The following is a 142,423-nucleotide window of genomic DNA, read 5'->3' on the forward strand; positions in this document are numbered from 1 at the left end:
GGCAGAGACACAGCGAGAACGCCAAGGAAAAATAGAGGCAGGGATAGGAGCGATGCATCTGTCAAAGGTTTTGGAATGCCAAAGATTACCAGTAAGGACAATAAGCTAGGAAGAGGCACAGAAAAGATGCTCCCGCAGAGGGCCCAGAAGGAACCAACTCTGCTGACGCTGATTTCAGACTTCTGGCCTCCAGCACTGGGAATGGATAAATTTCTGTGGTTTTTAAACGATCCAGTTGTAGTACTTTGTTATAGCAGCCCTAGGAACCTAATAAAAATAATAAGAAACTAATATGGTACTTTGTATACTAATATGTAGCTGGTTAAATAAGCATTTACAACAAGGCATGATCCATTTTCAATTATTTTTCTTTATATCACATTTGATTTTAATTTGTTAAAGATACATTCTGTTACTAATACAAATTCTAGAAATCTGAAAATGTCTTTAAAAAAGACCTTAATGTGTTGGTAATAAACTTTTTTTAGGAAATGTATCTGTCTTGAAATATAACACAGCTGCTGAAATAGTCTCATTTTCTCCAGCCTCTTGCTTTCGGAGGCAGTAGATGAAGTGGTTAAGGGTTTGCCTTAAGAGACTATCAGGGTTCAAATCCTGATTCTGCCACTTCTTAGCTAGTATATGTGACCTTGGACAAGTTACTGAGCTCCCTCTGCCTCGGTTCTCTAATTGTAATGTGGAAATAATAAAAACATTGATCTTATTGGACTGTTGGATTGATTAAAATAATGAAGACATGTCAAGGTCTCAGGCAGTGGTTGGAACATAGTTATTAACAGATGTTAGCTGTTAGTCTCTTTGTTTCTAGTGTTTCTAACCCATTGCCAGATGACTGCATAAAGCAATTCTGACATGCCACTCACCAGCTAGCAAACATTACATGAATCTCCATCATAGGCATAAAAATGTTAAACACTCCAAAAATTGGCATCATCTGACTTTCTGCTTTTTTTCTCCCTTACTTGCTATACTGAAGTTTCACTCTCCTTTAAAATCCAGCTCATGTTTTATCCCCTCCTGAAAAGCCTTCCCAGATTACCTACATCAGACTAGTTCTTTCTCCCCCTGCCATATCTCCATAGCACCAGCGTGAAGCTCTTATACACAGCCCACTAGGAGTCGTGCATGCTATGTCTCATTTGGTAGATTATGACCTCCAGGAGGGCAGGGCCTGTATCTTTCAATTTTGTATCCTCCATAGTACCTACCAGAGATTTTACGCTTAGTAGATACTCAATAAGTGGTTGTTAACTTGGTTGAACCCACATTTTTTTTTTTTTTTGGCAGATGCCCTAAGAAAATCATAAAATAAATGAATTACTTTTCTTCTTTTCATTGCAATATATATGCCCTGGGCTAGTGGGTATTTGTAAGCCTGGTTTAGAATTTAGGGAAGTCATCAATCTAAGAAAGGAAAGGAAATGCATTTTAAATCACAAGAGCAGTATAGCCTTATATAAGGCCTCCTAGCAAAGCAATTATCGACGGCTTAATAACCCAGGTGCTAGTGTTATTATGAACAAAAATACGAGGTTGAGAGACAGTGAATGATCTCAACTTTTATATTCCATGGGTACGCAGTTCAATGAAACATGTACAGACGGAAAGTTTCGATCTGAGAATCATGTGGGTATCATAATGCAAATAATTGGCTTTCTTTCTAAAGAACATCTGTTGAAACTCTGAAAGCAGTTGTTTATACTGCTGCCAAAATGCTGAAAAATATAATAATTCTCCAATGAGGTTAGAAATATCTGGGGGAAGAAAAATACTTTTTATGTAGTTTTGTTTTTATTAAATCCTGTTGTTGTTTCTCTAATATGGCACATAGGAGATGCTCAATAATATTTGTTGAATGAATAGCAGACACTCGTTAAACAGTTGTTGAATGAAGCATCTTTTTTGAGGCTTATAAGATACATTTTCAAAAAATAGAATGCCCTAGTTTTACCATGTCTTGTACCATTTTTATTTGGCATAAATTTAAGTAATGTACTCTTGCTTTGAACATTATAGAATATAATCAGCATGTATATCTATAAGAAAAAATATCTTAACACTACAGAAAATGTATGCATAAAGCTAGATATATGATAGCAACATCTTAATATATTAATACGTTACTTTTACTATTATGAAACACTTTTAAAATTTGAATTGTGACCTTGCATAAACATGTTTGCTTCTATAAATAAAATAAAAAATCCTGCTAATGCCTATAGTTGTGGTACCTCTAAAAAGACTCAAACTTGGGATTTAAAAGCACCGAAATATTGTGGGACGTGAAGAAGACTACGGAAGATGAAGAAGCCATTTTTCCCATGCCCCGTTCCCAGAATTCCCAGCAGCATTCTCTTCCATACTCCTGTGTGAGTGAGGCAACTGGGCTCCCTAAAGGCTGCCCAAATTTCACTCTGCCAAGTTTCAGTACAGAAAGAGCATGTTAAATAATAAATGTGAGTTTGAGTGTAACTAATAAAATTGGAATGTTAAAGAGCTGCATGCTTTTGAAAACCAGCCTCCTTGTGAGGATGCTCCCTGTGCAAGTCCACGGGAAATAATTCTGAAAGGAGTAATATTAATTAGTAATATAATTTATCTTCTGGAAGCTGTTTCCTTTGATGGCTGCTGTGGCACAGTTCATAAGCCTCCAAACGAGTGCTCAAAGAAAATGGTTCACACCACAATTTCAGCTTTGTTTCCCAATCTTGAACAGATAAAAGAGTCAAATTTATTTCAACATATCTAAATTTTACATATGCATCCATCTGACGGAGGATTATGAAGTTACAAAAATGTATTAATGAAGAGTTTTCCATGAGATGGTAAAACGCTTGAGATATATTAAGAGTGAAAAAGAGCAGAATCCAAAATCAAATCCATGGCCTCTGATCTCAGATTGCTTGATCTCAAATCCTGTTCTGCCACATACTAGACAGGCAACCTTGGCAAGATACTTACTTCTGTGCCTCAGTTTCCTCAACTATGCTATGAAGGTTACAGTAAAAATCATCTCAAAAGGGCTTACAGTGTTCAGAATAGTACCTGGCAAATAAAATAATAACTACCGTTATTATTTATTTGCAATATATTCACAATATATTTGTAAAGAAAAAATGCAAGATGAGGAGAATTACCTGAAGGCAACAACCAAAATGTTATTACTATTTGCTTCTGAATGATATATTCATGGGCAATTCTTTTCTACTTCATTACACTTTTCAGTATGCATTCTTTTACAATAAAGTTTAAAAATTAAGTTTTATGCATACATGGCTTGATGGAAATTTAGGTGGAAATTTGGAAAAGGTTAGCATTTATAACCGACTATACTACAGCATTAATGAAATATTAATTAAGTTTATTATACAGATGATGTAACAGAATTTACATTTACTATTTTTTTTACTTAATACTAAATATATTTTTAAAGTTTAGCCAATTTCAATTTAACATTCAGACATAAAGTCAAATGTTTATTATAATCTTAATATTTTGACCTGCTAAAAATTAAAAATATTTTATTTTTTAATTAAAAAATCCCATACCAAAGTCCCAAACGTGCCTTTCATGTTTAAGCTTTAATTAGCAACTAGTTTGGTCTCTGACACATCCTGCGCAGATACTGAAGTGTTAATATTACTGCAGCTTGATTACAAAAGGCAATGATTAATTTCAAAGCAGACAAAAAAGATATGCCCTGATTACAAAGGAATGATTAAGGCGAATGTCAGACATTGCATTTATAGCAGTCTTTCCCATCGTCAAAGGATAAGACTTTGCAAAAGTTTATATTTAGGATCACGGGTACTTTGTACTTTATTATAACACTGCGTTCATGCCTTGGCGATAGATTCCCGCCCAACTCCAAGCACGACCTAAAGACCTTTGGGGGCCACATGGCCAGAGCAAAACAAAGCAAAACCCCCGAACGCGCAATGGACCCAAGGAGACGCCGTAGTGTCACTTCCCACCAGACCCAGACCCGGCGACTGAGGCGCTGGCCCCAGACGCTGTGGTGTCACTTCCCACCAGACCCGGCGACCAGGCGCTGGCTGCAAGCTCTGCAGCCCACAGAATTGTTTCAAGTACATGTTCTGCAGAGATAAAGTGCACTTTGAGGACCTTCTCCTCGAACAGGGGGGCTTGGCGGGGGTGGAATGAGAGGAAAAGGCCGACCGCAGAAAGGGCAGGGCTGCTGACCTTTCGAAACCGCTCCCAAGCGGAGGCCTCAGGGCCTCCATTTTTTTTTTCCCTGCCACAAAAACGAAAAAGAACCCGCATAGGGGCCAAGGCCTCGTCTAAGGGGAGCTGCGCTCAGCCAGGGGAAAAAGGCAGCCTGAGACAGGTCACAGGAGAAACGAGGGCGCCGGGGAGAACAAAGCGGGTTTGCCCTTCGTAACGGAAGCCACGGAGGCCCGGAGCGGGGTTCGCGGCGCCCGGAGCCTCGGGGCCTCACCTCACCCCGCGTGGGCGCAGTCCTTGGTGTGGGCGGGGGACAGGCCGCTGGAGGCCGAGCTAGGAGTGGTCCTGGAATAAGCCTTTATTGTGCGTTTCAGGATCCTCAGACTCCGTTATAAAATATTTAAGCCCAGCCCGAGATGAGTCTGGAGTCCCTGTTTCAGCACATCATCTTCTCCGAGCACCTGGCGGAGGAGAATCGCCGCTTGATGCGACAAGGTCGGGCGCTCGCCGGGGCCTCTGGTCTTGGAGCCGGGGGCTTGGAGGCGGAGGGAATCAGGAGGCAGTGGGCCGAGCGGGGAGGGCAGGCGGCTCTCCACGTGGAGGGAAGGACTGCTGAAAGGTGTCTTATCACAGGCCCCAGAAACGGGGACTCCAGAAAGATGGACGTGTTTAAGCATTTAATTTGTCTTACAGTCAGGTCGGAAATAAGCAGATGTCGTGAAAACATTAAGAAAGCAACAGAGGAGCTGAATGAAGAGAAAATCAAGTTGGAATCTAAGGTATTGACATGTAGAGCATGCTCATTATCACTTGAAAAAGTGTTTTCGCTTGACTTTTGGAGGATACGTTGCTATTGATATTTAACTAGTTGTCCGTCAATTACGAAGCACGCTGTTGTGTTAGTGAGTGTAGTTCCATGTTGTCTGGTAATATTTAAAGTTCTGAATCTGGTGACGCCTTCCATCCTAACATGAATTTGTCCTGAAGAAACCAGTTTAAGTAATGAAGAATTCATTGACCGTGTTGTGGGATGGTTAACGTTTCAAAAGAGCGCAATGCCATTGGTAAAAGAATTATTCAATTAAGTAGTTGGTGCGGGAAATAAATTTTGAATAATAAATAATTTAAGAAGTGTTCTGTGTTGATATAACAGTTGAATGTAACTTTCAAACGAGTCTCTGCCATCTGTTTTTCAGTCTTCTACCACATTTTGGACGTGGGCTTCGTTCAAAAGGATCGTTTTTCCACTAGTATTTCACTTTTTTCCGCAGCATTTGTAAAGTTCTGTTGTTTTACATAGAAACAAGGGAATCTGATGGCTTCTTGAAGGAGGATTTTGAAGTGTGGGTAGAATTTTTTGAGAAGCAAAGAGAAGTAGTAGGAGAAAAGTATTTGGGGCACCGGGAGAATATGAACAAAAGGGAGGCATAGCCAAGGCATATTGGGAAGAGAAATCTCCCAAAGCAGAGGGCTGATACCTAGGTATTAATAGGAGGAAACCATTGCAGGTTTTTGACAATGGAATGGTGTGATAAAAGAGGTTTAGGAAAATCTCTCTGAGCTCTGGGAGGATGGGGGCTAAGAACGTCATCCAGGTATGTCACAATGAAGGTCTAGCTATGGGTGGCAGCAGACAGCCATACAAAAATATTTATTCAACTCCTAAAGATAAACGATGCGAGCAGTGTACAGTGGGAAATCTGTTTGAGGAAGTCTCTTTGCTAAAGTAAGTCAAATAGACTTACCACTGTGAGAAATTTCCAGTTCTCTTTTTGGATAAAATAATCATAGATTCTTTCTCCACCTTGCAAGCTTCTTCTGTTCTTCCTTCCAAGTCTTGTTCAAACATCACCTGTGAGCCCTCCCTTGTACATCTTGGAAAATTTGTTTTATCATAGCATTTGGATACCACCTTACAATTAAACAACAGTACATGCTTGTGTTTGTGTTTGTATCCCTCACTATTTTGTGAGCAATGTATTTGGAATTCTTTTCTTAACCATCTTTTATTCCCACAGCCTGTATTCCATGCCTAGCACACAGTATACATTAGTGTTTTGAATGAATTAATGAGTACTAATAGGGAGATAATAGGGAGAGCGCTGTCTTTTAAAATATCAATAGAATTTGGAAATATTCAGTGAGACCTTAGGTCTTGTTTTGCCTGTGAGTAGCAGATAAACTAGCTGCTAAAAACAATGCTAAAAGCTGATGGCATGGGCAAAGCATTAAGAATGCCATGATGTAGCTTAAATTTTTCTTTAAAAAGAATTAAGATACTTTCGGGATTGGTAACTAGAAGTTAATATAAGTAATAGGCAAAATATAGGCAGTTAGGTAATGCATAGCTAACACTTATTGAACACTTACTGTGTGCTGGGCACTGTTCTAAGTGCTTCATTTGTATTAACTCTTTTAATCCTGCCAGGGATCCTGTGATGAGGCACCATTGTTAATCCCCCTTTTTGGGGGAGGAAAATGAGAGGTTAAATGACTTGTCCATGGTATTATAATCTAAAAACAAACGGCAGTAATGAAAGTAACAATTGGGTAATGACAGCATATTTTATTAAAACAGATTTGGGGGCTCATCTTAAACTTTTTTCTTCATGAAATTCACATATAATAGTGTCTCTGAAGCTTTTGCCTCTAGTCAAGGGCAGTATTTCTAAAAGTGCAGTTATGTAAGTTTTTGTGCAAATGTATTTTCCCCAGATTGGTGAAGATACTGACCTGATAGATAACAAATATTAAAAAAAAAAAAACGGTTTACTCTTCCGAATATCTTCTTTGGAAAAAAGTAGCTTTACTCTTTGTAATATTTTCTCAGTTAACAGTCTGTCTTCCTGAAAATGGAAATGTAGTCTGCTGATATATACACATACATAAAAAAGCTGATTCAAATAGTTATACTTAAGAGAAGACAGAACAAATCCCTAGCATTGTTTAAAACATTTGCTGAAATTACTAATTAATATAGGCTCATAAAATGCACATATATGTGCATATTTGTGCATTTAATCAGCTCATATATGTGGTTAGTAATACAATTGCTTTCTACTAATAAAATTTACATGTGGAGGTTCACAGTTCATACAGTACTAATTTGTAATTGAAATAATTTGATTTATAATACAGTCAACATGGGGTGTGTGTGTGTGTGTGTGTGTGTATAAAGATTTTTAAAGTGGAGCCACAATTACAGTGTAACTGACTAATGAGAAGAACTGAGGAAGTAATCATAAATTGATTTCTTGTTTCTTTTACTCTCAGAGTTAATTATATGTCTGCCAATAACAATGAAAATATATTTACTTGAATACCTGACTTGGCATTTATTGACCAATTTATCAAGTAGAAGCAGCATAAGGAGAAACTAGAACATAATTTGAATAGGCAAGTGCTTGAGCTATCTGCACAATGATACATTCAGAAAATATTTTGGGCATTTATTTTGGAAGTTGCTCATGGTCAAAAAATGTATTCAGGAAGTACAGTATTTTTTTCTGTTCTGTAAAACCCAGGTAGCATGTAATTAGAACTTAAATGATAGCATTTGCCTTTCAGGGCTCAATGAGTCCTTTAAAATATATGGTTGCAAAAGTCTCAGATTATACAGTATGAGTACTCTGTGAATTAGAGAGCTATAGTATACCTGGTTAGGTTTGGTAATATGAAAACAGAAAGACAAAAACATGCTCAGGATTTGCGTTAATGCTTACCAATATACCTAAAGCTTCTGATCATCAAGGAAAGGTTTTATAGTATCAGTGACAGAGAAAATCAAAATTAAGGACTCACAGAACATTTGTTGTTTCTTTTTAGCATCTAAAAGAGTTTTTTCTTTTTTTTTTTTTTTCCATACACGGGCCTCTCATTGCCGTGGCCTCTCCCGTTGAGGAGCACAGGCGCCGGATGCGCAGGCTCAGCGGCCATGGCCCACAGGCCCAGCCGCTCCGCGGCATGTGGGATCTTCCCGGACCGGGGCACGAACCCGTGTCCCCTGCATCGGCAGGCGGACTCTCAACCACTGCGCCACCAGGGAAGCCCGAGTTTTTTCTTTTTAAAAATAGTAGCATATAGTTAAAATTGGGGCATTTAATCTTTATAAACATATTACATAAAACCTAACATAAAGCCGTACTCCCTCAAGAAGAAGTAAATGGAGGAAAGTCTGAGGCTGTTTTATTTTTTTTCTTCTCCAGTTTTAAACTATTGCATAAACATCATAACACTAATGAAATAATATTCCATGAATTTTTAAAGGAAAGTGATATTGAAATAAACAAGTAACTTAAGGTGGCTTCATTTACTTCTTTACTTCAAAATATACTCATTCATTTTTTTTTAATTAATAAAAGTTAGGAACCCTCCCAGAACAGCAGGCAAAGTCATATCCGTTAGTACTCTATTACCCAATTCGGGAAAGAACAAAATCACAAATTATTATCATTTTTAATATTGAAATAGAGCTTTGTAATTGAGATTTTTTCCTTTTTTTAAAAGTTTAATCAAAGAAAAATTTATGTCCTACTTGAGTTTAATTTTACTGTTGATTAAAAGTTGCATAAAAACATAGATAAAAGAAAGGCATTTTGGGGCTTCTCTGGTGGCGCGGTGGTTGAGAGTCCGCCTGCCGATGCAGGGGACATGGGTTCGTAGCCCGGTACGGGAAGATCCCACATGCTGCGGAGCGGCTGGGCCTGTGAGCCATGGAGGCCACAACAGTGAGAGGCCCGCGTACCGCAAAAAAAAAAAAAAGAAAGGCATTTTTTTTCCCTCTCTAATTTACATTTGTTTAAATAACAATACATGTGAATTATTTAATCTTAATTTAAAAAAATAAAGTAGAAATTCTCCTTATCACAATTTAATACATACCTATAGTTGTTAGTTGTGACCAAGACACTTTTTAAAAAATTTTTATTTATTTTTTATAAAGCAGGATCTTATTAGTTATCCATTTTATACATGTCAGTGTATATATGTCAATCCCAACCTCCCAATTCATCCCACCACCACCCCCACACCCCACTTTCCCCTCTTGGTGTCCATATGTTTGTTCTCTACATCTGTGTCTCTGTTTCTGCCTTGCAAACCAGTTCATCTGTACCATTTTTCTAGATTCCACATATATGCGTTAATATACAATATTAGTTTTTCTCTTTCTGACTTAGTTCACTCTGTATGGCAGTCTATAGGTCCATCCACGTCTCTACAAACGACCGAATTTCGTTGCTTTCCATGGCCGAGTAATATTCCATTGTATATATGTACCATATCTTCTTTATTCATCTGTCAGTGGGCATTTAGGTTGTTTCCATGACCTGGCTATTGTAAATAATGCTGCAGTGAACAATGGGGTGCATGTGTCTTTTTGAATTATGGTTTTCTCTGGGTATATGCCTAGTCATGGGATTCCTGGGTCATATGGTAATTCTATTTTTAGTTTTTTAAGGAACCTCCATACTGTCCTCCATAGTGGCTGTATCAATTGACATTCCCACCAACAGTGCAAGAGGGTTCCCTTTTCACCACACCCTCTCCAGCATTTGTTCTGTATAGATTTTCTGATGATACCCATTCTAACCAGTGTGAGGTGATACCTCATTGTAGTTTTGATTTGCATTTCTCTATTAATTAGTGATGTTGAGCAGCTTTTCATTTGCCTCTTGGCCATCTGTATGTCTTCTTTTGAGAAATGTCTATTTAGGTCTTCTGCCCATTTTTTGATTGGGTTTTTTGTTTTTTTAATATTGAGCTGCATGAGCTGTTTATATATTTTGGAGATTAGTCCTTTGTCTATTGATTTGTTTGCAAATATTTTCTCGCATTCTGAGGGTTGTCTTTTCATCTTGTCTATAGTTTCCTTTGCCATGCAAAAGCTTTTTTTTGTGTGTGGTACGCGGGCCTCTCACTGTTGTGGCCTCTCCCGTTGCGGAGCACAGGCTCCGGACACGCAGGCTCAGCGGCCATGGCTCACGGGCCTAGCCACTCCGCGGCATGTGGGATCTTCCCGGACTGGGGCACGAACCCATGTCCCCTGCATCGGCAGGCGGACTCTCAACCACTGCGCCACCAGGGAAGCCCCATGCAAAAGCTTTTAATTTCATTAGGTCCAATTTGTTTATTTTTGTTTTTATTTCTATTACTCTAGGAGGCGGATCAAAGAAGATCTTGCTGTGAGTTATATCAAACTCCTATGTTTTCCTGTAAGAGTTTCATAGTGTCTGGCCTTACATTTAGGTCTTTAATCCATTTTGAGTTTATTTTTGTGTAAGATCTTGCTGTGAGTTATGTCAAACTTCCTATGTTTTCCTGTAAGAGTTTTATAGTGTCTGGCCTTACATTTAGGTCTTTAATCCATTTTGAGTTTATTTTTGTGTATGGTGTTAGGGAGTGTTCTAATTTCATTCTTTTATGTGTAGCTATTCAGTTTTCCCAGCACCACTTATTGAAGAGACTGTCTTTTCTCCATTGTATATCCTTGCCTCCTTTATCATAGATTAGTTAACCATAGGTGTGTGGGTTTATCTCTGGGCTTTCTATCCTGTTCCATTGATCTATATTTCTGTTTTTGTGCCAGTACCATACTGTCTTGACTACTGTAGCTTTGTAGTATAGTCTGAAGTCAGGGAGTCTGATTCCTCCAGCTCCATTTTTTTCCTTCAAGATTGCTTTGGCTATTCGGGGTCTTTTTGTCTCCATACAAATTTTAAGATTTTTTTGTTCTAGTTCTGTAAAAAATGCCATTGGTAATTTGATAGGGATTGCATTGAATCTGTAGATTGCTTTGGGTAGAATAGTAATTTTCACAATATTGATTCTTGCAATCCAAGAACATGGTATCTCTCTCCATCTGTTTTGTGATCTTTGATTTCTTACATCAGTGTCTTATAGTTTTCTGAGTACAGGTCTTTTACCTCCTTAGGTAGGTTTATTCCTAGGTATTTTATTCTTTTCGTTGCTTGGGGAATGGGATTGTTTCCTTAATTTCTCTTTCTGATCTTTTGTTGTTAGTGTATAGGAATGCAAGAGACGTCTGTGCATTAATTTTGTATCCTGCACCTTTACCAAATTCATTGATTAACTCTAGTAGTTTTCTGGTGGCATCTTTAGGATTCTGTACGTACAGTGACAGTTTTACTTCTTTTCCAATTTGTATTCTTTTTATTTCTTTTTCTTCTCTGATTGCCATGACTAGGACTTTCAAAACTATGTTGAGTAATAGTGGTAAGAATGGACATCCTTGTCTTATTCCTGATCTTAGAGGAAATGCTTGCAGTTTTTCACCATTGAGAATGATGTTTGCTGTGGGTTTGTTGTACATGGCCTTTATTATGTTGAGGTAGGTTCTCTTTATGCCCACTTTCTGGAGAGTTTTTATCATAAATTGGTGTTGAATTTTGTCAGAAGCTTTTTCTGCATCTATTGAGATGATCATATGGTTTTAATTCTTCAATTTGTTAATATGGTGTATCACATTGATTGTTTTGTGTATATTGAAGAATCCTTGCATCCCTTGGATAAATCCCACTTGATCATGGTGTATGATCCTCTTAAAGTGTTGTTGGATTAAGTTTGCTAGTATTTTGTTGAGGATTTTTGCATCTATATTCATCAATGATATTGGTCTGTAATTTTCTTTTTTTGTAGCATCTTTGTCTGGTTTTGGTATCAGGGTGATGGTGGCCTCATAGAATGAGTTTGGGAGTGTTCCTTCCTCTGCAGTTTTTTGGAAGATTTTGAGAAGGATAGGTGTTAGCTCTTCTCTAAATGTTTGATAGAATTCACCTGTGAAGCCATCTGGTCCAGGACTTTTGTTTGTTGGAAGATTTTTAATCACAGTTTCAATCTCAGTGCTTGTGATTGGTCTGCTCATATTTTCTGTTTCTTCCTGGTTCAGTCTTGTAAGGTACTTTTCTAAGAATTTGTCCTTTTGTTCAAGGTTGTCCATTTTATTGGCATGTATTGCTTGTAGTAGTCTCTCATGATCCTTTGTATCTCTGCGGTGTCTGTTGTAACTTTTTCATTTCTAATTTTATTGATTTGAGTCCTGTCCTTTTTTTTCCTGGATGAGTCTGGCTAAATGTTTATTACTTTTATTTATCTTCTCAAAGAACCAGCTTTTAGTTTTATTGATCTTTGCTATTTTCTTTGTTTCTATTTCATTTATTTCTGCTGTGATCATTATGATTTCTTTCCTTCTACTAACCTTGGGTTTTGTTTGTTGTTTCTCTAGTTCCTTTAGGTGTAAGGTTAGATTGTTTATTTGAGATTTTTCTTGTTTCTTGAGGTAGGATTGTATTGCTATAAACTTACCTCTTAGAACTGCTTTTGCTGCATCCCATAGGTTTTGGATCGTCGTGTTTTCATTGTCATTTGTCTTTGATTTCTTCAGTGATCTCTTGGTTATTTGTAACGTGTTGTTTAGCCTCCATGTGTTTTGTGTTTTTTACGTTTTTTTCCCTGTAATTTATTTCTAATCTCATAGTGCTGTGGACAGAAAAGATGCTTGATCTGATTTCAATTTTCTTAAATTTACCGAGGCTTGATTTGTGACCCAAAATGTGATCTATCCTAGAGAATGTTCCGTGTGCACTCGAGAAGGAACTGTAATCTGCTGTATTTGGATGGAATGTCCTGTAAATATCAGTTCAGTCTATGTGGTCTACTGTGTCATCCAAGACACTTCTGAGGATAGTTGTACTTAATTGCTTTTAGTCTCTATGACTTTTTCACATGAAATTCCTTTACAAATTTCTCCTGTCTTGAACGTGTATAGCTGATTTTTTAAAGTTGTAATAAAGAGGTTTAGGCATATTTCCCCTTTTACATTCACCTTGGTCAGTTGTACAATTCCATAGCCAGTCAATGTATATCTGAGTCTGGCGTCTCTTCTATGGAAGATGATTTTTCTTTCACACCCAAGATACCTCATAGTTGATGGTTTGATGGATGGTCTCTTCACTCCCCATAGATGCTTCCAGGACATTATTTCTGTACTTGATTGTGATAGTTAATGCTATATTCTAGACTCTGCCAACTTTCCCCCCTCCTCTTTTCTGTCATCCTACTAACTCACAAGGGATAATTATCCTCACAAAGGATAATTATCCCTTGTTCTTTAGAATTTAGCACGTGGCTCTCAGGCTTCCACTCTGTTTCAACTCTTGCCATTATCTTGGATGATGTCATCGTCTATACGTACTATTCAGCTACCGACGTGGCCTGTTAGTTCTTTGGTCTCCAGATTTTCAGTGACCTTTTTCTCCATTCTACCTCAACTACCTATTTCCATAATGACGAGTCAGTTATTTGCTACTATGGCAGCACTCAGGAGATTCCAGGAGATTTTGGATCCAGCATACACACATGGACGTTAGCTTCAGCCTCAGCTGTGACCTCCACAGTGCCAGGAAAACTGCTGCATTTCTCTTTCTCACTCTCTGCAGTGACTGTTGTAAACCTTTACTCTTCTCGTGTATTTTATCCTCTCTTCTCAACTACTTAACTCTCATGATAACTTTGCCTTTTATTTCAAAGAGAAAATAGAAATCATCCAAAAGGAAATCTTTTATTTTCCCACATACAGATCTCCAAACCTGCCTAAGTGGAGAAACTTCTTCTCCTTTCTCTTTCCTGTTATGGAGAAGGTGCCTTTTTTTTTTCTGACAGTGGACAGTTCCTCCACTTATGCTTCAGATCCTATCATCTCTTGTATCATCATTATTGTCATCATCAGCGTCTTCATCATTATTATTGTTTTTATGCTTATTAGTGGGAGGGGCTATAGAGAGAGGTTGAAGATAAACACTAGAGAGAAAAGATGGAAGGAAGGAATGGTGGAAGGAGGATGGGATCCAGAGCATAAGGTAAGAATTGGCCTTAGACAAGAGGAGGGATACCTATTCTGTTGTAAAAACTAAACAAAATAGGTAACATTAGTAAATACTATATATCAGGCCTTATGCTAACCATTTTACAAACATTATCTCAGTTAATTCTAACAAGAACCCTATGAGGATGGTAGTATTTTTACTCTGATTCATTTGAGAAAATCAAGACTCAGAAATTTAACTAACTTTCATGAGGTCACACAGTGGTAAGTAATAGCTTTAAGGTTTGAATCTATATTGGGGTAACTAGAGAGCCCTTGCTCTTAACAGCTATAGTATAGTGTAAAAGAAAGGAATAAGGAAAGGATGAGAATATACAAAAGTTTAAAGACTTAGTAACAGGAAACTGAAGGTATGATTCACATAAAGTCTCCTGGCTCTATTATTTCAACCAGTTTAATGAGTATGTGTTACATATGTTTAATGAAGTTATTAATGTTTCATTTCTTTGTTCTTCTGCTTTACCAGTTGGATGACCTTTACAACAAAGTTAGTACCTTGAGTTTGGAAAATCATGTGGCTACTCATTGCTGAAGACCCAGATCAGACAGGCCACAGTTTAGGATGAATACATGGCCTTTGCCTTTGAGAGACTTAAGAGTCAAATCAGAGGTATTATCCCTCCCTTAGAGATGAGGCTCTATCAGTTCCGGGTGCTCTTGATTGCAAGTCACAGAAATTCAGTTCAAAACGGCTTAAACAATATTGGGAAATGACTTATATAGTTGAAAACCCAACATTTGATTCAGCAGTTATATCAGTTGGAATTGCATCAGATTGTTTACAATAAAAGTCTAGCCGTGGTGGGTTTACCAAATAAGGATTTATTTTTCCTCACGTAATGGGAAGTTTGGAGGTTGGCAGGCAAGGGCCATTTATTAAAGTGGCTCAAAGGAATCCTAAAACACCCCAGCACATTATATCTTTTTGTTCCACCATCCTTAGCATGTGGCTTTCATCCTTGTAGCCACAGGTGCTGCTCCATCCCTAGTCATAACATCTGAATTCTAGCTGGAAAAAAGATGAAAATCAAAAGGCTTCTTCTCGTGTGGCTTTATCATTGGTTTGGTGGAAGGGAAGTCCTCTCCAGTGACTTGGGCCTGCATCTCAAGGGTTACAATTTTGTCAAGTGGTCAACCCTGAAATGGAATCTGGGAATGTGAATATTTATAACTGGATGCATTATTGCTGTGAATAAAACTGGAATTTTATTAGTAAAGAAGAATGGTAGAATGGCTGGTTGTCCTTGTGTTCTCCCGGTAGTTACTAACAACTCCTAGAGTCATCTGCTTTCTTTTCAAAATCAGGGAGAGAAAGAAGGAAGTTTCCAGAAGCTTTCTCTGAAAAGCAGGGAAATTGTTCTTGTCAGATACCTTCTTTCATGTCATTTTCACAAACTGTGACATTTGACTATCCCTGAAGCAATAACTGTGGTCAAGGGGTAGTAACTTCTCCCAAATACAGTGGGCTGTCCGGAGATGGTGCAGGTTTCCAAAAAATAATTAACTAAGAAATTAACTACCAAGGAAGGGAGGAATGCACATTAGGGAGACAACCAGGTACAACAGTATCTACTACAAAGATTCTAGTGGTTAAAACCAGAATGGGCATGTAGAGACTCCCTGTAATTGGTTGAAATGTTTCATGTTAATTATTGATTATGTTTATCATTTAATCTTACTATGATTTATCATATATGATGGAATATAGCGCAAGCTTTTCCCCTCTAAGTTATCCCTCAGTCAAAAAGGAGTAAAGCTTTCATGTTATAAAATGCACCTTAAATTCCCTTATTTTGAACAAGAGCTCAATTAATGATAGTTTGGGATGCTTGGAGAAATCACCTGGTTGAACTGATAAAAAAACTAGGCAGAGACATTTAACTGATTTAGTTATTATTCCTGGGAGTATGACCTCAGAATTCTAAGTGCTAGGTGTCATTGTAAAAAAGCCACTTAATGATGTAAAAAAAATCAATTACTGAAACATAATATTGTGATTAAAAAAACCTATAAAAGTTACATCAGCATGATACCATTTAAACATCTTGTAAGGGAAAATATATAGTGAAAGTATAATGACACACATGAGAATGATAACAGTACATCAACTTAGTGCTTATCTCTCATGGGAGTGGAAGATAAACGTAGTCAGGGAAGGGTATGCAGAGAATTCCAGCTGTTTCTATAATGTTTTATTTCTTAAGCTGGGGGACATAGCTGTTAGGTTACTAAAAAAATAAAGATATATTTTAAAAGTTACAGAGCAATGGCTTTTAGTCCATTTAAAAGGTTGTGCAACCATCACTATCTGATTCCGGAACGTTTTCATCACCTCCAAAAGAAGCCCCGTACCCCTATTAGTCACCTCCCTATCCCCCTCAAACCCCACCAGCCCTTGGTCACCACTAGTCTACTTTGTGTCTCTGGACATTTCGTATAAGTGGAATCATACAATAATGGCCTTTTGTGACTGTCTTTCACTTAGCATGTTTTCAGGGTTCATCCATGTTGCAGCATGTGTCAGTACTTGATTCCTTTTTATGGCTGAGCAATATTCTATTGTATGGATGCACCACTTTTGTTTATCCATTCATCAGTTGATGAACACTGGGTTGTTTCCACTTTTTAGCTATTATGAGTAATGGTGCTGTGAACATTTGTGTACAAGTTTTTGTAGAACATATGTTTCAATTCTCTTGGGTATTCCACCTAGGAGTAGAATTTCTTGGTCATATGGTTAATTCCAGGTTTAACTTTTTGAGGAAATACCAGACTCTTTCTATAACAGCAGCAGCGTTTTACATTCCCACCAGCAATATACAAGGATTCCAGTTTCTCTATATCCTCACCAACACTTATTTTCTTGGGGGTTTTGGTTGGTTGGTTTGTTCGTTTGATAGCCATCTTAGTGGATGGGAGGTGGTATCTCGTTGTGGTTTATATTTCCAGTTCCCCAATGAGATTAATGTTGAACACCTTTTTAGATGCTTATTGGCCATTTGGCACATCTATTCTTAACATGAGTTACTTAATTATTGGTCATATAACTGGTTGCAATTCTTTTATGGAGGGGCCTTGTCTCTGAGAAGTAGTAATCTCTCTTCATATTAATAGAACTGAAATTATTGTATTTCCAAATGAAGTAAAAAATTATTACATATAGCATTTGTTGGACTCCTTTTTCTCAACTTTGTTTTCATGATCTTAAGAAAATAAATCTGAAGAACATTTCATGGTAATAGCGTTTAGAGCAAACTGTGTAACAGTATGCCAGATAGGCTTTCTGTATGCAAGTGCTTATAAATCACAAAAGTTGCACACTTCCTGGCTTGGATCCACAAAGTGGAAAATCTACTGCACTGTTTCTAATTGTTAAATCTACTAGTGTGCCTCTATTCCTTTTTTTTAAAAGAGCTACTATAAATAAATTGTTTACCCTAAAATGTTAGAAAAGTTTTGAACAGAAAAAAAAAAAGCTTCCTTTCCAGGAACTGAGAGAATGGTCTTCTAATTAAGGACAGTAAGTTTGCGGCTCAGTATGCAGAAAGCATGAGATTAACATTTAGTTTGCTAGCCCCGTAAGAATATACAGCACAAAAGAATGCCTTTTTAAAAGTTTACCTTTTGATTTGTGATTTCTTGGAAAATCAGTTAGCTATGTTCTCTTCTCCTATTCATTCACTCAACAAACATTCATTGAGCAACTCCTAAACGACACCAAGAGTAATTGGCAAATAAATTAGATAACAAGTTTCTGCCTTAGAGAGTTGACATCAAGCAACTTCAACTATATAAACCTAACTGTGAACTCAAAATTCTTGATGTTCTCATTTTTTTTTAAATTGTGTAATTACTTTAAACTTCCTCTATGTAATTCTACAAAGAAAGCCTTATCACATTTGTCATGAATAATTATCTAAAATGTGGAAATAGATGAGTTCATCATATATTTTCTGAGTGTAGCACTGGGCATTTTCTAGTAGCCCACCTGACAGGGGATAATCTGATTTTCTAGGGTGTGTACCTTTGCAGTGGGTTCTTTTATTCTTGAATATACCAGCCATTATTTGACCTCAGGGCCTTTGCAGTTGCTCTCTCCTCTGCCTGAAATGTTTCTTCCCTCAGCTGTTAGTGTTTTATACACACTCACTTCTTTTAGCTCTCTCCCAGAAGGGTGGCCAACCATTCTAGTAGAACGTGAGACTTTCATTTCTAACACTGGGACAGTCCCATGCAAATTTTGATGGTTGGTTACCTTACGTCTAGGCTCAATTGCCACTTTAGAGCTATAGTTCTCAAAGTGTGATCTGTGATCCACGGGCGTCCCCAAGACTCTTATACAAGTTTTGTGAGGTCAAGCTATTTTCTTAATAATACAAAGCTATTATTTTGCCATTTTCACTGTGCTGATATGTACATTGATGGTGCAGTGGCAATGGTGAGTAAAACTGTTGGCACCTTAGCACAAATTAAGGCAGTGGAAACAAACTACTAGTAGTCATTGTATCCTTCATTGCCACACACTCACACTAAAAAAACAAAACCCACCAGTTTCACTGTATGCCCTTGATTAAAGTGTAAAAAATATTGTTTTGAAACTGACCATGGTGTGTATGTGATTTTAATATTGTGTGTTGAAATGGAAAGTTCACATAAAGTACTATATTCCAAAGTACAGTGATGGTCTCAAGGGAGAGTATTTGTATGATTGTCTGAGTTGCAGTATATGAACTAGCTATTCTTTTTCTGGAATACCATTTTTACTTGAATAGTTGACAGATAAGTGTAGTTATTTAAACTTGAGTATTTGGCAAAATTTTCTCAAAAATGAATGAAATGACCCTGACATTTCAAGGCAAAAAACTGATATTATTATTTTGCCAATGATAATATTCAACCTTTCAAACAAAAATTAGAGTTTTGGAAGACTCAGATTTGTCATTGTAAGCTTGACAGTTTCCCAGTACTGAAAGACTTTTCTAATGAGTTTGTTGGTGATATTAATAAGTGTTATTTTTTAGTATTGTATTAAGAAGTGTATCAACATTTGGAGGATCTGAATAGTTCAGTGAAGGAATAGTTTCCAAATAACCAGCACATAATTTTACAGAACTGTGCATGGATAAAAGATCCACTCAAAGCACAAAATAGACCAATTGTTTTTATTGTAACAGAGTATGAAAAACTTATTGAAGTGGTTTCAGATTCCAACCTTTCAGGAACTAACACTTATAAAGTTCCTTAAGAATATGCGTAATTGTTTGGAAAGGGCATTATTAAAATAACCCTCCCATTTCCAGCTATACATCTATGTGAGGCCAGGTTTTCTTCATATACTTCAACCAAGAAACATATTGCAAAAGGTTGAGTAAAGAAGCAGATATGAGAACCCAACTGTCTTTTGTTAGAAGAGATCTGCAAAAAATGTAAATGCAACTCTTCTTTTTTGGTTTGTTTTGGAAAATATTATTTTTTCATAAAAATATATTTTAACATACAGTGGATTTATTGTTATTCCTAAATGAATTAAGTGTTTTCAAAATTTCTGTTTTAATCTTTGATACTGAAAATATTTATAGATATAACTCAAAAATCATCAAATAAAAGTCCTCAATAATTTTTTAAGACCATAAAGACCAAAAGTCATAAGATCAGAAAGTTTGAGAACGGCTGCTGTAGAGGACCCTCCCTTAGCTCCATATATAAAATAATATGACCTCATGCCATCAGTATCTCTATCCTTTATTCTGCTTTATTTTTCTTTGTGGCACTTAATTTCTCTTGATGTATTTGTATTGATCTGTTTACTGTTTGTCTCTGCCCAGTGGAATGTAAGCTTCACAAGGAATACATATTCATCTATTTTATTCACTACCGTTATTCCCAGTATCTAGAACAGTGCCTGAATCACAGTAGGTGTTAAATAAATATTATTGAGTGAATAAATTAATTTAATTTTTTTCTCTTAGAATTCTCTGTTTTCGTTTTCTGTGAATTCTGCTTGTTTCATCTGATGACCTTCTCACATGGTGGTACATTTGCATATGAGCTTTAAAATTTTTTATTGTGAACTTATCTTTAGCAGGGCTTTTCTTTCTTGGGAGTCCTACATACTCTCTTGATAAAAAAGATGTTTCACTGCAGCTGCCAGAACCTTGCAGATTTCATTTGTTCAGGACCAGTTTTCATGTTAATTTTTGAGCTCAGGATTTCTGCACTGCATGGCTAGGAGACATTTGAATGTCACATCCATGAACAATTCAAGCTTGGGTTTGGGGTTTCTTGGGTATGATTCTTCTTCCACTTATGGATCAATGGAGGCAGCTCACTTTTATGCTGCATCTCGAAGCCAGTGGATGGAGTTTTGTTACTCTGCTTGCATAGCCAGCATAGGCACTTTTTTTTTCTTGCAAAAAACAAAAGCAGCAGTTTAGTTTAAAAGAGTGATAGTCGTTGAAGTCTTTATACTCCTTCCCCTGCCCCATTTCCAGGCTGAGAGGTAGTCCCTGCCAGCAGTTTCCTTCCAGGCATTTTTTTTCTTTTTTTATTGAGGTATGGTTAATTTACAATGTTGTGTTAGTTTCAAGTGTGTGTGTGTGTGTGTGTGTGTGTGTAAATATATATATATATATTCTTTTTCAGATTCTTTTCCATTATTGGTTATTGTAAGATATTGAGTATAGTTCCCTGTGCTATACAGTAGGTCCTTGTTGTTTACCTATTTTATATATAGTAGTGTGTATATGTTAATACCAAACTCCTAATTTATCTCTCCCCTCTTCCCCACTATCTCCTTTGGTAACCATAACTATCAATCTCATTCTGACATGCTTCCATGTCCTGGCTATTGTAAATAGTGCTGCTATGAGCATTGGGGTGCATGTATATTTTCAAATTATAGTTTTCTCCAGATATATGCCCAGGAGTGGGATTGCAGGATCATATGGTAACTCTAGTTTTTTAAGGAACCTCCATTACTGTTTTCCATAGTGGCTGCACAAATTTACATTCCCACCAACAGTGTAGGAGGGTTCCTTTTTTTCCACACCCTCTCCAGCATTTATTATTTGTAGACTTTTTAATGATGGCCATTTTGACTGGTGTGAGGTGATACCTCATTGTAGTTTTAATTTGCATTTCTCTAATAATTAGAAATTTTGAGCATCTTTTCATGTGCCTGTTGGCCATCTGTATGTCTTCTTTGGAAAAATGTCTATTTAGGTCTTCTGCCCATTTTTTGATTGGGTGGTTTTATGATATTAAGCTGTATGAGCTGTTTGTATATTTTGGAAATTAATCCCTTATCGGTAACATCATTTGCCAAGTATTTTCTCCCAGCCCCTAGGTTGTCTTTTCATTTTGTTTATGGTTTCCTCGGCTGTGCAAAAGCTTATAAGTTTAATTAGGTCCCATTTGTTTATTTTATTCCTAACTTTATCGAATGAGCCCAGTATCTCCCTTTGGCTTTGACTTTGAGTATTATTTGGGCATTTTTAAAACCCTAGCCTCTGTTGCCTGTATCCAATCTCAAAGATACCCCTTGGACTTGAATTCTAGCGTGATGATTTCTGGCATGAGTATTTCTGTCTCTTGCTTTTTAGCTTACCTATGTAAATGACATATATTTTAAGTTAGTTATGTTTTATCCAGCATTTCTCTGTCTTTGAATAGAAAGTTGGTCTTTCCCATATTTGTCTGGATTGTCACATTAACCAGAATTCTTCACTGTAAAATACCTTAGTGCTTCAACTTCCTCATTCTTGAGTTCCTATTTTTTATTTATCTTTTGGTCAATCTGTGTAATTGTTCAAGTAAATTTTCAGAAAGAATATGTGCATGAACCTGTTTTGTTTCTTTTTTCTTCCTTGGTTGCTGTAGAAATTGTTTTTTTATCCTCATGATTCCACATGTGTGCACAGATAAACAAATTTGTGTATCTGTCAATTTTGTCTAGTCCAAGGATAAGTCTCCCATTTTAACTGTAAATGTTATATTCTGGTTTATTTTTCAAGTACGCTTATTTCTTATAGCTTGGATCTTTGTTCTCTGTTCTCTGAATCTATTATCTTCTGTTATTTGCTAGTTTCAGCAGTATTGGACAGTTTTTTATACTTTATATCACCGATTCCATCTTTTGCAGTGTTAGTTCTATTATTTAATACTCTCTGAAAATTTAAGTTCTGTGTTGCTGTCTTTTTTACATTTTTAAAAATTTCCTATCTTTTTATCTCAGCTTGTATTTTTTTCTTATTCTCTTACGTCCTTGCTTGCTCTTGTCTTTTAGTGGACTTATCTTTGTTTGCATCCTCTTGACATCAAGTAGTTGATCAACAAAAAAATTTTTTGTACTTTGTAGTAAAATTATTATAGGTGTATTAATACTCTTTCTCCATAATCTGTCAGGCACTTCTCTTTTTCTCTTCTGTGACGGTATTTTTGTAGAGTGTATGTTGTTATTCTGTGAGAAGTGTTCAGACTTACGTTTTGCCAACAGTTATAATATATAAATTGTTCTTTGTCCCATTCTTGTTTTCTTGAGTTCTTGAAGAATGAACTGTCTTCTTAAAACTAAAACTGTTTGACAGGTTGATGTGAATATCCCCAACCCAATTTCTAGTGTTATTATGGAATACTGGACTGAGGTGTGATCTTTTCTTGCTCTTGTGCCAAGTTTTCTTATTATGAGGAGGAAAATGTATGTTTTAAAGAATCTGTGACGTTTTATAGATCTTCCATTAAAAGCAGTACATGAAAAATCACTACCCTCAGCATTACATTGTTTTATATCCCGACAGAACAGGAAGATGTAGTAATAGGTAAGGTGAGGTCCTGCCTCCTAAGTTGCCAAATTGCACAGAAGTCACCTTGTTTCAAAGTAGCTCCCCAGCGAGAGTCTTTCAGATTAAGAAGTATCATTACATGGGCTTCTCTGGTGGCACAGTGGTTGAGAGTCCGCCTGCCGATGCAGGGGACACGGGTTCGTGCCCTGGTCCGGGAAGATCCCACATGCCGCGGAGCGGCTGGGCCCCGTGAGCCATGGCCGCTGAGCCTGTGCGTCCGGAGCCTTTGCTCCACAACGGGAGAGGGCACAACAGTGAGAGGCCCGCGTACCGCAAAAAAAAAAAAAAAAAAAAAAAAAGTATCATTACAGAATGTTCTTGGCCTATCAGTATTTGTACTTTACCCTTCTTTCCCTAATCAGATTAATATCTAGCTGAATCAGCAGTTCTCTAGAAATGGGAGGGTTTTTTCTGAGGAAAAGGCGAAGAAAAATTTTGGAGATGGAGGGTTACTTTGAGAAGGGTAGATGTAGGTTATCTGTAGACTTTGGAACACCAGATGGGTTCAGCAAAGGTGTATGGAAACAGTCAAAGGCAAACTGGCTATTCACAGCTGTGCCTGTGATCTCGATGCTGCAGGAAAAATTTCTCATATAGCCTTTGGTACTTGTGTGGTCTTATGAATTGTTATTGCCTGAATTAATACTTCAAGATAAGTTGAAAGGTTGCCTACCTCAGCTTCTTTGATTAAAACTAGTTCCATGACTTTAAAATATAGTCCAGTTTCCCTTGGTTAAAATTCGAATCAATTTCCCTCAAGAGAAGACAGAAAAGCAGAAGGAATGGGAGATATGTGACCATCACAGTAAGAAAGTAGATCAGGCTGTCACTCTAAAATGTTCTTTTCCTCTTTATTCTGTGCTCCCGCTCCTCTCAGTGCTTGGTTATGTCCCCACTGGAAGAGTGGATTATATTCCTGGGAAATTCTGAGGATCTTACACCATTATATTTGGTGAACGTGCAGTTTTTTGTTTGTTTTTTGCTGAATTGAACTAGCTCTGTTATTTTAACTCTTCATAAAGTAATGCCTGTTTATTGCAATATTCAAAAGCTAGAGATAGGCAAAAAGCAGAGTGAAAACCACCTATAGTTCTGCCATATAGTTAATATTTTCATAGGTTTTCTTTCAGAATTGTTTAAATGCATGTATTTTTTTTCTTAAATGTTTTGCTTTTTTCCATTCACTATACCCTGGGTATATTAGTAAATATATATCTAAATAAGCAGTTTTTAATGGTAGCATAGTAAATGGCTATACCATATTTTAGTTAACTAGTTTTCTATTGATAAATATTTACTATTACTATTAATAGTTACTATTATTAATATCACTGTGATGATACTTTTATACATACATCTGTGTGCACTTATGTTTTTAGGATAAAGTCCTAGTAATCAAATTGCGATGTCAATGGGTAGATACAGTTGACCCTTGAACAACATAGGTTTGAACTGCATGGGTCCACTTATGTGAGGATTTTTTAAAATAAATACAACAATACTACATGATCCGATTGATTGAATGTGTGGATTAGTACTGTGGAAATGGAGAGCTACCTGTAAAGTTATATGCAGTTTTTTTTTAAATAAATTTATTTATTTATTGGCTGCGTTGGGTCTTTGTTGCTGCGCGCGGGCTTTCTCTAGTTGTGGTGAGTGGGGGCTGCCCTTCGTTGAGATGCGCGGGCTTCTCCTTGCGGTGGCTTCTCTTGCTGTGGAGCACGGACTCTAGGTGCGCAGGCTCAGTAGTTATGGCTGGCGGGATCTAGAGCACAGGCTCAGTAGTTGTGGCACACGGGCTTAGTTGCTCCGTGGCATGTGGGATCTTCCTGGACCAGGGCTCGAACCCGTGTCCCCTGCATTGGAAGGCGGATTTTTAACCACTGCACCACCAGGGAAGTCCCTATATGCAGATTTTTGACTGCAGCAAGGGTCAGCGCCCCTAACCTCCGTGTTGTTCAAGGATCAACTGTACTTTTAAAGCTCTTGATAATTTCCAAATTGTCCTCCAGAAAAGTTCCAGTTTATATTCCCACAATATCACTATTTGTACAATAGAAATTATTGATTTTTTTACAAATAAAAGAAAAATGGCATCTTTTATGGTTTTAATTTGAACTTTTTAGTTTACTTATATTTTTTCATTTGTTCAGATTGTTCATATTTACTTTGTGCTTTGCCTATTTATATCCTTTCCTTGTCCTTTTCTCACTGAATTCTAGTTTTTTTTTTTTGCCCTATGCGGGCCTCTCACCGCTGCGGCCCTTCCCGTTGCGGAGCACGGGCTCCGGACGCGCAGGCTCAGCGGCCATGGCTCACGGGCCCAGCCGCTCCGCAGCACATGGGATCCTCCCGGACCGGGGCACAAACCCGTGTCCCCTGCATCGGCAGGCGGACTCCCAACCACTGTGCCACCAGGGAAGCCCTGAATTCTAGCTTTTTATGTGCTATAGATATTGCCCTTTCTTTGTCATTTGTTGCAAATTTTATTATTTGTAGCTTGGTTTTTTATGATTTTTTTAATCAAAATTTAGAATGTTTATGTTGCTAGAATTTTTAATCCTTTTGTTTGTTTTTGAAATTCATTGTTTAAACAATGTCTTTTTCCAGTACTTTTACAGTTTTTTTTCTTTAATATTTTAAATTAAAATGATTCTCCGTTTTTGCCTGGGTAAATGTCACATGTTTCTCATTGACTATGATATATATGTGTGTGTGTGTGCAATATATATATATATATATATATATATATATATGTGAAACTGTATATTTGTGTTTGTTTTTAGATATTCTGTATTATTCTGTTAATCTATTTGTTTTGGCACCAGTATCATATTCACTTAATTACATTAACTTTAAAATATCTTTGAACCTGTGGAGTGACAATTTTTTTTCAGGAATTTCCTGATTCTTTTTTTTGTTTTGTTTTGTTTTCCTAGATAAATTTGAGATCATATTTTCAAGTTCCAACAAAATAAAAGTATTGGGGTTATAATTAAGATTATACTAAGTTCATTTGGGGAGAACCGATATATTTACAACTCTGAATCTTCACATTCAAGAATATAGCATAAGGGCTTCCCTGGTGGCACAGTGGTTGAGAATCTGCCTGCCAATGCAGGGGACACAGGTTCGATCCCTGGTCTGGGAAGATCCCGCATGCCACGGAGCAACTAAGCCCGTGCGCCACAACTACTGAGCCTGTGTGCTAGAGCCCGTGAGCCACAACTACTGAGCCCACGTGCCACAACTACTGAAGCCCGCACACCTAAAGCCCGTGCTCCACAACGAGAGAAGCCACCGCAATGAGAAGCCCGCGCACTGCAACAAAGAGTAGCCTCCACTCGCTGCAACTAGAGAAAGCCCACGTGCAGCAACAAAGACCCAACGTAGCCAATAAATAAATAAATTTATTTAAAAAAAAAGAATATAGCATATCTTTCTATTTATTTATACCTTCTTTTATGTTCCTCAATGCAGGCTTTTTCATATAGGTCCCACATACTTCATGTTAAGTTTATTTGTGTTTTGTTTAGTTTTTGGTGTTGTAAATGGGATCTTTTCCATGCTTTTTTCTATTTATTGCTGGTAAATAGAAAAAACACTAGTTTTTGGTATTTATTTTGTTACTAACCTTTTTACTGAACTCTTCTCTATTTCTAAGTTTCTCAGTAGATTTTCTTGGATTTATTAGGTACACAGTAATCACATTTGCCCAAACAAACAAAAGAGAGAGTGAGAATTGTGTGCCAGCTTTTTAAATAATTGTTATCTCTTGTTCCTATTCTTGACATATTGCATTAGTAAGAACTGCCAGAACAGACGTAAATAGCAGTGGTCTTATCAGGCATCCTGATAATCCTTAATGAAAAGATGAGAGATGAGCCAAGACTTGACTGAGATGAAGGAATGAACCATGAGGAATCTGGGGAAAGAGATTTCCAGGCATAGAATATCCAGTGCAAAGGCCTTGAGGAGAGAGTGAGGCTGGATGTTCGGGGAATAACAAGGAGGCCAGTGTGGCTAGAGAGGAGTGATTGAGGAGGAAACTGGTAGAAGGTTAGATTAGAGAGGGAATAAGAGTGCAATCACGTAAAGCCTTATAAGCCATTAAAAGGACTAATATTTACTAATATTGAACCTTCCTTGCTTACTATATTAGGATTACTGTGTCATAGTGAGTTATTCTTTAAGCATTGCATCTGTGGTTAAGAAATGTATTTATAAAAAATAGATCTATTTTTTAAAAAGTTAATATCTGCAATTGATAGAGTATTCATTGATGTACTCTAGTGTTGAAACATCTTTATCATAGTCATAACAAACGCATTCTTTCCCCAGTTGCTGTGATTATGAATGTGAAATCTTCTACCTAACTTTCATGATGTTTTCTTATGTAGTGTTGCCTGTTTTACTCTTGGGCAGAGCATTTAGTCAGCAAAATACCAGTTCCTAAAGCCTGAAATTATTTTAAGTAACAGCAGCCACAACAAAGTGTAGATTGTACTTTGTACTTTGCTTACTTGGACCCAAACATTAATTTCAAATCCTCAGTCATTCTCAACTTTCAAGTTATTCTGGTAGAAAAATACCTAAGGGTGCCCAAGCAGCAAGAGTGGTGCAGAGTCACAAATCATGGCTATGCTGAAAACTGACCTAGTTGACCAGATAAGTCAGCTGACTGGGGAAACTATAAGCTCTTTTGAAAAATCAAATATCCCAGGAAAAATAAGACAGGGAAAGGGAAAAAGAAATGTTTATTTCTGAGAGAAGTAAAATTAACCAGAGTGTTGGCACTGTTATAGTTAAAATTTTCCAAAACAGCAATATTTTCTGACAACGCTTGGCTATTTGATTCTAGCATATAACTTTAAGGCTGTGTGCAAATATTTTCATTTCATTTGTAGTCAGAGGAAGGAAAGAGATTAGAAAGAGAAATTTGAACCTTCCATCCTTTTCTTTTTATCATTTGTAGCCCCTTGAGATCCCTGGGTAATTTAGCAGATACAGCCAGTAGTTTCTTAAGTTTTTATTTATCATGGATGTCCAGGCTACCATGGATATAAGATAGTGCCTCAATTCAAACCTGACTCAGATAAGTTCAAAAATATCTTTTTAAATCACAATTTTACATCTCTTCTAGTATCTTCCCAATTCTGATTCCTACCCATCACTTTTGAGGCAAAACAAAGGTGAGAGAGATTTCTGATGATAATTTATTCTGTGAAATGACCTCATCTTGTGATCCTATCAACATCTTCAGGTTATATTTGGAATATTTATACATCAGTAGGTCTGGTTTTCAAAAGCAAGAATGTGAAAAATAATTTAAGAAATGAGTTGTGATAACAGGAAAAACAAAAGGAACAATGAGAAACACATTCTGCAAATAGGTGGTCTTGAAAAGGTGTTTTTAGTAGTGAGAGTTAATAACTTATAGTAGAGTGGAACTGGATAAATCCTAAGGCGTTTGTCCCATTAGTTCCATTAAAATAGAAGGTCTAATAATATTAGACCCCATGTAGTTTCTGCAACCATAACTTAACTGCCTTCCTCAACTTGTGAGTCAGCATAGGCAATCTATTCTTTCTTGACCTTCCTAACTTGAGCTTTTCCAAAGTCCTGCTTCTTTCTCTATTACTCTCTTTTCCCTACTTGCCAATTCCATTATGCATTAAATGTTTTCATCACAGATCCTAAGTAAATTTAAAAATTAATGTTACTGTAATCTTTCTGTAGTTATTGATTCTCTGGGGCTTTTTAGGTCTTGATTAAAAGAGGAAAATGTGTGAGTAAAAGATAAAGACAGAGTGTAAAACAGTAAGAATGAAGAGTACACCAATAATAAGAATGAAAACAAAGAAGTAGAAAAGACCTCAAAATGGATAATTTACATAGAATTTTAGGGAGGAGGAAAATTATAGCTCTACCCTTCTTATAGATCTTTTGAACAGCAGTCTGATTTTCATTTGGGGTATATAGGTTTCATCTTTTCAGGTTATGGTAAAACATTCCAATTAAATGCCAATATGTCTAATATCTCTCCTTAATAATTGTTATTTTCCCTTTTAAGAAAGAAGACATGAGCTCATTGATAATTATAGGTCTTAGTGATAGCTGGAAACAGAGCACCTTAATTTCTGAGTCCTTAACATAAGGCTTTTGTGAATTCGAGTGATAAATTTGCTTGTCTTATTTTAAAATTCCTTAGTTTGATAAATAATATTTTCTCCATTTTTGGTTTTCAATGCAGGTTTGACTACAGATCAGTGGTAGAAACAGAATCAGAATTTAGGAATTTTGATTCTGAAAGGCATATTACATGAAATACCTAATTGGATTAAACCAAAATTTATCCAGCCTGATATTTGGTCTCAAAGCATTTTTGTAAACATTCATGGTATTGTTCATAATTGCAACTCTGAGAGTTAGGAATATACTGCAAGCAACCTTTTCTCAATAAATTCTGATGGACCTAGCATTTGGTAATTTTTCTGTCTCTTAAACTTATATACTTTCAATTTATGCTGTTGTCAGAGACTGAAGTCCCTTTTTAGTACCAAAAGTATCTTTTTACTACTTTGAAATAGTTCTAATATTTACATATTAGTATCGTGATTTAGAAGCAATAAAGTCAGAGACCTGAATTTTAGTCCTGGGTTTGCCCCTAATTAATTATATAACCTTTGTTAAGGTATTACTTCTCTGGAACTCATTTTATTCTCATTTATATAATATATACTAAATAGCGCAGAAGTATTTTCTTATTCAAAATAAATGTGATAAAATTCATGATCGTACTCTTGTTCACCATTGTTACCAGTTCCTATATAATTTTATAGATCAGACCATATGTTTTCTAATTTCTGTCTTCTCAGACAGTAAAATACTAACTGCCCATTCTCCCTTCCCCCAATTTTGAAAGTATTTTCTGAATTCCTTTGGTCATGTAAATTGCACCTTTCTAATCTTTGTTGATGTCTTTCTTAAGATAAAGTTGATGAAATCAGCACCAAGTGCTGAAGGTATGGACAGATGGGCTATGATATTAAATAAATTTAAGATCATATTTTCTGTTTTATTTCAGCAGCTTTCTTTTTAATGCCAGTATTTCTAGGGCTTTTTAGCCATATCATTTCAAAATGTCTTTTAGGCCAGCCCTTTGCCTCTGGACTAAACTATTCCTAAGCTCTTTATTATTCAATATCTTCTGGGACAGAGATTTCACAACCTGTCTCTAACCTTGAGGAAGTTCTTAACAGCTAACATAAATCATGCTTTCTGCAATTTCAGTTGAATTTATTTCCTTTTCCTTTTCTCTGTGGAGATGGGAACAGCCCCAGATTTGAAGTGATGGTTTCTTATGAGGGCCAGTACTGAATGTAGTGGAAAGATTATTTCCAGTCTGGCATCATTTTTAGCTTTTATATATTAAAGCTTCCTGACTTTCATTTCAATGTTCATGGTCTCAAGAGATGCTATTCTTTACAGCCCAAATGAAATAACAGTTACATATCTAATATTAATGTTTATTTTATCCTTTGCTAGTTAGAACCAAATGAGGTACTAAAATAAAAAATGAGTTCTCAAAACCCATTTGAAGACTTTAGCAGATTTGTGTTTTATTTGGTATAACTATAGTCATGGGACTAGGTTTTTGCCTGTGGTTTTTAGATTTTATCTCATAATTTGATTATTCATGATTTATTCATCCATATCTTTCATGTAAGTGATGAGAATAGAAATTTGTTCTTTAAAACAAGCTGTCTTAAAGCAGATTTCAATGCGTGTCATCAAAAAGCTTTAGTACCTAAGGTACAAAATGTGCTAGGTATTAGAAAGGAAAAAGTAAACATATTCTCTGCCCTTGAGGCGCCTATAGTCTTATTAGGGGAAGAGATTATAAAAATTCCAATTATAAAGCATTTATAAAATAATTTAAGGTAGAGCATATAAAGTAAGATGTTTAATGTGAATTTTATTTTGTATTTTAAAGATTAATGTAAAAATTTTATACTATACAGATCTGTTCTATTAACTGAGGTACCGTAAGATGTCTAATTGTTTCATTCTGATTTCTGGTTTTTTTACTTTAAAGATTCAGCAGTTTTCTGAAAAAGCCTTCCTCTTACAGCTTTTGAAAACTCATGAAAATGCCTTAGAAAGACAGTGCAGTGAAATTACAAGCCAAAGGAATATGCTTCTCCAAACGTTTGTAAGTCTCCAGCCACTTAGAAAAATTTATTTCACTAACTCTATCAAAAAGTATTAAAATATACTTAGGTGTACTTTTAGAAAAAATTATCCATATGCATATTGGCAGATAGTCCTGTTCAGATATGGAAAATTATTAAGTGCTATTTTAAACCAGTTGGTAGAGTAATATAGTTTGAAAGAATTTTATTGGCAGCATGCAATATAGAAATTATTTGCAATTGTAATAAGCATACAAGAAATAGTGACATTGATTTGAATTGCTCAGGCTTCAAGACCTTGGTTTTAATGCTTTTGAAAGGCAGAGAGGTTCACACTTTAGGCATATTAATGGATGTGGGTGAAAAGATAGATTTTGTTTATCTTTTTATCATAAGTCAGAGCCAACAGACTCAGTAGTTTTAAATGATAAGGACAGTTTAGGAATATGATTTGTAACTAACTGACATTTTGAAAAAAATGCATTTTAAAATATTAAAAATATATATCTAAAGTCAGAATCAACCACCAAATGGTTATGAATGACATGGCCAGTTTCCAAATGTAGCTTATAATTAGTTACATTTCTTAGAAAAAAAATAGGAAAATGTAGTAATGTTTAGGTTCTACCATTGTCAAAAAGTTTGGGTACTAGCATTGTTTAAAGTTTTTGTAAATTCTTATTTCTACTCCATATTGACATTGCATGAAATGTAGCTATTATTTAGAACTGAATTTGAAATGAATATATAATTTTACCTTTATTGTCTGAATTTTAAAAGGTTTTCTTGGATTTCCTTTTTTGTTTTTCTTTTTTATCCTGTAAGACAGTAATTCCTTTGCGTGTAGACTTTCATTTTCAACTTTGGTCATTTAATTATTTTACCACCCATTTTGCAATGAAAAAACGGTATACATGGCTGTAAGTTTAATTCACAAACAAATGCAAACATAACGATGGGTGGTAGAATTTTTTCATTTGCAATGAAAAAACGGCATACATGACTGTAAGTTTAATTCACAAACAAATGCAAACATAATGATGGGTGGTAGAATTTCTACCTCAATAATTGTCCTAAAACATTAAGGGTAAATCTTTCACATGAATATAGTTGGTTGTTACTATGTAATAACTTCAGTTTTTTAATTAATATTGCTGGAGTAGTAAAGCATTTTAATCCCAGGAAGTATAATTTTCTATTTTGTTGTTAATATTTCCAAATGATTGCATTTTAAATCACTAAGGAAAAATATTGTTGCAATTAACACCTATATTTGTTCCTTTGTTTCCGTTTTTCAGGAAGATACAAAGAGAAAAGTGACAGAGGAGGAAGAAAAATTTATTAAGGAAATTACAGACTTTAATAATGAGTATGAAATAACAAAGAAACGAGAGCTTTTGATGAAAGAAAATGTCAAGATTCAAATATCTGACTTAGAAAACGAGGCAAACATTCTGAAAATGGGTATGAATACATAGTGCCACCTCACTTATCTAGTATTATTGAAAGTAACTTATTTTGAATTAATGGTTTTTCCAGAAATCTAACTTTTTCATAAGTAAATTGTGTTATTGCATAGCTATTCCTTTACTTTTATCTTAATGGTATGTATCTTTTATTGTGAGCAGTCTCCAATTCTTTAGAAGTAGATGTGACATGAGCATTGGTCATTTATTTAGCAATCAAATCTGTTTACTATCTGTTGTGTGTTAGCTACTCTTTTAGGTCCTGGAGATGTAAAACTAAAAAGTGAAGCGATCAAATCCATAAGCAAATGTTTATAGTAAAATGTGATAGAAGCTATAATAAGGGTAATACTGTTGCTGTGATCCTCATTTTACCATCAATCCAGTTTAAACTAGGAAACACGGTTACACAGCAAGGTGGAGAGAATTTCATTTCAGAAACAGTAGTATGCAGCTTATTGCAGTTTGTGATAAGATCCTGAACTAAAGAAGTTACCAAAGAGAGGAGACAATGAATTAAAGAGATGTTTAGGAAGAATGATAGGACTGTATCACTGATTAATGTAAACAGATATATAGAAAGTCAAGCATGAATCACAGTTTTCAAACTTAAGAGATTGGGTAGAATATGGTACCAGGAGGAAGAGCAGAGGTGGAGGTGAACTATAGCCTTTTCTGGACAAAAAGATTAAGTTTTATTTCAGGTAGTTTTAGTTAGAGATGTCTATGGGATAAACAGGTGGAAATGCCCAGGTAGTAGGTGGAAATTTGGTCGTGAAGCTGATAAGAGAGATCAGAGCTAGAGTATTGGGTTTGGGAATACAGAGGAGTTGGTGACATAATTCAAAGGGAACATGTAGAGGGAACATAGAGGAGGACCGAAGACCAAAGACAGAAACTGGGAAAGCATAGCATTTAAGGAAAGAAAGAGAAGAAGAATGAGACAGAGATGTCAAAGAAGGCAAGGAGAGAACCAGCAGAGAGTAATATGTGATTTGGGGCAAGATGCTTAAGTTTTCTTTGCCTCAGTTTCCTCATCTGTAAAGACGGAGGATAACAATAATGACCGTAACAAGGTTGTTGTGAGGATTCAATGAAATAATATCTAAGTACATAGAATGCTACCGGGAACATAATTAAATCCTTAAAAATATAGGGATTATACTTTTAATTAGTTTAATTTTATAGATGAAGGAAATGAGTTTCTCAGAGATAAATTGCTTTGGGTAGAGATTGTAGGACAGAAGTTCTTAACTATAGGCACACATCTGGGCAGTTTTAAAAAAATATATTAAATGCTTGAGTCTCATCTCAGATTTATTGAATCAGGATATGGAACATAATTTTTTAAGTCCCTTAGATAATATTCATGTTTGCTGCTATTTAATGATCACAGGTGTAGAACACAAGTTTAAATAGGTATTAACATTAGGAGATACTCTAAAACTACCTTTCTTTAAAAAGTCATGGATATGACCACTTCTATTCACGATAGTATTGGAAATTCTGACCAGATAATTTAGGCAGAAAAAAGAAACAAAAGACATGCAAATTGGAAAGGAAGAAGTAAAATTATCTCTGTTCCCAGATGGCATAATCTTATAGGTAGACCACCTAACAATTCCACAAAAAAAACAAAACAAACAGCTTAAGCTAATAAATACAGCAAAGTTGCAAATTAGTTGCATTTCTATGTACTAGCAAAGAGCAGTCTTTCAAGATTCCACTTATAATAGCATCAAAAGGAATAAAGTACTTAGAAAAAAAATAACCAAGGAGATTAAAGACTTGTACACTGAGAACTATAAAACATTACTCAAAGAAATTAGAGAAGACCTAAATAAATGGAAAGATATCCCATGTTCATGGATTGGAAAACTTAATATTGCTACTATGGTATTATTATCTAAAATAATCTATAGATTCAATGCAATCTCTATCAAAATCCCAACAGCATTTTTTTCATGAATAGAAAAACCCATCCTAAAATTTGTATGGAATCCCAAAGGATCCCAAATGGCCAAAACAAGAACAAAGTTGGAGGACTCAAAATTCTTGATTTCAAAATTTAGTAAAATGCTGTGGTAATCAAAACAGTGTGATACTGGAATAAAGACAGACATATAGAACAATGGAATAGAATAGAGAGCTCAGATATAAACCCTTGTGTCAAATGATTTTTGATAACGGTGCCAAGACCATTCAATGGGAAAGGACCATCTTTTCAACAAATGCTGCTGGGAAAACTGGATACCACATGCAAAAGAATGAAGTTGGGCCCTTACCTTACACTATGTATGAAAATTGACTAAAAATGGATCAAAGTCGTAAACTTAAAAAAATAATGAAGCTCTTAGAAGAAAACATATGGGAAACACCTCATGACATTGCATTTGGTGATGATTTCTTGGATACTGAAAACACAGACAATAAAAGAAAAAATAGATATACTGTACTTGGTCAAAATTAAAATCTTTTGTACATCAAAGGACACTATCAAGAGAGTAAAAACACAACCCACAGAATGGGAGAAAATATTTTCAAATCATATCTTTGATAAGGGATTAATACCCAGAATATTAAAAAAAAACCCATAACTCAACACCAAAAAACCCGAACCAAACCAAAAAAAACCCAGTTAAAAAATGGGCAAAGGATTTGAATAGACCATTTTTCCAAAGAAATGTCCAGTAAGCTCATGAAAAGATGTTCAACCTAAATAGTCATTAGGGAAAAGGAAATCAAAACCACAATGAGATATTCCTTAACACCCATTTAGGATGGCTGTTATTTAAAAAAAAGTCAAAATCTCCATGATATTCACACTGTTCAGGATGCTATCCAAAATTCCTTGACCTGTGAAGTATCAGTGAAACATGACCTAATGTCAAAAGAAAATAATGAGATGCCAGAACCACAGTGATCTAGATATTGGAGTTAAAAACTTGATAGCAGCTTTATTAACTATGCTCAATGAGTTAAGAAAAATGCACTTGTAATAGATGAAAAGATAGGTAATCTCAGCAGAAAAATATAAAATGTAAAAAAGAATCAAATGAACATTTTAGAACTGAAAAATACAATATCTGAATTTAAAATGTCACTTAATAGCAGAATGGAGCTGACAGAGGAGCCAATGAACATGAAGCTGGATTAATAGAAATTACCCAATCTGAAGAAGAGAGAAAAAATTGAAACATAAAATAGAAACTCAGGGACCTGTGGGACAATTTCAAAAGGTCTAACATGCAAATAATTAGAGTTTCTGAAGGAGAGAGGAGAGAGAATGTGGCAGAAAATATATTTGAAGAAATCATGGCAGAAAATGTCTCAAATTTGCTGAGAAATATTAATTCATAGATTCAAGAAGCTCAAATCCAAACAAGATAAATTCAAAGAAATTCATGCATAGGGACATAATAATAGTGAAATTGTTGAAAAGCCAAAGATAAAAAAATCTTGAAAACAGGGAGCAGTTAATCAAATGACCATGTACTTATCACTAGAAACCATGAAGTCAAGAAGATAGTGGAATAATGAAAGTGTTGAAAGAAAAGTAAATCTCTATATCCAGTGAAAAATCCTTCAAAAGGTAAAATAAAGACATTTTCAAGTAAAGGAAAATTAAGAGAATTCTTTGCCACCATGACTGAACAACAAGAAATGCTAAAGGAAGCTCTCCAAGTAGAAGTAAAAATGACACCAGAGACAAACTCATATCTTAATTAAAATAATCAGAAATGGCAAATAAAATACAAGTACCTATGTTTTCTCTTAATTTTAAAAAATACATATGATTTCTTAAAGCAAAAAATATATTGTCTTGTGGAGTTTATAATGAATGTGGAGGCAATTTGTATACATGTATGTCATATGCATATATGACAACTATAACATAAAGAAATGGAAAGGGGGCCTGGTAAGTGTATCTGTACAGTTCTGTATAACATTCAGAAAACCAGGAATAGAAGGGAACTCCTCTATAAAAATGATAGAGAAAAAAGGTCCTTGATGCCACAAATAATGTAGGAGCCCCCTATTTTGTGTTCTTTCTTCCAGAGATATGAATTTATTTTAACAGATTTGCTTTCCTGGTGCTTGATACTGTTGGTTCTTTATACTTTCAAAATGTGTCTAGGGTTTCCATATGAAATTTAATCTCCATAATGGCAGGTACTTCGTTTTGTTTAATGCTCTATCTCCAACAGTATAAATTAGATAATTATAAATTGATGACTGCTTCAAAAGAAGTACAAACTGATATGAGAACATGTAAGGGAACCTAACCTGGACTAGGTAGTTAAGGAAGGACTACCTGAGCAAGTGACTTTCAGACTGAGATCTGAAGTGTCATAGGGATTAGCTAAATGAGAGGTTTGGGTCTAGATGTCAGATAGTTAGATATTTAACTTAAGAGCTCAGAGAGAGGTTTGGGCTAGAGCTATTAAATTTGGGGAATCACCCAGGGAGAATGTATTGAAAGAAAATACTAGAACTCTGAGAAACACCATGACTTTCAAGAAGAAGAAGAAAGCCAGCAGAGTGTGAGAAAGAGCTTCGAGAAATTTAGGCACATTCAAGAAAGGATACATTGCTCTGTGAAGTTGGGATCACCTAGGGGAGAGAGTATTTGAGGTTGTATTTGAGAATATTTGGCAAAGCTGCCAAACTGTCAACCATAAGGACTAAGAAGCAGCAGTTGGATGTCCCTGGTGATCTTTAGGAAAAGCAACAGATTGAGATAATTAGAGAAGAAGGGCAGAAGCCGGGTTGTAATGAGTTGAGCAGTGAGGAAGAGGAATTTGTGACCATGAGCATAGATAAGTCTTCGAAGAAGTTTCTCTGCAGATAAGATAGAAAGTCCAGTAACCCAGGAGAATGTGAGGTCAGGGGAGGGATTTTAGTGGGAAAGTGGGATTGTCCGTTTTTCATTTTTCTTTTTTGAAATGGGAGATATTTGAACATATTTAAATATTGATGGATTGGAGCCAGTAGGGAGGTAGAGTTGAAAATTACAGAAAGAAGCTAAATTCCCAGTGAATATGGGTAACAGTACACAGGTGGTGGGACTGGTGGTGATTCAAGAAGAAAACAAAATAAAATAAAAATAAAAGTTAAGAAACAACCTACATGAACAACGACAAGGGCCTCTAATAATCTGAGTATGTTATCTGTACTTTTATGAATGTATTTGTGTGGTAAAAGTCTACTAATGAAATTGCTAAATCAAAGGGAAATATTAAGAGACTTAATACTAAATTACACTCCTTATAGCACTGAATTAATTTTCCTACCAACTGCATAGGAAAGTGCCTGTTTTCCTTGATTATTATCTCCTACCATTACCAATCTGGGCATTATCAATGACTTTAATCTTTGCCAATCTGACAAGTCAAGATGTTATTTTCATTGTTGGTTTAATTAGCATTTCTTTGATTATTCACTATGTTGAATTTATCTGAATTTATTGACCATTTGTATTTTTCTTTTTCTGTGAACAATCTGTTAATATTCTTTGTTCATCTTTATGTATTTTTATTCTTACTGATTTATATAAGCTTTTTGTAAATTAATGAAGTTAGCCCTGTGTCATGTGTTATAAATTTGTGTCCTAGTTTATTGTTTACCTTTGACTATACTTGTAGTATGTATGTATGTGTCTCTGTGTGTGTCTGCATATGTCTGAATGCCATATAGAAAGTTTAAACTTTTGCAGTCATCTTCATCAATCTTTTCCATTATGGCTTCTGGATTTTTGTCTCCATCTTAGAAAGAGTTTTACTATTAATCATGACACCAGATTGAAACTTTCTCTCTTTCTTCTCCTTTCTCCTTCTCTCTCTCTCCCCTCTTTTTTCTTTCCCTCCCTACCCTCCCCCTTTTGAGATGATCATATATGCTTTTCCCACTTTAATCTATTAACATAGTGAACTTTGTTAATAAATATCCTATTATTAACCTTACTTAGCTGTGGTCTCTAATGTTTTCTTTAAGATTTTTGCATCAGTATTTATAAGTGAGATTAATCTTTTTGTGTGTGTTATATTGACTTAACAGAAAGAATGTAAAAGCTTTCTTCTTTCTCTAGCTGGAAAAAATGTAAATACTAGAATTATCAACTCCTTCAAGGTTCAAAAGAATTCACCTGTGAAACTGTTTATGGTGACTGTTTCTCCCTGTTGGTGCTGGTGGAGAAAGGAGTTACTCAATTTTTAAGCATACTAGAGCCATTTTCTTCTCAGAGCAGTTTTAGTTTCCATTTGTCTTCTGTCCCGTGAGTGGTTGCTCTTCCATTCCCTTTTCTAATTTGTACCACCATATCTGTTATTTCCTGATACTTGATTTTTCTCTTCTCTCTTCCTTCTTCTGCTGGCTGGCCCCTCTGACCTTTCCCATTGAGCTTTTTAGACCATAACTATGGTTAGTCAGCCAGTTACATTGGGTTTTGAATAATCTTCATCTTCATCTCTCCATAGCTATTTTATTATTTTCTGCTACTTAGAGTTTTCTTTCCACTGTCTGATATCTTCCTTGATTTATTAGTTTTTAACTTCAGATGTGGATGCTATTCTTACCCCTTGAAGTTGCCAAAATATTAACACCCGTATATTTTTAGAAGGAATTACTAGTTCTGGACTATCACTGTGAGCCTCTTAATTTAGTTACATTATGTTTTAAAATATCATGATAAACATGGCAAACCAAGTTCCTCAACTTGTTTTGCCAGCCCTACACAACCTAGTGGTTCTCCACCTTCTAGGGATACGTTATGTGTATGCATGTGTGTGTGTGCACACAGACGTGCATGTGTATGTCCTGGGAAGCCCTCACTGATGAGGTGTGTTTCGAATGAAGCCTGAAAGAAGTAAGAGAATGAGCCAAATGAATATCTAGGGGAAGAGCATTTCAGACAGCAGGATAGCTGATATAAAGCCTACAAAGGGAGATTGTGCCTAATCTGATTTTGAGGGAAAACAAAGAGCCTAATGTTGTTGTTGTTGTTTTAAATTTATTTATTTTTTATTTATTTATTTTTGGCTACATTGGGTCTTCATGGCTGCGTGCAGGCTTTCTCTAGTTGCAGTGAGCAGGGGCTACTCTTCGTTGCAGTGCGTGGGCTTCTCATTGCGGTGGCTTCTCTTGTTGCAGAGCACAGGCTCTAGGTGCGTGGGCTTCAGTAGTTGTGGCTTGTGGGCTCTAGAGCGCAGGCTCAGGAGTTGTGGTGCATGGGCTTAGTTGCTCTGCGGCATGTGGGATCTTCCCGGACCAGGGCTCGAACCTGTGTCCCCTGCATTGGCAGACGGATTCTTAACTACTGCGCCACCAGAGAAGTCCCAAGAGCCTAATGTCTTTAGAGTAGAAGGAGAGGTTGTAAGGTCAGAGAGGTGACAAGATACAGCCACTATGGAAAACAGTATGGGGGTTCCTTAAAAAACTAAAAATAGGACTACCATATGACCCAGCAATCGCACTACTGGACATATACCCTGAGAAAACCATAATTCAAAAAGAGTCATGTGGGCTTCCCTGGTGGCGCAGTGGTTGAGAGTCCGCCTGCCGATGCAGGGGATGCGGGTTCGTGCCCCGGTCCGCGAGGATCCCGCATGCCGCGGAGCGGCTGGGTCCGTGAGCCATGGCCGCTGAGCCTGCGCGTCCGGAGTCTGTGCTCCACAACGGGAGAGGCCACAACAGTGAGAGGCCCGCGGACCACAAAAAAAAAAAAAAAAAAAAAAAAAAAAGAGTCATGTACCAAAATGTTCATTGCAGCTCTATTTAAAATAGCTAGGACATGGAAGCAACCTAAGTGTCCATTGACAGATGAATGGATAAAGAAGATGTGGTACATATATACAGTGGAATATTACTCAGCCATTAAAAGGAATGAAGTTGGGTCATTTGTAGAGTTGTGGATGGACCTAGAGAGTGTCATACATAGTGAAGTAAGTCAGAAAGAGAAAAATATCTTATGTTAATGCATATATATGGAATCTATAAAAATGGTATAGATGATCTTATTTGCATAGCAGAAATAGAGACAAATGTATGAATACCAAGGGGGAAAGGGGGAGTGGGAGGAATTGGGAGATTGGGATTGACACATAAACACTATTGATACTGTGTATAAAATAGACAATGAGAACATACTGTATAGCGCAAGGAACTCTGCTTAATGCACTGTGGTGACCTAAATGGGAAGGGAATCCAAAAAAGAGGGGATATATGTATATGTATAGCTGATTCACTTTGCTGTACAGCAGAAACTAACACAACATTGTAAAGCAACTATACTCCAATAAAAATTAATTTAAAAATAAGAACTCAGATCATTTAAAACCTGTGGGCCATTTGAAAAACTTTGGCTTTTACTCAAGTGAGATCAGAAGTCATTGGAGAATTTTGAGCACAGGAGTGAAGGGTCTCACATATGTTAATAGGACTTCTTTGGCCTCAGTTGAAAATACACTTAATGGAGGTAAAAGCAGAAACAGAAACCTAGGGAAAAGTGGCAGTAATCCAGACCAGAGATAATGATGGCTTAGTTTAAGACTGTAAGCAATTGAAATGGTGAGAGGTGTTTGGATTCTGGATAAATTTTGAAGATGGACAAGTAGGATTTCATGATGGATTAGATGTGGGGTGTGAGAGAAAGAGAGGCATTAACAGTTGACTCCAAGTTTTTTTGGCCTGAGCAACTAGAAGCATTGGTATTTGGTATTCAGTATATATTTGTGAAATTAATAAATGTTTATTTATTTTGAACATCTGATAATTCATAGATAAAAGGGTCCATCACTTTTGGCTTCAAAATAATGACTATAATGATTGTCACAACATTTTTCTCAAAATGTCCCCCTTATTTCTTTCTTCCAGTTCGTGAATCAGTTTTTCTTGGATGTTGGATAAGAGGAAGCATATTACACACCTTGCTTGCTAGTATTCTTTAAAGATAGGCAATGTATGTGCAGTTATATGAGAAAGACAATTCACATGTCAAACGATGGGAATGAATTTTCATTGTCTTACTTTGGTTTAATATTCATAGCCATAAAACCTAGCTTGATTAGAACTTCTTGGATTTTAAGCAGTGGAAGGAAGTAAAAAGTTATCACCACATCAGTTATACCTCAATAAAGCTATAAAATAAAAGTAATAACAAAATTAAAATGAGGCAGTAGAGGGCTTCCCTGGTGGCGCAGGGGTTGAGAGTCTGCCTGCTGATGCAGGGGACACGGGTTCGTGCCCCGGTCCGGGAAGATCCCACATGCCGCAGAGTGGCTGGGCCCGTGAGCCATGGCCGCTGAGCCTGCGCGTCCGGAACCTGTGCTCCACAACGGGAGAGGCCACAACAGTGAGAGGCCCGCGTACCGCAAAAAAAAAAAAAAAAAAAAAAAAAAATGAGGCAGTAGAAAAGTGGGAAAAAAGTTATTACCACAAACATTGTGTTTATTCTTTCTGTTGTGTAAGTGTCATAGGAATTGATGCACTTGTCTTATTTTTTGGGAGGGAAGAAACAATCTTGGAACCATGCCTTTTCCTTTTAGCCTAGAGAGTTAGGACTAAGAAAAATAATACATTCTCTACCTCAGGAATGTTTAAGTCCAAAATTTCTCTATCACTCTTGCCCAAGTTTTACAAAGGTATTTTAAATCATAAATCATATCATAGAATGTCTGATAAATCAGTTAATAATGAATAAAATATAGTTTCACTTTTTAAAGATTGTAATGGTATCCTGGAATACTTCTCTTAATTATTAGCATGTAGTTATGTTTATATTTTAAATATTCATTTATTAAAGGAGCAGAAGCATAAATGTGAGTTTATTAATTTTTTTCAAAGAACTGTTCATTTTAAATTAATTGACAAAAACATGGATAATAAAAGTTTTTAATTCAATTATATGATTTATTTGAGTTCAGTTCAGCACACTCTCTTAAGCACATGCTATGTGTTCTGTATATATATGACAAGCACTGTACAAGAATTGGAGTTTAAAGATAAATGAAAGCTCCTGTTTTTAAGGAGCTTATGGTCTACTATGGGAGACAGACAAGTAAAAGGATAATTTAAATAGTATGTGGAGAACTTTCACTTATAATCAGGAAGGAGCACAACACAAACAGCTAGAACTGAAGAAAATATATTAAAAACTATTTTTACATATTGAGGAAAAGAGACTGTTCAAGACTATGATTACTGAGAGAAGGGAAACACATGAGGTATGATTACCCTAGCTTTTTAACCTGGATGCAATTCTTTGACAGCAGGACTGAGAGGGGGAACTTAAGCAAAGCAGAGTGGTCTGATTGAGTTGAGGATACAAAGATTGGAGTTCAGGGAGGCTGAGTTAGCTGAAATTTTCGGGACAATGTACTTGAGAGGAAAGAACTACACAGACAAAAACCTCCAGAAATCTTCATAGAGGTTGCTTTGAGCCTTTGGCTATATATTACTCTGTGCATACGTACAGGAAAACCACTAGGCTGAGTGAAGAAAAACTGCTGAGGAGTCATAAGGCCGACAATTCTAAGAGCTCACACAGGACTGGGAGACATTCATGTTCCATCCTGTCAGAATAGAAAGATCTCATTAAACAGAAGAGTCCTGCCTTAATAGCAAGATTAAATTAGCCTTAGACTTAAGGCTCTTCTGGACACACTCTTTTAAAAAAAATCTTAAAAGCAAGCTTTGGACCTAATCATGTTACCTAACTGCCTGCTAAATAACAAGCATCAGCATGCTTTAAAGGAAGAGATCAAAATTCAAACATTCAAGAAAATAGTGAACACAATGTCTAGTATCCAATCAAAAATCACTATACATGTGAAAAAGCCAATTGTAACTCATAGCAAGGAGGAAATAAGGTCAATAGAAACATCTCTAGAAATCATAGAGATAATGCAATTAGCAGAGAAAGACTTTTAAAATTGTTCTTATAAATATACTCAAGACCATGAATATAATGAAGAGATAAAAGATATAAAAATAATCAAAGATTCAGAAAAATCATTTGACAATATTCAACACCCTTCCATGGTTTAAAAATAAAATTCAATACAGTAGATATTGAAGGGACCATTCTCAACCTGATAAAGTGTATCTATGAAAAACCCATGGTGAATGCTATTAATGATGAAAGAATGAAAATTCCTCACCTAAGATTGGGAAAATACAAATATCCACTCCTACTACTTCTGTTCAACATTTTGCTAGAGATTTTAGCCTGGGCAATCAGGCAAGAAAAAGAAATAAAAGACATCTAGGCTGGAAAGGAAGAAGTAAAACTATCTCTATTTGAAGATAACATGATCTTGTGTATAGAAATCCTAAGGAATCCACCGGAAAACTATTTGAGCTAATAAACAAGTTCAGCAAGGTTGCAGGATATTAGATCAATATATACAAATCAATTATATTTCTATATACTAACAATGAACAATTTGTAAGTTAAATTAAAGAACATTCAATTTACAGTCAAAAAGAGTAAAATACTTAGGAATACATTTAACAAAAGTTCAAGACTACAAAAATCATTGTTGAAGGAAATTAAAGAAGACCTAAATAAATGGAAAGTCATCCCAAGTTGATGGATTGGAAGATCTAATATTGTTAAGATGGCAATACTCCTAAATGTGATCTACAGATTCAATACAACCCCTATCAAATATTCTAGCTGGCTTTTTGCAATCTGACCCTAAAATTCATAGAAATGCAAAGGACCAATAATAGTCAAAACAAACTTGAAAAAGAACAGAGTTGGAAGACTCACACTTCTGATTTCAAACTTAGAACAGAGCTGCTGTAATCAAGACAGTGAGGTGCTGGTATGAGTATGGGCATATAGATCAAGGGGATATAATTGAGAATCCAAAAATAAACCCATACATTTATGGTCACTTGATTTTTACACGTATGCCAAGACAATTCATTTGCAAAAGAATAGTCTTTTTAAATAAAGGTGCTAGGATAACTGGATATCCCCATGGAAAAGAATGAATGTGGACATTTACCTCATACTGTACACAAAAACTAAATCAAAACAGATCACAGACCTAAATGTAAGAGCTAAAAATATAAAACTCTTAGAATAAAACACAGTTGTAAATCTTCATAACTTAGGATTAGGAAATGGTTTTCTAGGTATTCACAAGCAACAAAAGAATAGATAACTTGGACTTCATCAAAATTAAAACTCGAGTTTAAAGGACACTATCAAAAAAGTGAAAAGACAACCCACAGAATTGTAGAAAATATTGGCAAATCATGTATCTAATAAGGGACTAGCATCCAGAATATATAAAGAACTCTTACAACTAAACAATAAAAAGAAAAATAACCCAGTTTTTTTAATGGACAAAGTATTTAAAAAGGTATTTATCCAAAAAAGGCATACAAATGGCCACACATGAAAGACGTTCAAAATAATTAGGAAAATGCAAATCAAAACCACAATGAGATGCCGCTAGCCTGGCTATAATAAACGAGTAGATAAGAGTGTTGGATAGGCTGTGGAGAAATTGGAAACCTCATACATTGCTGGTAGAAATGTACAATTATACAACTACTTTGGAAAACAGTTTGACAGTTTCTCAAAATGTTACACCTAGAGTTACCCTATGACCCACAATTCCACTCCCTGGTATTTCAAGATAATTGAAACCATATGTCTGTGTAAGAACTTGTACATGAATGTTCATAGCAGCATTGTTCATGGTAACCAAAAAGTGAGTAGAGTTTTCTAATTTCATTGGGAAGCTTGTTTTACTCAGTAATATGACACTATTTTGAATTCTCATTCAGCAGTCTAACCTTCAACTAACTTGTTCTTTTGTATCCAGTTGTTGCTTAAATAATCCTGGTCAGTTTATGAAGAAACAGTTCCTATGTGGCCAAGGGAAGCTGTTGGGACTTAAAATTGACCATATACTGCTTAAATTTTTACTACACAAGAAAAACTTAATCATTCCTGACATACATAAAGCAAAACTTAAAATAGTTAAAATATGTGTTTTGGTTTTTGTCTATTTGTTTCTAGAAATGAAGTCAGTGGAACGTGATAGTGGCCAGTTAAATGAACTTCAAAAACAAAAGAGTGAATTGATACAAGAATTATTTACTTTGCAGAGAGAGCTTAAAGGTATTACCTTTATGAGTTAGTTTATTTTGCTGATGAATATTGCTATATATCTACTATAGGGTAGTAGTATTCTTTCAAAATGTATTCACCTATTGGGATGTAGTGCTGCTATTGACGTAAAAAAGGAATAGGTAAAGCACTGCATTGATCAGTGTTAGATCTGGTATTTTTAATGTCACAAATTTTGTTAAGATCTTTTTTGTGTGTGCCTTTAATTGCTACATTAAAGTAGAAAAATAAAAATCACTAGTACATATATTTTACGTGAAGCACCAAAATTGAGTATTGTTCTTATGAATGAATAAAGATAACCTTTATGTTTAATTTTTTAAAGATTGTAAGAATTTTCTTAATTGTTTAGGTTTCGAAGATAAAAAAAAGGAAGCCGTTTGCACTACCAAGTACCTAGAGGCAGAAAAAATAAAAATCAGTGAAAAGCCTCAAAATGATGCTGAATGCTTAAGGTAAGAATTGCCTATTATACTTTGGTATAAAATCTGATAATTTTCCAAGTTGTCAAGTAGATTTCAGCATAAAACTAAACGCACAGTTGCTTTTTTTTTTAAAGCTCGTTTAAGAAATTATTTCCTTCTATGTGTATTCTGAAACATACTAATAACCAAACACTTTACTGGCTAGAAAGTGCTACACATAAGTTTCACGATGCATCAGGTTGATAAGGTTGAAATCAATTTTATCTTTTCATATACCTCATGGTCTCAGAGTTATTCATATCCTAACAGATTAAGATATAGTATTGTTTCCACAACTCTCTTTTTTATTATCCCTAACTTTCTGGAGTGAAATGATTGAAATTATTTTTGGTCCTTCTAGATTTCAGGGGAAAAAAACACAGTCTACTGTTTTACTTGAAATCTGTCACTCTGGTTTGGGGCCTAAAGATTGAAAATGTATTTTCTGTATGGAATATTTAGGTTTTTTTAATGCATTTGGATAATGAAAGAATGGCTGAGGTTTGAAATGACATAATTATATACCAAAGGAGCACCCCCCCAGTTTATTAATTTCACTGTTATTTATTAATAATTCAGTGTTATATTTGCTGGCTTAATTTTAAAGAACTTCCTATACTTTCTACATTTAATGTAAGAAACAGAAACCTCATTGCCAGATCTACAAAGAGGCAAATGAAGACTTCTTTCACATAAATCATATAGGAAATAAGTCCACTAGAGCTGAACAAATGCTTCATATTAGCAGTGTATTGCCTTAGGCCATAATTTTAGTAGATTGTGAGAAAATATCTGTAATTTAATTTTATGTTAAGTTTTATAAGCATGAAATATCAATCTCTTGGGTGATATGTTTGATGCAGAATGAGTTTCTGTAATGACAGTCTGCTCATTGATTTTTTTTTTTCATTGATTTTTTTTACACTTCTAAAAATGGTAATGCCCACTAGTATCATTATAGTTAGTAGTAAAGGGGCTTCCAATATGAACTCCAGTTTTGTTTATCACTCAGTCATAAAAATTTGCCCTGGATTAAAATTAAGCACACAAAGTTTGTTAGAGAGAGCTTTTCCTTCACAGATGGTGACAAAAGAAATTTGGATAGAAAGAAACATCAATCAATATACCTAGTCCGTTCTTTGCATCTTAGCAGTTATTGAATGAAATGCCAATATTTATCAATTCCCACTTTAAATTCTTTAATATGTGTAGCTTAGTTTCCCTTCTGGTATGTTCCATAAAAGTTATTTCAAGTGTGAAGAGCAGAGTCAAAATAGTGTAAAGATTTTAGAAAAGAGGGCCATCAGTCTTATAATTAGCGCAATAACAAGGAGCTAATGATGGCAAAAAATGATATGACATTTACTGAACATCATTAAGGCCAAAATTAAGTTGGTTTTATTCCTAAATTTTGGAATAGAATAATCTTTTTCATCTGTGTGTTCAAATGTATACTGAATTCTATAGTAATTGCCTTTATCTTAAATTTTCAAGTTTAACTACTCTTGGTATAGATGCTATTTTTATAGCAGGGTTTCTCAGTCTTGGCACTGTTGAGATTTTGGGTCAGGATATTCTTTGTTGTGGGAGAGCTGTCCTATGCAGGGTAAGATGTTTATTAGCATTCCTGGCCTCTACCAACTAGATGCCAGTAGCGCCACCCACCCCCAGTTGTGACAAACCAAAAATGACTCCAGATATTGCTCAGTGCCGCCTGGGCAGAGACGGGTGGGCAAAATTGTCCCCAGTTCAGAACCAGTTTTATTTTAAAGTTATTAAAATTGTACTTCTACTTTTATTAAACTTTAACCAGTAAGAAAGCAATTACTGGGTTACAAAAAATTAATTACAAAAAATTAAAACTTCATCTCTATGAACTTATTGTTTCTACTTTTTGTAATTAGAAAATTTTGATGCATATTTTATTCTGTCTATATTATTGAAATTCTTTGGTAATGATTATGTTTTTATAAAGTTAATCTGTCATGTCCAGGTTGCGTGTTGGACTCTAACTTAATGCCATCCATTAATGGAGAGAACTAGTACTTTATTTTTTTAACACCTTTATATTAGAGTATAACTGCTTTACAATGGTGTGTTAGTTTCTCCTTTATAACAAAGTGAATCAGCTATACATATACATATATCACCATATCTCCTCCCTCTTATATCTCCCTCCCACACTCTCTGTCCCACTCCTCTAGGTGGTCACAGAGCACGGAGCTGATCTCCCTGTGCTATGCGGCTGCTTCCCACTAGCTAGCTATTTTACATTTGAGAACCAGTACTTTAAATTCACAACAGTTTAATGGTCTCTGCTTTAAGTAATCTTCCCCTATTTATAAATTACAAGATGTTTGTTTATTTAAAAGATTCTAATGTGAAGAGTGTGGGCTCATTAATTAACACATGTTAAAGCAACTAAATTATAGAATATTGCTATGATTAATACCTAAACCAGAGGTTCTGTTAATTTCTAAGAAGCGTCCCTGAGGGTTGTATAACATACCAAGCTAGTTTTTTCACGGAGTCCAGGGAGGATAGAAATCTCAGGGTCTCGAGAGGCAGTAAGCATAGAGGTTAAGATTACAAACACCTTTGAATCCCACCTCTGCTATTTACTAGGTTAGTGACCTTGGACAAGCAATTTAACTTGTCTATGCCTCATTCCCTACATCTATAAAATGAGGTTAATAATGGCCCTACCTCACAAGACTATAGCAAAAATTAAATGTCTTAATATATATAAAGCCCTTACAACAGTGCTTGGTACACAGTAAATGCTCTATAATTATTAGACATAATTATAATTGTATAATTACTTATGATTTCATTTTTATTTCATATTATCCATGTGAATTTCATGCCTTTCAGGCTTCTTTCTCATTTTTTTCTCCTGCCTGTCCTTTAAGTGCAGAGTCTCCCTAAAGGTTAGTCATTGATTGTTTTCTTACTTTGTACTCTCTATGGGCTATCTAATCTGGTCTAAAGTTTTAGTTATCATCCATAGATAATTTCCAAATCTTTGTCACTAGTCCCTCCTTCCTAAGCTCCACTTCTGAATTCCCAAGAATTTAATATAAACATAGAAATAGATCTGAAGTGATGCTGCCCTGATTAAACAAACAAAAACATAATCTGTGCTATCTCCCTGCATTTCTATCACAAACTCTATTCTACTAGCACATCAGAATACTATTTGTGGAATTCCAAATATGCCACAGGACTTCACACCTCTGTATCTTTCTCTTTTTTCTCTATTAGTTAAAAATCTGATTTAGTCTTCAAGGCCTAGCTCACATGTAATTTTTCCTGAGTAAACCCAAAATGTAGCAGTCATGTTTGGTGTGTTCAGAAATCTCATCATTCTCACCCTACCCCTGTCCATCACCAAGTTTTGTTGCTTTTACCTCCAAAATATTTCTTGAATCCTTCCACTTCTCTCTCCATGGCCACCATCCTAGTTCCAGCCACTACTCTCTCTCACCTGGATCACAGTAACAATCTCTCTCTGCTTTCCCGTCATCCACTCTTGCAACCTTCATTGCATTATAAATTGAATCGTGTCAGCCCCCTTATTAAAATCATCAATGGCTTCATAATGAACATAATAAAACCTAAAGTCCATGACTCGTCACAATATGGTATATGACCACCTCCCTGATGTTATTTTCAACCATGGTCCCCTTCTCACTCTGCTCCTTAAAGCACTCCGAGCTTTCTTCCACCTAAGACCTTTATCTATGCCTTTCTTTCTCCTCAAGTTATCTGTTTGCCCCTTGCCTGCTTGTCTCCTACCTGATGGGACATGCCCTATCCTTTAGATCTCAGTTGAAATGTTTCCTCAGAGAAGGATCCCTGTGATCTAAATTTTATAACCTGTTGTTTTTCCTAATAACGCACTGTATTTTTTCCTTGATAGCACAGATTCCATTTTGTAATTACATATTTATGTGATTTATTTTATTTATGTCTATGTCATCATGTGCTCAGTTAGGGGAAAGATCTTGTCTACTTTGTTTACCATTGTATACTCATGGTCTAATACCTTGGTACAGAGGTTGGCATATAGTAGGTATTGAATAAATAAATGAAGGAATAAACATAATAAATTATGAAAGCATTCCTCTACCATTCCTTTCTCTGTGTTCATAGAGAATATGTTTATAATTCTGTTATATCATTGATCATATTCTATGATATTTATGTGTATCAGTTTCTCCCACTTAACTGGGAACTCCCTCTACTACTTCTTCATTTTTCTATCAGTGTCTGAATCTAACATAGTCCAGGGTACTTAGTGTTTAATAAATATTTGTTCCAGTGATTGAGTCTACATATTTTATTTTTACTACAAAGAAGATAAAAGTTCCTCATCTATTTTCAGTGTTATTTGCAAAGACATGGTATATATTAACCCCTGAGATAGCCCCATGGAATTCTTCTTTCCACTCCTGGTTTTTTTCTTCCATGAAGAAAAAGCTTTACTGGTTTAACCCTCCTTGTTGTCCCCCCCAGAACTCCTTCTTTCTTATTCTGTGGTGGAGAGGAGTGATTCAGTCTGATTGGTGAGTTTGGAAGGATAAACCGAAGCCCAGCTTTCTTTTCCTTATCTCTCTGGAGTATGGCCTGCCTCAGAGTGTATGTTCCACTCTGCTCCTCTATCCCTTAAGTTTTACAGTGATAGGACTCCATGAAAGAAAGCTTGTGGCATCCAATTCTGTCTCTACTGGTGTGAGTTACATTAGTCTAATTCTGGTGTTCAGTGTTAGTAAATCCTTTGCATGCAGATATAAGCCACATTCTCCAGTCACTGCTATATGAGTAGCAAACTTGACATCTTGACCTTCCTTACTTCTCAGATGGGCAGAATTCAGGTGGGCAAGAATAGCAGTATATACTGGACCACTTCAAACTCCCAACACCTATTATTTTTTATTATTACTCAACACCAGGGTCACCAAAATACAGTTCTTCATCATGACTTTTTATTTACTGCAATAGTAACATACCAGACAACTTGAAACATTTCAGGCATTTTTTTACCTACAGCACTTCTTCTTAGAATGGTTTTACACTTTTTATAACCAATGTTTATGCTTGTTTAATACAGCAGGAAGTTTGTTTCAGAAATGAAGCTACAAAGTCAATAGCATGGGATTTTCTTTCTGAACATTTGAAGATAGAGTGGTTTTGTGAACAGCATGTTTGCAATGGAAACAGCACAAAAGTTAATATACACCTGCTACTGAGAGACTCTAAATGCATTTATATGAAGTAGTAAATCAGTGCTGTTGCCTCTTCAGTGAAAAGGTCATCCAGTTAAGTTAGTCATAGATGTCACATTGATGGTGTTTTATTAGCTAGTAAAATTCTGGGGGAAAAAAGACAGAAGTTCCCCTTCCTCTTACCCCATCCTTTTAATTTCTCCTTTTTAAGATTTTCTATGGATTCATGGATTTCTTTTTTATTTCATGTGTTATAATACATTATTGTCACTATTTTTGATGCTCAAATTGTCCCAGATTTGGCTAGAGGCAGTTGCTTGAACTAAATTTTTGTGTCTTTTGACATTTTCCCATCAGTTTTTGGTCACTTTCCTTCCTTCTTGTGCAACAGAATATTCTAGGCTCATCTTGTATATTATAATACCTACCTCAGCCCTGGGACCAATTATTTCAAGGAGTCCTGGTATCTTTTAGTTGGTACTGGTTTTAGAAGCTAAGATTAGCATGCTAGATGTGCTCATTACTACTGGGTGTCATTGCTTCTGAATACTTTAAACGGACAGAAATAAAAATACCATTTTTTTAAATCATGATTTTTTTTATACTGATCCCTTCCATTCACATCCAAAATGACAGGTTTTTTTTCTCCTCTTCCCTCCATTTTCTATGTATATCTTCTTTCTTCTAGTGAAAACTCTGGTTCTTAACAACATCAATGTAATTATCCATTTCTTACAATCTTGTAAAATAATTTTAGAATTACTAGCTGTGTACCTTCACTAACAATAAAAGTAGTAAATAAAATTTAAGATTCCTTTATAATTCTTATTGCCTTACAACATATCCCACTGAGGGTTATAGACTACTATGTTTGAAAATTACTTGAATTCTTTTTTTTTTAATCTGTGATCATAAATTTGAAAAACAGGTTTATTTGTTTCTGTTTGTGTTTAACTCAACTGTTATTTTGTGTTAAACTTCATGGTCTTTTCCTCAACTTTATTTATTTAATTTTATTTGTCAAATATGTAAATAATCATCAAGGTTCAAAAGTCAGGAGTATATAAAAAAGATATACCCAGATGAGTTTCATTTCATTCCATATCTATTCCACCCCATTTTCACTCACTGCTGTAGGTGACCATTTCACTAGTTACTGGTTTATCCTTTCTGTGTTTCTTTTCATCTTTATCTTCATTCTTTTTATACTGTATAATACTCCATTATATGGATGTGCTGTAGTTTATTCAATCAGTCTCATAAGAATGGACACAGGTTGTTGACAGTATTTTGTGATTACAAATAATAATGCAACAACAACTTTGTGCATATGTTGTTTGTTTTTATAGGGTGTATTACTGATGTGGAATGGCAAAGTCAAAAGGAAAATATAAATGTAGTTTTGTTATATACTGCCAAATTCTCCTCCTTTGAAGTTTAATCATTTTAAATTCCCCCATCAATGTCTGAGTACAGCTGTTTATCCACAACCTTATGAAGAAAGTGTGTTATCAAGTTTTTGGAGTTTTACCAATCTGATAGATGAGAAATTATATACCTGTGTAGTAAATTTTCAAGTCTTTATTATGAGTGAAATTAACCATATTTTTATCATGAGTAATATTAAGCACTTTTCAAATGTTTAGGGATGATTTTTATACTTTTTTCTGTGAAGTGACTGTTTATGACTTTCCCCCATTTTTTAATCAGAGTTTTGGTCTTTTTTCCCCTTAATTATAAAGTCCCTTTACATATTAGAGACATTACACTTTTATCTGTGGTGTATGTGGCAAGTATTTTCTCTCAGATTGTCATCTTTTGACTTTACTCATGTGTTTTGCTATGCAATTTTTTAAATGTAATTGAATTGAGTACTCCTTTTTCATTTATATTTTGAGCCATAGTGAGAAAGTTCTTGGCCACAACCAGCTTATAAAGGAATTTCCCTATTCTTTCACTTTGTCCTTAGATAGTTTCATTTTTTACACTTAAATCTTTGATCCAGTTAGAGTATATTTTGGTGTATGCTATGAGATACAGAGCCAATTTTAGCTTTGACAATCCATCTATAGCCACATAGCACATAGCTATCCGGTTTTTCTAGCACAGCTTATTAAAAAGTCAGTCTTTTACAGTGGTTTGAGGAAGCTCCTTTAGCATATGCTAAATGTCCACTTGTCCCTTTTAAGCTATTTCTGTCTTCTGTGTTCCACTGCTCTATTTATATGCCACTACTGCACTCTTTTAATTATAAAGGATTAATGATATGATTTACTATCTCACAGGGCTAGTCACCTTTCTTTGTTTTCTCTTTTTTCAGGGTTTTCTTGGAAAAAAAAAATTCAAGGGCTTTTCTAGAATGTTCTTTTTCTTTTTTCATATGAACTTTAGAATCAAATTCGCCTAGCACCAGCGGAAAAAAGTGTTAGTATTTTTATTAGGGTCAAATTAAGTTTTATTTAACTGGGGATAGTTAACATTTTTATGATGTCCTATCCATGAAAAAGTCAAGTTAATTATTGCTGGTGACAATGAAGCCTACTTATTTTTGTTTGCTAAATTTGTATCTTTTCACCCTACTGAATTATTTTATTGTTTGAGTTGGTTTTATCACTGATTCATGGGTTTTCCAAGTATGTTTTCAAATTACCTGAAAAACGAGATAGCTTTATTTCTTCTTTCAAATTCTTGTTCCTCCAATTATCTTTCCTAGACTAATTTTAATGGCTGGTTCCTTACAGAATTATAGAGAATTAAAATTTCTTTCCAAATTCTTTAGTGTTAACTTGAAATTCCGATAATAGAAGCTGCAAATCTGGCACTATTCATGTAATAAAGAATTATTATAAAAGTTTACTAATGAACTAATTAATAGAGTGAATTTTTCCTTTAAAACAGACTTAAAAAAGAATTAGAACTTTATAAGGAAGATGACATGCAAAGTGTTTATGATGCTCTCCAAACAGAAATAGAATTTTTGCAGTTGGTAAGCCATAATTGATTGTTTAACTTTTGTTCAGCACTTGTTTTTACTTACTGGTAAGAATGGTTTTACTGGAATACATCTCACTGAATTAGTATTGTGCCCTTCACATGGATTTGCACTAGATACAAAAGAACAAAACAGGGCTTCCCTGGTGGCGCAGTGGTTAAGACTCCACCTGCCAATGCAGGGGACACGGGTTTGAGCCCTGGTCTGGGAAGATTCCCCCATTCCGCGGAGCAGCTAAGCCCGTGCGCCACAACTACTGAGCCTGCGCTCTAGGAGGCCACGTGCCATAACTACTAAAGCTTGTGCACCTAGAGCCCATGCTCTGCAACAAGAGAAGCCACAGCAATGAGAAGCTCACTCACCGCAAGGAAGAGTAGCCCCCGCTCGCCACAACTAGAGAAAGCCCATGCACAGCAACAAAGACCCAACGCAGCCAAAAATAAATAAATAAATAAAAACCAAAACAGCAACAACAAACAAAACTAAGGTCATGATATAAATCTGTGAAATGTTTTGAGTCTTGGAGAATTAGATGCTGCATAAGGCAAGTTATATCAATATATAAAGAGAATATGTACAATTTCAAACTAAGTTAAAAAAAATTCAAACCTGACCTCACAACATCCCCTTGACTGAAACTGTTATTAGAGGATTAATGCACTGAAGAAGTTTAACTATCATAATGCTTAAAAGCTTTTGATAGGCATAAATTATACTTTGATTATATTTGATCCTAAAACTTTCTTATTACAAATTTTTATGATTTCCAGAACTTTGGATTCAATTATTGGAAACTTATTTTCAGATAGTGTGGGAGCACTTCAGATTGCTTTTAACCTCTAACTTTGGTTGTTTATAAAATGAACACAGTATTTGTCATGCTCTATTTTAATAGAAGACATATATAGCTAGCTTTAAAGTATGTTAAAATATAGTTTTAATTTAATACACTACATTTTCTTCCATATTTATTTTCTGGAAATATTTTCTTATTTAAGATTATCCAATAGGTATGTTAGGATTTATATTTTATAGGATTTATATATTTAGAAAAACTTTCAATAGTAAAATTTAGAAATGCCCAGTTATTGTTGTGCTAAATTTACATGAATTTTATATAATTCTTTTATTAAGAATTTCATTTCTCTCATGAATAATTGTATGTTTTCATTTCAGACATTGGCACAGAAAGATCTTCAGGAAACTAATAACTTGTAGAGAAGTGATCAGCTCTCTAAGATTTGATCAAGCATCTTAGTATCAAATCTTTGTGGTAGATACATGAATGATACCCATTTCTTGCGGAAAATGTGAGGTTTAAAATGTTCAAAGTTGTTGATATCTAGAATTGATATATTAGCACTTAAAAAAAGTAATTTTTTGGTCTTGTTACCTGCTGAAACTTAAGGGCTTTTATGTGGTTTGATTTTATTTCTAAAGGAAGAAAAAAGGAGAAACAGATATTGTGTTCTCAGGCTCGTTATTCCCCCCCTGACCCTTAAGCTGATCTGTACTTTCTGATGTTGTTCATTCTTTGTTGCAGTCTACCTCAGATCCAATCAAGTGTAGGAAGAAAAGCTCAGATTATTGACCCAATTTTGTCAGTGCCATTTGCACCAACAAAGATGCTTACTTTCATTTTAATCCTTCTGTAATCATAAGATGTCTTTTGACAGAGGCCTTCTGAGGCCTTTCATCTACAGCAGCCAGTTTTCTCCACTTTTCTCTAAATGTGTCTACAGATTTAAGTCTGGGACACCTGCAGCCACTTTCCAGCACTTTGTGCCTGCCAGTTTTCTTCCTAATGCCAGTGTTGGTTAGAATGAAATAAGTCATCTACTCGGGGAGGTACATAGTCTCCTTACGGCCATCAGGATTCATTTTTGCTGGTGGCCTAAAATATTGCAACTGAAAACAGTGTACTTATGTTTGGATCAATCATGATATTGCCACCAAATTTCCAACATCACATCTCTTTCTGCTGTTAGCAGTCCTAACTAGGAAGAAAGGTGTATTTTCACGTTTCTTAAAAAAGTATATTGAAACTATTCAACAAGGCCCTAAATTGTGGTAGGCGGGGGAGGGGAACAAAAGCTACTTTAAGGATATAACTTAAAGTTCTGAGTGCAAATGTTTTCTTTTATGATTCTAGTTGAATTAGTTTAATATCAAATATGAGATGTTTACAAATGCCTTAGATCTATTAATGTTAAGGTAGTCTTGTTTCAAATCAAGTCTTATTAGGGCATAGCTTTTTGTATAGGTTGCTTTACATCCTTATTTTTTTAAAAAGTAGCAAAGTTAAAACTCTCCTTTGAGATGTGTACCAATTGCCATCTGTTTAAATAATTTGTATTTTCAAAAGTTATTTTTATTTTGATTCTTTAAATATTTAAGAGTAAATTACTTTTGCTTAAGAAGAAAAAAATGAATGGTACCAGAGAATTGCAGTCTGTTTTATATGCAAATGCAGAGTGGGAAATGGTTACTGGAATTAGACTTGACTTCAGTTCTGTCTTATTTTAGTCCATTTATCTAACCACATTCTAAGTTCTAAGTCTTCTGAATATTTATTATTAAATGTGTATCACATCATCAATATGCAGGCTAAGTTTACATGTAAAGCCTTTTTCACAGTAATTTTTGTTCATTATTGGTTTTGTAGCTAAAATATCAATGTGAATTAGAGATCTGCCAGTTATTTGCACAACTAACACACAATGGCATATATGCAGAATAAACTTTTACTGATATAACAGTCTTGTCATGTCTTCACATCATATAAAATATCTAGATTAATATTCAGTAATGAATCAGAATTCATATGAATTGAATTTGAGACAAAATGGGAGGTTCATAACGTATTTTCATTATTTCAAAATGCTTAAAATGCATATTTTAAGATTTAAACTATTTTTTTTCAAACAATCGAATGATTGTTTTGGCACTGCATGGTAGAGTAATACAGTGCACTGCCCATGAAATACCAACCAAAATAACTGGGACTGTTAGAATCAATGTAATCAAAGGCACAAGTTCACTGAAAAAAGGAAATACAACAACCAATAGAAACGGCACTGTACGACCTACACTGTCAGTATACCAGCAGATTAGGTCTGCTTTTAGTTGTTTTAAGAATTCGTAATTCATACAACTCTTAAGTAGGAAAAATAACTGAAATTATCTAAGTAAAAGTGCGTCTTAGACTGACTTTACTCTGGAAGTAAAGACTTTGGCTATATAAAAAGGCAAATTTTAAATTACTGCTCATTCATTAAATAAATTCACTAACTTTTCCCTATACTTAGTTATAACCAAAGCCTAACTAACCCAGAGTAACACTGATACATCTCTGAGCTTCCTGGCATGCCACCACAGTTCTTTACTCTAATGGAAGTTCTTTCAGAAGCAACTTCCTAATTATCAGCCTTCCACTGGGGATAATACTAGGATGTATAGAGAGTTTGCTGCATGTTTTTCCTGCTGATTAATGGAGCTATTTGGCTAGGGGAAAGACAGCAACAAAATGATAGGATGTAGAGCATGACCACTGGACTGGAAATTCCTTTCTTTATTCCCTGGCCTCATTATTGAAATGGGAGGAAAAAGCAAAGAAAAGGAAAAGTTTTAAAGTGTGTACAGTCAGGAAGATTTCTAAAGTACTCATTGTTTTATCAATAGTAGTGTTTTCTTCTGTAAAAGAAACAAAAATTGAGGAGCACATTGTCTGCCTATCTTTTTTCTCTTGAAACGTGTAAAACCATGATGAGATTCTTAAAGTCCAAGATAAGTTTGAAGTCATTGTATTGTAATGAATTGGAATCTAGAAACGACTCTAAAACAGAGTCAATTGAGATTTGGTAATTTATTGTAGAGTAGACATTATGCTAAGAAAAATCTATTGAGTCTTTTACCAGAAGGGCAGTCAGTAGCTGCAGATATACAGACAGCATGCGCTAGACAGGCCTGTTCTAATCTATGCTGAGGACAAAGTCCCTTTCTATTTCATACCAATCAATCATACATAACTGTGTCACATTGTTATGAATATGTCATTTATTTGCAGTCCAGAAAACAGTAGCAGTTCAGTGACATGATTAGAAATAAATATGATATCGTTTTTAACCCTGGATGTAGAAGGGTAAGATGTTCTGTCATTCAAATATTTATTTATAGTATGAAATTTGATATTTAAAGTTCATTCTACTAAAAAATATTTTAATATTTGAAGCAGATTATTTTAGTTCAACTTTCATGTTTCTTCTTGACTCCTCTTCTCTCCTTTGTCATCCTGGAAAACTTAAATGAAGCAAATACATTTGCCTTTCAGAGTCTAGTTCAGAGCATTTTCTGTCAAGGGAATTTTTTTCAAGATGTGAACTAAAAATGAAAAATATTTTTTGTCATTAGCCTGAAGCAGGGATTAGGTCTTGGAGTTTTTAAGACAACAGATTTTTCTTTTTATGGAAGAATGGGAAGAATGAAGTTATCTTTGAAAATGTTGGAGGTAGGAAATGAATAATTAGTTGCATTTGTGCTTTCTAAACATTGTATTTTCAAGTTTAAATAAGTTTTTGCTTGGCCTGTTAACGATAAAATCATCATACCAGTGAAGAAGCTTTATTTTCTTATTAACTTGACATTTGACAAAAGAATGATACTGAGACAGCATTGACTAATATATGAATGAAATAATGTGATAACTGTCTTGTCTCTTAGGGAAAATCGGGATTTCATTGCTTTGTTGTTATTCATTGTACTGAGGGTCACATTCGTTAAACATGAGGAAAATTTTTTAGGGTAATGCTGTTTGTAAGAACATATTTACTTTGATTGGAGGAAAAAAAGAAAGCATAACAAAGAAAACCATGACTGATGGTAAAATGCTCTCGTAGCTGCTGCTGTGAAAAGTATCAAGAGCAAAGCTGTCAGAACCGAATGCTCATTTAAACAACTACTTTTGGTACATAGCGAATTTATCTTTAAAAGACCTTTGTGAAATTGACAGCAGCAGAATTCAAATGTCTAGGAAAATAAAGAGTAAATAAAAATGTGAAATTAATAACAATGACTGATATAAGTAGCTGTGCAAAATGAGGCCCATAGTGGGGGAGAAAAATGATTTTATTTTTTTCTTACAACCAGAAAAGCTGTACTATTCTGTTAATTCTAAGTTAATTATTGTCATACTTGTAATAAATTGTCATTCTAATTAGTTGGTAAATAAAATCTTGTTAAAATAAAATCCTCTCAATCTACGTTTAATAGATACAAATACAATTACTAATAAATATTTCTGGATAGGGCTTTGTGATTGCTGAGAGAAGGTGTAAATTCAAACCACCATGACATGATGTTGGCAGCTTTCATGACTTTAGACAAAGAAGCTCCTGGTTGGGCATGGGTGATATGAGAGCAATCATAGAGTCAGTGTAATGTCACCTCTAAAATCTGGTGCCAATTAAAATTTATAAAATGAAGGTTATATTTATAAAAATATTTTTATCCAATAAAATCAAAGATCTCTATTGAGATTCTAGTTGGAGACCAAGCATATATCCCAGATTTTTTCAGGAGGAACTGAGATTTTGATTAATGATCTGGTTCGTGTGAGGTCACAGAGGGCAGTGGGCCTCTTTATTTACTGTTTAATTGCTTGGGCTTCAGTTCCAAAAATCTTAGAAATACATTGCTTTTGAAAATATGCTTACAATAAACTTTTACACAGCAGGTAAATATTAGAAGATAAGAGAAATTTGAGAATTATTTAAATCACTCTTTTGGTACCAGAAAACATGGATTAATCAGAATCAGTGAATGAATCTTGAATTAATTAAGAATATCCTTTACACTCCATGAGAAGAAAGAGGCAAATCAGTACAAAACAGACTCAAATCAAGTACTATTGAAAATTCACCTTCTGGGTATCTCTTGAAATTAATACCTACTCACCCTACTTTACATTTTCTGCAGATTTTTTTTTTCAGTGCTACCCTGTGGTCATTGATAATTTAAGGTGGTAACCTGAGGGATGGCATCTTCTTAAAATATCAAATAATAAGAGTTATATTCATTTTTTCAGTACCTGCTAAGGCAGGAATATGGACTAATGGAGAACTTCCAGAAAGATCAACGTGTAAAAGAATCTCTGATTAACCTAAAAGTAGCACTCTTCTTATTTCTTTCTTTTCCCTATGTGTTGTTCCTTCCATCCATTCTTGCATCCATTCATCCTGGCTCCTAGCTACCTCTTGGAACTCACGCCATACACTCTCCTCCTTGCACATTCCTCTCTGGCCGCACTGCCGTTCTTTCTGCTCCCAAATAGGCCCGACTCACTGTGGCCTTGGGATCATTTTGGAAGCTGTGTTCCCTCTGCCTGGGACGCTTCTCCTCCTGATCTTTGTATGGCTGTCTGTTCCTGTAGTCCAGGTGTCAGCTGAAATGTCACCTCCTAGGAGAAGCCTTCCTTTAAACAGTCAGTAAGTATTCACATCATCACATTATCACACACTCTAGTTTAATCCTCTTCATACTATTTGTGATTTCTGATCTCTTTCTTGTTTGTTTGTTTCTATTTATCACTACTAAACCACAAGTCCCATGAGAGCAGGGATATTATTTGTCTTACGCACCACTTTTTTTCAGAGCCTGGAACAGTGTCAGCATACAGGAAGTGTTCAGTAAATGTGCGTTGAAGTATGACTTGAATTAACTTGTTCATTTAACCCATATTTATTAATTGAGGATTTATTGATTATCCAGTTAAAGAAACTGGGTTCATTTATTTTTGATTCTCTTTCTTGGTTGAGTTACCATATCCCCTAATTTTCTTACTCTTTCTGAGCCTCTGTTTACTTAGTTAAAATGGTAGTAATAATGTTTCCTAATTTCAGAACCCATCTATATAGAATAACCAATAAAAGCATTGAAAAGAGACTGGAAGAAAATAATGATCCCATATTCCATCATGGGAAAAGTTTGTGAGTCTCTCAATGGCAACTTACAGCTTTCTATTATCAAGCTGTTGATTGGCAGGTAATGATTATGAATGCTTACTTTCCACCAGCTGCTAGAATAGGAAGTGAAAATTGTAAGTTGCTTGCAAGCCATGAATGTGCATTAGAGTAGCTTAAAAGCATTATTTCTCCATGGTAATAGAAAATTTTGAAATGTGTTTGCTTTCAACTGTGATTTATTCGGTCTTTCTTGTCTGAAATACAAAGTTTAAACAATTCTGTTTTTAATTCAGCATCATATTTAGAAAAATGTATGAGTGCCATCTGCTGGATTTCTCTGGTACCACCTTGAACAAGATGATAAAATTGTAAGAGTGACCCTTCCTCCCTTTCCTTCTTCCCTCCTTCCTTCCCCATTTATGTAAGTATAAATTTAAAATTTCTCTCTATATATATTTTCCAATTGCTCCATACATAATTTTCAAATACCATGTATTTGATGCTTATTTTCAAATTAGTGTCACATGTACCCTTGAGAAAATATAAAGTTTAAGGGACATAAAAGTGAAATTTCAGTAACATTACAGTACTGTTTTTACTTTTGCTAAACTTAAAAGAGCCTTATTGGTTAATCAACACATTTTCTTTATTTTTGAATTAAAAAATATAAGTAACAGACTTTCACCCTGAGACCACATGAAAAGTTGATGTTAGTTTAAGTTGTTGATTATTTATATAACTTCTGGGTGTGTTAATCTTGATTATTTAGTCTTTGTCTTTAGTCTTCAAATATTCATTCATGAATTATTGGTCCATCAAATAAAGTGAAGTCATTCTACTTAGGATCTTTGGTAATTGACCTGCCAATCAGCTTTATCACCAGGTATGTGTTTCCTTTAAAGCTTTACTTAAAAATTCCTATCTCCTTATCATTTAACATCTATAGAATTCATGATGTCAGAATTCATGTTGTTTCATGAATTAAGTGATTGGAGTATTTCCTAGTGCAGTGCTGTTGATGAAGGGAAATTGGGCTGAATGTCTGTTGACTCCAAGAATATCCTAATAGTTGAATATTTTACAGTACTTCATGTGTCCAATCCATCAGCAAATCCTGTTGTTTGTACCTTCAAAATATATGCAGAATCTGGAACCTCTCCTCATTACACCATGGCTACTGCCCTGGTGTAGGCTCCCTGATACTTCCTGTCTTTCTTTTCTGCTTTATTTGTCTCTTAGCACTTATCTGATGTATTTTACTTATTTATGAATTCTGTCATATTCACCATCTATCATTCTGACTAGAGTGTAGGGGATTTTGGTCTCTTGTTCACTGCAATCTCCCCAGTGCCTCAGACAATGCCTGACACATAGTATCTACTCATATAGCATGTTTCTTACACAAACGGATTTGCTTTGAGTTACTTTCCTCTTTCTCAAAATATTTTATAAATTATATTAGTAGAGACATATTCTCGGTGCTTTTGTCAACTCTAAATTAAAATGTCCAAATAAGTATAACCTTCTTATCCTTTACATACAGTCAGTTTGACTATCTCTCCCTATATTTTAAAGCGAAAAATTAGCACCTACTAATCAGGATATCATGATAGTTGTGGCATAGGTGACTAAGATATGGTCCTTGTACTTAAGGAACAACAACAGCGATACTTGGATGAACAATCCAACAGTTGGTTTAACAATTCACAAGAGAGGTGATGAGAATCTCACAGATATGGGGAAGGTAAATTCCGGAATCATAACTATGTACCAGCCTAGAGAGCAGTCAATCCAAATGAGAGCAGCCTCCAGAGAGATGTTTCCAAGAAGATTAAATTGCTAGAATACCTGATATGTTGGAACTATTGAGAGAAGTTTTAAACAATTGGGATAAATTTTTTGGTATAAATCAGTGATAAGTGCATAGAAAACTAAGCAAATGAAAGAAGCAAACCGCAAGGATATCACTAACTCCAGGGAAAACAAAAAGTTGTGCAAGGAAGGAAAAGTAATACTAATCATAATACTAGACAGATCAGCTGTGGATATTTTCATAACCATATTAGTGTAAATACTGAATATTGATCTAACTGAAAGTATAACACAATGTTGCAAGGATGGGAGTGGTGTGAAATGTGTTTTTGATGGTGGCAGGTGTTTTGTGGAAAAGAAGACTAAATTCATATCTTCCATATTGGGAAATCAGTAGATAATGCCAAAACTGAAAAAATAAGTAGCAGCATGAGTGTATCATTTAGTGACATGAAGGCAAATCCAAAAGTAAACAGCCAAAAGAGTTGAAATCATTGCTTGGGAGTAGTGGTGATAAGATGAAAAGGGGAGCAGGGAAGGAGGTATTGATAGTCTCCATTATTACAAGTAATCTTTGTAGAACTATATTTTGGAAAGTTTGCTTTGTTTATTGACCATAACTCTAGACATGACATGCAAAGCAGATCTTTATTTTAATATAAATCATAAATCCAGTCGTGTGCTAATAAACCAGCTCTTGGGGTGGGAGTGGATTTGGGGAGGCCTGATTTGTAATGTGTTGTAAAGACTTCTACCATGGCCAATTTTGAGCTAGCAATAGTTTAACAGCTAGCTTCCAAAGTTCCTAAAATTTAACAATCACTTCTTTCAAGGCAGTGTAAATCAACTTATAAAGACTTCAGTAAATGTACCTGTTTTTTCTAAGTAAAAAATTCCTCTCTGACTTGCATGAAAAACTCAGTGTTGCTATATAAAACATTGTTCTATATTTTTCTTTGCTGTTTTTTTCTCTTTAAATTTAAATCAATTTTTGAGATGTAATTCACATACAATAAAATGCAGTTTTTAAGTGAACAGTTTGATGAGTTTTAACAAAGGTAAACTCCCATGTAACTACCACTCAAAGGAAGGGATAGAACACTTTCATCATTCCTGAGAGTTTCCCATGTCTCCTTGCAGTCAATTCTTAGTCCCACCCCTGTCTCTGCCTCAGGTAAACACTGTTTTGATAATTTTATTTCACTTTTTTACTGTAGATTAGTTTTGCCTGCACTTGAACTTTATATAACTGAATTATACGGTGTGTACTCACTGAGTCTGGCCTCAGACAATGTCTTTTAGATTCACCTGTGTTGCATATGACAGCAGTTCAGTCATTCAGCGTACCAAGTATTTTATTATATGTATACACCTCAGTGTTTAAGATTTTATGCTGCATATTGTGTGGGATAACATTGTAATGAATTTTGATTATGACATCTTCTATTAAAGAGTGTTTCATTTTATCCCAACAGTCATTTAGATTCCTAGGAAATTCTTTTGATCTTGTTGGTTTTGGTTTTATTGTTTGGGCGGTTCTATTTTCATTATGAACTTAGTTTTAGGGCAGGGCCCTTACTCTAGGGTGTGGTCTGTATACTAAGGTGTGGCTTTCCTGAAGGTCTTAACCCCACCCCTACTTCTTACCCTGCACCCCCCACTCAGGCCTCTTCTCCCACCCTGTTGGGTAGAAGCCTCCTCTTAAGTAGCCCGCCCCACAAATTACAGCTGCTTTGGCTACCTGGAACTTGAGTCTGTGCCTTCTCAGCTCAGGAAAACCACCTATCTCACCTCTCTCTACTTGGGACTTACCTCTCTGTGCAACAGAAGCAAAATTGCCGCACGCTCACCTACCTGTGGTTCCTGCCTCAGAGGCTGTGATTCTGCTCTGCCTGTCCTCAGTGCCTGAAAAAGTTGTCTCATATATTTTGTCCCATTTTCTCCTTGTTTTCAGTGGGATAGCAAGTCCAGTGCCCATTACTCTGTCATGACTAGATAGAAGCAGAAATGTATAGAAGAATTTGACTTTTTAAGTTATAACTTGGATAAAACTAAAAACTGAGGAAAAACAACTAGCATCTTTCCTTTTCATTGCCTCTTTTGAGCAGAGCCTTCAAATGGTAACTGAGCTCCTAGAGAGAGAAGTGGTGCTTCATCCACTGTTCATACTCCAGGGCCGAGCACTGGACCCAGCACTGCCAGCTGTCAGTGAATGATTATGTAAGTGAATGAATGAACAGATGACTGAATGACTACACATGCGACAATGCTAAAAACTTTGAAAAATATTAAAGCATGGTATATTTGTCCTTTGATCTCCTCTCCCCCACTCCATAGGATCAAGGCAGATAAGGGACTGGTTAGTTTAGCTGGAGGCTAGGTATAACTGGTAATAGGTGATAAAGGGGCTAGTCTAAGGACCATTGACTTGTTAAAACAAGGAATTAAGAGTTTTTGTTCCTTATAGAATGGAAGGTTTTTTTTTTTAAGTTTCTGCTCCTACAGCAGTAGCCACCTGTGGCCCTGAAATCCTGGCCTGCTCTTGGCCTCTGTAGCAACACCTCAGAATTTGTCTCTTATTAAAGAAAGGTGAGTGTGTGAAATGAATCTCCTTGGAGGATGATGTCATCAATGTACTCTCATACCTCTGCTCCTGGAGGAAGGTGGATATGGTTAAGACCTTGTCTGCAAAGATTGTGTGCTTTAGCAAAACTTTGCAGGTACCCCACGGGTAGCCTGGAAAAGGCATGATGTCCCTTTGGAGGTAAAGGCAAACAGCAGCTGAGAGTCTGCTGAAGTAAGCACTGAACAGAACATGTTAGCCAGATCTATAAGAGCAAAATATTTATAGTTGTTGACTGAAGTCAGTAAGTTTAATAACATTGGGTATTGAGTATGAGGCCTTAATGGATAGGATGCCAGCATTAGGTAGTAATCCACCTTGGGATGCCCTTTATTTTATTCCAGGTTTAAGAACAGGTGAAATTGGGCTGTTAAATGGAGAAGTCGTGAGAATGATCATCCCTCCGTTAATTAGGTTTTATATAGTAAGTTTTATCCTTGAAGGCTCTGTTTTAATATGCATTGGGTCATATTAACTATTTTAACTGGGAGTCCATAAGGTCTCATTTATCAAGCCAATTTATAAGTGCTGAGGACTTACTTTGATATTCACTTATTATTCACTGTGTTAGAGCATTTATACCCAATATGGGATATTTTAGGGCAATGAGTACTACGATTATGGGAAATTTAGGCAAGGCTACAGTTGAAGTGAGAAGGCAGATTCAAATGAGTACATACTGTATAATTCATTTATATCGAGTTCAAGTCCAGGCAAAACTAATCCACAGTGAAAAATAATCAAAACAGTGGTTACCTGAGGCAGAGGCAGGGGTGGGAGTAAGAAACATACAAAGAACTCTTAAAACTCAACAAGAAAGTAAACAACCCGATTGAAAAATGAGCCAAAGACCTTAACAGACACCTCACCAAAGATATTCAGATGGAAAGTAAGCGTATGAAATGATGCTCCACATTACAGGGGAGTTAATGTTTAGTGGGTACAGAGTTTCAGTCTGGGTTACGAAGTTCTGGAAATGGATGGTGGTGATGGCTGCAAAACAATGTTAGTGTACTTAATGCCATTGAATGATGTACTTTAAAATGGTTAAAATGATAGATTTTATCATTAATTATCTATAATTCACCACAATTTTTTTAAAATACTCATTGAAATGAACACTGGATTTTGTTCATTGAACAAAATTCAATGAACAAAATTCAAATGAACATTGAATATTCAGTTAAGTCTGAGAAGTACTTTAATGGTTCTGGTATTATTTAGTTCCTTGGGGGAAAACATCTTCCAGTTGGCCATTCCAGAGCTGTTGGCCCATCTGCACGCTGTACTGGGTATTTGAAAGTTGGATTCCTCAGCACCCATGGCAGAAAACAACTCTGGTAACTCTATAGTTTTTTGCAAAGACCAATCTGTTAAAAAAAAAAAAAAATGTGAAGGGAGGTGCAGGTAAGGGAGCAGCCTTAATGACTGTCCTGTGAATTCTCAGTTTACTTCAGACAGCTGAAGCCAAGTGAGGCACCATCTTCTTGTCTTCACTGGACAGACTTTGATTTTAAAAATTAAATATGGGACAATTGATACTGGAGTGATAAGAAACCCGGTGAGTCTTAATGGCAATTTTCTTCAAAGTGATAATCCTTGTTATCTACATCATCCATTCCACTTGACTAAATGCTGGAGGCTAAGGACAGTTCAAATAATCACAGACTGCCCAATATCAGCATAGACAAAACTGATTCACTCATTTAGACTCTGAGTCAGAAACCATCTGATCTAGTGATCTGTCAGTTGCAGGTAACTACTATACAACTATGGTTGTGTCACAAAAAGTCTATTTTGTTGTTGGTGGCTGAGAGCCAAAGATAATTATTTTGTTTTTCATACCTTTGAGTTGCACTCCTCTGTAGGATATTGTGGAAATTGGGGAAGTGTGGATTATACTGATGTATCTCTATCTCTGTCAGCAGTTTTGGGGTTTTTTTTTCCCCCTGTAAATCTGCAATGCTTGGCTCTCTTGCCTCGTCCTGGTCTCCTTCCTATTTGGAGAAAAAAATCATTGGACACTGTTCTGGCTACGAGGGGTCATATTCCTGAACCGGATATCCTCTTCTGAATACCTCCTCTCTACCAAGGTTCTGACACCTGACTTCGTGTGAATAAGGCTGGGATTCTCCTTGCTCTTCCTGTCGGAAAGTTCAGGTCCTGTTTATCCAACCACCTGTTTCCTACTCCCACCAGCTTTAACTATTTACACTAAGACTCTTACAATGTCTTCTCTCTGTCCACTACTTCAAAGCGCATGCATCCTCCTTGTAGTCCAGAAAGCAACTTGTGATCAATGTAAATTATATAGACATAATTGTTCTATATAAAAGTTCTAGAATAATGTCTAGAACTTCTCAACTCTGAGATAGGATCAAGGGCTTCCTTTATTTGGTTCCATTGTGAAGATGACATTGTCCTTTAAGAACGAGCATTTGCTCCCTCAGCACCGTCTGATTTCTTAGTGTGAAGCAGAAGAAATTGTGGCTTGTGTTTGCAATGTTGTGGCACAAATTCAAGACTCAGTACCTGCTTGATATTCCAGAAAGCATCTCTGTGCTGGTGAATTTAATATCATGGAGCAACATTTTTCTAGCGGGCTATAAAATAATTCAGCAGTAGTTCACATTTATTGAAGCAAAATATGGTAAAAACTGAGGCGCTCGAAAGCACTAAATATAGGTGCTTAGATTCTTATTTGATGGATAACTGGTGGTCTCTCAACATGTTCCTGTAGTTCTATGTTTGGGACCTTTCTCAAGGGACTTGGTGTAGTCCACCTGGGGTCGTCGCACTAGTCTGAGGCCCTCTTTTTCCATTAACTTAATTGGTGCCCGTTGTTTTCCGCTTAAAACAAGAGATACATATTTCAGTTTTCAAGTAAATGGTGTAACGTCTGAATCCAGGTGGACTATACAGGTTTCTTTTCATAAGCTCGCAGGTCCCTGAATTATATTTTAGGAAATTTGTGAATCATTTCTTCCCCAGACACTTTTATAAGCTGTCCCCCTGCCTGAGTTGCTGTTGCCCTCCTTTGCACTCTTTCTAGCTACATCAGATGTGGTGCTTATCTGTGCAACAGACCATGTGAGGAAGTAGTCACCGTTGATTGACTCCCAAGAACTGCAGTAGACATTACCAAGTCATGGCCATTTCGAGGGCTACTGCTAATGTTTCCCTGCCTTAAGGTATATGCCCTAGCATAGACCCTCTGAGTAAAACCCTTTTATAGTCAAGGTCACATGAATATTCATATCCAGTCATGAAATTTATTATACTATTGCTAAGTTTTCATCCTAATGGCAGGTTCACACGAAGTGGCATTTCCTGAGAAAATATTCATATGGTATCCTTGAATTTGTAGGTAAAGCTTTAGATACTACATAGCCAAAGCCATATCGGGCTTGTCTCCTTGTATTATGATGCATGCAATTCCTGTGTTCTGCTGACTCTGTGGGCAGTAGCTTTCTCCTTGTGTAATACGGACGTTAGTATTAGGGTATATTTCTTTAGTTATCGTGATGCTTGGTTATGTGGTCTCACTGGCTGGGGAATTTACTTGGGCTGAGTTCAGTCAGAAAGTATATGAGGAGGATTTTATTGGTAACTCCATGTTAGATTTTGTCCTATGTTGTCTAAGAAATGCAAAAAATTTAAATGTTGACAAAAGGTATATGGGTCTTTGACCTAAGCAACTTAGTTCTTGGTTCCACTTGTGAAGGGGTAACCTTTGAGCAATGTCTGATGTTACGGCTCTGATGATCAATGGTACTACTATAAGTAAAGCAGTAACGATGGAAAGCCTTATCAAAATTCATGAGCAAAGGGCTTCCCTGGTGGCGCAGTGGTTGAGAGTCCGCCTGCCGATGCAGGGGTTCGTGCCCCGGTCCGGGAAGATCCCACATGCCGCGGAGCGGCTGGGCCCGTGAGCCCTGGCCACTGGACCTGCACGTCCGGAGCCTGTGCTCAGCAACGGGAGAGGCCACAACAGTGAGAGGCCTGCGTACCGCAAAAAAAAATTCATGAGCAAATTCCATAAACTGCTCAGAGACATCTGTTTCTTTGTGCAAAGGAAAGCCATTAAAGAAATCCTGGGACATATACTGATCAACATCTAACTCATCGGTACATCCCAAAGTGCTCATTTTAAAAACAAAGGATCTACTTAAGTACCAGATGGAGATCAGGAATGATGAGAATGAGTTGATTATGCCCTTCTTGGTCCAGTTTTCTTTTCAACAGGATCCCACCTTTGTCTCCAAAATATAGATAGAAGGTAAGCCAATTCTTCCATTTACCTTTTTATTGGATAAAAAGCAATTCTAACCCCACCTTATTCTAAAATATTGCCATATGCAACACAGGAATTGAAAGGGGACAAAAATTCTAACAATTGATCAAATGGTCTTTGACATGGCAAAACTTTAGTTTCTAATCCAATGGTATTTCTTTCATCCCTATCCTGTGGTCATCAGAAACCAACCCAAACTTTCAGATCTCAATAGATGAATGCAAATTTTTGAGTGATTTTCACTAATTATTTTCTGTATTTAAAATCAATAACAGTAATTACTCTTATTCTTCTTTGGGGCTTACCCTACAGTCCTAGTTAATGAGATGTTGTCTTCATTTCTCTTCTAAAAAGACTTATGGCCATGGCTACAAATAGAATCTCAACTAATGGCCTTTCACCCATTCATTAATTCCTTCAACACTCTTACTAAACTCTTCCTAATTCTCTTGCACTGTGCTAGGTGTTGGAGGTAAAATGATAAATAAAACAGGGCCCTGCCCTTGAAGAATTCACAGTGTAATGGGGTAGTTAGGCTTGTGCACAACCTCGGTGCAAACTTGGTTCCTGCCAATTAGGAGGTTGCAACTGACAGGTGGCAAGAACACATTATCTTTTTTTAAGAATTGACTAGACTTGGTTTAATTTCCTGCATTCCCCTACTGCCCTTCTCCCCACACCATCCCCTCAATTAAAAACAAATGGGAGGGTTTCCCTGGTGGCACAGTGGTTGAGAGTCCGCCTGCCGATGCAGGGGACACGGGTTCGTGCCCCGGCCCGGGAAGATCCCATATGCCGTGGAGCGGCTGGGCCCGTGAGCCATGGCCGCTGAGCCTGTGCGTCCAGAGCCTGTGCTCCGCAACGGGAGAGGTCACAACAGTGAGAGGCCCGCGCACCGCACAAAAAAAACAAAAAAAACAAAAAAAAACAAATGGGAGTGAAATCTTCTTTGGAAAAGGCTCCTCGTAGTCAGCTGTGGAAAACGACATGACATTCAAGAGCAGAGAAAAGATTCCATTTTAGGTCTACACTTGATTTTGTAGAGCCAGGGGGAGATAACCAGTGAGAGCTATCAATTCTGTGAAGTGTTAAAGCAATCAGATGTTTGGGGTTTTTAAATTTTATTTATTTATTTATTTTTGACTGCGTTGGGTCGTCGTTGCTGCGCGCGGGCTTCCTCTAGTTGCGGTGAGCGGGGGCTACTCTTCGTTGCGGCGTGCAGGCTCCTCATTGCGGTGGCTTCTCTTGTGGAGCACGGGCTCTAGGTGAGTGGGCTTCAGTAGTTGCAGCATGCGGGCTCAGTAGTTGTGGCACATGGGCCCTAGAGTGCGTGGGCTCAGTAGTTGCGGTGCGTGGGCTCTAGGGCGCGCGGGCTTCAGTAGTTGTGGCGCATGGGCTTAGTTGGTCTGCAACATGTGGATCTTCCCTGACCAGGGATCGAACCCGTGTCCCCTGCATTGGCAGGCGGATTCTTAACCACTGCGCCATCAGGAAAGTCTGCAATCAGGTGTTTTCGTCCTGTGTTTCTTAAATGACGGAATCACCTTTGCTTAGCGTTAGGTATTTCATATTTTACTTGTGTGTTTAATAAACGGATGTAAACGCAAAAATGGACAGATTCAATGGATGGTATGAGCTATAAATCTAAGCTTTTCATTTGTGAGAATTTTCAGTTTGAAACATAATGCAAACATTTAAAACAATTTAAATTATAACCACTTTTATGTGTGATTATTTAAAACAAAGATATATCTGTGTAGATTTTTAGTTTTACATGGATATAATAGCAGATATTAAGGCAGAAAAAGAGAAGCGCATAGGTTATATGACATATTATTCTTTTTCAAAAACAAGGAAAAAAAGAAAAAAATCTTAGCAACAGCAGCTGAGCAATGCATTAAAGATAATTTTGAGGAAAAGAGACCTGTTCATTGTTGTATGAAAGACTTAAAAATTTTATAATACTGCTGTGTTATGTATTGATAACACATTGCTGTCTTATTCATTTTATACTTACTTTAACTAAAAGTCTAAGTTTATCCTCCAGGTTAATGGAAGAGAAAAAGATTCCATGAGAATAAAATATTATTTTTAAAGATATTCAGAAATATCCATGTTCTTATAGAGCAAAACATCCTAAAAGGATAAATTTTCATATTTTATGATCTTAGACTGGTTGAGTTCTTCTGTTTATTTTTACACAGTTAAAACTTAGGTGTCATCATTTTTCATTTTCATTCATTAACAGTTTGAAATTAGTTGAATATGAGAATATCAGTTAAGAAAAATATAGTATGAAAGTTATTCTGGTTGTAGTTGATTTTTTCTGAGAAAGCCTTTGAACTAGTTTTTTATTTTAAGATGAGAAATTTCATTAAAATGACTACTTTTTTAAAAAACAAATTTGATCTAAGCCTGCTGGATCACATTCCTTATACACATTGATCACTGTGAACACTGCTAAAATTTTTATTAATAATGTATTAAATTCTTTGAAGAATTTTAAAAGCTTATGTATATATTTCACTATATATGTGAATGAATATATACTATATATTCAGTAATTATGTGAAACTTTCAAGAAAACATATGTGTTGGATCAATAGGTGATAGTCTCTCCATTTTCTTTATCAAAAAAAATGAGCATTTAAGTGTGTTGCTTGAGACCAGTGACCTACTGAGAATGTCGCTAATGGAACTGGGGAGGTTGGTCACCCTGACTTGTGGGGTAGATCCCTCTGTTCGTCTGAATACCTCGATTGGTTTTGATATGCAAGTTTTGGGATGAAGTTGTAAAGGGAAAAATTTGATCTGCATAACAGAAGGAGAAAAAGTTGGGGGTTCCAGGGACAATTCAAGAGCAATTGTTGTAAAGAGATCAGAGAGGGACAAAGAAGATACCAGAGAACTAGGAAGAAGCACGACCTTCCTCAGGTTCCTTAAGTCTTTAATAATTTCTACTAATTTTCCAAACTACTTGATGTGACTGTATTTTTTGTGAAAACTGAATTTTCTGTAATCTTGATTTTCCTTGAGCATTCATCTATTCTTTCAATAATTAGTGATAAACTGCTATAGGCAAGCCCTGCCCCTTGGTGCTGAGGACACAGTGAGGGTGAGACCCACTCCTCACCCTTGTGGAGATTACAGTCTACTACCAGGTCAGCAATCTATAGCCTGTAGGCCAAATATGACTCACACACTAAAAATGATTTTTAAGTGGTTGAAAAAGAATCAAAAGAATATTTTATGATGTGAAAATTATATGAAATTCAAATTCCAGTGCCGTTAATAAAGTTTTATTGTAACACGGCCACACTCATTTGTTTATGTATTGTCTATGACTGATTTCACACTAAAACACAGAGTTGAGTTAGTTGTGGCAGTCTGGCCCAAAATGTCTAAAATATTTACTGTCTGGCCCTTTATAGAAAAAGTTTTCCAAAGCTAGCATGTAAAGTAGATGTTAAATAAGAGATTACGATTAAGTGTAGTAAGTTACAATAAAGAAAACTCAGGTTTATATGGACCACATAGCTTGTCAAACAACTCAGACATAATTGGTAATATAAGTTGTCTGTACTAGTCAGATACAGAGTCAGGACTCTTTGCTTGTTGTAGAAACCCACCTTAAACCAGCCTAAGCCAAAAAGAGAATATATTGGTTTATGTAACCAGGAAGACCAGGGAAAATTCTGGCTTCAGAAATGGCTGGATTCAGCAGTTCAAATGATATTATCCAATTTGTCTCTTTTCTTCCAGCTTTTATGGCTCTGATATCTTCCTCCACGTTGGCATAACTTGAAGTAGACTCTTTCTATATGGTGACAAAAATGACCATAAATAATTCTAGACTTCATTGTGCTTTCAGGTAAAGTGAGCCCGAAAGAGAGTAAGTATCTCAACTGTCTAAACAAAAACCTGGGAAGGATTCTGACTGGGCTGGCTTGGGTCATGTGCCCATCCACAAATCTCAGAACTGTGGCTAGCCTGCAGCACATAACTTCCTCTCTATGATGGTGGGTGCAGTATAACCACCCAGTAGGGATATCCCCTCCAGTAGGGATAACTTGCTGGGATAACAAAAATAAGAGGTTCACACTGTAAACTCACAACTATAAAAGTTTTTGCAAATGTTTGAAGTGTTGGGGAATATATAGCACTCCAATCATGGTGGTCGATGTAGTCTCAGAAAAGTAAAATTCCGTGAAAATATCTAACATCGAATACAGAGATTGCATACTGATTGCCTACGGGGCTAATTCAGTTTACTGAACTATTCTGTCCAGCCTGTTGACTTATAGTGCTTTGTTGTTGTTTAATTGAGCCAATAATTTTCAGCTTCTCTTTTTAAAAAATTGATTTTGGCAATACTAAACTTGCATTTCTGTATGAAAATAGTAGCCACCTTTTTAAATATGGAGTAGCAGCAATTATTCCCTTAAGATGGAACATTTGCTCTTTCATTAGCCACAATTACTATGACTCCTTATTGTCTCTCTAGCACCGAAGCCGATTTTAGTTGCCACCTGCACTTGTTTCTCCTGGAACAGAGAATAGTTACTCTATACCCTGTCTCCACTGAATGTGGGAACAGGATGCTTGGTTCAGGCACAGTGGACGAGATCATGTTTTTTTGATGAAGTAAAGAAAATTATTCCATATGTAATATGCAAACAAAAGATGTCTGTATTGAAAGAACCACAACTTAAATGGTTGTGAAATATGAAATAAACCATATGAAACTACAAGAAGTAAACCATGATAAGATCCAGGACTGCTATATGGAGATGAGAAATGAAAAACTTAACCTGAAAATAGGACTGAAATGTCAACAAACAGTTGTTTTTGAATATGAATAAAATATCTGATGCTACTATAAATGAGGTTATATATTAAGTCAAAAAAATACTGAGACAGCAAAAACTTTTTTAATAGAGGATGCTTTTGTAAAAGAATACAGCAGAAATTATGTGTTCTACACAGAGAGAAGCATTTGTAAATTTAAGTCTTACTGGAAATACTGTTGACCAGCAAACTGAAGTCATGTCTTAGCACTTACAGAAAAGTTGCATTAAAAAAGTTAAATTGGTTGTAGCATTTTCTGTTACATGAAAATAGAATAGGTGATGAGAGCACAGATATAAATGATATCACATAGTCAGCTATATTAAATTGGTGATATTGACAAAAATTTTTGTGTCGGAAGATGAGAGGCTCTGATTGGAATTTAGCAAATGACTTCTCTCTGTCCATAAGAAAATTCACAAAATATAATGTACTTGGTCCGAATGAGTCAGTGTGATTCAACTCCTGAAATGGACAGGGTTAAGGTGAAAACCTAAACTCAGGAAGGTAACATTTTCCAAGAGACATAGAATTTAGGTCTCCTGATTACATCATTTTCCAGTAATAGCTTTGTGCTAGATAATTTAAAATGTAATATACCATGAATGTGCAGTAATTAACAGTGTGAACTGGATAAAATCCCATAGCATGAAATCCAGATACTCCAGGCCTTCTTTTTATGAATTAGATGTATGCTATGGTGGCCTGTTGTAGTATATGGATTTATGTGGCTGAGTGTTGAAAGATATTTTTGGACACTTTTATGTTATTCAAGAGAAAAAAATCCTTACTCAATATCTAAAAATAAAAAGTGTATCAAAGTCTTGGCCTTTTGGGTTGATGTTAGAACCTATCAACTTTGAATAGTTCTCTGCAAAGGCACTCACAAACAGCTACACAAATGTATGACTCAATTTGCTCACTTGAAGTGAAATTGTACCTTTAAGAGAATAATTTGGCAAGGAATAATCTGGCCCATTACCCTACACTGAAATCATTTTCCTGAAATGAAAGGCATGGCTTGAACCACATTACCAAAGCTGTAGAGTTGAAGTAAAACTCCAAAAAGATTCTCTGATTTTAAACTCTATGAAAATAAACTAACATTGAAACATTAGAAAGCCTACCTTTATAATTTGATATTGATAATATGAAAAAGCTACAAATTGAAGTTGTAGAACTGCAAAACAATAAGTAACTGAAAATTAAATACAGTGACGTTGGAATGTCATAACTGAACACTTGTCCAACAATAACCCTCATGTAAAGAGAGTCTATACATGTTAAGTAGCACTGGTGTTTGTAGATTCCATTTTTGCATATGAACTTGAGTAAATCCGATTATTGCACCTAGTTAAAGGATTTGTGGTTTAGGTTTACATGGTCTGATGGTGATATGTTAGGTTCAATGATAAGTCAAGAAATAATAAATTATGAAAGAAAACTTAAGTAATGAAATATTTCTACTTTTTCAATGTTATTTTTTATTTTAAAGTTTCATGTGTCTCTAAAAAACTGTACATACCTGTTTATATTAATACACATTCAGAAAATATAAAGTAAATTTGGCTGTTTTTCTGACACTTGATTTCTCTCACGTCTCATCTGCTTCACTTATTTCCGTGACTGGCTGGCCCTTGTAAGCATTTGAATGAGTAACCCCTAAGCCTCTATGTGATGCGCAGTCATCCTTTGATGAAAGATTGTATTAAAGGGGATGACCTGTATGGTGTCTATAAACAGATTCGGGAAGCGAGAGTTTGTCGGAGTGTCTCCAGCACTGTCTAGGGGGGAAATGTACCTAACCAGTGGCCTCAAGGATATTGTTACTGTGGAGATAGATGCATCAGTCTTTTCTTAGATGGATAACAGTGGCCATAACCATCATTCAACTAGCTATCCTTGATCAGATGCTATGCTCACCAAGTAACAGGAACATTATTGATCTGGCCTAGGGGAGAGACCATAATTATCAGGCACCAGAGTACCTTTTCTCCTTAGAAGTGAATTTTTCCTTTACACATTAATAAATTTGCTTTCCAGTTTACATAGCAGCCTCTTGTCAGTTTGGGTGGCTAAATCATTTGCTAGGGCCTTATCGCCCTGAGGTGTAAGAACAGAGTAAGTGTCTTGACCCATAAACAACAGACCAGATCCTGCTACTTATTTATTTGTAACTCAGTGTTCCAAAAATGGTTGGACCATACCCATTACCGTTCAACTGAATTTATGTATGAGTATTTAGGAACAACATTGAGAGGCTCCCCTACCACAATAATTTAGAAATAAAAGTAATCTTCGAAAGCCCACATAAAATGGATGAGCTTAGGCATTGGTGAAGACTTTTGGAGAAATTTGGGGATTATTTAAAATGCTAATCAAAATAGCTAGTGAGTAGTTCCAGGAAAAGATGTTTATACTAATGCTTTTTTTTTTTTTTTCTGCTGTATTTTAATCTAATCCAGTGGCTTTACATTTTGAAAAATGTACCTAGCAGGCTAGTTAAATACGAATTTACTGTTAATAGAAGTTACATTAAGGAAGATTGTAGACTGAGCTGCAGGGCTCCCAACCACGGCCTGCAGCCGCCAGTGCTTCACTAGATGAGGCACAGGCCAAGCGGGTAATGGCCCTGGTGGGCTTCTCCTCAATAAATTAACGTGAGTTTACATTCTTCTCAGAGAGAATTGGTGTTCTCTGACATGCGCCCATTAATATAAGTTAAGAGACGAAGTAGTTTAATTATATATCACGCCACATAAGGCTTTATAACTTGTACCAAGACTGTCAATATTGGAGTCAATAAAAGTTGAGTGACTGTGAAATAAGATTCTGAACAATTAATTTTAAAACCAGAATAGTATGAAGAGCAAATGGAAATTATAGATGTATGTAAGTTTATTATATTAGTCCCATTTTTCTGGTTTGTATTATATAAAATAATTTTTACTTTAAAAAATCCATCATGATTATACTGGAAAGAATGTTGGTACCTGCCTTTTAAGGAATAGTTTTAAATGTGCTGTATTGGCTTTTTAAAACTGGTTGAATTCTCAGAAACATGTTTTAAGTAAATTAAGAATGTTTGTTTTGGGACTTCCCTGGTGGCACAGTGGTTAAGAATCTGCCTGCCAATGCAGGAGGCAGGGGTGCGATCCCTGGTCAGGGAAGATCCCATATGCCGCAGAGCAACTAAGCCTGTGTGCCACAACTACTGAGCCTGTGCTCTAGAGCCCGCGAGCCACAGCTACTAAGCCGGCGTGCTGCAACTACTGAAGCCCGTGCGCCTAGAGCCCGTGCTCCGCAAGCCCGCGCTTGCCACAGCTAGAGAAAGCCCACACACAGCAACGAAGACCCAACGCAGCCAAAAAATTAATAAATAAGTTTATTGAAAAAAAGAATGTTTGTTTTAAGAGCTTGTGTTGGAAAATGATTTCTTACATTTCTGCAAGAAAAAAATATCTAGCTGTGAGTGGAACAGAAAATCAGACAATCCTGTTTTTTAAAAAATCCTTACTATAGTGATAGTTTTAATAAAACCACAAAGCATTTGTTGGAAAGGATCTTGAAGGTCATGTATAATAGTTAACTTTCTACCAGATGTGTAAATCTCTCTTACGTCACCCCAAATAGTCATGCAGGCTCTCCTTGAACAGTGCCACTGATATTGGATTTATTACCTTTCTACTCAGTTCATAAGTCTTACCTTCTGTCTCGTTTTAGACCTCTTTATGTATATGATGTATGACTTCTACTAGACTGTAGTCTCGTTGAGGGCAGATTCAATATTTAAATCCCTAATATCCTGTTTATAATAAGTGTTTTCCCTGTAACAACGTTCTCAAATGTTTTTTTTTTTTAAATATTTATTTATTGGGCTTCCCTGGTGGCACAGTGGTTGAGAGTCCGCCTGCCGATGCAGGGGACACGGGTTCGTGCCCCGGTCCGGGAGGATCCCGCATGCCGCGGAGTGGCTGGACCCGTGAACCATGGCCGCTGAGCCTGCACTTCCGGAGCCTGTGCTCCGCAATGGGAGAAGCCACAACAGTGAGAGACCCGCATACCACAAAAAAAAAAAAAAATTTATTTATTTATTTGGCTGCGTCTTAGTTGCGGCATGCGGGATCTCCATTGCGGCATGTGGGCAGCATGGGGGATCTTTAGTTGTGGCATGCGAACTCCTATTTGTGGCATGTGGGATCTGGTTCCCTGACCAGGGATTGAACTCGGGCCCCCTGCATTGGGAGCATGGAGTCCCAGCCACTGGACCACCAGGGAAGTCCCATCAAATGTATTATTGAAGTAATCAATCAATAAGTTCTAATTTGGGGACATTCTACTTATTAGAAAATTGCTCCTTAAATTGAACTCTTCAACTTCTGTCAGCTGGTCCTATTCCTTTCTGCAGAGTCTCCCAGCCCAAGGGTGGGGCTTCATCTTTAAGGTGAAGCAGCTCCTTATTATTGCTCCCTTGTTCTTCCCTTCCACAGTGAGGGGTTGGGGCAGGGTGGGGAAGCTATCTCAGTTGATGGGTTTCTTTGAAACAACAGTGATATTCATTTCCCTTTGCCGCTGCAAGGTCTCAGATTTGACTGGACCTAAATCAACCCCTTTACTCACCAAAGCACACTGGTTCTTTGTTTTGTTTTGTTTTGTTTTTAGTTGCAATTCCAGTCATGCTCCATTCTTAAAATTACTTCATGATATCCTGCTCAAGAGAAGAGTTCCTTTCTGGATGGTGCCAAGAGTCAGCACCTGGCTGTGGTAAACACCGAGTCAGTATAGATGGTAAGAAATAATCACTTTAGGGTGGTTTTATGGTTACAGCACCAGAATTATTGTGAGAGAGGTCCCTCCTCCCCTCAGGAGAAGAACTTACACAAATATCTGTGAATATGACTCTTAAAATTCAAAGCATAGACTGTTTTAGAACCACAAAGGACATTATATTACAAAGTTCAACTTCCTCATTTTATAGACAAGGGAGTCACATTCAGAGTGTATTGTCCTAGGTTAGCTAGCTCGTGGCGGTATGAGAAGCAGAGACCAACACCCTTTATTTCTGTTATCTCTCTGTGTCCAGAGTACTTTCTCATACAGCTCTCTTCAGATGTCAAATTGGGTTGTCTTTTCTGTATCATGTACTGTCACGTAAAATTTAAATATAAAATCCACCAGAGGGAAATAAATGCTTTGGTTAAAATGTGTCCTGTGATTTATCATGTAAGGAGCTTAAGGGTATGTATTCAATAAACCTCAAGTAGAAGCATGTCATTCTGTCAGCCCAAATACTGACTCTCTAGTGAAAAGAGAAAACCCAATTGTCTTCAAGTTGCCCCTAAGTCATCTTTTTCTCAGAAAATTTAAATTCATTAAAGTGGCAACTAGACATTTTGGAAATATAGGATCATAAATAAATAAAATTGAACTAGTTAATGAAATAATCCAATATTTAACCTGATTAGAGGTAAATAGTCATCAGTACCAGAGTTGAATTCTTGGCATTATTTGTTGTGGGAATAGATATATTTGTTATATTGGGATACACATATCAGTTTTACTGTCTCAGTGAGAACAATACGTAATGGTGATCCTTGGATTTCAGAGAATGGGAACCAGTCCTGAAGCTGATTTTTTAAGTGCCTACATGTACTAGAAAAAAAGGAGAATGGAATGAATGAACTTGTAGAATTGCTTCCTTCTCCATAAGTTGTTGAAAGTTATAATTATAAAAATTTGGACCATAGACAAGAATTTACATTTTTTTTTTTTTTTTTTTGCGGTACACGAGCCTCTCACTGTTGTGGCCTCTCTCGTTACGGAGCACAGGCTCCGGACGCGCAGGCCCAGTGGCCAGGGCTCACGGGCCCAGCCGCTCCGCGGCATGTGGGATCTTCCCGGACCGGGGCACGAACCCGTGTCCCCTGCATCGGCAGGCAGACTCTCAACCACTGTGCCACCAGGGGAGCCCTATACTTGTGACTTTTAATTTTTCTTTTAATAACAAAATCACTTAAATTCATAGCATTCTATAAGACTTTGAGAGTTTGGTTATAAAAACCATCCAACAAAATACAAGAAATACAAAACAATATTTAACATAATCCCATAAAATTATCTTTAATATGCTGTTGTATTTCATGTGGTGAAAGTCTAACCTCTATTCCTCATTCATAAAGTGTGGTGGACAATCTATTTTGCCACCTTTGGAGCATGCTTCTAAGTCTCCAATAAGATAATTCTCATGAATTATATTGACAACTGAAAAATACTATACAAAAGTAAGGCTTACTGAAATTCTGATTGAAACTGACCCAACATTGTCTTATGAACATTGCCTCAAAACCAAACATGTTTATTTCCTTTATGATAAAATTTGTATATTGCACTTTGTAATGCATTAATAATTTCTTGGTACTTTTGCAATATGTAGCAGTAACTATTTCTTTGATAAAAATGTATTAAAGAAGGCTGTTAAAATCAAATTTAGAGGAAGACTTTTGAGCAAATTTAGAATAATTTTACTAAATAGTAAATAATTTTCAATTATTTTACCTTAATTTCTTTTCACCTGAAACAGGAAATCAGTGCAGCTAATTATTTAACTATCCAAGCCTCACACTTCGGAACAGACAAGATCACCCATATCAACATACCTGGATGGAAATCAGATGGCAATGGCAGCAAGACATGTGCAATGTATGATGTGAATAAACGCTTCTTTACACTAGTATGAAAGCTTTATGTTTAATGTGAATGTACTTTGCAAGGTACTAATGTATTCATGGAAATTCTCCATTCAGTTATTCACATTGTCCGTGTCCCAAGGCCTCAAATGAATTACCCATTTCCCATTTATTTTCACTTATTATGAATCACACAGATTATGATGGAAGATTTTTATAATTATTCTTTGGTAAATTCTCACCTTTGACAAAAGATTGAGTGGTGTGATAAATTTCTCATTTATTTTAAGGAAAACATTTCCAAGTTCACTCCATGAAATTAATTTTCCTCTCTTTTATACCAGGGTTAATAGACTGCTAACGTAGTAAGCAATTAATTATTTATAAGCCATATAGTGTGGTAGAGTCAGGCTGTCTGAAATCATATTATGGTTCTATTTACTAGCTCTGTGGTCATGGGCAAGTTAATTAACCTATCTGTGCCTAGGTTTCCTTCTCTTTAAATGAGTATTAAGTTAGTATATGTAAAAGGGTTAGGACAGGGCCTAGCATGTAGTAGGTTCTCAATACCTGCAAATGTTATTTCTTATTGTGAAATCAGTTGTTCAGGCACCTTGATTTTCTTTAATTCTTACTTTTTAATACTTACAATAAATCTTTTTAGGTGTTCCTAAAAGTAGATGATGTGAACTGCATTAATTTACGCTGGATTAATGGTTTGCTGAAATATATCCACGCTGTAAGCAATCTCCGTGCTGTTGGTGCTGAGATAGCTTATTGTATTGATGTTCTTGTGGTAAGAACTGTTGATTTTTTTAAATTATATTTAACTGACTTTGTATCATAACACCAAGAATTTGGGGGTAATTCTATGTTCTTTTTTATTAGTTTACACATATACTGAACACGTGAAATAATAAGCATTGGTGTATGATAGCCAAAAAGGGAAGTTACTTCCTGTGAAAGAAGTGCCTGTGGTTCTACAAAGTGCCACTTGGTGGCAGTGTCCCTTCACAGGCTCCTCACCAAATCCTTCCCCACCCCCCAAGGTTACTGCCATGGTCAGTGTGTAGGACCATCTCCATTCGTTTTCATCACATTGTAAACCTATCCTTAATGATAGAGAAGAAACTGTTTCTGCCTTATGGATGCTATTTGTGTAGAATGTGAAATGTATTTTCCAACAGAAACTGGGTTCTATGGCAGTGAATTAGGTCCATGGGCCAGTCCAGGCATGACCAGTTAACCTACACGTTTCCTAAAAGAATAAAATAGACTTTGCTATTTATGAGGGATATACTTTGAGACATTTATAAATCTCCAAATGCTCTACCATAATAGAAAGTAATTTCACACCGTGAAATGCAGTGAAGTAAAATCTAAAGATTTATGACGCTTTCAGATTCTTAAGGAGAGTTCACTCCTTCCATCCAACAACTATTTCACTCTGCACTTGCTGTGGTCCCGGCTCTGTTCTAGGCACTGAAGGTACTTGGTGAGTGAGACAGTGTTTCTGCTCCGGCCAAGTGTGGGAACAGTACTGTGGAGAATTCCAAGGCAACGGGAGGGGGCGTGACAGGACCAGCACCTCACTTAGATGGGGGTCAGGGAAGGTGGTGTAGAGCGCTGAGCCCAGTTAGGAAACAGCCTGGAGGAGAGTCAGGGAGCCAAATACTCACCTTCTTCTGCCCCCACTTCTCTATCTGCCCCCCACTTTATCTGCCCCCCACTTCTCTATCTGCACCCACTTCTCTATCTGTCCCCCAATTCTCTATCTGCACCCACTTCTCTATCTGCCCCCCACTTCTCTATCTGCACCCCACTTTATCTGCCCCGCACTTCTCTATCTGCCCCCACTTCTCTGTCTGCCCCCACTTCTCTATCTGCACCCCACTTTATCTGCCCCCCACTTCTCTATCTGCCCCCACTTCTCTATCTGCACCCCACTTCTCTATCTGTACCCACTTCTCTATCTGCACCCACTTCTCTATCTGCACCCCACTTCTCTATCTGCACCCCACTTCTCTGTCTGCCCCCACTTCTCTATCTGCACCCCACTTTATCTGCCCCCCACTTCTCTATCTGCCCCCACTTCTCTATCTGCACCCACTTCTCTATCTGCACCCCACTTCTCTATCTGCACCCACTTCTCTATCTGCACCCCACTTCTCTATCTGTACCCACTTCTCTGTCTGCCCCCACTTCTCTATCTGCACCCCACTTCTCTATCTGCACCCACTTCTCTATCTGCACCCACTTCTCTGTCTGCACCCACTTCTCTGTCTGCACCCACTTCTCTATCTGCACCCACTTCTCTATCTGCACCCCACTTCTCTATCTGTACCCACTTCTCTGTCTGCCCCCACTTCTCTATCTGCACCGCACTTCTCTATCTGCACCCACTTCTCTATCTGCACCCACTTCTCTATCTGCACCCCACTTCTCTATCTGTACCCACTTCTCTGTCTGCCCCCACTTCTCTATCTGCACCCACTTCTCTATCTGCACCCACTTCTCTATCTGCACCCACTTCTCTATCTGCACCCCACTTCTCTATCTGCACCCACTTCTCTATCTGCACCCCACTTCTCTATCTGCACCCACTTCTCTATCTGCACCCACTTCTCTGTCTGCACCCACTTCTCTGTCTGCCCCGCACTCCTCTGCCTGCCCTTCCCGCTCTGTCAGGGACACTACAGTACAAGGAGGAGCTCAGAGTGAGCCTTTGTCCACAAAGGATAAAAGCAGATTCATCACCTTTTCAGAGAAAAACCAGTCCTAAGCTTTTGTGAATTTCTTCCTTGATCTTGGGGCCTGAACTGCAGGCTCTTAAAGGTCCAGGAAATAAATAGGAGTGGCTCGTAGGAAGCTGGGAGGAGATTTTGCTGAACTGAAGAGGAAAGTGTTGGCTGACTTTAATGTTCAGTGAATTGTTCGCCCCCTCGGAAGCCCAAGGTGAAAAGCAGGAGAAGGTCTAGGGTGAGGGAGCCTGGAGCCCCCGAGAGTAATTCAGGAGCCAGACCTGCAGAAGGAGCAGCTAAGGAACAGGTAGGAGTCTCTTCCCTGCCCCCTCTTCTGTCATTTTATCACAGGATACCAGGATTAGCCCTGGGGCAAGCAGGTGCCTGGAATAGGGTTACAGGTAGATGGGGAAGGAGGAGGAGAAAGCTGAAGGGGAGGAGGGTGAGAACCAATATCAGACACAGTCTGTAGGGGAAGATAAGAAAGCAAGCAGAGGTTTTAAATGGTGGCAGCAGTGGGGGACAGGGCCCCCTAACGACAGGAGCCACTGGGGCAGCCATTCACATGTAAAAATACTCTTCATAATGCAGCACATAATACTGTCATTACTGGTGAAAAAATAAATAGATTTGATCAAATGACAGATTTATCCAAGTGAAGGCAACTGCATGATTTTCACTATTATGAAGAGAGCCCGAAACTTTGCTGAAACTAAAAATGTTTGCTCCTTTGTTCCCCATTAAGTTGATTGTGCGTGTGTGTGTGTAAACTCTGAGGCCACATAGTCTCATTGTGAATATTCTTAAAAACTTTTTCTGAAGGCCAAAGTCATCCCAGACATTTGCTAGAGTTGCCTTAAAGTGGAGAAGACAGACACAGACAAGGTGGATAATAGCATGGGCGTGAGCTGCCTTTGCCCTGTGTTGGGGGCGTGCTGGATGGGTTGGGTCTCAGGAGGGATGGGCACAGGCTGGAAGCCACAGCCACGGTCACTGGGCTGTTCTCCTTCTTGCTCCTGAGGACTCTGAGGCCCCTTAGCACAGGGAGAAGAACTCTGACAGAAGGCATCCCTCCAGCCCACCTGATGCTCTCTGCTTCAGCTGGATAAGGATGTAGTTGAACGTGGGGTCGCTTTGTCACTTTACCAGTCCCCCTCCTGGGTGTGAGAGGGAGAAACATGTCAGCTCCTTTTTCATTTTAAGCCTATTTCAACCATTCTACCTGCTCTTTTAGAAATAGTTGTTCTGTTTTCCTTTGAAAAAATCCTACCAGAAAAAATTTGGATATTCCCCTTCTAAAGTGCACTTGATTGGCCGCAGCTTGAGAGCTCATCTGGCTGGGGAAGCTGGGTCAAGGACGCCAGGCCTTGGAAGGATAACTGGTAAGTCAGCCCTGCAGATGGGCCTTGGGTTTGTTTACATATCTGTTTATGCACAAAATGTCAAGTATCTGAATGCCAAACGAAGTCTCAGAAGCAAATGTAAGACAGGAGAAAATGTGACTCCCCCAAACCAAAACCTGAAACGCTTCCAAAGTGTGAGTGTGTAAATCCACGTTCAAGGGGTGTTCACCGCAGCGTTATCTGTGGTGGCAAAGTAATGGAAACTGTGATCATCCACCTGTCGGGGACGGTTGACTGAATTATGACGCATTCCATGCTTTGCAGTTCCATAACAACTAATAACACAGAATGAGATAGAGCCCTGATGATGGTCCTGCTCACCCAGTGTAGCTGGCAGTGATGAACTGGTTTGTTTAAGGCCCATGCCATTGCAGTTGTGAACATTTTGAATATTGCCCCTGGATACACTGTTAAGTCTAAAAACAAGTTGCAGAGTGAACCCTATGAATTAGGGTTTTGAGGATGATACTTAATTGTATCCCTTCCCTGCACTCTGACTTTTTAGTGGGACTCTCCCAGACCTTTCCCATCTTGACCTTCCTTGGCCCCTCTGCAGAATTTGACCCGCTGGCCCCTCTGTGCTGTTGGAACCCCCTCTCCTCTTGGCTCCTGTGGTTCCCCATCTTCTTGGTTGTCTTTGTTCTTGTCTGACAGCTTCTTTCCAGGCTCCCTTGCAGGTGCCTTTTCTTTCACCTTCCCTTACTCGTTGGTATTCTTCAAGGTTCTATCCTAGGCCCCCTCTTCTCTCCTCTCCTCTTCTCATTCTGTCATTTCTCTCTCCATGCTTATATTAACCAGAAAAATAGAAACAAAACCTGAATCGTATGACAGGCTGTTGCGCTGAGGTAATGCACACCCCGCAACTGTGGCACTTTCATTTCTCACTCATGCCGCATTTTCCCAAGGGTCAGCTGCAGCTCAACTCTGAGTCCTCTCCACTCTGGGGCCCAGTCTCCACTTAACAGCAAAGAGACTTTGCTAAAATACAAATCTGACCGTAAACCTCCCCTTCTGCAAACTTGTAAGAGCTGCCCATCGACAACCAGGTCATGTCCAAACTCATCGTGGCTCAGGTTACATCTGGCTCCTGCTTAAAATGCTATCTTCATCTTTCACCAAATTCTAAAACTCTGTGCACCAGCCCTTGAAAGCCAGTTACACTTTCCCAAATGTGGTTAACCCTCTCGCCTGATGGTCACGTATATTCTCTATCCTCTTCCCAGGATGCTGCTGACCCCATCTTCACCCTGGCTGGCCTTCTGTTCCCTCACATCTCTGCTTGTATTTCTCATCTCCAGCAGACGCATTTCCTAGTTTCCCAAAATTGGGTTACATGTTGCTTCTCTGTACTTGCATAACACCTGTGCTCACCTGTCTCAGCATTGAGCACACTGCATTGTAGTGCCTTCCCCACCAAACAGAAAGCTCCTTGAGGACAAGGCTAGACCTTACTCCTTGTACACAGATGCTGAACCCTGTTCCTGGCACATAGTAAGTGCTTGATAAATAACTGTCAAACGTGTAAATGAGGAGTTATGTGAATGATCATAACATTTTAAGGACCCTAGATATCTTACCTTTGTTTTAGTAGACATTTGGACAGCAGACAATGGGTTGAGAGTCTGGCCACCAGGCTCCTGGTCCATTTTGTACCTAACATATGATGGCCTTGTCAAGTCCCTTCACTTCCCTGGGCTTCAGGCTTTTGTTTGTCTTATAATGAATGGAACTAAGTGAGCCTTAGCTGAGGACTATGATTCTATTATTTTAACTGTGTTGCTTTGAGATCCATCTTTACATTTTGAAGAGCTCTCATCTTTTATTTTTATATTTTTACATATAAATGTTGCTTTTAAGATGGTCTACAATCCGTAACCTTAGTTATATGTATGATATTCCATGTACAGATCCTAGAATAGCCACCTTGACTTTTCTGACTCCGTTAGCTACTTTGGCATTGTCTAGACACAGCCTCACTTGTGTGTAGGAATCCGACATTGCAGTATATACAGACCCTGAATTTATAAATGTAAACAGACCCTACAGTTTATGTATCTGTCCCTCAAGCTGAGTGGTGTTTGACCTACATAAATCATATAAGAAAGAATACCTTGCTTTCACCATCTATCCTTCCAAAATAACAACACTATCCATGTACTATCAATGTACTTTTGTATGTCTCAGTTTAATACACATTATGCTTTTTCCTAGGCTTGGACCCAACTGGGCCAGGTTTCCACAGCACTCCAAATGAAGTCAGGCTGGACCCCTCAGATGCCAACTCTGTTGATGTTATTCATACAAATGAAGTTCGCTTCCTCTTCGAGCTTGTTAAGTTTTTAACACAAACTGAAACATGGAGGAGAATTTTAGAAGCGTTTATCCTGCTTTTTTAAATTTCAGGTGTTGGAACTATTAATGCTTGTGGCCACCTTGACTTTTACCCAAATGGAGGGAAGCACATGCCAAGATGTGAAGATTTAATTACACCTTTATTTAAATTTGATCTCAATATTTACAAGGAAGCTAAATACTTTCTAAAATATGAGGACTGCTATTATAAATTCAGTGAGCTCCCTGCTTGGATAGAATCCATGTCCTTTTGTATATAATATAATATAATATAAAAATATGTTTTAGCCCAAAACACAGTTGCATGTATGAAGTTCCCAGCAGTTGTGAGATCTGCAAGGTCAGGGTCCACGTCTTAGTTACCTCTGCAACCCCAGGGTCTAACAGAATGTCTAGCATGTTGTACTCACTCAGTAGGAACAAGGAGGATGTATTCATCCAACAAATATGTATTGAGTGCTTACTATGTGCCAAGCATTATTCTAGGAATAGCAGATGTAGGAACGCATACAAAAGACAGAAGTCCCTCCCTGATGGAGCTAATATTCTAATTTGCTAGAAAAACAAAAATAGAATAAGTGCTAAGAGACAAAACAAAGCATGTAATGGGAATATGATGCGTTGGTGACACTGGGGGTGACGTAGGGGAAGGAGATTTTTGATAGGGTGGCCAGGAAGTCCTTACTGAAAAGATGACCTGAAGGAGTTAGCCAGTTAGGCATTCCAGGCTGAGGGGTGGGAATAGCAAATGCAAAGGGCCTGGGGCAGGAGCCTGTGAAGTTCATGGCAGTGAGGAGCCTATTGTGGCTGAAATGAAGTGAAAGACAGGAGAGTACTAGGACATTAAGTTAGAGAAGGAACAGGGCAGAGGGAGATAATACAGCACCTTATGGACTGTAGTAAAGACTTCAGCTTTTACTCAAGTGAGAGGGGAGCCATGGGAGGATTTTGAGCAGAGAGGGACATGGTTTGACTTGTTTTTTAACAGAATCACTCTGAGTCCCAAATTAAATTAATCACAAATTAAACAAATAATATTTAACCTTTTAAAGTGGTTTCTAATAATAATAATAATAATATCTATAAGGCACTTAGCTATAAGGCACCAAAAAGTTATTATTTGGGAGTTCCATTCCTCCCTATCTCTGCACATCATCATGATGTAAATAATGAACTATATCATACATAGCATATAATAATGCACAGTAATATAACGTATGATGATTCTAAATATCCCATCACCTGATCCCATGTGGTCAGAATAGCTAGATGATGTAATTATTTTATCTTCCATTTGGCTGTTGTAGAGGAAAGATACACAGATCGTGACATTGAGAGTAACTCGACTTTCCTCTTCACTAGAGATAAGTTACAAAGTTTTAATAGCTGTCCTGAAAGAGTAAATGTAATTAGAAATATCTGTTTGCAATGACTATTTAAAAAAAAAAACTGGTGAAACTATGGATACTCAAAATGAGAATTAAAGCCAATTTGACCTAGTGCAGGTAAGTGAAATTCATTCAGAAAAGGCCTATTATAAAACTTATCTCTCTCATTATTTGCCATATTATGATTTAAAATTAGTTCTATTAGGATAAAATATAGATCATAAGACTCCTTTACATAACTGTATTAAGTGTTATATACTGAGCACTTGAAATTCTGTAAAAGAGTGAATTCAAATAAAACATACATTTATCATAAGCTATCATTTTGAGATATAATTCCTACAACTTTATTGGATTAAAAGCACATTTATCATTCATGTTAAGTTTTAGATGACTTTTAAGCTTCAAGATATTCTGTTACATTATATTTATTACTAAGAAACCATTTACTTTTAAAATTCATAGCTCCCAATATTCTAATGAACCATCTTGTCTAAATCACAATTAATTATGAATATAAATCTGTATGTAAAGAAACCTGATGTAAGAGAAGTCCTTCTTTTAAAAAAATGATGCCAATTCTTTATCTCTTCTATGTTGCATTTCTGAAATTATGCTGTCTCAGTTATCTATTGCATAATGAACCATAGTGGCTTAAGAGAATAATGGTTTTATTGCCCATGATTCTAAGCCTCAAGATGCAGGCAGAGTTCTGCCGAGCTTCTGCTTTGTGATGTGTCCATTGGACGAATGCATGTGATTGCATCCAGCTGGGAGCTGGGCTGGGCTAAGCTGAGTGGGAAGGTCCAAGATGGCCTTCCATGTCTGGGGTCTTGGTACTAGCTCTCCTCTCTAAGTGGTCTGTTATCCTTCAGAGCTTCTCTCCCCAGCCAATTAACCTGGATTTCTTAACATGGAGGCTGGGTTCCAAGAGCGCAAGAGTAGATGCTGGAAGGTCTCTGAAGACCAAGGCCCTGGAACTTGCACAGTGTCAGTTCCTCCACTGACTCACACAGTGTCAGTTCCTATTGGTCAAAGAAGTCACAAGACTAGCCTGTAACCCCAACCCAGAAGGGAAAAAAAAAACCCAAAACAACTCCATCTCCTGAAGGGAAGAAGAGTAACATGATATTGCAAAGGGGTGAGGACCTAGGAAGGAGTGATTCTTTGGAGGCCACAGATATAGATAAGTGATTTACCACATACACTAAAACCAAAATCTGGTTTCTCAAAAGTCAGCCAAGCTCGGTAGGTCATTGGAAGAATAGTCCATGTCAAAGAGTAAAAGCATTTTTATGTAAGGAAAAGAGAGTATAAATGACTGGAATGCTATGATAACTTGAGAATGAACGAATGTACTTAGAACTTTTATGTATTATTGCAATAATCCTATTAGTAGCAGTAATGTTATGCCCAACAATGGCAAAACTAATTTGTCTGTAATTTGTCTTTACAATACCTCCCACCTGTCTCACCTGGAAGCTCAGCTGAAGGTGTGCACTGGCTAACCTTGCTGGCTGTTCTATGACTGAATAGGAGGGAGTTCAGTCACTCCTGCAGAAACAGGGATACGGAGAATTAATTGGTCTAAGGCGGAGATGCTATGTGCACCATGGTACTCAGAGCTCTAAGTGCTTACATCAGAGATCTGGGAAGTGTTGGGGATATTAGTGTCAGAGCACAGTCACCTACATTTGCATTTGTTTATTTATCCTGATTGAATGTCCCTTTAGAGTCACACGAATTCTTTCGTACAAGAAAATGATATGTAATATTGATAAATGTGGAATATCCAAGCCTACACACAAGGTCTGGTGACCTAGACCCAAGTCAAAAAACTATCATTTAAAATTACTTTTTCTAAGAAATGGTTCATACTATCAGTTAATTGGAAATTGTTTTCACAGAAGTGTTTTCCTTCTTTGATTGCAACCATGCCCGAAGTCATCGCTTTTATGCTGAAAGCATTCTCAATCCTGATGCATTTATTGCTTATCCTTGTAGATCCTACAAATCTTTCCAAGCAGTAAGTAAAACGTTTTGCAGTGTAATTTAATTAGCAAGTCATTTTTTGAAGCATGATCAGCCAACTAAAAATTAGAGCATTGAGTATGTAGCCAAAAAAATGCATCTGCCATTTTGGGAAATAATAGATTCTTTCTGTGCTGAGTACTGAACAGTAACTGGGGTTGCTGGAGGGCTTAAATAACTAAACCAACTATTTGTATTCAGGTTGTTGTGGCTCTTTTGAATTATATCCAATTTTGCTGTTTTGGCCATTTGTTATGCCATAATTAGATGCTACTATCTAAAAGGGCAAAAATTTTTGTGTGTATATATTTTAAATGTCATCCTCAAAGATGCCCCGAGAAGCCTGAACCAATCCATAGCTACAGTGAAACGTATTACCATTTACTTGGAACATGAAAATTATTTTTATTAAAATTTAATTATTTATACAGAGCAGAGCTGAGGCGTAGATAGCTCACAGGAGATCCATGCAGATCAATACATTACAAAATGCCAAATCTGATTTTGCTTGAGTCATAAAGCACGTGGTGCCAGATCTGAGCTGAACCTATTTTTCATGTGGTTATCATTGTGAAAAAAGGAGAAAGAAAATCCATTTTGTAGCGGGAAGTGGAAAGGTTTTCCTGCTTGTGCTTTAGACACCTACCCCCTGTTTTATCAGGGAAGAAAAATGGGGGGTTTCCAGCCGAAGTGTGTTGTAAGTAATAGCATTTTGTGAATAAGTACAGTGTTGGGACAGGAATAAGCATTTCCCTCCTTGTACAGAGCAAGGTGAGTGAGCCCTCAGGCTGTCTTCTCAGTTTCCTGAGCAAGTTGTCCTTACTCATATTGTGGCTGGTGAACTGCTGTTCTTGGAAAGCTTGCCATCCAACCACTGGCACTTCCTCAAAACCTTCTTCAAGCTCCAGATGCTGCTCTGAATGGCTAAATGGATCCTGACACTTACTACACCAAAGGCAGGTGGAAGGAAGCAGGTTCTGAGAGTCACAGTGGATTCAGAGTTAGGGGGGTTCAATCTGCTAAACTGGAGAACCACAGGCTCCTGTGCCACATGGATGCCAATTATGGCAACAAGCTAGAGAACATCAAGTCAATTTCCTTGACGTGTTTCATTGTACTTTTACCCAACAGTCGTAAAAGATGAGATGAAATTTTAAAAAATAAATAAAATAAAATAAGGAGGGGTTTTAGTGCCAGGCTGTCTGATTCACATTTTTGCTCCATCACTTGATAGACATGCAACATTGGACAGATTGTTTACTTCTCTGGGCTTTAGTTTCCTGATCTGCTAAATAAGGAAAGTAAAAGCATTATAATAATAAGGGACTTTGTAAGGAGTAATTGACCTAAATGCATATAAAGTGCTTCAAACAGTGCCTTGCACATGGTAAGCACTCAATACATATGAGCCCTTGTTATTTTGTTAGTATTTTTATTCATTAAAAATGGAGTTTTTAAATGGGGTGTTTTACTATAGTCCTAGCCTAAGTGTCCATGGTTTAAAAATCTAAAAGTTCAAAACCTAAAATAGCAAATACTCCAACACTGCTACCCAGATTTTTTAAGTTAATATTTTGTTAGTTTTGCTTTAGATTTTAACACATACAGATAAAATTGAAGTACCTTACATTTCCTTAATGCCCTTCCGTAAGGCAGACTTTGAAGCAAATCAATATACATATATCATATAAATAGTATCATACTGTAAGTATCTTTCTGAATTTGTTTTTAAATTAAATTTTATAAATTTAAGATCTACATTGATGTCTATAGACCTATTGTATTTATTTTGTAGGAATCTGCCACAATTTATTTATTCATTCCCCTACTAATGTGCATTTTGGTTGTTTGCAGTTTTTCTTATTAAAAGCGATTTTGCAATGAACACCTTTGCATATCGCCTTATGTGCTTGTGTAGAAGTTTATGACATATAATAGAAGTGAAATTGTCAACATATTATGTGCATTTCCATCTTTATTAGACATTACCAAATGTCTGTCTGCAAAGTCTGTTAATTTATATTCCCATAAGAAGCAAATGAGAATTCCCCACTCCATGTCTTACCCATACTTGGTATTGCCGATTGTCTTAATTTTTGTGAATCTGCTGAGTATGAAATTGTATGTTGCTTTAATTAGCACGTTCCTGACAACTGGTAAGATTGAGTATCTGTTTACATAGTTATTGACTATTTGAGTTTCCTCTTCTGTGGATTGTTTATTCATATCATTTACTAATTTTTCTAACAGTCCCTTTTTCTTTTCCCTCAGTTGTTTTTGTTTTATTAAGTTTTGTTTTTGCAAACAGGCAGGATGGTCTGTTAGGCAACTTAGTCATTTTTAAATGCATATATACTTTATTTAGATTCCAAAAATTTCTGATAGTTTAACAATACATCCTGAGTTTATTGAAGGTGAACATTTCTAATTACCTCTTATTTTCTGTCACCAGGGAAATTGCTTCCGTTGTCACAAGGAAGGTTGCCCAATGATGGGTCATTTTGCTGATAGATTTCACCTCAAAAAAATGAAGACTAATAGATCGTATTATGTTTTAAACACAGGGACTCTTTCCCCATTTTCCCGTAAGCATTGTAGCTGAATTTTATTGTAATGCTTTAAGGCACTTATCTTTTAAAATTCAGCAGTTTTTACTGAGTGTCTACTAAATAAGTGGGCATTGGGCCAGACTCCGAGGATGCAGTGAAGAACAATGCAGTGAGTTTAGGCCGGGGGAAAGCAAAAAAAAAAAAAAAAAAAAATCAGTTTCAATTCTGAGTAATAAACTTTCTTTTGGGAGATCTTCAAAGGAGGAACTTCTGCAACCAGATCAGGGGAGCCTTCTGAGGGGAGGTGATTTCCAAGCTGACTCCTGAAAAGTGAGTAAGAGGGAGAAGGAAATGGAGTATTCCAGGTAGAAGGAACTGCATATGAAAATGCCTGGAGGTAAGAGAGAGCTGGAACTGAAAGAAGATCCCCCTGCTTGGATTGTAGAGACCAGGAGGAGGGTAACACGAGACAAGGTGGGAGAGGTAAATTGGATCAAATAATGAAATTGTGCTCCATGTGGGAGGTTTGGGCTTTATCTTTGGGCAGGCAGAAGCAAAAAGGAACTGGGTGAATGGATTTGAGGGATGCAGAAAATGGAGAAGTCAAGGATGATTCTAGCTGGGGGGATGATGTGCCATTTGCTGAACTTGGTAACACAGGCAGAGAGGCTGGTTTGGAGTAAGTTGATGGCTCAGTTTCTAACATGTTAGGTCTGAGATGCCCTTAGGACTTGGGCGTGTACAGTTAGATATGGGTCTCAGCCTCTGGAGATGTGGTCTATGGTTACAGATTTAAGCATTTAGACAGTAATCTAAGCTATGAAAGTGGACGATGTAATTACCCAAGAAGACTGTGTCAAATGAGAAGAAAGAGAGCAGAGAAAGAGGCCCCTGTGAAGGAGACTGAGGAATGAATAGAGAGAAAATACAAAGCTGTGTGGGAGCTAGGGCAAGAAAGATGATGAGGAAGGGAGGGATTCACTGCACCAAATATGCTAAAAGGTCAGATGAGACAGGGGCCCAAAGGGGCTCTAGGGGTGAGCCACCAGTCCCGTCATTGCTGAGTTTGGGGTTTCAGTGGAGAGGTGACAGTGGGAGCCATACGGCGGTAGAATGGGCTGAGGAGGGAAAGGGAGCTCTTTGGCAATGATTAACTCACAGATTGAAAATTCTCTCTAGTAAAATTTTTCCCCTTTCAGAGGCTTTTCAGACAATTTTATGAAGAATTGCATTTTTTTCTGTGTTATTAAGCATACAACAATTTCAGAATTCAGAATAAAAGATCTGTTTAGCTCTAGATTTTTTTTAAGTTACACTTGACCATTTGCAAGGGATTTATCCTATTGACAGGCTTTGTGCTGACCCAGACCTGTATTGGCTGGGCATTCCTAGTACATAGCCCTGCAGGAGAGGAAGGGACAGTTTACTTTGCCTCTAAATCATTTTAAAAGCACAGACCTTATTGCTCAATAGGTTTTCTAGATTCTTTTCTGGATTAGTTGTCAAACTATGGCAAATTAAAACTTGGCTACAGAAAGCATACATGCCACGGAATACAAATTTAATGGATGAGAAAAGACACACACATTTTCTTAAAGTTATAAAAATGCCTGGAAAATTAAATAATTTTCTTTAAAAAATATTGTTAAGCTATTTACAGAATCAAAATGTGAACATTTATATGTTTTTTAAAATATAATTTCTCACCAAATTCACTCGAGCTATATAAAGTTGTATTTTTTCATGGACGTGAACAGCCCTGTTCCACTTTAACCTTGAAAGTTGTATTTACATTAAAGAAGCCAGGATGTCATGCTTTCCATGTGTTTTTAACCCTTCTTTCTCTTTATTTCCAGGTTGGAGGCACAAACTGTCTGTCAAACTTGATGGAAACAGTGTCACTCAAGGAAGTATGTTTCTCTTTGTAGGTGGAACAACAGAGAAGACAGGGGAGTTTGGGGTTGTCAGGTAGGTAAGGACGAGGACCTGGCAGGTAACAGTGCTGCACTCAGTTCTCAGTTCATCTGGCTCAGTAAGGCTCAGTCTTTTCTTTTCCTACAATACCACCAGCTATCTTTTCTTTTTACTTTATATTTTCCAAATATAAAATAGAAATCAGTTCCAGCTACAAAAAGAAAATGTTAGGAAATGATAACATGAAAGTACAGATCTAAATAATAAAGCAAGGGGGAAAAAACTGACAGGAAACAAAATATATTTTTAATCCAGTCCATTAATGTTATACAAATTTGGGTAGATCTCTTTTAGTTTTATAGATTCCATACAAATTAAGACACTTAAATAAATTGCCAAATTTCGAATAAGCTTTCTAAGTAGTACCCACAGGTATATGCTATATGCTGGGACAGTCAAAGGTAGGAATAATTCAGTAGAGACACTCACTGTGCACGTTGGACTGAAGTCCCCTTTTATCTTGAGTTTTCCTTAATATTTTCTTTGATCAGCCTTAACATTTTTGTATTACATCTTTCATTTTCGTTGCTTAATTCGGCAGTCATTTCAGAATTAACATTATACATACTAATTAGAGGTTAACGTTGTGCAAACTGATGAACAGATTAGATGCTTTGCCTCTGTGAGTTCCGTCGTCTTCAAATACTGGGCAAAGGCACAAAAAGCAGGGATTTTATGGTTGTCTGTTGAGGGCTGCTTCGGATCAACTGCTCTGGCAGCGTCTGTGCTCATCATCTCATCTTGGTGCACCTGCCTCTAAAGATGGGTACGGTCAGTGATTGTCTTGATTTTGCTTCATGCACAGGCTCCAGCCCGTGGCTTCTAGCCCTGCCTCCCACCGTTTGGCTTCGTTCATCTTCAGCTCAGCCACATTACCCTGATTACTCCACCCAGCATTAAATAGATCCCCCCTTTTCCCCCCTTCCTGACTTTATCCATGCTGTTCCATGTTCCAAATACCCTTCCCTGTCTTAGCATGTCTCATATCCACTTGCTTTTCATATCTCCATTAAGCTATTCCTCTGAGAAGAGTTCAACACCATCTTGTGTCTGTGGCTCTGAGGCCCACAGTACACTCGCTGCCTAAGGCTGTGGGGTTTGTGTCCTGCCCAAAGGCAGCTGACCTGGGGCAGGTGGGGAGAAAGGTGCAGTTCCTGCCCCTTCTAAGATTTGTGACAATGTTTTGACATCTCTATACTTCTTTTGCTAATATCTAAAGAAGCTATTTGTAATGTCCTTGCATAGTTATCCAGTCCTCTTTTTTAAGAATAATTAAGCATTTCAGGTCCACAGTAGATGTCTTATCTTGAAATGAAGCCACTAAATGAATTTGTATGCTAGTCTATTCCCACTCTTCGGTCAACCTTTAAGAGTCTGGTGTCACTGTAGATTATAGTTTAGTTATTTGGGCTTCCAATGACACTGTCATGAAGAGCTGCACTGTGTGTGCACTGTGTGAAGGCAGTTCATGGGGCAACAGGGAAATTACCCCAATAATCTGGAAGAAAAGTTGTCATCTGGTAATTAAATCAATTAATTTTACATGTAATGGAATAAGGCCCTAAGAATAGCAACATTCATTCGTTCAGTCATTCAACAAACGTTCAAATGCCTATTATATACTGGGAATTGTTCTAACTGCCGGAGAAACAGACACAGGTCCTACTCTCATGGAGCTTACCTTCCAGTTAGAGGAGACAGACAATACATTAACAAAGGAATAAGGAAATAGCAGCAATAAAGAAATCTCATCTGGTCTAATTTTGGCGTGCATAAAATATGCCTTATGTCTCAAGATAATCTACTTCTCTCTGCTCTATTTCCACACTCACCAAAACATCATTTTTATCATTAGTTTGGTTACCCAATTCTTTTCATACAGATGAAGAAGGTACCAGGGAAAGGGTAGGAGAACATTTTGGTTAATAAAAAGGAAGCATTTCACCATTGTGAGCTGATAAACAGGCTTCTAGTTCTTATATGTTTTGTGTGAATTTAGTCTATCGTTGGTAGTTTGATCATTTCCTGGTGTCAATAATGCCACAGAGCCAAGACCAGATCTTTTATTATGGAGTACTCATCCCCTAAAAATCACCTAGTCAAGCTTCCCATTTACCTAACCCTTTTTTCAAGCTTCAGAATCATGCTATTCTGAGAGGCTGACCAAAGTGAATGGAAAGAATAAATCTCCTATAAGCAAATGCCAGAAAATGAAACTTTCTCTTCCATGGTACACAGAGATGTTGTCTTCAACTTCAGCATTGTGAATACCCGGTGCAAGCTTATGAGTTTTTTTTTTTTTCTCTTTACAGTGGAACACTGAAGCCAGGCATGACTTATACAAATTTAATTGATGCAGACATTAACATTGGAAACATTGCAAGTATTGAGTTCATTTGGAAGGAACTTTCATTTGAACATTCTCAGAATAAGCTGGGAGCAGAAATGGTGATAGATATATCTGGAAAATATGGATATGAGTAAGTCTTACTTTTTCCTTTGCACTTTCAAACATAGTTTAAACTTTGCAAATGACATTTAAAACCCATATATAATTTGAAATTTGAAAATAGTATAAAAATTTGTGCCGTTGAAAGTTTTCAATTAAAGGAGATAAAAATTATTCAAGAAACCAATACTATATTTGTGAAAGTGTTTATAAAATAGTAACTACTCATTAATTAGAAGACCTACCTATGTCTTCCACCCCACCTACCCTGGAATCATATTATTATCCTCTTTTTTCCCCTTTAAATTTTTCAGATCTGCCTTCTGTAGCTAGAACTTTGTAGGACTTAATATTGCCCAGATCCTGAAACCATGCTAATTCCAGATATAATCTCAATGGATTTACTTAATGGGAGCAATGGAAAAATTAAGCTGGTATCCAGACCAAGCTTGGCCCTTGTAAATGAGATAGAAATGTATAGTTGCCTTTTTTCTATATAGAATGTTTTTCTTATTGACAAGCTTTTATATGTCCCTTAAAACCAGACTGAGCCCTGGGATTCTGGGTTATCAGTGACAAAATAGAGCTGAGTTAGTATTTCCCTGAATAAGAGGAGTTGTTACAAGTAGGTGGTGTAACCTCATCAGAAAATGAGCCTCTGTCTGGTTGAGTGTTTGAAGTACATTTAGAGTATTTCCAGGTGGAATAATCCTTGTTCTAAAATGATTTGAAGAATATTTACTATGTTGTTAAATCTCACTAAGACACATTATGTCTATAGTTCATGATGTATAGTAGATGATAACCCTGTGGGTTGATACATCTATCGATTAATAATAAAAACTAATGAGAGCGCATTAGTGTTTGCAAGGTGTTCCTTGGTCTTCAGGGAGTGTGTGAGGTAAGAGATTTTGGAGCTTATCTATGATGTATGTCTCAGGTAGTAATGGGCCCTGAGGATCATCAGCCCCTCCTTCTAGAAGCCCCCACCACAGAATTACTCATCTCCCTGGGCCTTGAAGGTCCCATTGTAAATTTTTATTTAACCTAAAAGCAGCATTTCATTTCTAAAGCCCTTGACTAACCCTTTGTGTTTATAATAACAATATTGTAATATTTAAATGTGTCATTTGTGTTTTTTATTTTGCTTCAATTTTGTCTAATTCAGTTGTCCTCATCCAATGAAAATAAAAGATGAGTGTTTTTATTTGTTCTGTTCTCTATCACTGGGCTCAGTGTTTGGCCCATAGCACTGTGCTATGAATATTGTTGAAAAGAAATGATGACAGATACTCTGCAGAGGGTTTCTTGATTCTCCTTGTGCCTTGTTGCCAACTGAACCTTAAGAAGAGACCCACGGGTGTACATGAACTTGAGTTGTGGCAGAAAGCAGAGAACAAAGTGGGGTGACCTTCCTGCTGAGCAAGGAGGAGATAGAAGGCTGATTGGAGAGCAAGGCTTAGTGGAAGGAGGAGAGGAGATAAGGGTGTGTTTGGCATGGTCTGGCTGAGCATCCTACCTCCCTGGTGCCATATCAGCCTGAGGCCCACACCAGCCCAGGAACAGGGAGGCCATGAACAGCCCTGTAGGAGGCTCTGAACCCTACTGAGTAACTGCATCGCAGCCCCAGCACTCCTGAGCAACCTGGCAGTGGAGTTGGCCCATGGCTCTGGGGGATGGAAACCTGTTAGAGCAGCTGCCCCGGGCCTGCACTGCTCTCTGCTCAGCCTTTCTTCCTTTCAGGAGGGGGCTGCCAACTGGGAGGAAGAGTTATGAATCAGGATGCTGCACTAGGCTCTGTGTGTCCTGGCTTGCTTCCTTGTTCGAGGCGTCTCTGGGCTGGCTCTTTCTAAGCTTGAAAAGACAAATTGGAGTCACTTAACTTCTGGGAACCCTATTTTAATAAACTGTAGGCTTTCTGTCCCATTGTTCTTAATATCTGTCCCCTTTTTTGCATTATAAGAATGTCATATGAAAAATAGTGCATGAGCTATCCAGGCAGATCTGAAAGTTCAAGGTGACAACATTATTTTCTGTGTGTATTGCTGCCTAGGAAAGCTCTTAAAAAATTGATTCCCTTGCTCTCTGAGTGCCCAGCGTTAACTATAGCAGAGTATTGGGGTCAAAGGCTGTTAGGACATTCTTCTGCTTCTTGAGCGAACTGCCCTTAATGCTGGAAAGTGACTTCCAATCCCATTAGCCATCACTTTCTCCACTGCCCATTGCCATCAGTTCACACTCGTACCTCGTCATCACATTACCCACAAATGCCCTCCTCTAAACTTGCACATGGGAGCATCCCCCTCTTGGACCACAACTGCTTTCCCTTCAGGCCGACGGAGTGAACTTCTCAGTCCTTGCAACTTCTGTTCCATTACCTTTCTACTTTCTTGAAACCCACCAACCCATTTCCTTTCACACCCAGCTTACGTTGCATGATAATTTAGTTTAGTAATAATGCTTATTAACACCCTAAACTCCCTTTTTTTTTGCATCCTGTTGGGCAAAACCTCAACTGGAGTACACTCAGTGTTCCTCTTCCTCTAGGCCAGCACTCAAATAGTTGAGGGCTACTGGGACAGTCATGTCTCAGAGAAGACATGTATAACTATAAGCTGATCATCAACACTGTCCTGAAATTCTACCTGGTTTTTTGTTTTTTGTTTTTGTGTCTGTTTTTCGCTTTTTAACACCTCTTACCCCAAACTCTCCACCTACTTTATACAGAAAACAGAGGTCATCAGAGAGCAAATCTCTCCTCTTTTTAATCCAAACATGTCAGTTACTTACATCTGCATCCGTTTTATCCTTTTTCTTTCTAATAAGGAAGCTACCCCATCTCCCACCCAAGGCCAATGCTTGCCTCTGTGCTTTGGATCTCACTCTCTCTAGCCTTCTTGGGAATCCTATCCTATTGGTTACATTTTCTTTCCTTTGCACATTCAAGCTCTCATTGCTTTAGATTTTTTAAAGCCTAAGTCTCTCCCATTGGGGGAAAACAGTCATTCTCAACCCTGTTTTCCCCTTTAGTCCCATCTGACCTGAAAATAGCTCTCACTCACTTTTCCAGTGACTGCCAGGTACGAAGTTGAATGGGAAGTTTTACTCATTTATTCCATCCCTCAGCAGAACTCAGCACTGTTTTTTCTTTTTACTTTTTGTTGTAGAAATTTTCAAATATTCACAGCAGCAGAGAAATTGGTTAGATAGAACTCCCAAGAACTTGTCAACGAGTTAAATGATTTTCAGATTTTGCCAATTTTGTACTAAGTGTGTCCACAAACACACACTCCCTGTTTTTGTTTTGTTTGTTTGTTTTTGCTGAACTATTTTAAACCAGATCCTATGTGTGATACCATCTCTCCCATTTACACATCAGTATGAATCTCTAAACAATAAATTTGTTGAACATAATCATAATATCTATTTTAACAATAAGTTTTAAATGAATTTAAGGTTAACCAAAAGAATTAACCATAATTCCTTAATATCATCTTACATTCAATTTGTTTTTAAATCTCCCAGATTGTCTGAAAAAGCTCTTTTCGGCAGTCGGTTGGTTTAAATTGGGATCCAAGCAAGATCCACAAATTGCATATGATTATCATGTCCCTAAGTCTCTTTTCATCTATAACAGTTCCCCTCCCCCTTCTTCCACACCAGTTGTTAAATAAACCAGGTCACTTGTCCTGTAAAATTTCTCACATTCAACTGATGGGATCCCCTTGGTATCATTTAGTACATTCCTCTCTCCTGTGTATTTCCTGTAAACTAGTACTTAGGTCGGGACACTTGATGGGATTCAGGTTCCTGTCCGCTGGGCAGTGGGGATTGACCCCCTCCATGCGAGATGGGTAATTTCTACACCTTACTTACAGCTCTCAAGTTAACTGGTGATCTTCTATTCATTCAAAGGATTATATATGTACTCACTTTATATATTTGAAAGGGCTATACCAGTTAGAGTTGTAGGTAAAACAAAATACTGACGGGCTTCAAATCTAGTTGCTAAATGGCAGGCTAAGAGGAGAAAGGTGACTTGAAGAAGGTTTACTAGGGTTTGTGCTCCAGGAAGATTGGAGGAAAGGGGCAAATTGTGTAAAGATCCAATTACAGAAGAGGCACTGAACTCTGCACTATGCCTAGGGCTGGAGGAGGTGGGTCATAAACGTTCCTGCAGAAGTTGAGGAAAATTCAGATACCTGGTGGAGTTGTGTGTCTGTTTCCCCAGGCTCCTTAGATCAGAGTGAATAATAGCAATTACCCTGCTTAACAGAGCCCTCAGGTTGTGTTGACTCCGCAGCTCTTCAGAACAAGCAGGGGGTCTCAGGAACAGAAGTATAATTTATGCCAAGTTATTGTTTCTCAGCCTTTTAAAACCTAAGCTCATGTTAGATAAACATAAAAATCTCGTGTTCCTCCTGGGGTCTTTACTCCTACACTTGGGAAAATCAATCTTTTTTCATATACCCTGTGGCCAAAAAGATTTTGTAAATCTTTACTTTCTGCAGATTGTGTAATAAAAATGATAGGTGTGTTTTCTGTTATGTTTTGTTATTTTTTCCCCAAATGCATACTTATAATACCAGATGGGCTTCTTTATTTTACACATGATTCTCTAAGAGTTCTGCTCTAAATGATTTAAGTCTTATACTCAGGAGAGTGGAGTCTTTCTATTAGATTTCTCTCCAATACGAGAGAATGTCTGAATGTCTATATAGACTGGGCCAAGATTTTTGGTAAATGCTTTGTCCCATATACAGTCTATTTTCAAAGTTTGAGTTTTGCAGATATTTAACCTTTCCAGAGTCATATATCTTTCTTTTCTTTTCGGAGGCTTTTTTTCATTCATTCATTTAAAAAACGTTTATTGCGTTACCCTTATGTGCCAGGCATTGTGCTAAGTCATAAGGTTATATGAAAAACAAGAGATAGTCCTTACTCTTGAGGTACACACAGCATTGCAGAGGACACAGGAAAATAAATCCTTGATTATAATACATCATGACAAGGACTGTGATAAGAGCAGGCACAGGGGTGAGAGTGGCATAGAAAAGAGCCAGCTAACTCAACTACTCTCACACCTTCATCCTTCACTCACTGATAATGATAAAGAGAGAGAGCAGTAGGTTTTCATTTCTGAATTCTGTGGTTGTCATACATACTGTTATAAGAGATTCCATTTGGAATTCAGTGTACTTTATTTTTCCAGTACCTGTGGTCCTGGAGAAACAGAACTGACATTTCTCTCAAACATTCACACATAAATCTATCCATCAAGGATCTACTGATCGTCAGCTGTGGCCAGAGGAGCAATAATTTCCTTGAGGGTCCCAGGAGGAGGGAGCAAAGGCCATGCCCAATAGATTTAGGATGACGCTAACCAGAGCACGACTAATCCACTCATCTTGGGCTCGTGTAAGACCCAGTCCAGTGGTCCTAACGGAGTCAACTGCAGAGCAATGCCTATGCATCATGAAGACAGATGCAATTACCAAACTTCAATCCATCATTTAGGAATAACCACAGCAAACCTAAAATTTAAAATAGCTTAAGGCTAGAGATTTGTGTGTGGAGATGAGAATACCACTTAAAAGTAAGGGAAACAGCATTTTTCCCGGACTTTTACCTTGAAGAGCATGTGGGCAGCAGGTGATGCCTCTGGACGCTGTTCATTAATATGAGGTAAGACTCTCAAGCTCTTTGGTTAAATAAGAATTCTATTCAAATCATAATACCTCATGCAAGAGTGAGAAAAAGGAAGTGTTAGTGATTCCCTTCTGGATTAAAATGAAAAGGTATGCACACTTGTAGCTTCTGGAAAGCAGAAAGGAATTTAAATTTTATCTCTACAACAAAACAATTTTAAGTCAACCAGTCAAAATTAGACCTTTCACAGGATGAGGTTTACTTTCATGGGATATAACATCACCATCTAAAGTCCAGGTGTTTGACTAACATTTTCATTATACAAAATGCCATTTGCTTTTTCTCCCAAGCTGCAGGGGAAAATGCCACATTTTCCCTGTATTATTTGCAGAGGTTTCTTTTACCAGCACTTACGAAGCCTTGTGGATTTTCAAGGACAAAAACTGTAATTCTATTGGTTATCACAAAGAGAAAGACAAGCCCAAGGAGTCCAAAACACACAAGTTGGAAATAGAAAACAAATGGAATATGGGACACATGCTATTTTGTCCCAACAATGCAGGTGATGTTTTCTGAAATCTCAGAAACAGAAGGTTCTTTCTTTTCAAACTTTCAAAGTATCTTAAAATTTAGTGTAGTGAATGTAGAGCACGGAATCGTGAATTGGAGGTCTGGTTCTGATTCCAGAATCAATTAACGAAGTGAACTCAGACAAATAATTTCACTTTGAGCCCCAGCACGTCCACCTATAAAACAAAGATCATATGTATGATTTCTGAGATAGCTTTCTCATTCTGAAATCCTTCGGCTAAATAGGTGAGGGTATGTATACCTAAGTGAGTGGATAGATGGGTGAATCAATCATTTAAAAATAAAATTTGGATTTTCTTGTGTGTTCATAATTCTTCCCAACCATATAATGCTCTCATTAGGGATCTATATGTTTTTATGATGTACATTGATTGGCCCTAAAAAATTCATGTTTTCTTAAAGTTTGATTTGTCTTTTTATTGTGGAAAGCCTTGTTTGAGTTTAATATATAATTTATTAAGCCGCCCTCTAGTGGAAGAGTGAGCATATTGTGTCATCCAGTGACAGCTTAATAGTCAACAAACCACTGTACAACACTGTATGAATTTTTAATGAATCAAACCTCAGTGCTATATGCAGTGAAATTTTTAGTTCTCAAGATCGCAATATATCACTCTGGTTAAGTTCCCTTTAAATTCTGATTTGGAACCAGTCTTGAAATTTAAGAATAACAGGACATGTAAAGGTAGAATATCATTTTTAAAACTTCCCCCATCATTGAATTGTTGCTCTTGGAGGAAGAGTGTGCATTGAGTTATAAAACATAGAGGACGTTTTGTTCACCAAATGCATGAATTACATCAGTAAAGGAGGAGAAGTTTTGGGTCCTGGACTCTTTGCTGGTTTGCTGTTGATTTCCCCCAGCACATGTTTCAGGTGGGACAGGGACTGTGCCTGTGGAACCAAGAAGGTGAACACTAACTATAGTAGTGATAGTCCAACTTCACAGAATATCTAGCGTGTGGGGGCAGAACGGGCACACGTTGTGGGTGTTCTTCAGTTATCTGTCATCAGCTTATATAAGAACTTAGAATTCTTGCTCACTAGCCTCTGTTTCAGTGTAATTGCTGTTGATGTAGTAATCAAAAAAGATATTTCTCTCCAGAGACTGAACTTTCCCCTTAGTTGAACAGCATCCAACAGTGTGTGAACACAACATTTAAGCTCTGTCCACAAGCCAACTTAACACAACTAACTGGTCAGTTTTGTTTTTAAAAAGTGACAAGAGCAATTTAGTCAAGCAACAAAGTTGATTTTTTTAAATAGGATTTCACCAGTTATTGATTCGATTTTAATATATCAATGCACCAATTCATCCAAAATATAACATTGGTTGTATGTATAGAGAGTGTTATGGAAAAAATAGTTAGAAAGGATTGGTTCAAGATGGCGGAGTTGAAGGACGTGCACTCACTCCCTCTTGCAAGAGCACCAGAATCACAACTAACTGCTGAGCAATCATTGACAGGAAGACACTGGAACTCACTAAATAAGATTCCCCACATCCAAAGACAAAGGAGAAGCCGCAATGAGACAGTGGAGGGGCGCAATCACAATAAAATCAAATCCCATAACCACTGGGTGGGTGACTCACAAACTGGACAACAATTATACCACAGAAGTCCACCCACTGGAGTGAAGGTTCTCAGCCCCATGTCAGGCTTCCCAACCTGGGCGTTCGGGAACGGGAGGAGGAATTCCCAGAGAATCAGACTTTGAAGGCTAGTGGGATGTGATTGCAGGACTTCGACAGGACTGAGGAAAACAGAGACTCCACACAAAGTAGTGTGCACATCAGGACCCAGGGGGAAGAAGCAGTGACCCCATAGGAAACTGAACCAGACCTACCTGCTAGTGTTGGAGGGTCTCCTGCAGAGGCTGAGAATGGCTGTGGCTAACCATGGGGAAAAGGACACTGGCAGCAGAAGTGGGAAAGCACGCCTTGGCATGAGCCCTCCCAGAGTCTGCCATTAGCCCCACCAAAGAGTCTGTAGCCTCTAGTGCTGGGTTGCCTCAGGCCAAACAACCAACAGGGAGGGAACCCAGCCCCACCAACCAGCAGACAAGCAGATTAAAGTTTTACTGAGCTCCGCCCACCAGAGCAACACCCAGCTCTACCCACCACCAGTCCCTCCCATCAGGAAGCTTGCACAAACCTCTTAGATAGCCTCATCCACCAGAGGGTAGACAACAGAAGCAAGAAGAACTACAGTCCTGCAGCCTGTGGAATGAAAACCACATTCACATAAATATAGACAAAATGAAAGGCAAAGGACTATGTACCAGATGAAGGAACAAGATAAAACCCCAGAAAAACAACTAAATGAAGTGGAGACAGGCAACCTTCCAGGAAAAGAATTCAGAATAATGATAGTGAAGATGATCAAGGACCTTGGAAAAAGAATGCAGGCAAAGATAGAGAAGATGCAAGAAATGTTTAACAAAGACCTAGAAGAATTAAAGAACAAACAAACAGAGATGAACAATACAATAACTGAAATGAAAAATACACTAGAAGGAATCAGTAGCAGAATAACTGAGGCAGAAGAATGGATAAGTGACCTGGAAGACAGAATGGTGGAATTCATTGCCATGGAACAGGATAAAGAAAAAGAATGAAAAGAAATGACACCCTAAGAGACCTCTGGGACAACATTAAATGCACCAACATGTGAATTATGGGGTTCCAGAAGGAGAAGAGAGAGAGGAAAGACCCGAGAAAATATTTGAAGAGATTATAGTCAAAAACTTCCCTAACATGGGAAAGGAAATAGCCACCCAAGTCCAGGAAGCACAGAGAGTCCCAGGCAGGATAAACCCAAGGAGAAACACACCTAGGCACATAGTAATCAAATTGACAAGAATTAAAGACAAAGAAAAATTATTAAAAGCAACAAGGGAAAAATGACAAATAACATATAAGGGAACTCCCATAAGGTTAATGGCTGATTTCTCGGCAGAACCACTGCAAGCCAGAAGGGAGTGGCACGATATATTTAAAGTGATGAAAGGAAAAAATCTACAACCAAGATTACTCTACCTGGCAAGGATCTCATTCATATTCGATGGAGAAATCAAAAGCTTTACAGAAAAGCAAAAGCTAAGAGAATTCAGCACCACCAAAACAGCTGTACAACAAATACTAAAGGAAGTTCTCTAAATAGGAAACAGACGAGAAGAAAAGGACCTACAAAAACAAACCCAAAACAATTAAGAAAATGGTGATAGGAACATACATATTGATAATTGCCTTAAATGTGAATGGATGAAATGCTCCAACCAAAAGACACAGGGTTGCTGAATGGATACAAAAACAAGACCCATATATATGCTGTCTACAAGAGACCTGCTTCAGACCTAGGGACACATACAGACTGAAAGTGAGAGGATGGAAAAAGATATTCCATGCAAAGGGAAGTCAAAAGAAAGCTGGAGTAGCAATAATCATATCAGATAAAATAGACTTTAAAAAATGTTACAAGAGACAAGGAAGGATACTACATAATGATCAAGGGATCAATACAAGAAGAAGATATAACAGTTATAAATATATATGCACCCAACAGAGGAGCACGTCAATACATAAGGCAACTGCTAACAGCTATAAAAGAGGAAATCGACAGTAACAATAATAGTAAGGGGACTTTAACACCTCACTTACACCAATGGACAGATCATCCAGATAGAAAATTAATAAGGAAACACAAGATTTAAATGACACAATAGACCAGATAGATTTAATTGATATTTATAGGACATTCCATCCAAAAACAGCAGATTACACTTTCTTCTCAAGTACACACAGAACATTCTCTGGGATAGATCACATCTTGGGTCACAAATCAAGCCTCAGTAAATTTAAGAAAACTGAAATCATATCAAACATCTTTTTCAACCACAACACTATGAGATTAGAAATAAATTATAGGGAAAGAAATGTAAAAAACACAAACACATGGAGGCTAAACAACACGTTAATAAATAACCAAGAGATCACTGAAGAAATCAAAGAGGAAATCAAAAAGTACCTAGAGACAAATTACAATGAAAACACGATGATCCAAAACCTATGGGATGCAGCAAAAGCAGTTCTAAGAGGGATTCTTATAGAATAAAATTATTTATTAGAATTTTATAGAATAAAATTATTTCTTATTCTCAAGAAATAAGAAAAATCTCGAATAAACAATCTAACCTTACACCTAAAGGAGCTAGCAGAAGAAGAAGAAAAAAAACCCAAAGTTAGTAGAAGGAAAGAAATCATAAAGGTCAGAGCAGAAATAAATGAAATAGAAACAAAGAAAACAATAGCAAAGATCAATAAAACTAAAAGCTGGTTCTCTGAGAAGATAAACAAAATTGATAAACCTTTAGCCAGACTCATCAAGAAAAAGAGGGAGAGGACTCAAAGCAATAAAATTAGAAATGAAAAAGAAGAAATTACAATGGACACTGCAGAAATGCAAAGCATCATAAGAGACTACTACAAGCAGCTCTATGCCAATAAAGTGGACAACCTGGAAAAAATGGACAAATTCTTAGAAAGGTATAACCTTCCAAGACTGAACCAGGAAGAAATAGAAAATATGAACAGACTAATCACAAGTAATGAAATTGAAACTGTGATTAAAACTCTTCCAACAAACAACAGTTCAGGACCAGATGGCTTCACAGGTGAATTCCATCAAACCTTCAGAGAAGAGCTAACACCCATCCTTCTCAAACTCTTCCAAAAAATTGCAGAGGAAGGAACACTCCCAAACTCATTCTATGAGGCCACCATCACCCTGATACCCAAACCAGACAAAGATACTACAAAAAAAGAAAATTACAGACTAATATCACTGATGGATATAGATGCAAAAGTCCTCAACAAAATACTAGCAAACAGAATGCAACAACACATTAAAAGGATCATACACCGTGATCAAGTGGGATTTATCCCAGGGATGCAAGGATTCTTCAATATACGCAAATCAATCAATGTGATACACCATATTAACAAATTGAAGAATAAAAACCATATGATTATCTCAATAGATGCAGAATATGACAGACCCACAGCAAACATCATTCTCAATGGTGAAAAACTGAAAACATTTCCTCGAAGATCAGGAACAAGACAAGGATATCCACTCTCACCACTATTATTTAACATAGTTTTGGAAGTCCTAGTCACGGCAATCAGAGAAGAAAAAGAAATAAAAGGAATCAAATTGGAAAAGCAGAAGTAAAACTGTCACTGTTTGCAGATGACATGATACTATACATAGAGAATCCTAAAGATGCCAGCAGAAAACTACTAGAGCTAATCAATGAATTTGGTAAAGTTGTAGGATACAAAATTAATGCATAGAAACCTCTTGCATTCCTATACACTAACAATGAAAGATCAGAAGGAGAAATCAAGGAAACAATCCCATTCACCATTGCAACAAAAAGAATAAAATACCTAGGAATAAACCTACCTAAGGAGAAAAAAGACCTGTACTCAGAAAACTATAAGACACTGATGAAAGAAATCAAAGATGACACAAACAGATGGAGAGATATACCATGTTCTTGGATTGGAAGAATCAATATTGTGAAAATGACTATACTACCCAAAGCAATCTGCAGATTCAATGCAATCCCTATCAAATTACCAATGGCATTTTTTACAGAACTAGAACAAAAAATCTTAAAATTTGTATGGAGATACAAAAGACCCCGAATAGCCAAAGCAATCTTGAAGGAAAAAAACGGAGCTGGAGGAATCAGACTCCCTGACTTCAGACTATACTACAAAGCTACAGTAATCAAGACAATATGGTACTGGCACAAAAACAGAAATATAGATCAATGGAACAGGACAGAAAGCCCAGAGATAAACCCACGCACCTGTGGTCAACTAATCTATGACAAAGGAGGCAAGCATATACAATGGAGAAAAGACAGTCTCTTCAATAAGTGGTGCTGGGAAAACAGCTACATGTAAAAGAATGAAATTAGAACACTCCCTAACACCATACACGAAAATAAACTCAAAATGTATTAAAGACTAAATGTAAGACTGGACACTATAAAACTCTTAGAGGAAAACATAGGAAGAACACTCTTTGTCATAAATCACAGCAAGATCTTTTTTGACCCACCTCCTAGAATAATGGAAATAAAAATAAACAAATGGGACCTAATGAAACTTAAAAGTTTTTGCATTGCAAAGGAAACTACAAACAGGATGAAAAGACAACCCTCAGAATGCGAGAAAATATTTGCAAACGAATCAATGGACAAAGGATTAGTCTCCAAAATATATAAACAGCTCATGCAGTTCAATATTAAAAAAACAAACAACCCTATTAAAAAATGGGCAGAAGGCCTAAATAGACATTTCTCAAAAGAAGACATACAGATGGCCAAGAGGCACATGAACAGCTACTCAACACCACTAATTATTAGAGAAATGCAAATCAAAACTATAATGAGGTATCACCTCACACCGTTTAGAATGGGCACCATCAGAAAATCTACAAACAATAAACGCTGGAGAGGGTGTGGAGAAAAGGGAAACTTCTTGCACTGTTGGTGGGAATGTAACTCGATACAGCCACTATGGAGAATAGTATGGAGGTTCCTTAAAAACTAAAAATATAATTACCATATGACCCAGCAATTCCAGTAGTGGGCATATACCCAGAGAAAACCATAATTCAGAAAGACAGATGCACCCCAATGTTCATTGCAGCACTATTTACAATAGCCAGGTCATGGAATCAACCTCAATGCCCATCAATAGACGAATGAATGGATAAAGAAGATGTGGTACATATATACAATGGAATATTACTCAGCCATAAAAAGGAACAACATTGGGTCATTTGTAGAGACATGGATGGACTTGGAGACTGTCATACAGAGTGAAGTAAGTCAGAAAGAGAAAAACAAATATTGTATATTAACACATACATGTGGAATCTAGAAAAATGGTACAAATGAACCAGTTCACAAGGCGGAAATAGAGACACAGATGTAGAGAACAAGTGTATGGACACCTAGGGGGGAAAGTGGGGGTAGGGGGTTGGTGGGATGAATTGGGAGATTAGTTTTGACATGTACATACACTTATATGTTTAAAATAGATAACTAATAAGAGCCTGCTGTATAAATAAATAAATTCAAAAAAAATAGAGATATGGTAACCTGAATGTCACAGGGTTAAATAAACACCTTGATTAGTGTTTTATAGGGTGACATTTGATGTGGTTTCTGTAATAATTCTTTATGTTAAATTTTGATTACTTCTCCCAGCAAAATGACAATAGTCAGTTCTATGACAACTGATTTTAAAGTTAGAAGCATTCCATTTTTATGTAACTATGGAAAAATGCTATGATTAATGAATCTTTGAGGTGCTGATACTTCTTGCACTGAATGGGGCAAAACCCTGCCATCTCTTTGTAGCTCTTGTCGTCAGGGTAACTCATGTTTCAGGGGTTCTCTGCATCTTTAATCCTCACACTTTATGTCCTCTCCTTCTGTGGTTCACTCCATTGACGACAGGCTGGTCTGCCACACTACTGGAGAGGTTAGAAGGAGGATAAATGGGGCCAGTGGGTGAATCACATGTTGGTAGAAACAGTGAAAGCTGGAAAACTACACTTAATGTACACGGTGTTACCCAGGTCACCGTATAGGATAGAAGCCCCCAAGAGAGGGACTGCCATGGTTTGCTTTTATTTATTTTAATTGAAATAAACATACATACAAGAAAGTGCACAAATCAGAAACGTACAGCTCAATGTATTTTTTCAAAGTAAACACACCTATGTAAAGCTTTTTTAAAAGAACAGTAATGGCATTACAGAAATCTCCTTTGTGCTCCTCTCAACCATTACAAATTACTAATAAGGTAACCACTATTCTGATTTCTATTACCGTAGTTTAGTGTTGCTTGTTTTTCTTAATTTGATACAAATGGAATCATGCAGCATTTATTCATTCTCAGTTTGGCCAACGTTATGTCTATTGTTGCAAATAGCAATAGTTTGATCTTTTTCAGTGTTGTGTAGAGTTCTTTGGCATGACTATTTATCTATCCACTCTACAGTTGGTGGACACTTAGGTTGTTTCTAGTTTGAAGCTATTGCAAATAATGCTTCTATGAATATTTTTGTATGTATGAATATTTTTGAGTATATATTTTGTGTGCATTGTTTCAAGTATAAACCTAGGAATGGACTTGCAGATTCATGAAGTGTGCACATACTCAGCTTTGCTAGGAACTGCCAGGAATCTCTGCAGGGGAGTGCAGCCATTCACACTGCTGTCAGCATTGGAGAGTTCTTTTTGCCTCCACAGCCTCACCACGCTTGGTATTGGCAGTCCTTCTATCAATAATTTAGCCATTCTGGTGAGTGTGTAGTTATATCTCATGTTGGTTTTAATTTGAATTTATCTGATGACAAGTGATACAGAAAGCATCTTTTCATGTCCTTACACGGCATTTACATATCCTCCTTTGTAATTACTAAACATTTATGCCCATTATTGGTTTCTCTATATGTCATTGATTTGTAAATTTTTTAATATATATTCTGGATATGAATCCTTTGCTGGATATACATATTGCTAATATTTTCTCCTTGGCTGCTTGCCTTTGCCTTTTTGCTTCCTTAATAGTGTCTTTTGATAAATAGAAGTTCTTAACTTTAATCCATTTTAAGTTCAATTTATCAGTCTTCCTCTTAAGGATTATATTTTTAATGTTCTGATTAGGAAATCCTTTACTACTTCAAATTCGTGCAGATAAGCTCCCATAGTATCTAACAAAAGCTTTAGTGTTTTATTTTTAAAACCAAGGAATTGATTTTTTTAGTATGGTGTGAGGTTAAGAGGTAAGAGGAAGATCCATTTCAATATGGATATTTAGTGGATACATTCTTGAAAAGATCACCCTTTCCCCCATTGAATTGCATTGATACCTTTATCATAAATAGGATGATTTGCATATCTGTAGGTCTGTTTCTGGACTCTTCTGTTTCATTGATCTTTTGGTCTATCTTTGGGCTCATATCTTAATTACTGTATCATTATAATTAATATTGACATCTGACAGTGCAAGCCCTCCCAACTTTACTTTTATTTTTCAAGGCTGTCATTACTCCTCTTTAACTTTTATCATTTCCATGTAGCTTGTTTGGGGCAAATGAACACATTTACAATATTGATTATTTCCATGATCATAGTATACCCCTCCATTTAGTTAATATACATAGACATCGTGAACTGATGACTACAGCAAAGCTAACTAACATACCTTCTCCTCACATAGTTACCATTTTCAGTGTGTGTGTGATGAGAGTACCTGAAGTCTTTTAGCAAATTTCCAGTATTCAGTGCAGTATTATTAACTATAGTCATCATGCTGCACATCAGATATGTATATGTATTCATCCTATATAACTCCAAATTCTCCCCATTTCACACACCCCCAACTCCCAGTAATCACCATTCTACTCTCTGCTTCTGTGTATTTGACTTTTTCAGATTCCACATATAAGTGAAATCATGGGGTTTTTGTCTGGCTTATTTCATTTAGCATAATGTCCTCCAGGTTTACCTATGCTGTTGCAATGGCAGGATCTCCTTTTTTAAAGCTGAAGTATATTCCATTATCGATATCTATATCACAATTTCTTTATTCATTCATCTGTCATGGACACTTATGTTGTTTCTGTATCTTGCCTATTGTGAATAAAGCTGCAGTGAACATGACACAGAAATCTTTTCAAGGTACTGATTTCACTTCCTTTGGGTATATATCCAGAAAAAGGATTGCTGGATCATACAGTAGTTTTATTTTTAGTTTTTTGAGGAATGTCCATGCTGTTTTAAATAGTGGCTATACCAGTTTACATTCTCACTAACAGTGCATAATGGTTCCATTTTTTTCCCACATCCTCACCAACGTTTGTTCTCTCTCGTCTTTTTGACAACAGTCATTCTAACAGGTGTGAGGTGATATCTCATTGTTTTGATTTGCATTTCCCTGATGATTAATGATGTTGAGCACCTTTTCATATACCTGTTGGCCATTTGCATGTGTTCTTTGGAAAAATGTCTATTCAGGTCCTTTTACCATTTTTATTTTCTAAAATTTATTTATCTTTGGCTGCATTGGGTCTTCGTTGCTGCGCGCGGGCTTTCTCTAGCTGCGGCGAGTAGGGGCTACTCTTCTTTGCGGTGTGCGGGCTTCTCATTGGGGTAGCTTGTCTTGTGGAGCACGGGCTCTAGGCACGCGAGCTTCAGTAGTTGTAGCATGTGGGCTCAGTAGTTGTGGCTCATGGGCTCTAGAGCGCAGGCTTAGTAGTTGTGGTGCACGGGCTTAGTTGCTCCGTGGCATGTGGGACCTTCTCAGACTAGGGATTGAACCTGTATCCCCTGCATTGGCAGGCGGATTCTTAACCACTGCGCCACCAGGGAAGCCCCCTTTGACCATTTTAAGATCAGATTATTTGTTTTTTCACTATTGAGTTGTATGAGTTTCTTATATACTTTGGATATTAACCCCTTATCAAATATACGGTTTGCTAATGTTTTTCCCAACTTGTACGTTGTATTTCATGTTGTTGGTTGTTTCCTTTGCTGTGCAGAAGTTTTTTAGTTTGATATAGTCCAACTTGTTTACCTTTGCTGTTGTTGCCTGAGCTTGTGGTGTCATATTCAAAAAAATCATTGCCAAGGTCAATGTGAAGGAGCTTATTCCCTAATTTTTCTTACAAGAGTTTTATAATTTCAGTCTTTGTCAATCTTATGTTTAAGTCTTTAATCCATTTTGAGTTGATTTTTGTGTATTCTGTAAGATAAGGATCCAATTTCATTCTTTTGCAGGTGGTTATCCAGTCTTCCCAACACCATTTATTGAAGAGACTTCCTTTCCCCACTGTGTTTTCTTGGCACCTTGTCAAAACTAGTTGACCATATATGATTGGGTTTATTTATAGGCTCTCTATTCTGTTCCATTGGCCTATATGTTTGTTTTTATGCCAGTACCATACTGTTTTGATTAGTACAGTTTTGTAATACAATTTGAAATCAGGAAGTGTAATTCCTCCAACTATGCTCTTCTTTCTTAAGATCACTTTGGTTATTTGGAGTCTTCTGTGGTTTTCATCAATTTTAAAAGATTCTCAGCCAGTACCTTTTCAAATATTGCCTTCTGACTCATTATATTTCTCTCTCTTTCTGGGACATCAAGCACAAATGTATCAAGCTTTGTCTTTGTGTCCCGTATTTTGTTTATGTGCTTTTCTATATGTATCAGCTGTATTCTGTCTGTCCTTTAATCTGACCTTTTTACTGACCTATATTCCTGTATACTAATCTTCTATTGTTTCTGACCTGCTATTAAACCTATCTACTGAACTCTTAATTTCAGTTATTGCATTTTTGTTCTACATTTTTCTACTTGGTTCCTCTTTATAAATTACAGCTTTCTAGTGAAATACTCCATCTCTTCATCTACTTTCTTGAACATTTTAATCATAATTACTTTAAAGTCCTTATCTAGTACCCAATGCAATCAAAATATGTTGTTGTATGACTAACTAGAATAGTGTATTTTAGAAAAACTTTTCTTACAAACTCGATTAACCTGAAAACAGTTTTATCTGAAATTCTATGTATAAATTTGCATGGTTGGAGACAGAATTGTGGTATATATAATTTATTTTATAAATAAAAATATAATTGGTTTATATGTAGTGTAGAATCTTTGAATATAATGTTGAAAGTGAAATATGAATCACTTGTCACTTGTTTTCAATAGTATTAAACTTAAGCTTGGCAATATAGTCATTTAGCAAGTAAATTACTGGGTTATTTGTTGAGTGGGTAATATTGATCAGATCGGTTGCACTGTAAGAGGGAATATTATTAGGTTTAGTTAGTAGAAGTAAAATAAATTTGAAGAAGATTAAACAGGTTTACATGACCTCATACAAAAATCTAAGTCAGGAAGAAGTCAGCAGATTTTATAACTAAATTCCATTGAACATACACAGTATGCCAGCTATAATTCCAAGGGCTTTGCACATTTTCTGATTCAGTTTTCACAACAACCCTATGAGGTAGGTTTTATATACATATGAGACACCTGAGGCACAGAGAGGTTAAGTGACTGGCCAAAGATCATGCAGCAGGTCAATGACAGAGACAAGATTCATATCCATACAGTCTGGCTCTAGAGTCACTAAGTAATACTGCAAAAGGTGAATTAGTTGGTGTCATTGAGAACTGATAGTTTTGGCAGGGGAGAAAAAATGTACAGATGCAAAATTAATGAGCTAATGTAAAATCTTATAATACTGAATTTGAATTGGAAGTTCCAGTGTGAACTCATAATCTATTTTATCGTCTTTAAAAAAGCTTTTTTTGAAGCCAGTTTCTTAAAGGCCAAGAAACAAGGCTTCCCTGGTGGTGCAGTGGTTAAGAATCTGCCTGCCAATGCAGGGGACCTGTACAGGTTCGATCCCTGGTCCGGGAAGATCCCACATGCCGCGGAGCAACTAAGCCCGTGCACCACAACTACTGAACCTGTGCTCAAGAGCCCATGAGCCACAACTACTGAGCCCACGTGCCACAACTACTGAGGTCTGCATGCCTAGACCCCGTGCTCTGTAACAAGAGAAGCCACTGCAATGAGAAGCCTGCGCACCACAAGGAAGAGTAGCCCCTGCTCAATGCAACTAGAGAAAGCCCACACGCAGCAGCGAAGACCCAACGCAGCCAAAAATAAATAACTAAATAAAAATAATTTTAAAAAAAAGAAACAATGACAACCCAGTAGTGATGAACACCCCTAGCATTCAGATTGTGGCCTCTAAATGCTATTTCCTGTTAAAAAGAACCAAGGCTCCTTGGAGCAATGGCTGATTCCACATAAAAGAGAAAGATAGAACATTTTTTCAGACCCAAAAGCAGGGAAACTATCAAGTGTTAGTAGGATCATGTCAAAAAGACTGAGAAGCCAACAACTCCTTAGAAGCTCCTACTGGTTGCAGATAGAACAAAACAAGCATCAATAAACAGTAGTTATATGGCAAAGGACTGAAAGAATTTAAGTATATTTTATCCATGAGTTCCAACTTATAATTTAAATAAAAACAAAATTTTATTAATCACCTTTGAAGGATATTAAACTCATTACTTTGAAAATTGACAAATAAATGGGAAATTGATCATTTATCCTGCCTTTTCTATATGAACTGTAACTCAGAGTAATTAAATACTTACTAAAGAGGCAAGTAATAGTAAAGAGGCAAATTTCTCTTTATAGTAATATTCCAGCTAAAATATGAAAAAGGAATGCTATAAGTAGAATATCATTATTTTTAAACCCTAGAAGGAGCTAAGCAATGATTATCCCATGACTGCTAGCATCACAAAAAGACAACCAGATATCAGGACATCAGAGTCTAGGAAGATACTATCTTTCATTGCTGTGTAGAATCCTTAAGCAGCAGCTTTGACAAACAACTTCCTCGGCATTCTGCTGGGAAGGATTCAGGTTTTGGTTCTCCCGAGTAGATTTTATCACTGTCTCCCAAACTCGCGTGTGAATTCGAGTCATCACAGGATGTTTTTTTAGATACTGAATCCTAGATACTGCCCCTGAGTGTATGAGCCAATAGGTCTCAGTTGAGGAATTGATATAATAAAGTTCCATAGGAATTTCTGATATCCAATCAGGTATGGTAACTCCTGATTTGTGTCACTTATTGTCCCCAGAGCCTCACCTAGTATCCTGCATGGAGCAGACTGTAGGCAGGTGAAGCCTTGGGATTTTTGGAGAATCCATCAAATGGCTGATGTTCTCAATCACTCCTCTACCTCATTGCTGGCACCTTAAATTCCACCATCGGCACTTAAAGTGTTCAGCTTTTTACTGCAAAATAACTAACTAAAGATGGGAATGGAAAATGTGATGCCAATTTTCACTCCCAACCCACAGTCCCACTACTAATTGATCACCGTCCTTTTCCCCACTGAAATCAGATGTGACCTCAGAATCCTTCTCACTCCAATAATCCAGGCAGTCACTACCAGTTACTTATTGTTGATACACAAATCAAAATCGATTTGTCATCCTGGGCTCAAGGTGTGACTCTTATCCCTCGTGCCCTTTGAGTAGGCAGAAAAGTATAATCTTTTTACATTTCTTAACATGCATAGGGTTCTGAGAGTAGAAGGCGGTAAAGTGGGAGAAATCCAGAACACTTCACCTATTGAGGCTGATGATGGTGGATGTATTAACTCCTTCAACAGGTACGTACAGAGTTGACCATGTCCAGGTGCCCGGCTGGGCGAAATACAGACACAGTCCTATCCCTGTGGAGTTTTCTGTTCCACACTTCACAGGGGGGATCTGTCAAGGGGCGAGCATGTGGTTTGGCAGTTTCAGAGGAATAAAGAGATGAAACAATTGTGTTCACATGCCTTTGATAAATATGGAATGTAACACTTGCTACGATTTCCACAGAAATCTGGTTCCCTTCTTAACAACTGCAGCACGTACTGTAAGGATCCAACAAGTCCTTTAGCCTCAGCAACCATTTTACTTAACAAGAGCAGTTCTCAGATTCCCACATCATTTGTGGGTTTATTTGTCAACTGAACTTGTTAATTTGCCTAAGTTGTTGTTACTCTTGTGTTTGATATAGCCCCAATGTTACGAAAAAGGATCAATGGCTCAAAAGTTATTCATTAAGATGGAAAATCAGAGATGAAAATAGTAGCAAATACCATAGTACGGAATAATATAACAAACACAAAACCAGCTCTGAGTCAAATGAATCTGGAAGGATGAGAGGAACTAACTGAATGGCAAAACATCTTCCATTTTCCTTCAGGGCTCCAGTATACAAATATTTCTCCAAAAGTAGCGTAAAGTTTTTGACACTCTCCTTTCATTTTTAAGCAGAACATAGTGACCTCTTTGTTAAGTATATTGAGTATTTTTTAAAACAAGCAAAACGTCATACCTTCCAGTATGAGGTTTATTAATAGCGGATGAGATCAAGAACACAAAGGCATTTTTCAAGCTCACGTTCCTTGTAGCAAAAACAGGTACAAGTCATAGAATCACAGAGGAGTTTACAAAACGAGGTCCAAGGTCAGAGACAGACACTTTTGAGAGAGCACAGAATAAGCTATTGGTGAAATTCCTTTATCAGATGAAATTGTTGGACTTTCATAGCATTATAGAGGAGGAAAAATATATTTTTCCTCTACCCTTTACATCGTTGACTGGGAACCCTGTAATAAAAGACATTAACAAGAAAAAAGCATACAAATTTATTTAATATAAGGTTTATGTGACACAGGAGCCTTCGTAAGGAAATGAGGACTTGAAGAAACAGTTAAGCTTGAGTGGTTTTATGCTAGGTTTGATGAGGAGTGGAAAGTCATGGGAAGATGTGATGGGGCAAAGAGGATGAGCTAAGTGTAATAAACTGGGGGAAATTATCAAGGCCTGTTCATTCACATTCCTCTCTGCGTCCCTTCCTCTGGGTAGAGGGAGGGCACCTCTCACATAGGGTGCTCCAGGGAAGGGCAGAAAGTCCTCCCCGTACATGCCATTTCTAAAATTCCTTCAGTTTAAAATGTTCAATATGCCAAGGTGTCATATTTTGGGGCAGCATGTCCTGAACCCCATCGGTACAAACAGCATACCACCCCATGGAATTGCTATCACTGTGTGTACCCTAGACACATAGCTGTAGAAAACCAGACATGTAAAGCCGTGCGAGGGGAGACGTTTGAGGACTTTTCCTCCTCCCGCTGAAAGTCCATGCTCCAGGGGGAAGGACTTTCACAGAGTAAACGACAGGTTAGTGAACCATAAGATAAATTGGAAAAGGTGTACTGGGATCAGTACAGACAGCAAAAAGGCTGTGACTGCACAACCGGGAGGCACCAGAAGTCCAGTTAACGCATGCCTGGATTTGCAAAGAACAGCGGGTCAACAAAACGCCTTCTGATCCTGACACTGTGTTGAAAAAAGTGGTGACATTTTGAATATGATCGTGTTATGGCCATGGAACGTGTGTTTAGCATGTTGTGTGCAGAGAAGTGAGCTTAAATTCCGAGAGGAAGTGTGTTTACGTGAAGGAGATCAAAAGCATTTTCAATACACATTTTCAATGCCCCAATGATATCTACTCCACAATTTCAAGTGAGGTACCTCAGCAATATATTCACTCATTTTTATTCAAGAACTGAGAGCCTGAACCTCTCACTTCTTGAATAAAATACATGTTTTAATGCCGATGATAAAATTTTGGAATTTCTAAGAAGAGCAAACTGTGGTGAAAAACTACTTGATCTCCAAGATTTTAATATTTACTGTCACTTGATAATTTTCCCCTCCACTTCCTGCACCTCTATTCCTGCAGCTAAATAGGCATAGTTTTAAGAAAAAAGAAGAAACCTCCTTAATATCCTCCTTTAAGGTATTTAGAATGCTGGATTCTCAGATATTCTTCATTCTCTGTAAAACACACCAACTGGTATCTACAGCGCAGTGACTCAACATGTGCCTATACTTATGTGTGATCTCAAAGATTTGCCAATTGTACTTGTTAGTGTAGGTATCCGGTTGAATTAAGCATTGTGCCATCATCATTATAAATGATTATACCATATCATTCCATATCATTTTAACTGGTGATATTAAAGCACACACCAGAATCTCAGGAGGAGCTTTGAAAATCCCAACATCTAGACCACTCTCTAGCCCAATTTACATCAGCATCCCTGGGGTGTGTCCCAGGCATCAGTATTTTCTTTAAAGATCTTCAAATGATTCCAATGTGCAGCCAAGGTTGAGAAACAAAGATTGATCACAAGGCTATATCTTAATTAGGGAGCAAAAGAAAAATTTCAGCACAAATTATTAGCTTGGTGGGTTTTCTCCCCCCTCTTTTTTATCACAGCTCACAACAACCAGGCTACCTTCACTGGTTCTGACGAATTTTAACTCTTTCCTTTTTTGATCCCTTTTACTGAGTAGTGGCATGTGACAAGTCTTGTGATTACCATTTGGGAGCTCTAGGATGTAACCAAGCTTTATATAACTGCCAATGAAGTTTGAGATATTGTGAAAGAAGGCCTCTTCCCTCTACCCACCCCCTGTCCCCAAGAAGTCCTACATGCATGGACATATTCAGACACCTTAATAGCCTGCTAAGCAGACAGAGAATACTTTAAAAGAGGTTGAGAAAAAATAGCACAGTGGGGCTGGGCTGCAGAAGAGCACTGAAGGGCAAGATTTCATGCCCAGGAGGGAATTACTGTACAGATACCCACGGAACGCTAGTGTAGCAGCGAGGATCGCTGGCGAAGGAAGCTCCCCAGTGTCGCCAGGTGTGGGGGAAGCAGGAGACGATGCCTCTTCTTGAGAAGAACCAAGGAGAGAGGAGAAGTTAAAGGCTGTCAGGCCTGTATCCCCAGGCCCTTTGTGGAATTCCACTGCTCTGATGAGCATCATTCTCGAAATCCAGTCACTGCCACCTCTCTAGAATCCACGTGGGAAGCCACAGGAACAGCTGGTGATCTTTCTGCAAGTCCTTGTTTCTCATACTTTCAAACTCATGCTCACGAATTTATTCGACACATATTTGCCTCAGGTAAGAGCCTGTGTGTTTGAAAAACAGCACAGGGTACAGTTTGGTCAGAGCACAAGGGAGGAAGTGAGAGGACATAACGTCAGGGAGAAGAGAGACCAGCCTTATAGGATGTAGTAAGGACTTTGGAATTCATTCATTTCAAGAAAGTTGGGGAACAAGTGGAAGATTTTGAGCATTCCTGTAAGTTAACGCCATAATAGAATAACTTTATCCTTAACTTTTGCAGAGATGTTGGCTAAAGATGTGTCCAGTTTTTGTGAATAGGTTCGCTATTAACAGACTAATATCAGCCTGGTGACTTTGGTAATCTTATGTTGTTTTCTTAAATTCCTGTTGGGTGTTTTATTTAATGAGTTGATCTTCCTGAAGCATGACTTCCTTGCAACTTCTCTGCGAGTAAACCGTCTTCTTTTCTCTTCTAAATGCTTTGGTTTCTGAGTCATTCTTTCATCCAACCCATGGGCCTTAGTGACATCCCTGTGCTCAGAAAGGAGAGCAGATTCATGAGAACTGCCTTTCCTCCTGCCAGCAGTTGTGACTGTTGGGGACCTGAGCTGAGCAAGGGTACTCATGGTTGGGCTGTCTCAAGATGTGACGTGTGACTGAAGGACAGGTTTCTGTGGCAAGTCCACGCAGCCCACGTGTGCTATTTGACGGCCCTCTGTTACTGGCCCACTGGGCAACTTCAGCCTCACGGAAATGGTGTCTGAGGACCCAGGCAGCACTGGGTATTTGGATTTTTGGGGGGTTTTCTGCACTGAGATTTTGGGTTTCACTTGACGTCAGGCTGCCTGGGAATCACAATTCCCACAGACATGATAAGAAACAAGGGTTGTATTCAAGTGCTCTACCAAATCATGAATTTTAATTTAGGGACAGCAAATGGAGAGGGAATTTTTTTCTCTCTCATGTAGAATAGCTCCATTCAAGATACTAGGGATATGGACAAATATCATTTCTTCAGAAATATTCATAACGCTGTGGCCCAAACCATTAAGGATGTTTGCAGCCCCACAGGAGATTTTTTTTTTAACTTGAATTTTAATGGATTTTAGGGGGAAATCATTGAATAATGAAGTACTGAAATATTCTAAACTACTTTTCTACTGGGAAATAAATGGCACTCTAGAGGCCTGAATAAATCATTACAGCTAATAAAATTTCCTGATACTGCCTCCAGTAAATTTGCACCAGAAAAAATGAATTTGCATAGATTTATACAGTCAAATAAGGTCAGTCTAAAAAGAATGCTGTTAATCCAGCATTTGGGCCACATAAATTTAGACTATTCATTATGTAACCATAATCGCAGTGGATGCCCTTTGTAGCTTTCCCAAGACTGGAGGATAGAAGGCTTACATTGCTAGTAATACTTATTACTGCCAGTAAGAGAGGGCTCTGCAGGATTTGTTCCAGATTTGACTCAAAAGTCTGTGTCTTCAGTCATTGCGGGCTTTTGGTTTTTTGCTTGTCAAAATGATATCTCATTTTAATTTGCATCTCTCATTATTATACTTCATTATTACATTTTATATATTTTGTTTTTTATATGTAATTTTCACTGTTCATTTTTATATTTATACATATTTTTAATTTCTAAACATCCTGTTTATGTGCTTTGCCTATTTTATCTGTGTGGTTTGTCTTCTCCTTATCAGTTTATAAAAACTCTTTGTATATCAGGGATATTAATTTTTTGTCTGACCTATATATTGCACTTATTTTCCCCAGGTTGTGGTTTTTATTTTTTCTTTGTTTTTATTCTGTGGAGATGTTTTTAACCTTTATGCACTGTCAGATTTGGTGTAAGAAATGAGGTTAGGATTGACTTTAATTTTTTTTTCAAATGGTTCATTAATTAATCATAATGTTCCACTGGTTTAATGACACCTTTATATTAGATTATATTTCTATAGATGCTAAGGTCTAATGCTACTTTCTCTGTTCTATTCACTTGTCTATTTTAGTTTCTCTGCCTTGGCACTATTGAAATTTGGGGGCCAGATTATTCTTTATTTGGGGCCAAATTACGGGCTGGGGTGAGAGTGAGGGGCTGTCCTGGGCACTGTAGGATTTTTAGCAGCGTCCCTGACCTCTATCCACCCAGTGCCAGTAGCACCCCATCCCTGAGTTGTAACGATCAAAAATGTCACCAGATATTGCCAAATGTCTTTGAGGGGCAAAGTTGCTCCAGCTTGGGGGCCCTGGTCTATTTCTACCCCAGTATCTCATTATTCTAATAAATATGGCTTCATCGTATATTTTAGTATCAGCTTAGACAAGTTACCCTCCTCTTGTCAGAATTTCCATGTTTAGACTTCTAGAACTTAGAATCATTTGGCAAATTAAGAAAAAAATCCTGATATGAATAATTATAAATCAATAAAGTTGTTACATTAAAAAAAGTTCTGTCAGGATTTTATTGGGTTTGCATTAATTCAAATATAATCTGATAAGAACTGACATCCTTCATTACATGCAGCCATCCTCTTCACATGTGTCCACTGAATTGGGCATTTTTCTGATCCCTTAGTAGAGTCCTATGATTTTCTTTGTAAAAGGTAGAGTGGCACTCTTGCCTAGTGGTTAAGATCATGAACTTTGGTTCAAATCCTGACTCTGCTGTGGTCTATGAATGATCTTGGGAAGCTATTAAACCCTTCCGCAGCTCAGGTCTTTCAATTACAAAATGAGTATAGTAATAACACATAACCACAGTTTACTTTGAGGATTAAGTGATAGCATAAAAAATCCCTCACCCTCAATAGGTATTTGCTGTTAGTTACTCTTGGGATTCCTAGATATTTAGTCTCTTATTGTTTTTGTGAGTAGACTCTCTTTTGTGATATAAATTGTTTCCACAGAAAGGAATCTGTTGAATTTTGCATATAATGTTTATAACTGACCACTTTACAGAATTCTCTTATTGTTTTCAATGGTTTTTTTTCATAAATATAGTGATAGCATCTGGAAATAAGAGAATATTGCCCCCTCCTTTCCAGCTGTGTATTACTTGTTACTGAATTGTTGCATTATTTAACACCTTCAGAACAACTTAAATTATAATAAATAACGAGCATCCGGTGTAAATGAAAATGCTTCTAGTCTTTCATCATTAAGCATTGGTTCCTGAGAAGTATTATTGTTATGTTAAGGAAGTAGCTTTCTAAAGTGTTTTTTAAATGAGGTGTTGTAAATTAACAGGTATAAAGTTTCAGTTATGCAAGGTGAATAAATTCTAAAGATCTATTGTATAACATTTTGCCTGTAGATAACCATCTGTATTATGCAGTTAAAAACATGAGGCTTCCCTGGTGGCGCAGTGGTTGAGAGTCCGCCTGCCGATTCAGGGGACATGGGTTCGTGCCCCGGTCCCAGAAGATCCCACATGCCGCGGAACGGCTGGGCCCATGAGCCATGGCCGCTGAGCCTGCGCGTCCGGAGCCTGTGCTCCGCAACGGGAGAGGCCACAACAGTGAGAGGCCCACGTACCGCAAAAAAAAAAAAAAAAAAAAAAAAGTTAAGAGGGTAGATCTCATATAAAGTGTTCTTACCACAATAAAATAAAAATTAAATTAAAAGAATAAATGTTGAGTAAAATGTTTAGTAAAACTAAAATAAATGTTGAGTAAAAGGGTAGACAGATCAATGGAACAAAAGACAAAGACCCGAACAAATATGGAAATGATACATTGTGAAACTGGCATCTGCAGGCCAGTGGGAAGATTGGATTTTTCAACAAATAGTGCTTGGACAATTGGTCATACACATGAAGTTGGACCCCCCTACATCATTCTAAAAAATCTATTCCAGGTGTATTAAGACTTAAATATAAAAGGAAGAACTATAAAACAATTAGAAGACAGTATCAGATATCTAACTTCTGAGTTAAAAAGGATACCTGACAAAGAAAATAATATATATTTAATTACACTAAAATTAAGAACTTCTGTTCACAAAAAGAAAACATAAAGAAAGTAAAAATCCCACAATCCCACAATCAGAAGGATATAGTGCAACATTCTTAACGAACAAGATATTTTTATCCAGAATATGTAAGGAATGCTTACAAATACAATAGAAAAAAATAACCAAATAAAAAATGGTCAAGAGGCACTTACAGAGGAAAAAACCCAAAGAGCCAAAGAAAAGACACTTAATAGCATTGATAATCAAGGAAACACTGACTGAAACCACGAGGTGGTTTTACTGCCAACAGATTGGCAAAACTAGGAAAGTCTGATAATATCCAGTTATTGTGAGAATGTGGAGCAACCAGAGCAGTGCTGATGGAAATGTAAGTTGGAACAATCTCTTTGGAAATAATTTGACACTATCCAATAAAGACTAAGAACAGAAGACCCTACAACCTTTCAAGTCCAGCCCCAGATCTGGAAGCACACAATCGCAAGGTCGTGTATAAGGATGTCCACAGAGGGGCTTCCCTGGTGGCGCAGTGGTTAAGAATCTGCTTGCTGATGCAGGGGACACGGGTTCGAGCCCTGGTCTGGGAAGATCCCACATGCCGCGGAGCAACTGGGCCCGTGAGCCACAACTACTGAGCCTGCGCGTCTGGAGCCTGTGCTCTGCAACGGGAGAGGCCGCGACCGTGAGAGGCCCGCGCACCACGATGAAGAGTGGCCCCGCTCGTCGCAACTGGAGAAAGGCCTCGCACAAAAACGAAGACCCAACACAGACAAAAATAAATAAATAAATAAAAGAATGTTCACAATTTTTGTAACACTAAAACCAAATACAATCCAAATATCAATAAACAGAAAAATGGATAAATTAATGGTGGTATAATCATACAGTATAATACTATACAGTGGCAAAAACTGAACCAAAGCTTCACGTAACATGGATGAACTTCAAAGACACACTGTTGAATGAAAAAACCAAATCGCAGAAGAATGCATACGTAATGATTGCATTTATAGAAAGTCAAAGATATGCAAAACTAAACAGTATATTTGTAGGCATATAAACACATATTGTGTTTCAGACACACACAGTATTTTTTAAAAAAGCAGGGGAGTGATAAACAAGATTCATGACCACCTCTGATCGAGGAGGAAAGGATGGAATGGAGGAGGGTCATGCAGGGGATTTGTTCTATTCCTTCAGTTGGGTGCTGGATACAGGGTGTTTCCTCATGTATGCGCTCAACAAATACTTATTCAGAGCTCTCAGTGTGTCAGGGGAAATGACAGTGAACAGAACAGACATTCTGTTTTTTGGAGCTAACTTCTGGTGCTTAGAGATAGACAACAAACATGATTAATAAACAGTATATGTTATTTAGTGATAGATGCTAAGAATTTTACAAATGAAGCACAGAAGGAGATGAGGAAGTGTTGCTGGGGTGAGTTGAAATTGTATATAGGGTGGCCAGGGAACACTGGCTGTGGAGGTGGCATTGGGGTGCAGCCCTGAGGACGTGTGGCTCAGCTGGAGAGCTGCAGGCAGAGGAAGGACTGAGGCCTGAGATGGGAGAAGTCAGCCCTCCAGGAATAGCAAGAAGTCAGGTGGCTGGAGCCAAGTGGGGGAAAGGTGAGTAGGAGGCCAGGTGGGAGGGGCCAGGTGGGAGTGGATCTCAAGGAAGATTTTGGTTTTCCTCTGAGGGAGACGTGACACTATTGGGAGGTTTTGAGCAAAGGATTAACAGTCACTTTATCATGATTCTTTATGCCATACACATATTTTACAAGTATTCTTTTGTGACAATTCAATGTTAATTTTTAAAGCTATTTAAGAACTAAAGTAAGTCCCTCTCCCTCTCCCACACCCCTTCTCTCTGCTTTATTCCCATGGATTTATGGAATGGGAGATAGGTGAACGTGCAATTCAAACGCTGTAATTAGTAAATAAGCTTTGAACACAGTTATAAATAGCAAAGGCTGTTGTTATTAGGGATTTGATGGTATGTTTTCTAAGTAGCAAACTGGAGAAGCTGTGCAGAACTCACCTTTGTGACAAGCCCAGTCTCTGGCTGTGACAGAAAAGTTAGCTTGATGTTCGCATGACTAAATGCCGTGAAGAATTAGGACTCTGATTCTTAGAAGTTTCTGTTCTCTGATGTTTTAACCCAGTTCTGAGATAATGAGAGCTCATTAAAATCCCTGTGCAAGATTTTACAGGCAGCTGGTGTGACTAGGCCTATTGTACAAGATAATTCACTCTTCCTCTATCCATAACTAATCTGATTTTGTCAGAACTAGTTCTTCTCTGTGTGTGTGTCGTTACAAGCAGGTCACTCACCAAACTTCTTGATCATTCATTATACACAAAGGTCTCTGCCCTTTTATTCGTCTTGCTTTCTTTTTTCTGTACCTGCTGTGTTATCTGGGCACGGAGTCATCTTTTTTAGGGATACATATTCAGGACGCAAAGGCACTGACTCTCGGGAAGCTCTGCTGCTGGCCTCACAGGGTGCAAAGGAGCTGGTAGGCCAGGCAGATGCTGTACACATAAGTCTCCAGTTCTTCTCACCAGAAGATCTTTTCTGACTATTTTTTTCCCTGATGGAATTTTCCAAATTGAATCTCAGCTTACTCTCTCATAATTTTATTGGTGGTCTATAACTCATTCTTCCTTTATGCTTTAACCACAACTCCTTCATTTAGGTCACTTTTTCTTCTGCATTATTGTCGAGAGGTAAATTAGCCAGGCATACATTATTCTAAGTCAAAATACACCCATTTTTCTAGAATGCCAGAATTATTTGGTTGGGTTAGCAGTGAAGAATTATCTTTAATTTTCTGTTTCTGAATTTACTGTGGGTTAGACAAGCTGTTCATAGAAGAAATACGAGGGCAGGTACTTTTTAGTGTTTGTTTGGCAGCCTTCCCTAACAGGCTCTGTGGTAACAAAGTTCTTTTCAACCATAAGTATATATATATATATATATATATATACATACTCAGAATTGCAGAATAAAAATGAACTGCATTGAAATAGTGACTCATTTAAGCATTGATTACTCAGATGTAAAGATAAATTTAATGTATACACTTATGACCTTCCCTCAATTGTTAATGATATAAATTTTCAATGGTTAACATAGGAAACATATCCTTGGAAACTTTGCTCTTTTTTTGTTCTTGATCCATGGAATTACAGGCAAAAGAAAACATTTATCCATAAAAGGGCATTTATATTCTAGCATGATATATGGAACCTCCTGAAACTGCCTGGTGAACTGGGAAAATTTATCCTACTTAGATATTACAAATGCTTTTTTAAATATGTAAAACCTATTTCATACCTATCTATCTATATTAAAATTAAATTTAAATATATCGTGGCTTTGAGTTTTCTGTGCCATATCAGCTTAAAAATATCACTGTTAAATATCTTTGAGAGTTTGTTTAGGTATAATTTACATAAAGTAAAATGTACGATATGGCTTAAATGTATGTCTTGATGCATTCTTATGTATACTGTGTAACCTCTATCCCGATCAAGATGTAAAACATTCCCATCACCCTGGAGAGTTCTCTTCTGGCCCTGTCCAGTCAGCCTCCCCTGCTCAGAGGTAGCCACCTCTCTGACTTTATCACCATATGATAGGTTTTCCTGTTTGTGACCTTCATATAATAGGACTCATACAATATTATTACAAATGTTTTTAAGTTTTAAAAAATTGAATTATTAAATAGAATTACCATATGATCCAGCAATTCTACTTCTGGATATAGACCCAAAGAAATTGAAAGCAAGCCCTTGAACAGATATTTGTACACCTGCGTTCATAGCAGCAATATTCAGAATAGTCAAAAGGTGGAAACAACCCAACTGACCATCCATGGATGAATGAATAAGCAAAATGTGGTACATACATATAATGGAATATTACTTGGCGCTGAAAAGGAAGGAAAATCTAACACAAGTTGCAACATGGATGAAACTTGGGAAGACGGCTCTAAGTGAAATAAATCAGTTACCAAAGGACAAATGCTGTCTGATTCCACTTAAATGAGGTACCCAGAGTAGTTAAACTCATAGACAGAAAGTAGAATGGCAGTTGCCAGGGACCATGGGGAGGGGAGAGTATGGAGTTATTCTTTCACGGGCACAGAGTTTCAGTTTAGCAAAGTGAAAAGAGTTCGGGAGATGGACGGTGCCGATGACAGCACAGCAATGTGAATGTATTTAATGCCTGAACTGTACACTTCAGAATGGTTAAGATGGTAAATTTTACGTGATGTGTTTTACCACATTTTTAAATTAAATTATTTCAGTTATTTTTCCATTCTTTGAAAGCTAGAGTCAACAAGTTTTTGGACTTGTTTGTAGATGCTGCTGTTGGGTGCAATGGCAGATAAACACAAATACTGTGTTAAAGGAGATGTCTTATGAAAGCTTTTGTAAAGTGCTAAAATCCTATGCTTTCAAATTACTAAATGGGTAAACGTTTGGTTATGCTAAATATTTTTTCTTCAAAATCTGTATTTATAAAATACCTTTAGAATCTTGAAAGAAATCTGTACATTGTTTCATTTATAAGTGCACTTGAATCCAGGATATCCCCAGCTGCAGCCAGAGAGGGAAAAATTCACACATGAAAAGGAAAGACTTCTAACCAAGATGGGACCGTTACGCTCTCAGTTTAAAGCCTAAACCAAGAAAAATAAAAAACCAGTATTACTTCTCCCTCTGAATTAATGGTCCTGGCTACCAGCAATAAGTGGGGAAAAAAAGAGTCTGCAAGTATGCTGACCTGAGAAATGCCAGGGATAAGACATTTCCTTGCTTAGAAAAGAGCATTATTGCTGCTGATGTTGAAGTCAATTGTTGACACATTTGTTTCGATGTTTGGATGTGAGCTTCTGGGAGGGAGGATAGACAGAAAAGAAATACCTACTACAATGTGTGTGTGTGTGTGTGTGTGTGTGTGTGTGTGTGTGTGAAGAACACTTAACATGAGATCTACCCTCTTAAATTTTTAAGTGCACAATACTGTATTGTTGGCTCTAGGTACAGTGTTATACAGCAGATGTCTAGAGCTTATTCATTTTGCTTAACTGAAATTCTATGTCTTTTGATTAGTAACTCTCCATTTCCCTTTTCCAGCAACTGGCAACCACCGTTCCACCCTCTGTTTCTATGGGTTTAACTATTTTCAATACCTCATATAAGTGGAATCATGCAGTATTTGTCCTTCTGCAACTTTATTTCATTTAGCTCAGTCCTCAAGTTTCATCCACATTGTCACGTATTACAGGATTTCCTTCTTTTTAGAGGCTAAATGATATTCCATTATGTGTATATGCTACATCTTCTTTATCCATTCTTCTGACAATTGACACAACTCAATATCATGAAAACTAGTAACTCACTTTAAAAATGGGCTAAGGACTTGAATAGCCCTTTCTCCAAAGAAAATATAAAAATGGCCAACAAGTGCATGAAAAAATGCTCAGTGTCACTAATCATCAGGGAAATACAAATCAAAATCACAATAGGATATCACCTCACACCTATCAGATTGGCTATTATCAGAAGAACAAAAGACAACAAGTGTTACTGAGGATATGGAGAATTTGGAACCCTTGTACAATGTTAGTGGGAATGCAAAATGGTAAAGCTGCTATGGAAAACTATACGGAGGTTCCTCAAAAATTTCAAAATAGAACTACCATGCAATCCAGCGATTCCATTTCTGGGTAATTATCTGAAAGAATTGAAATCAAGAACTCAAAAAGATATTAGCATTCTCATGTTCATTGCAACAATTCACAATAGCCAAGATGTGGAAACAAACTTAATTTTAACTCATCAAGTACCCTTTGGCAGACAGAGGTCCTCAAATAACATTCTGGATAAACTTGAAGCTCATTCTCGAATGCTTTCCACGTAATTTTCCATGAGGAGCCATTCTGGAATCCTCCTCTGGGGAAGATATTAACACCTGCTCCTCTAACGATAACAAAAGCAGACTTCAAGATTACTTATTATTTTCTTACTTAATGCCTATGTATTTTATCTAATCAAAATAAAGTTAAACTTACAATGCTTTTTTATTTATGATGCTATAATTCTACTTTTCCACCAGAAATTATGGTTTATTCTTGCCAAAGATATGTGTTCCCAAATACTCATAGCATACTGTAATAGCCGAAAACCAGAGACAACTCATTGTCTGCCAATAATAAAGTGGCTAAATAAATTGTGGTATGTTCATGCAATGAAATAACACACAATGTTAAGAAAGAAGGAACTACTGATACATTCAACAACATGAATTATTCTCACAGACATAATATTGTGTGAAAACTGTCAGACACAAAAGAATACATACCATATGATTCCACTTATACGAAGCTCAAAAACAGACAAAACTAATAAGCAAAGGTGATATAGGTCATCATTCATTGGCCATTCATTGGTCATTCATTGGGAGTAATTTCTGACTCGAAGGGGTCCTGAGGAAGTCTTCTGGGTGCTGGAAGATTCCATATCTTGATCTGAGTGATGGTTACATGGGCGTATACAAGCATAAAAATTAATCAAGTGGTTCACTTAATGTATGTGTACTTTGTTCTACATAAGCTCTTAATTTTTAAAATGTTACATTTTAAAGTCTAGATAGCTTCAAATAGTGAAATTGTATGTTTGGAGATCTTTAGAATCAGTAAGCCCAAGTCATTTATGTAATTTAATTTTAATTAATATATTACATTGGTATTATTTTTCTTCTTCCATGTAATAAATATATCCTTTTATTAGTTGCTTTTTTCTATGAAATGAGGATTTTAGTAGCATTTCCTCACAGAGCTGTTTTTTAATCAACTTTGTTATAAACTTTGTTATTTAAAATAAACTGCACTCATTTAAAATGTACGATTTGATGAGTTCTGACAATTACATAAGCTGGTAAATCACCACCATAATCAAGATATACCCGTCCCAAGTTCCTTCTTGCCCCTTTACAGTCCATTCTTCCCTCTAACCTGGCTCCAAGCAACCATTAATTTTTTCGTGTGTGCAAAAACGATTCATTTATATTTTCTAGAATTTTAAATAAATGGAATCAGGCAGTACATAGTCTTTTGTTTCTGGCTTTTTTCACTCAGCGTGGTGATTTTGAGATTCATCCATGTTCTTGCATGTATCAGTAGGCCACTCCTTTATATTGATGAGTATTATTCCACTGTATGGGCATGCCACATTTTGTTAACCCATTTATCTGTTGATGGACATTGGGTTTTCCCTGGTTTGGCTATTGGGAAGAAAGATGCTATGAGCTTTCATATGTAAGTCTTCACGTGGACACGTTTTCATTTTTCTTGGGTAAATACCTAGGAATAGAATGACTGGGTCATTTGGTAAGTGTATGTTTAACTTTAAGAAACCCGGAAGTATTTTTTCCTAAGTGGTTATATCTTATTATTACATACTTATTACATACTATTACATACATACTTACTACATACTTATTACATACATACTTATTACATACATACCTATTACATACTATCACATACATGCTTATTACATACATGCTTATTGCATACTTATTACATACCATTACATGCATACTTACTACATACTAATAGTATGTAATACATACTATTACATACTATTACATACTATTACATGTATTACATACATACTTATTACATACTATTACATACTTATTATTACATACATACATATTATTACATTATTACATACTAACACTAGCATTGTGTTTTCCAGTTTCTCCATATTCTTATCAATGCTTAGTATTGTCAGTCTTTTAAATTTTAGCCAATCTAATAGGTATAGTGGTATCTTATTGTGATCTTAATTTGCATTTCCCTGGTTATGCTAATATGTTCAATGGTATAAAGGAAACTGTGTCATAAGGAATGAACACAGAGGAAAACCTCAAAAGAGAAATAAAAACTATAAAAAAGAATCAATTGGAAATTCCAACGTGAAAACATAAAATATATGAATTAAAAATTCCACAGGTAAGCTTCATAGAAGATTGATAATGATAGAAGAACTTGAATATAGATCAGTAGAAATTATCCAATCTTAGGAACAGAGAAAAAGATTGAAAAAATAATAAAGAATAGAGCCTCAAGGGCCTGTGGAACAATATCAAAAAGTCTAACGTACTTATTATAATTTGAGTCCTAGAGGAAAAGAGACAGGTGGTACAGAACAAATATTCGAAAAAATTTTTCCAAATTTGTTGAAAGATGTAAATTTACAGATTCAGCAAGCTTAGCAAACTCCAGGAAGGAAAAATGCAAAGAAAACCACACCTGGGCACAATATAATCTAAATGCTGAAAACTGAAGATAAACTCTTGAGAGCAGCCAGGGAAAAACAACATATTACACATGATTTAAATAGCTGCTCACTTCTCATCAGAAATCTAAAGGCCAGAAGAAAATAGAATGTCTTTAAAGTGCTAAAGGAAAAAAGCCATCAAGCCATATATCTATATCCAGCAAAATATCCTTCAAGAATGAAGTGAGAAGAAAACAAAAACACTAACTCAAAAAGATACATGCATCCCTATGTTTATAGCAGCATTACTTACAATAACCAAGATATGGAAGCAACCTAACTGTCTATCGATGGATGAGTGAGTAAAGATGTGATATATACATACATATATATATATACACAAGGAGGCATGCACATACACAAACACACACACAAAATGGAACAAGTGGAATACTCAGCCATAAAAAAGAATGAAATCTTGCCATTTGCAATAACATAGATGGACCTTGAGGGCATTATGCTAAGTGAAGTACGTCAGACAGAGAAAGACAAATACTGTATGATCTCACTTACATGCGGAATCTAAAAACAAAACAAAACAAAGCAACAACAAAAAACCCCAAGCTTGTAGATACAGAGACCAGATTGGTGGTTGCCAGAGGTGAGGGTGGGGTTGGGGACAAGCGATATGGGTTAAGGAGGTCAAAAGGTACAAACTTCCAGTTATAAAATAAATAGTTCATGGGATGTAATGTACAGCCTGGTGATTATAGTTATAGCCGTATATTGCATATTTGAAAGTTGCTTAGAGAGTAGATCTTAAAAGTTTTCATCACAAGAAAAAAGAATTGTAACTATGTGTGGGAATGGATGTTAAGTGGACTTATTGTGGTGATCATTTTGCAATATACACAAATATTGAATCATTACGTTGTACATCTGAAACCAATAAGATGTTAATTTTTTAAAAAGATTTTGAAAACAGCTCAAAGAACCCATGCACTTGAAGGGGGCCCTGAAATTTAAGCTCCATTGGTAAATCTGGCTTGGGATGATTCCTGCTGGTATTCTGATTGCAGAAAAGTTTGTTTCTCCTTTTTCAAAGACATAATACCAATCCTTAAAATATAAGCCTTCTGTCCCGTCTATCTTGACTAGGGCTTAGTAACCATACTTCTGTTCCTCATTCTATTGCTGTTTCTGTTCCTAATTGCTATTTCTCAATTTGGGTTAACTTGAGAGCTAACAGAAATGGAAGTTTCCTGGGAAAGTCCTTTACAATGTGAAAGTCCTCTGCTCTCAACAACCATTCTTTTGTAGCCTGAATCTTACTGTACGCCATAATTTTAGGCAAGAATAGTCTCTTTACATTGAATTTTTTTTAACCTAGAGGACTCTTCCGTCTGCATCCAGAGTACTTTCCTCAGTAGTCTGAAGTCTCTCTCGTTAGGAGGCCTTTTATTCCTCTTCCTGTCATCCCTAATCCACACATTAACTACTTTTCTGAGTTATCGCAATTTCATCCCTTCATGTTCCTGCTTATAAATGACTGGCATAATAGAAAGATTGTGGAATTTCAAGTCAGAGGATCTGGATTTAAGTCCTGATTTACTCTACCTCCTGGCTATGTTGTCTTGAGTAAGTCGCTTAGTACCCTGTCCTCAATAGCTTGTCATAAAATGGGGATAAAATTATTGTGAGAGAAAATCATATGGGAAAGCAGTTGCAAAATAAAACAATGTATTTTAAAAACAAGAATGAAGTGAAAGGAAGCCATTTTCAGATCAAAGAAAACAAAGCGAATGCATGTCCACCAAACTACAAGCTATTCCAAAGACAGAAACTTGGAATGAAACACACAGGAAATGGTAAATATGTGGGCAAATAAACATCATCTTTCCACTCATAATTTTTTTAATCTGTTACTTGATTTTAATATCGTCCTGTGGGATGAGTCATGTTATATACATGTAATAGATATGACAACTATAGCATAAAGGACAGTGAAGGGTGGAAAATGGACCTAAGCACTTGCAAAGTTGTTAACGTTTATGTGAAGTGGTACAATATTTACTCTAAGTAGACTGTGAAAAATTAAAGATATATGTGTCCCTAGAGCAACTACTAAAAACCAATAGATAATTAAAATAAGACAGTATAAATTTAAATCGATGAATTTATATAATCAGAAATAACCACAGCAACACCTAAAGGGAAGCCTGCGACATAATTTAAGGCCATAGGTGTGTGGCAGGAGGGGCACAGTTCCACCTCTAGTGATGAAAACTGCAGTATTACCTCTCGCTCAGCCCCAAAGTCGGGGGCTTCAGGGACTTTTCCCAGTACTTGAGAATCAGAAGGATTTATTCCAGATAGATAGATAGGGATGTTGATAGAGGTGGAGAATACTGTTACATTAGAGAATAGTGGGGAAAGCATGGAACTGACCGGGGCTTGGAGTCTGGTCCAGACTGTGCAGTAACTGGTGCTCTGGCCCTGGGCAAATGACTTCCCCTCTTTGAGCCTTGGTGTCTCCAATTTTGGTGAAATTGAATATGTTAAAACTTATTTCTAAGATTTCTTCCTTTACTAAGAATAGTTTTTGAAATGAGGTTAGGGTATTTCTAAATTAATTATTTTTAAGGTTTCCATCCAGCACTAACAGAGTAGGATTTTATTTTTTATTTTGTTTATGACATTCTCCTCTAATCATAGACTTGCCACCTTATATAGCTCTGGTTGAATAGCTGTATGTTTTCATTTGAAATAACTTTCCACTGATATACATTAATGGCAGAGATTAAAAAGTCTTTTGATTGTTTTTTAATCTTTTAATCATGAAAAAAACCCAAAAAACCTTTTTTCACTTCCCTTCAATATATACATTTAGTTGAGGGGCCCTCTAGTGGAAGAATCTTGCATATAGCACTACAATAGTTAGCCTGCTTACAGCCCATGATACTACGTTTTATACATTAAAAAATAAAATATCTATGCCTATATTACAGTAAAATTCTCAAAATTCAGTTTCTCACTCAGAGTAAACTTCTGGCGAATTCAATATTAAAATATATGAGACTACATATATAGGATTGTAATGTTTAAATTCTTTCTGTCCCATTGTTTGTTGCCATTAGATTAACCCTGTGCATGAGAATGTATAAGATAGAAGTGATATTATGTTATTCCCCAAAATGTGTTCAAAGAGAAGACACTTGTTTCCTGAATAATTTACTACTTCTCTAGAGAGTTCGTGCACTTTTCAGGTGAAAGAAATAAATACGACTGTGTTGACAGGAGCGAAAGTACACTAAAGACATAAACTTGGGTCCCACAGAGTGGTGGTGGGAGCTGACATGCATCTTTTGTGGGTGTTGGGCAGATAACTGTGGACCAGGTAACACTGCAAAGTAGTTTCCCAAGGCATTTCCCCTTTTTTTCACATGGTCAAGAGGAAAATCACAAAGACTTCTAATTACAAAATGTGCCATGTCAAAAAAACAAACAAACGAAAAAAACCTGACCTGTTACCAGGTTCCACAGGCTCCACTCTCAGGAGTTTGTTCCAAAGCATTTGTATAAGTGTGATCATCTATACACATTCTCCCCTTAATTCAACAGAAAACTACTGTGAATGACAATGATTTTTAAACTTCATTCAGAAGCCAGCTTGACCTCATTTGCAATCAGTTCTGCTTAAAAGATATAAATATATCTAAAGCAATTTAATTAATTAATTCGGTCTCTAAACTGAATTTCATCCGTTATTAGTTTCAGTTTTAACAAATTGATATAAATCATCCAAAATATCAAATTGGTTGTGCTATAGGGAACCTCAAGAAACAAATGAAAAGCTGAACTGAGCAGGAAGAGGTATGAAAACCTTCTTAGACTTGAATTTCATGGGATTAAGTAACTAATTCATTATTAGTTTTTAAAGCAATTTCCTAGGTTACTTTCTAATAGCAAGATCTTAAAACGACTCATCATTAAATTTAGCTTTCTTTTCACAGTAGAGGGGCAAGATAATGACCCATGACAACTATTGATGCCTTAAGAATTAGATGTACTTTTATTTTCTTTATAAAAATAAAGAAAAATATCATGGCTAGGGAATATTTGGAATGTTTTCATATCTTCCCTCAAGTGGACCTAAATCCCCTTGTTCCTTTGTAGATGTTATTGTCAGATTATCTCGGCAAATCAAGGTGCCAGAGGTTCCCACTGCATACACTATTTTATTATTGACTCATTTCGGCACATTCTGAAGAAATTTTACTCTCCAAAAGTGGGCACTTGTCTTCTGAGGTTCACATCGCTGGAGACCCCTGGACTCCCACCTCCTGGGGAAGCTGAAAGGAGAACAGATGGGGCCACCAGGCAAATCACAGCCTGTCCATCCTGCAGCTCTGGGTTAAGAACGCAATGCATTCTTAAGAGGGATTAATCCCTCTTAAGAGGGAACTTCAAATAGTTACATGTTAGCCTGTGAGAGTGGTTTCCAAGTGTTTTCAGTCCTGGACCACGTGATTAGAAATCCAGTGTCCAGGGGTAGGTGGTAAGCATGATGGTCTTTTTTTTTTTTTTTGCGGTACGCGGGCCTCTCACTGCTGTGGCCTCTCCCATTGCGGAGCACAGGCTCCAGACGCGCAGGCTCAGCAGCCATGGCTCACGGGCCGGGGCACGAACCCGTGTCCCCTGCATCGGCAGGCGGACTCTCAACCACTGCGCCACCAGGGAAGCCCGATGTTCTTTTTTTATTGATGCTAATCTTGGAGTTGGCAGAGCATGTGTTTCCCATATAAATTTTACCCCAGGTCAGGTGCTTTAAAGACCTCATTCAGGGGGTTCATTTGCTATATTTGTATTGATAGATGCAGTTCCCAACATCTCCAAATGGATAAGCTCCTTGACCCCAGTTTCCAAGGGTGATCAGCTCTTATTCTTTAGTTGGCAGTTTAGTAACCTCACCTTCTCCCTTTTAAAGCATGTCAGGTTTTGGAATGAGCCAAATTGGGGCCATCCAGATTCGTGTTTCTCAAATTTCAATGTGCCACAAAATCTCCTGCAGACCCTGTTAAAATGCAGATACCAACTCAGCAGATTCAGGTGGCTTTTGCATTCCTAACTAATTAGCTCCCAGGTGACGTTGACCCTGCTGGCCCATGGACCACACTTTGAGTAGCAGGAATCCAGATTTCTAACAAAGGGAAAGAGATATCATATGTAAAAAGAATTCTCTCCTACACTCTGCAGATGGAGACTGAGTCTGGGGACTGTAAAACCATTATGTGTATAAAGAGATTTCCCTGGGAAAGTATTATGTTTTGTCAATCTTGCTAAATAGTTGATATTATGTACTTCTTTTTCTTTATGCAAAAGAACTTCAAATATTATTCCGAAAACTTCCAGTATTCTGTGAGGATTCTACTAGATTAGGGAAAGCTAGGAAAACTGTTGGAGAAATTATATTTGTTATAAACATTGAGCTGATTCTGATTATCCATTAATGAGTTAGACTCATCTAAAGGAATCAGTCTTTTTTCTAAATTTTTTCACACATTTATCTATGATCTAACTATTCAGAACAGCTCTTGGGAACTAAAAAATGAATCATAAGGTACAAACTTTCCTTCATGACTGTAATTTGTCTCTCAATGTGATTCTGATCCAATTGACAGTAATCTATCCCATTGGTATATCCTGATCAGGATACTAACTAGGAAAAAAATTGTCTTTAATGTGTAATCGAGTCTGATTTCATAAGAGAATTTATGGTGTGTAAACACTTAAGAAGTGGCTATTCTAGTAGCATTCTCAACTCAGAGAGCTTTGCAAGATATCTTTGCCCTTCCTGTAATGTTTAATTGAGGAAAGTATTTGTCATGACATGGCAATGACTAGGGAATGATATCACCCATAAAAAGTAGGATGTTATTTCCAGTAATTTTTATGACTCACACAATTTTCTCATACATTTAAGAAATACTTTATATAACTGCTTATCCAGGAAAGGATATTTAAGAGAAAATGGAATTTCACTTTAAACTATATTTAATATAACTTCGGTTATCCAAATTACTGCCTCATCTGAAGTATTTGCTTTTCAGCTACGTGTTCAGTACTCTCTAGACAAAGTTATAGTCATCATATAAACAAAAAAAATGTAATTGGCTTAATTAACTATTATTGTGTTGACTGTGATTTTCCTTATGCACTATTAATTACTCCAGGAGTTGTTCAGATTATAAATTCCCTCAGATAGTTGGTCTTTCCCTAACAGTTGTTTTATTAATCAGCCTCATAGATCTTACTCTTTGCAAACACAGCTTAGTATTTATCCAAAGATGCAAGCGGACACCCATGCCAATTTCTGAAAACTCTCCGTCTTCATAGCTTCCTGCTCTCCAGTACTTTGCTCTGCAAATTCTAACTACTTTAGCCTCTGCTCTCTATCTCCTCAGCAAAATGAGCCTGCCTTGCTCTAATAGGAATCTCCCTCCTTGTGCTGGGGTCCAGGAAATGCCAGTGATTGAAGGTCTCACCTCATTTGTTTTCCATTTATTACAGTCTTGTACTACCCATTGTTCAGTCTTTGCAAATCATTTATATATACATTTTTTCCAAACTTTTAATTATTTATGGTAAAAGGGCAAGTCTGATACCAGTTGCTCCATCCTTACTAGAAGTAGAAATCCTTCAGCTTATAATTTTTTAACTAGACTTTGCTACTTGCCTTACAAGGTTGGTTATGAAATGCACATGGTGAGACAGCCTCTGGCTTTGCCTGCCTCTCTGTGAGGTTCTTCAGGTCGTTTCTAATTGTCTGACCCCCAAAGCATCTTAGGTATAAAAAAAAATTGGTACAAATTATTAGTTTAATATTTTTCTTTCTTTCTTTTTTCTTTTTCCTTCGCTTGCTATCTCTCTTTTGTCCCTCTTTCACCATAGCTCTCAGTATCCAAGCTGTGATCTCTGGGTCTGTTGAATTTTGCATCTCTCTACCTATTTGCTGTCTCTTCCTGCTCAGTGACATCTGGAAAATCTTGTTATTCCATTCGTTAAGTACCCTGTAGTTGGATCCCATTAAACTCTCTTGAGAGCTCATGTCTTGAAAGGAGTTCAAAGTGGCTGGAAAATGGACCAAATGGGTATGCAACAAGGTTAAAAACCTCAGAGAAGGTAACCATATCTGTAAAGCTTTACTTGTGATAAGAAGAGTTAATTTGATCTAGAATTGTGCTATCTGTTATGATAGGTGCTAGCCACATGTGGTCCCTTGAAATGTGCCACATGTTGAAGCGATAATATTTTGGGTATTTTAGATTAAATAAGTTATTAAAATATATTTCACCTATTTCTTTTTACCTTTTAATATGTGGCTTACAGTATATTCCTATTAGGCTGTGCTGATCTAGAAAGCACAGGGCTGGGGTTTTAAAAACAATAGTGGCCAGTCTGCATTTTAAACCTGACTATCAGGCAGTGTGTAGAGGATAGAGAGTGTCCTGAGAGCAAGAAAAGCAATTAGAAGTGTGATGGCCCAGGAAAGAAATGATTATCATAGTTAATATCACAAAAGTTGCATTTCCATTTGAAAAAATACTGCCATTTGCTGCATTAGTAGTAAGGGAACAAAATACAAATAAAACAAGTTATCTAAAAAATATGTGTGGCTTTGTTTTGGAAAGCAGATACCCAGTCTTATACATATACATATATACATACACATTTAACA

General features: G+C 37.0%; 2 protein-coding genes across 6 annotated transcripts; both read left to right on the forward strand.

Moving 5' to 3' along the window:
* The first annotated feature begins 3,750 nt into the window (after positions 1–3,750).
* On the forward strand, positions 3,751–82,411 carry CCDC172 (coiled-coil domain containing 172). Of its 5 annotated transcripts, XR_016388173.1 has the most exons (13): positions 3,751–4,369; positions 4,581–4,701; positions 4,900–4,985; positions 31,046–31,162; positions 32,441–32,606; positions 45,645–45,746; positions 46,108–46,210; positions 54,346–54,433; positions 55,616–62,281; positions 65,319–70,112; positions 73,890–73,998; positions 79,638–79,763; positions 81,556–82,411. XR_016388173.1 is itself a non-coding variant. In XM_089898209.1 (9 exons), the coding sequence occupies exons 2-9, from the start codon at positions 4,623–4,625 to the stop codon at positions 55,655–55,657; spliced, it is 783 nt and encodes a 260-aa protein (XP_089754335.1). In that variant the 5' UTR covers positions 3,751–4,369; positions 4,581–4,622; the 3' UTR covers positions 55,658–71,020. The 5 variants fall into 5 exon arrangements, 1 of the variants encoding a protein (XP_089754335.1); XR_016388172.1 differs by having other exon boundaries at positions 55,616–70,112; XR_016388175.1 differs by having other exon boundaries at positions 31,082–31,162; positions 55,616–70,112.
* Positions 81,532–103,866, forward strand: PNLIPRP3 (pancreatic lipase related protein 3; the record flags this gene model as incomplete). Its single annotated transcript, XM_030759257.2, is given in 11 exon segments — positions 81,532–81,649; positions 81,652–81,674; positions 82,326–82,457; positions 85,676–85,784; positions 88,017–88,330; positions 88,986–88,989; positions 91,456–91,571; positions 94,029–94,161; positions 95,982–96,093; positions 98,412–98,579; positions 98,863–103,866. Coding segments are annotated over 11 exon segments (1,293 nt in total), but the record flags the coding sequence as incomplete, so codon positions are not given.
* Between the last annotated feature and the right edge of the window lie 38,557 nt (positions 103,867–142,423).

Source organism: Delphinapterus leucas, chromosome 16 (genome assembly GCF_059928025.1).
Source record: "Delphinapterus leucas isolate spDelLeu-1000000601 "Yukka" chromosome 16, BTC_Dleu_Yukka2, whole genome shotgun sequence".
Lineage (NCBI taxonomy): Eukaryota > Metazoa > Chordata > Mammalia > Artiodactyla > Monodontidae > Delphinapterus > Delphinapterus leucas.

Excerpts from the sequence above, each read along its gene's own strand:
- CCDC172 (XM_089898209.1), top strand. The coding sequence starts at position 4,623 with ATGAGTCTGGAGTCCCTGTTTCAGCACATCATCTTCTCCGAGCACCTG. Across the intron at positions 4,986-31,045 it reads AAATCAAGTTGGAATCTAAG|ATTCAGCAGTTTTCTGAAAA; the intron begins GTATTGACATGT and ends TTTACTTTAAAG. Across the intron at positions 45,747-46,107 it reads TTTGCAGAGAGAGCTTAAAG|GTTTCGAAGATAAAAAAAAG; the intron begins GTATTACCTTTA and ends TTAATTGTTTAG.